Here is a 144,179-nt window from a genome sequence, read left to right on the forward strand (position 1 = left end):
AGTGCTCTTTTGATCTCAAAAGAATGTACAATAGCTAAGAAATTAGATTTGACAGGAAGCAGTAAGCTTCTTACATTGGGGTGAGTTTGAAGGACATTTGGACCAGGTTGTGAAGGGAGTAAATGGAATTGTCACCGGGGACAATACATAAGTGGACATGCATAGATTAAGGACAACGAACATTCAACATTTTTAAGTACAGATAGGCGGTAGAGCCAGCTGTGCTCGGGATTTGACCATGATAGGTAAAGGGTTAGAGGGGAGGCAGAGAAAGTGAGGTACAGAGGCAGGTTAGAGGTGAGGGAAAACATGTTAGCTATCAGGCAGAGGAGAGGTAGGTTAAGAGGGTAACTCGGAGATGAGATGGTAGGCTTTTAGTTTGGTTTTGAACAAACCCATGTGGACTGTTTCTCAGATGTTAGGGGGAAGAGAATTCCATGCAAGTTGAGCAAGAAGAGAGAAAGAGCGGAAGCAAGAGGAAGCACTGGAAGGGCGATGAGCTACAAGGGTAGTTGAGGAGGCTGAGTGGAGATTACAAGAAGGCATCTCGAGTTGAATAGAGGAGGATAGATACAGTGATGCATCTGTGAACGAGGAGAAGAAATTTAAATCTGGCCCTGATTTGCACCATCAGTCATTCAGCCTGGTGATGGTACAAGGCAATAGGTGTGAAGTAAGGGTGTTCAAAGAGATTCCTGGTAGCAACGTTAATGATCTTGGCGAGAGGAAAGAAAGCATAGTTGGGGTGACCAAAGAAGATGCTGGCAAATTAGTCCAGTTTAGAGAAGGCAAGAGTGGTTAAGAGATTTGTGGCAGTTTTGAGAGGAAGGAGGTGCCTGATTTTCCAAATATGTAGGAGGTTGAGGCGAGTTGCTGTTCCAGTTTCAAAGATGAAAGTAGAGAAGGTATAAGAAGGGTCATAGATGATGCAAGGTTTCTAGCTGAAGAAGAGTAGGAGAGAGCGGCAGGCGGGAACTGAATATGTAGAGGAAGAAATGAGAGAGAGTATTGGCAAGGAAGAAGATCACCTCTGTTTTGGCAGAGTCTACCCTCAGAGAGTACAAACACTTGGTATAGGTGCGTTATAAATGCAATATCATATCATATCATAAAGCCATTCAATATTTAATGGCAGATAGGCAGTTGGAAATTTTGATAGACAAGTCAGGAAGAGTTCAGAAAAAGAGAAGAAGATCTCGGTGTCGTCCGCAAAGAGTTGGTATGAGAACCCAAAGGAGGAGATACGTGCCCCAAAAGCAGAGGTGTATAGCGTAATGAGGAGCAGACCCAAGACAGAGCCTTGTGCAACACCAGCAGTTGTGGGAGTGAGTTGAGAAGTGTTGTTTCTCCAGGAGACATAGAATTGGTGAGGTGCTAGGTAGGATTCAAACCAGCCAAGGGCTCGATCACGAATCGCAAGAAGAAAAGAGAGTATTAATGAGAGCAGAGTGATCAACAGTGTCAAAGACAGCGGACGGGGCAAGGAGAATTTGCATAGAGGATAGGTCTAGTGCTTAGCAGAGGCAATGAAGTTGGACACATTCATGAGAGCAGTTTCGTTGGGGTGACAGGAGCAGAAACCTGCTTGTAGTCAGTTTTGAAGATTGCGTATGTTTAAGAAATTGGTAAAGTGGGTGAATACAACCCTTACAAGCACTTTAAAGTAGTGTGGAAGGAGGGACATAGAGCGAAAGTTAACCCCTTGCTTTTTTTGGAGAGGGATGACTGTGGCTGTTTTGAAAACAGCGGGAAAGCAAGCAATCGAAGAGTTCAGCAAGGTGAGAGGCCACTAAAGAGGCAATTGGCGTGACTAGCTGAGGCGCAAGAGGGTCTGATGAGGCACAAGAGGGATAAGCCTTCATAAGTAGAGATAGTACTTGGTCAGTATTAGTGTGACTAAAGTGGGCTATAGAAGCAGATGATGATGGTAGAGTAGGCAGGGTGTTAAATGTAGGAGGAGGGAGGGTGAGGAAGGTCAGGAGAAAGTCTCTCATTCTTTACATTTTTGTAGAAAAGTATTCAGCTAAGTCATTAGCTGGGAGAGTGGAGTTGCTATTCATAGACTTAGGAGGAGTGAGGAGTCAGCTTTGGTTGTCCTGTAGGCAGCGGGGATGGATGGAGTGAATGTCACTGAGGGCTAGGTAAAACTTCCTTTTAGCGCTATCAAGAATGGACTTGAGAGAGTTTATGGCAGAGAGGTAGAGTTGCAGGTCCTCATGAAAGTGGGAGCGGCTCCATTTGTGGAGCAGCCGACGCATGTCTGTGCGGAGAGTGTGTATGAATGGAGTGACCCATGGTTGAGCATGCTGAGACTTAGTAGTGAAAGTAAGCAGTGGGAAGTGAGAGTAGAATGAGTCATATAGTAGGGATTGGAAGCTGGAGAAGGCAGTGTTGCTGGACGAGTCATTGGGTGTGAAGCAGGAGAGCGAGAACTGTAGGTCAGGGAGAAAGTTCCCCAGGGTTCGTGCATTGCCCCCACTCTGTACAACCTTTTTACCAGACCTCTCTTCAAAATCCTTGACGCCCTGGGCATCTCATATACTAACTATGCTGATAACTGGCTATGCCTCAATGCTGAGAAAACAGAACTCCTGCTCATTGGATCCACGTCCACCCTGGGCAAACTGGACAAACAGTATAACTGTTTCGCTGTCGACAATACTCCCATCAATGTGTCGCAGACGATTAAGACCCTGGGAGTCTACCTTGAACCCAACCTAACCATGGATAGGCAGGTTAACGCCATTTCTTCCTCCTTGGCCTACTATTCCAAACTCATCAACTCAGTCAGACCCTACCTATTACAGCAAAACTCTCACCATTGCTAGGGCATTAATCGACTCGAGACTAGACTATTGCAACACCCTCCTGGTCGGAACCTCTGTCGAAAAAAACCTTGCTAAACTACAGACTGCTCAAAATAATTCTCTCAAGGCTGCCATGGGCCTCTAACGCAGAGACCACATCTCAGGACTCAGGACGTTGGTCCACTGGCTTCCAATTAAGCAAAGAATCTTGTTCAAGACTCTAGCCCTTACACACAAGTGCCTCTACCAACTTGCACCTCCTTACCTGGCCCAGAGGATCACCAAACCTCTCTCATCCAGGCCAGCTAGAACACCGTACACAAATCTTATCACTGTTCCCAAAACTCTCAAAAACCATGCCGGTGGAAACAGCTTCCCCACCAAGGCCACGGTAAACTGGAATGCCCTACCACCACACATCAGGAGCATTGACTCCCATGCAGCCTTCCGTAAGGCGATCAAAACCATGCTCTTTGTTTGAAATTGTTGTTCTCAACCTTTTTTTTTCCTGCTTAACCACTGCATCTGTAACCAAGCAGCCGTTTGAACTCGCAACTCTCTCTTAGGTCTTGTATTAACCTTACCATGTATAAGAATCTTTCTGGGCGGCTTTCATATAACCCATAAGTAAGCCTCCATAAGCACCACTTAGCGCCTCGATGCCTGCAGGCTGCAGCTGCGCTTTACAAATCTAAATAAATAAATAAGTGGGGATGGCAAAAAGTTTACATTTCCTGTTTTGCTTGTTTGTTTTTTTTTTTTTTCAACTCAGAACCCAGACACTTTATTGGATTCAAAATTTTCCAAACAGATCTGGATTGCAAAATATATTTTTCAATTAAACAAAACAGAAGATTTGTACTCAGAATAAAGAAAGCAGGACAACAATCCAGAAGGGAGACCATGTTGCACATAGCTGGACTCTTCACCAATAGTGTGCTTGTCAAATAAGTACTCTGCCAGGCCATTCTGTGGGGCACCCATATGCCGCAGGTTGGTAACATAGTCGCTCAACTCCTTTATCGAATTGACCTGCTCCTCCAGGTAGTGGGTCTTGAGGAAGTCGCACATATGTGGGTCATTGCGATCAGTTGACAGCTTGTGCAGATCCAGAAGTGACTGGTTCACACACTTCTCCAGCTGTAGGGCACCCTCCATGGCTTCCAGCCCATTCCCCCATTCATCACGCTCTGGCTTCTATACATCCTGGAGCAACGAGCCCTCTGATTCTGCAGCTTCATCAGTTTCTCCGCATTCTGAAGCTCCTCATGCGACTGGTGCAAGAAAATCTTGGCAAAGTCCTTCTGGGCAACGTCATCTCGAAGTAGTAAGACATGGACAGATAGACATAGGAGGCGTAGAGTTCCAGGTTCATCTGTCGGCTGATGGCTGCCTCCCAGTGCTGGTGATATTTCTGTCTGACCTGGGAGCTCAGGGTTATGGACGGAGAAAACTGGAAAGACAATCAGTGACGGATTCCCAGGGAAGCCCGCTGGTGTATAGTTTGTCAGGTAGCTGGGCCTGGTTACGGTGTAGGGGGGTCTTAGGTTGTGTCCAGGAAATATACCCTTAGTCGCTTGGCTGAATCTACTAGGTAATCTGGGCTGCTGCAGACAGAGGGCTCCGTCCAAGCGCTGTTGGAACAGGAGCACTCAGTCCATGTAACTGCGCTAGCCAAAAACGCAAGACTTTCCTGTTAGTAATAGGTGAAGCAAGTGTGTGGAAAGGTCAGAAGGTTGAAAGGAGACGGTGGTGGAAACAATTGAGTGATCAGATATGAATGTGTGACAGTAATATTACTGGCTGCGCGAGAGGTGGAGATGAATAAGAGATCCAAATAGTTACCCTTTTTGTGGGTATGTAGGTTATGGACAGAGTGGAGATCGTGGTCACTAAGAAAAGACTCAAGTTCAGATTTCTGAGAAGTGGTTGGAGAGGGAAGGTCAAAGTCATCCCAAGAGACTGAGGTGACGTTTAGTGGAAAGTGAACCAAGAAGTTGCCCAAGATCATCAAAGAATTGTCAGGTGGGACCAGAAGGGTTCTAGATGAAGAGGATGTGACCCGAGTGGCCTTTCATGCTCTTGCAAATAACACTTGCCCTGTTTAAGACCCTCTTTGCATGCTGCCATTTATTTTGCCCTTCCACTGTCTTCTCTTCTGTTTCCCTATCTCTCCTCTATTCTCCCCAGCCTAGGTCCGAGGACCATCAGCATATCCGGGCAGCTTGACCTCTGCATGTACAGTCATCCTTTCTTCCCCTCCCTTGCCCAGGTGTTTCCCTTCTATTTCTTTTCTGCTCCCTTATTAGCCTCATGGCCTCCCCCAACCCCACTTTACACCCAGATCATGGTCAGTTGGTCACCTCCATAAATATGTCCAGCTGAGATCCAGCACTGTGGTTCCAGAATTTCTCTTTTGCGTGTCACTGTGTTACTCATGGTCTAGTCCTGAGCCTCTCTTGGCCTGCTTCATCGTCCTATATTTGCTGCTTCCTGCAGCTTGTCGGTACTGTGTGATACTGCTCTTCCTCAGACCTCAGCTCTTTTCTGATTACCTCTCCTGTCTACCACTGCCTTACTTCTCCTCTCCAGCTGATGCTTGTGGTGGTTCAAGGATCTGTTTATTGCCCCCTTCTATGCCTCCGTTCTTTGTACTGGCCCTCTCTCTTCCTCTCCTACCTCATTGTCTCTCCTAGCAATCTGGCACAAGTTACAGACGAGGAATTTCCAAATTTTAAAAATGTAAATGATTCTTCAGGGACAACCTCACATTTTCAGTTCCTACTAACTGTCAATAGGCCCATGTTTAGGTTTGTTCTCATTCTTATTTCTTACTTCAGTTTTTGAACAAGTTGGAGGGTTGGCAAACTTCATCCTCCACCCACCTTGCGCCCCCTCAGCCAGTAATGCATTCCATTTTATCCGCCATCCCACACAACGTGGCCTCCGGGGGTTCTGGTTTTTTCAGCATGCCTTTTTTTTATTTTCTCACCAGCAGTGTGATCTGTGGGAACAGTATTTCAACTGATGTGTCTTGCAATATTTTTCAGTGAAAGTTCTTATTGAGGGTCTTGTTCAATGTTCTGTGAATGTTGGAGAGGGATAGAGAGAGAGAGCGAGATGCACACACATACACACACACACACAAATGCTTGCATACAAACACACTCACAGACACCGGGAGGCACTGGATGTCATTAGGGAACTGGGATATGACACTTCCTAGGTATCTCAATGGGTTCCTCGGGCAGTTACTTCTTATCAATTCTGTGACCATCCCATCTTCCCTTTTCAGTTGCACTGCTCCAATGCTTGGCCTGGCAATGCTTTTCATGCCAGCTTCAGTCAGCCTCTGCCAGCCCCCCCACCCTCTGATCATAGATATTGTTTTTTACTTGTTTTATTTATTTGTGTTACGGTTTGTTTAAACCTTTCACAATTTACAATATGAAGAACCAAAAATCCATCCACATGTTTAAAAGGAAAATAAAAAGAACAATATACATATGTGTAGTGTTGTGGCATTGCAGAGCATGCAGAGCACGGATGGTGAAGATTCCAGATTGGAAGGGAGAGATGAGAGTGAGCGTGGCGGTTTAAGAGAGCGTACAAGGAAGCAGAGATACAACATTCATATCCCCATTTACCCTGTAGTCCCAGTTCCATATATATGCTTGTTGAATAAAGTTCACTTCAATACTAATCAAGAGGTTCCACTTATTACTTCAAGTGGCGACAAGGAAAACCCACGAAGAAGAAGTACAGCGACCAGCAGGCTTCAGCTCAGTCTTACAGGTGAGAGTGCCATTGCATCCCAATAAAAGAAAATATAAGAAGGGAATCCATTACTTGTAAAGCGGTTCCACTCCACGCCGCACTAAAGCACAGCAAAGGGTGTAACAACGTCCGGAAACTCATGAACAAAAGCATGCTAGAGGAAAGGACCCTACAACGTGCACCAGACACATTTTGGGTGGCCATTTTGGGAGGCCCGCCATCTGTATAAGCCTCAATAAAGCCTTGTCCCAGTACAAATAAAAAATAAAAAGAATTTGTTTGTTATTTTTTGTTTTTTTGCTTCTCATCTCTGCATTCCTCAGCTACTAACAATAACACAAAAAAGAAAGAAACCCAAGACTTCATGGGGTGCAGCTAATCGTATGGAAGTACAACAGAAAAATAGTCCAGCCCCAATATTTAAGAATAATTAACCCAAGCAGGACCACAGCAAATCAGCATACTTGAACATTCCTGGTGCCACAACCGGCACACACATCAGAACGTCTACCCAAAGGGGTGCAGGAGACATGTTGATACAGTGTGTCCCAGTGCCTCCATTGTTTTTGCCTGAAGTAGGGGAGCCTACACTGCCATGGAAGAGATGGTTTAAGACATTTGAACACTATGCCAATGTAGTATGTGGCAAAAACTATAGCGTGTAGAGGAACAAGTACTATTTCTATACTGTTTAGGCCCTACTAGCTGAGAGAAATTTGAAGATCTACCTAATCTTGTTGCAGATGAATGTGGTGATATGAACGAATATGAAAAGTCCATAAAGAAGACAAATAAAAATTACGAGAAGAAAATAAATACTATTTTAGAAAGATATAAGTTTGCGAAAAGAATACAAGAAGAAGGAGAGAGTGTTGAACAGTACATCACTGTGCTTAGGATATTAGCCAGAATGTGCACATTTAATCAACAACTACAAGAGAGACTGAGACACCAATTTATGTTGGTATGCAACCGCAGCAAAGTACGAGAGAAATTGTGGCAGAAGATGATCCGCCTTTAGATCCAGTAATCGGGATGGCCAAGGAGGTTGAGCACACAGAGAAGTGTGTGAAAACTTTGGAAGGCAGAGTGAAGGAAATTACAGTCAGGACAATGTTGGTAAATACGGTGCAGTCTACTGAAGAAGATGTCATTGCCAGTGTGAGTAGTCAAAATAGGAGAAGAGGAGCCAGTAATTGTAGAGATTCAAGGTTCAACAACTAATGCAGGTTCACCAGTGAGAACAGAGACTCTCAACGAACAATGAACAAAGACAGAAGACTCAATACCGATTATCAATCCCATGGTCGAAGTGGACAATGAGGAAGAGGTTGAACCATCTCGAGAATGTGCTACAGGTGTGATAGCCCTTCTCATTGGGCTAACAGTCTGGATTGTCCCGCTCTAAGAACTGCAATGGAAGAGGACACCTGGCTAGATGCTGCTGGAGTAGGAATGCTGCCACAAATTGAATTGGAAATGAAGATATCGACGCAGGTGAAAACTGTGTTTCAACTGTAATGGGAGAAGATGAAGATCTGAATAGTCCCAAAACCACCATATTAGTTAATGGTCACCCGATAGTCGTGATGGTTGATTCAGGAGCCAGGTATACACTCATTCTGGAAGTAATATGGAAGAATTCTGGACCTATATACTTGTGTGAAGTCGATATTAAGACATGTGTATGGTGTAAAAATTGAACGCATTGGATGGTTTATGGCAACACAAGTTTTCAAGGATAGACAGGCCAAAGGACGCATTCACGTCTCAAAGAAGGGGGCATCTCCCCTTCTGAGCTGGACTAATCAAAGATTGTTGAAAGTCTGAATAGATCCGAATGAAGCAGAAACCATTTTTTAATAGAAGGTCCAAAGATGGAAAAGGAGAAGATACAAACTGAAATATTCAAAGTTGATATAGGGAGTGTGAAAGGTTTCACACATCGCATGCTACTTAAACAAGTTACAAGACCTGTGGCGCAGAATTTGCGTAATATCTCACTTGCAATGAGGGATGAAGTTTTAGAGAAGCAGCCGAATGCCTCTGCAGGAAGTCCCGTAGACCTACTACCTAACAGTAGAGACCCAATCACAACCCAACCCCTTATAGAAAGTATACTTAGATGTTCCCCTTGAGCATATCCCGTATGAATTTTTACTATATGAAAGCAAGCGTCCCCAAACAGCACGATCCTCCCCGCAATGAGAGACAATGAAGGACTCTCCCAAAATGGGAATAAGGCCAAGACAGAGTGCGGGTGAGCGTAAATGGGAGTTTATCAATCAGAATTGGGCATGCAAAGAACTCTGCAAACTCCGAGAGCGCTCTGTCTGACAATAGCAAAGACAGGCGTATATATTTACAAAAAACGTCATCAAAACCTACATACTATAGGGGGCACAAGTTCATTGGGATTGGGTGGCGACGACTAACTATAGGTGCTGCTGCGGCGTGGTTGGTCTTGGCTGAAGGACGTCATTGGTCACCCTCGTGGGTTGGGCTGGGCCTGGCAGGTCGGCTTGAGTTCATCCGGGCGGTGTTGGTGTGCCAATGCTGCCTGTGGCAGAGATGAATGCCTTTTCTGACTTACTTGCCCTCGGCCATGCACACCGCAGTCATTCAGTCATTTACAGTGTTATTCTCTTTAGTAAATCTTCCAATAGGTTATTTTATAGGTTAATGCAACACAGGAGGAATGCACCTTGTGAGGGGTCTGGAGGTAATATATCGAGGCCTGGTTACCCGTGTCCTGTTGACCGGGGCCATAGGTCGAGGGGCTAAGCTTCGGGGCCTGGGGCGGGTGGTACAGGTCTTTCTGTCTTGTTAGAAGTGGTTATGGATGTTTCGCTGTGTGTTGTCAAAGTGTTGGGTGTCCTGATTGCACAGGGCCATAAGTCTGAGACGGTCCGGTGGGTTGTGGGGTTTACGAGGGGGCGCTTGAGTTTAGACAAAGGTTTACTGCTGTGCTGTAAATAATGCAGGTGGCTGGCCGCGGCCTTGGGTGCTGCAGTGGGGCTACAAATCATTGAAGCGGCTCCAGTCTGGTCGGGGGAGGTGTGATAGCGCAGAGCGGGCCTCTGTTCTCATGTCTTGGCAGCCTTCGCAGGGTGGGAGGGGGATACATCGAGACCTTGTACGCATTCACAAAGGTATCTCCCTTGTGTGTTGCTGAATGTAGGTAAAGACATCGCAAACATTTGGACACTTTCTATAATACTTATTTAAAATCACTTCAAAACATGCATTTAACCTTTGCTGGATGTGTCTCGATTATACCCAGTCCGAGCACCATATTTGTACATTATATTCTAGCAGCTACAGTGTTTTAGTTACATGCATATACATTCGCAGTAAATGAGGTAGTAGTTGGATCAGTGGAGTACATAGAAAACGACCCGCCACTGTACGTGACGGTGGTGGCACATAAGGGGCTTAGACATACACACATGATAAGTGCATTCTCGCGCATCCTTTACATGAGTTCATAGTATAGTTGCATTCGCTTTCTCGTGTACTCTAGCAGCATTAGCTTAGTTATGGCGCAAAACCATGGGAGGTAGGCTGCCCAGTGATACACGCAACAAACAGATCCCTGGAGCGTTCCTTTATTATTAGCATCCACCTGCAATGGTGTGAGCTCGCCATTGCTTATATCATGGGAGCATGCTCTCTCATTTTAATACATTCTACAGGCGTTTGTAATATAGGAGATTTTGTGGAAGAAAGCATACTTTGCAAGAGGTCTTGACATTAATATATACATATATATAAAGACTGTCTGCCATCAGATGACCATTTTACCGTTCTTCTCATTGTTCAGGCCTGCTGGCCGGGTCATGCTGATAGTGATAGTACACTGCGGGAGGTGAACTGTTACAATGTTAGCGTATTGCGCTAGCTCATGTCCGTCTTGTTCGTGGGAACGTGCTCGCAGCGGATCTGCCAGGGTGCTGCGGCAACAGGGATGTGACTCTCCAAGGGTGGGGGCCGCGCTACAGTGCGCTGAGCTCACACCATCTTTACCGGGCAAAGAATGGTTTCTGGGCCTAGCTAAATTTGTGTGGCAATCAATACATGTGGGCACTCGATACGTGTGGGCAATGTCTCCAGTGGGTAAGCCCTCCACCACCTGGGCCTGGGTGGCACGAGGGAACGCCCAATGAGCCATAGCCCTCACCTGGGGAAGAAACGCAGGCGAGAGGGGTCTCCTGGACCAGTCCTCCCCTACATTTCCCCCCTTTCGTTACTTAAGTAACGAATTCTTTAAATCCTCTATCCTCCTACATTCTGCTTCGTCCATCACTGCCTCATCCCATGCAGGAGTTCCTTTGATAGGCATCCATGCTCTGCACACCCCCCTTAAGCTCTCACCTCTCCTGGCGTATTCATCTGGAGTACACGTGAGATATATACACCCACCATCTCCCTCCAAATCTACCCAAACTTCCTCGTACCATTCTAGTATGCGGGGCTCTTTGATGGTGGTGTGCCACAGCTTATCTACAATATCCTTGTCGTGGTACATGGGCACCAGTTGGTACCTGGGTGTGTTGTCTACCCCTGTTTGTACCTGTGCTTCTTGCATCGTTTTTATTGTACCGTGTGAGTTGCCCATTGTCACCATCATCATTGCACCATTTGGTACTGCGTTAGCACAGACTCGAAGACCCACCTGGCACAGGCAGAAAATCAAAAGGAGGAACACCACAGCTGGCATCAAAAATTTCACCGTTGTTCCAAGCCATGAGGGGACCCAGGAGAAGATGTTATCGAACCATGTACTATCTTCTGCTCCGCCTTCCATCTTCATTTTTTCTCCTAGGTTGTGGACTGCTTCGATCACATGGGACAGGGAGCCGTTCTCTGCGTCTTCAGAAGGTACGAAAGTGCAGCAGGCACTTCCTATTTTTCGGCAAACACCGCCGTCCATCGCCGTCAACAGGTCCAGGACATACCTGTTTTGCATGGTCATCAGTCGCAAGGCTCTTAGTTCGACCTTTATTATGTTAAAACCTTCTTCAGTGTCGTTTGCCAGCTGAATTAATTCCCAACGGGTTATCTGGAGCCATTTTGCGTTAGCCCTTGCTTGGACACTTGATACGAGCGAGGCAAAAAATGTTTCTGCTGAGCTGAATAATCGATATTTGTCTGGGATCTGAGCCAATAGTTCTGATGACGCCTTTGATATATAGTTTGATGCTCGTCTGTTACGGGTCAGCACCTCTCCCTTGCTTCCAGAAGACAGGACATAGATTTGTGACTCTGAAGTTGGTTGAGCCACACTTTGCTGCATGCGCTCCTGTGTCCTTTTGCTCCCATCGATGTGGCTTTCTGGTATTACCATTAGAGCTGAGTGCAGAGTGGCCATTGAGCAGCTGCCACTCCACGACGGGGGGAGGTGTAGGTATGCCTGGTTGCCGCATACCCAATATGTGTCCATAAGGGCCGCAGTCCCTTTTCTTAGATCTGGGATGGTGAGGGTCTTGTTACAGCTTTTGTTTGTTCCCATGGGGGCTCTCCCTTCTCCTTTAAAACACAGTTCATAGTCTATTTCACTCTGCAGCTTGAAAGGCTTTTCGATGGGCGTAACCCAAGTTAACTTTGAAATGTGTTCCTTCCATACGGGTGTGCACGTTTCTTCTATCCATTGCAATTTCTCCGGTGCCACACCCCTCAGTGCTTCAGCTTTACACATTACTTCCTCCTTCTTCCACTTGTTATCAGAAAAAAGTGTCCCTCCGATTACAAAAAACGGTTCTTGCAGACATACAACCCCTGACGGTTTTGGGTAGCACGTTTTCTCGTTCTGCAGCATTTGAAAAGTCACTTCATGTGCCTGGAAGGTGTTCTTAATTCTGCATAACGTGAGATGAAGGAGACATTGGGCATCTATAATTGGCAACTCTTTGGGTAACAGTACTCTGGGTGTACCTGATGCGTGAGGGATGAGGGAGCAAACATAACAGCTCTCGTTTGTTGTTTGTTTAGCTGTGGCACTCATGTCTGCATACCACTTATTTGTTTGGTGGGGGTGTCGTGGGTCTTCCATCTTATCTAGACCTAGCCGATAGTACTCATCATACTTCCTCCTCCCTGCTTCCCTCTTCCGTCTGTTGTTCTTATTCCTCATATACTTCCCAATTCCCTGGGCAAGGGACAAACTAGACCCCCCTTTCTCATTCCCGCCCCCCTTCACCCAGTCATCATATAATATTTCATGTGTTGCTTTCATTCTTTGATTGTCTATGGCCATGGGGGCAGGTTGGCTGGTGGGGGTGTTATACAACCAGGATATGGCAGAGGGGTTTCGGTCGTTTAAGCTGTGAGCATTGTAATTAGACATCTCAGGTGGGGACAGTGTGTTATTTTGCCTTTTCCCCTTTGGACCTCCATCTTGTGAGATGACAACATTGGATGGCGTAGTATAGTAGCCCCACACAAGTTTATTTCCGTCCCATACCAAGAAATCACCTTCCCTTGTATTGGCATTGACACTTGCAGTTGTATTGGCCCCAGTAGTTGTGTTGTTCCCTCACCCCTCGTTCATCTCGATAGAGATGAACGCTATGAACCAGTATGTAACCAGACCAAACATTAATGTAAAAAACAATATAATGCACGCAGATAGTCCACATTCATACGAATATATGCATTTCACAGTTAACCACTCTCTAATTCTAGTAAATCTATCAGTTGCAGGCCGCCCGTTAGATGCCATGGAAGCTCCTGTTTTAAGATATAAAAGTGCATTGAGTGCATACATGTAAACATTTTGCTAGCACCATCAGTGCCAATATACATGTGACGGGGAATGGAAAGGGGTGGGGAGACGGGGAGGGGTATTCACAGACAAGGGTGTATACAGGCTATAATTTGGCATTCCATTAACTATATATATATATATTTATATATACACTCAACCAGGTAAAAGTTAATATCTTTATCAGTTGTGCATTTATTCAAGTTTAGTACCAACACATACACATAAGTTCATATTCAGTCATTCTGCTCAGTTGCATCGTTTGCTGTTGTCTGTGCCTCCCCATCTACCTCCTCTTGTACGTTGCTATATGCTTTCCGTACGTCGGTCAAGTGCACCCAGTACCTCAATCCTTTGACCTTCACTGCCGTGGGCGTGCAAAATATTACTTCGTATGGGCCATGGAATCGTGGTGCATTCCACCGACGCACAAAGCTTCTGACATAAATCCAGTCACCTGGCATTAGCTGTAGCTGTTGCCCTGGCTCCGTGACAGCGCCTGTTACATTTCCCTCTTCTCTAGTGAAGGGTGGGGAGAGTTGCTTTGATATCACGCGCGCTGCCCTTGTCAATTTCTTTAAATAATCTGTGAACTCATCTCCCAATATCGCGGCGCTTCTGTGAGCGTCTGAGTGTTCGCGCAGTGGCGAGTGTGCTGTGTTCATCCGTCTCCCAGTCACGATCTCGTGCGGGGACAAATGGTGGTCTTTGCTTGGCTGATTTCGTAACTCAAATAGCGCAAGCGGTAGGCAGTAAATCCAATTCTTCTTTAATGAGAAGCATAGTTTTGATAGCCTGCCCTTCAACAGTCCGTTCATCTTTTCCACTACGCCATTACTTTGAGGATGATAAATTGAACATAATTTGTGTTTTATTCCCAATAATGTAGTGACTTCCTTAAAAAGCTCATTCACAAAATGAGTGCCGTTGTCTGAGCGAATCACGTCACAAATTCCCCAGCGTGGGAATACTTCCCTTACTAGGAACTTGGCGGCGCTCTTGGCATCCGGTCGTGCGCAAGGTCCTGCTTCCACCCACCTTGAAAATGGGCACACAACCACGATCATGTACCGTGCGCCATTACACCTTTCCCCCATGTCTGCGTAATCTATATGCAGTTCCTTGAATGGGCCAATGGGTTTAGGAATTGTTCCCCGTAGAGTGCGTAATGTCATTCCTGAATTGTATATTTGGCATGTTGTACATTCCATTGCCAATCGAGACACATGCTCCTGGAGACAGGGCACGAACCATTCTTCCTGTATTTCTGCTGCGATGTGTTGTTTGGTGTTATGTGCAGGGAAGTGTAGCTGTTGAAATGCAATCTCTAATAGCTGTATTGGCATTACCACTTTCCCCGAGTTATTTTGCCGCCACAGCAGGTCCGTTCCTGACTTGCTGCACCCTCGCTTTGTCCACATTAATTTTTCCTCTGCACTGGCTCCTTCCTGCAATTCTATTATTTGTGGTATGGGCGTCATATTATATCCTTCTGGGGGCTCGTCGTTTCTCTTGTTCTTAAGCATGTACTGTGTCATTTTTCTGAAAATAGGAAGCCTCCTTGGCGGCAGCGTCCGCTGCCGCGTTTCCTAAAGACACAACATCTGTGTTGGACGTATGTGCTTGGCACTTTACTATTGCTACTGCAGTAGGGTTTTGCAGGGCCTCAATTAACTCTTTCAACAATTCTGCATGCTGTACTGGTGTTCCGTCTGCCCGCCTAAATCCCCTACGCCCCCATCTTGCCAGTCCTCCATGTACTGTCGTTGTCATGTAAGCTGAGTCTGTGTATATTGTCACTGCACAACCCTTTGCTGCATGTAATGCTTCTATGAGAGCAATCAGTTCTGCTGCCTGTGCGGAGTGATGTGATGGGAGGCGGTATTGTACCAGTGTTTCATACTCACCGTCTTCTAACCTCACCACTGCCATGCCAACGTGTTTCTCTCCCGTGTCCACGTCAATTGATGCGGACCCATCCACAAAGTACACTTCCCCCTCGCTTAGAGCGTTCTCACACACCACTGTCTCCTCCCCTCTTTCTCCTGTGTAGGTTGCGCAATCGTGGTTCTGCATGTCTTCGAGCGTGCACGCTTCTGTAATGAATGTGGCGGGGTTCACTGTCTTGCATCTTACTATATGGATGTTGGCACTGGACAATATAATCTCGTAGGCGGTCGCCCGCTGTGTGGTCAGTGTGCTTTTTGATCTTTCTAATATTGCAAATAATGAATGTTCCACAAACAATGTCACCGGGCAACCCATTACTATGGTGGCACTTTTCTCAATCGCGAACGCGGCTGCAGCGAGTGATTGCTCGCACGCGAAATGGCCCTGCATCACGGCATCTAAAGTACCACTATAGTTAGCCAATGGCTTGTGTCCTAAGGACGTTTTTTGTGTCAGGACTGCTGTCATCAGTGTTTCTTTGCAGTGTGAGAATAGGTAAAACTCGCGTCCATAATCAGGGTTTGCGAGTACTGGGGCGCTTGAAATCAAATCTTTTAATGTCTGGAAAGAGGAACTCATCTCTTCCATCCATTCCATCTTCCTGTTCTCCTGTTGGGCCACCTTTAATGCTTGTAATAGGGGCCTGGTGTATGCCGCATAATCTAATATCCATGCTCGGCAGTAATTGCACATTCCCGAAAATTTCTGCATGTCTTTTACTGTTGTGGGTTCTCTTACTGATCTTATGGCTTCTACTCTGTCTGGTATTATTCTTTTCCCATCTCTTGAAATCAGCTGTCCTAGGTACAGGACCTCTGTCAGACAGTATTGTAGCTTTCCCTTGTCCACTTTGTACCCCTTGTTGGCCAGCAAAGTCAGTAATGCTATGGAATCTGTTCTGCATTTCTCTTCGTTTCGTGCGCAGACTAGTAAATCGTCTACGTACTGAATAATGGTGCTCTCAACTGATAGGTTTCCTAGGTCTTCATGTAATACGCGGTTGAAGATGCTTGGGCTCTCGCAGTAACCCTGTGGTAATCTGCAATGTTCATATCTTTTACCCCCCAGTGTGAAGGCGGTAAGGTATCTACTCTCTTCAGCCAGGGGTATAGAGAAAAATGCGTTTTTCAAATCTACTACTGTGAAATGTGATGCCTCTTTCGGGATGCTGCATAGTATTGATGCAGGGTTCGGGACTAGAGGGAACTCCTTCTGAATTACATCATTGAGGGGGCGTAAGTCCTGTATCATCCTCCAAGACCCCCCTTTTGCTTTTTTGATTGGATAAATACAGGTGTTACATGGGGAGTTTGAAGGCACTATTATCCCTTGTGCTAGTAGGGCATTTATTGTCTCTTTTATCCCTTCTTCAGCTTCACGAGACAAAGGATACTGTTTAACTCGCGGTAAAATTGCTCCTTGCTTTAGTTTTATTACCACAGGTTGTACTCCATGCAACAGTCCCACATCATGGGGGCCTGTTGTCCATAAGTTGTTTGGTACGAGCCTCATGTCGTCATCAAAAAACGACGGTGGTGCTCCTACCACTGTCATCAATTGGACGGGGGTCTCCCTTGCTTGTATTAAAATATCACAGGGCATCGCTATTTCCATTACAATCTCACCATCCCCTTCCGTGTCTGAAAAGAGATCCTCATCTGTTACCTCTCGTAGGGCGATGTTGGCGTTTGTGCACAGCACTGTGCGCCACTCACACCCTTCCTCGTCCACTCCAATCACAGCGATCCTCTTTGCTGACACTTGTACAGCGTGCAAGTCTAATGATACCACTGATCCTGGTGCTGTGTTGGGACACACTATGGGGCGGAAGAGGAACTCCGCCGGGATCCTCCAGTCCATGCCTCCTAGCTCGGGAATTATGAGGGCCAGAGTCTTTAGCCCTTTGATAAACATTTCCTCGTTTTGTGGCAGCCCTCGTATTTCCTGTGTCGTTGTGTAGGCTTGCACTACCAACATCGCACGCAAGGGGCATATCCCGGGTGTAGAACACACTATCCCTCTCTCGGTAAATGATATGGTCATGTTAAGTTTGCTTAGGAGATCCCTCCCTAATAAATTTATGGGTGAATGCTCATAATACAGCAAGGGTGCCTTCACAGTTTTACCCCCCACCGTTATATCCAAAGCTTCTGTGTAAGGAACTTCAATTACAGCCCCAGAGAACCCCTGCGTCTCTAACTTCCTGTTAGATAACGGGAATCGGCCCTCTCTGACACATGATTTCTCCGCTCCCGAATCAACCATGAATATAAACTGCTTGTCTCCTATCTGCGCCCCTACCAATGGTTCCTCTGCTGCATTGTAGGTGGTGGATAGAACTGGACACGCAAGTGTTCTCTGTGGGCTGTCCTATGCGGGGTATCTCATCGCCCCTCCCTCATTAAAAACATTCCCTGAAACCACTGACATGCCACTGTAAGGTGCTGGCGCGGGGGCCCCGTTTGCTGTTGTCGCGAAAGGGTTACCTGGCGTGTATTGCATACTGTCATTGTTTTGTGGGTGGTTCTGTGTCCTATACTGGGGTCCCTGTTGCTGGCCCGTGGTACCCTGGCCGGGGTTTCTTAGTTGCTGCTGTCCTATTGGAAGACCATATGGGCTCCCTGGGTGTGGATAACCATAATTCTCCTCCTCCTGGAACCCATTGTGTTGTCTACTTCTGCACTCCCTGGAGTAATGCCCCCATCGTCCACAGTTCCAGCAACTCCCCTGGGGGCCCCTGGGACCCTGCCATCCGTTTCCTCCCATTCCCCCGTACCCCTGTCCGCCTCCTCTCCGGCCCCTGTACCCACCTCGTCCCCCTCGAGGGGTCCACTCTTGCCACTGCGGACTTCCACCTTGTTCCTGCTCAGTCCACTGCCGATGTGCTGTTCCCGGCCAATTATTTGCCACCCTTCCTTGGAGTGCTATCAGCCCCTCCTCCTCATCATCTCCCTCTCTACTGTGTGGGAGCGCGGCTACTGTTGCTGCAACCTTCACTAGCTTTGACTGTACTAACTTCGCCTCGTCTGCCAATCTTTTCTGCGCCACCTCCTTCTCCCTCTCCTTTATTCGTTTACAATGGTGTACTATTATGCTCTGAATTTCTGGCCATCCCTTTGCTTCAATACCTGCTATCTTGTCAAGCGCCTTCTGTACTTCCTTTGGGAGCCCTCTCTTTATAATAAAATAAAATAAAGAAGTCGATTGATACCAGGGCGTGCCCGTTTCTGCTCTCCACATCTCTTGGACCCGAAAAATGTAATCCATAGCCTCCTCCCCGTCATTCATTGTACACTGCATCACTGACTGTAAGTCCGGTGTGGCTGGGAATGTTTCGCGTAAGGCATCCCACACCCTGGCACGCACTGTGTTAAAGGATGCCCCATCATGGCGGTCACAGTCTAACGTTACTCCCGGGAAACCGGCTTTTACCCATACTCTTTCAGCCTGATCGCCTACTGCTGACACGAGCAGACTTTTCACATCTCCTATAGCTAGGGGTACCCCAGCAGTATGTTTCTCAAAGGCATATATCCACTTACTTGCCCCTCCTGATAACGGGGGCAATAGCTTTAATAAATTGGCTTTATCCATCTGCACCCATGGGATATAATTGGGCCTCCCTCCTCCCCTGTGTATCAACGGGAGCTGTAGCTTTCCTTTCGTCGTCCCATCTGGGCCCGTTTTGGCTGCTGATGTTCCCAGTGATGCCATTTTCCCCACTCTGTTCCTTAATCGCCCCGTCCATTCATCGTCCAGTGTTCTCATTGAACGCGTACCTTCCTCCCCCTCGCTTCCCCCTCCCATCGCCATACTCAACCTGTCGCTTTCTTCTAACTCGTCCCTTATATCACACAGCAATTCCTCACTAATTCCCCCAAGCCTTTCTTCATTTACAACATCTCCCTCTCGGGGCCCTACTTCTATTATTCGTGTTGGTTCTTCCTCAATTCTGAACAGGATCTCGCCCTTTTTCCACCCCTCTTCGGGCTTTCTATGTTCACCTGGTGTTCTGGACGTACGCCCTGATCTAGTTGCATCTAGTGCTGTTCGTTCGCATATGTCTTTTATCCTTGAGAGCTCGTCTTTTGCTATCGACAGTCTTGACTCTAAATCATCTGTGAGCTTCTCTATATCTACCCTTTGTGTGCCTGCCTGGGCTCGCTCCCTCGTGCTTTCATATGGCGGAGGTGCCGTGGGCCGGTGGGGTGTAGTATCTTTCGGGGGAGGTATGTAAGTGGGGTCACTGTACCCTTCTGCGGGCACAGGCTTCTTTAATATCGGGTACAAACTTATTACCTCCACTGGTGGCGCTACACTTGGCACTTCTTTGACATCTTTCTGTATCAGTAGTGGATTGTCTGTGGTGGATGGGAGATCAGGACTTAATGCTGGTGTTTTAGGCGGTGGTATCTCTTCAAATAACCTCCAAAGGTCTAATATTTCCCTCCTATTTTGCAGCTGCTTTCCTTTGTATTTTAGAAAAATGCATGTGGCCACCGTATCCAGAACACTTTTATCAAATGACCCTCCCTCGGGCCAAATCTGAGGTAACCCCTCCCCCTTGAGCTCGGTCACCCATTGGTCGTGATATTTTTTAATCCGCTCCGCGTATCCTGGGAGATTCTTACAAATATGTGATAAGGGTGTTTCAGCCCCCATCTCTGTGCCCTCCTAGTGCTGGTGTGTCTCCGTGTGTTTGCAACTACAATGTAAATGCAGTATCAATGTTATTCTTTATATTTTACTTCGCATTCAATGTTGACTCCCTTTGTGCTCCCCTCCTCCCTGACTGCACAATACAGAACTGGCCGTACACAATGTCTATTCTGTTCTCTTTGGGGGGCACATACAAGAGCAACCCATCCCTTATTTTGACAACGTCAGCCTGGAAATCAAAAAGGTACTCACTCACTTCACTATATTGACGTTATCTGAAAAGGGAAAAAAGTTTTATCCGACCACACTTATCATGACCATTTAACTATTATGCATTTATAACCGCTTCACACATTCACAACATCAAAATCTCTTCTAGCACATACGAGGTGCACACACCTCTTGGCACCACTCAATTCACCATTCTATCTGCCCTCCCTTTCCTCCCTAGCCGGCTGTCCCTGTTCGTCTTATTTGAATATCTAGATGCGCATATATATAGATATTAACCTGCTTTTCCCCCCTTCTAATAGGACTCTTTTTCTCTTACTGTCTCCCTAAGTTTGTGCTAATCACAGTTCTTTATTCTCCCCCCTACCCTTAAAGAAAAGAAAGGAAAAAAGTAATAGCGGTCACTAATGTACTCTCAGTGTCCCCTTTTGCTGAACACTTTTATTTTATACTCCACTTCTTCATATATTCCCAGTACTAGTCAAGATAGCACTATGCGGCGCCACCTTCCACCCCCTTTCGGAGCTAGGTTCCCGTCACTTTTATCTCTTATTCACCTCTTGATCCTAATGGCCATATGCAAAGAAAAAGCAAGGAAAATTTAAGATGATCCTTAGTAGATCTGCGTACTCCCTCTTCGTTTCCTGTCCTACACTTCTCTCCCCGCTCCCTTTAAAATCGCTCGCACTCAGTACTCACGTGCCCGTCTTGAACCGATAGTCTCCGAAACTGGGTCCGTCCAGGCAGTGTCGCCGTCAGCTCAACAGTCAGCCCCGGCTCCGGCGAGCGGTACTCAAAGGGGATTTTTCAACCGGGATCCCGTACCCCCTCTCTATTGAGTGCGCACTTCTTAGTGTACCGGTCGCCGTTGGCGGGCAGCCTCCCGGAGCCGGCTCACCGTGCGTATCCCTTTTCGACCGGAGATTCTCGTGCCAAAAGGGGACGGTTATAAGGAGTTAGGAAGAAATAAAAATCACGTCGGGGTCACGTGATTTTTATGAGAGCTCGAGTGAACGTCTGTTGATGTCCGTTGTAACTCCCTTTTTTAGACAACTGATATTAAAACAGACAACTTTGCCATCTTCCTGAGTTGGTTCAGAGTTATTCTGCATCCCATCAATTGTATGTGTGGTACCAAAAGGGCTCCAAAAGCTTATGTGGGCACACTGCGGATAGCTCAAAATTATCCAAACTAGTTCAGCTCTGGTGTTTTGGACGATCAGACATCCTCGTCATCTAGCTGGAAGATCGTGGGGTTTCCTGTGGAGAGTGGCCAAATAGAAATCTTGCAAGAAGAACCGAGACGGTGGACAGGTCCCCCTTTGATGAAATCCCTGCCCGGTTTCCACGGGCGCTCTGCAGATGTATGGTGAAGTGGTCAGTTGGAGGAGGAGATGATACCAAAGGCCTAGACTCGATTAACGAACAAATGCTGAGTAGAGTAAGGCGAATGGCAAACTAAGGGGACAGGGTTGTAGTACATTTTGAGTAACAGGAAATATTGTGGTAAGACAGCCATAGCACCTAGGGTGTCCTGGCTCAAGGGAGCTTCAAAATGAGACATTTCAAACTCCAGCGGGAGTAGAGTGAAATATATAATGTGCAAACGGATTTGCATAAGGTGATGTCTCAAACCCTGTACAGGGCATAAGAAAAGGCGAGGGAAAAAGAAAAAGTGTGATCACAATTTTTTTTTTTAAATTGTGTAAAGTCGACTAGTCTCTGCGTTGTTTGTTGAGTAGAGATATTGAAAAAGAATAGAAGTTGTGAAATTATTGAGAAAAGAATTAAGCAGCTACAAGTAACTACCTAGTGGAGAGGTTGGTACCAATCCAGAGGTAGAGATTTGAGCAACGATTGTCAGTGCACGCTCATATTTGTTGTTTTAGAACGCTGCAAAAGTGGTGATTTGAGTAAAAAGTATACAGGTTAATTCATAAATCTGGTAAGTATTGATAGTCAATTGAGACTTGTCATCATGGAAGACACTCCTCTTATGCACTTGTGTAAGACACTACCAAAGCACATGCCCAATCTCAAACAGTACAGTGCAGAATGGGTGAAAGGCATGGCAGATTAGATGTTCATGCCGTGGCCACAATGGGGATCTCTGTCAAAAGCTGTATTGCAACACATGGCCACATACTTGCATGCTGGGTATACAGGGAAGAAATTAGAGAAAAGGTTAGCTATTCCAGAGATCTGGAAGATGTACCAGAAAGAGAGAGAGGATCAGCCACCGTAGGAGAGGATGCTTAGTCAGCAAAAGGAGGAAAGTGTTGACCCTTCAGCTCCCCTACACTCACCTGAAGTAAAAGTTGACAGTATGGAAGAAGCAAGGTTGTATCCTTTAAAGAAATTGAAAGCGTTGATTGGGTATAGTAATCCAATGTACGAACCTCCCGCTTATAGCAGTGATGATAGCCCAGAGGAGAATAAGAGAAAAGATGAGATCTGTAAAATCCTACAAGACAAAGAAGAGAAGAGTGAGCAATTGAATATATCGACAGAAATAGAAAGGTAGATTAAGAGATGGAAAGGAGAGAGGGATAAAGCTGACAAGGTAACGCTTGTGCAAAAACTAATGGATGGGTGGACAGATATTACTCAAGCTAGATGAAAGAGCATCAAGGAAGTTAGGCAAGGAGAAGACAAGGACAAACAGGATAGAAAAGACCGGGAACGAGAAAAGAGATTAAAGGAAGATGAGCGTCAAAGAAAGAGCAGGGAATGGCGAGAACAGATGTATCAGGAGGAGCAAGAAAAGGAAGAAGAACGGGCAGCAGAGCAAAGAAAGCATGACAATAGACAATGGGTGATGGAAGACGGATAGAAAAGAAAGGAAGAGAGAAGTGGAGGAAGTGCAGAAATTAAGGGATAAGAGAATACAGAGATGAAGAGAAGAAGATGAAACTAGAGCAGGAGTAAGGAGAGAAGAACGAAGGCAAGAGGAAGACAGAATTAGAAGGGAGGTGAGAAAGTGAAGGGAAGTAGATGAATAACTAGAACAAAGAAGGAGACAGTGGGATCTTGATATTAGCCTTATTCGTTAGGAGCCAGTAGAGCCAAGCCCAGCAATACAATGGGACAGAACCGAAGAGTTCCTTCGAAAAAGAAAACAACATCAGGGGCATCTAGAATAGTATTGGAAGAAGAAAACTTGGATACAGGAAGCATCAGAGATAGGACCGATAAGGCCTATCAAGAATTAAAAGAATGTAGCAACTATGGAAATTGACGGAAGGGGGACACATCCCTAGCTTTTCAATCACAAAGCAAAGAAGAAGAAGGGAGCGCATGCGCCCCTGAGGGAAGCAGATATACAAGGGAGTAAGATGGTCAGATTTATAATTACCTAAGGATAGGATGCCCGATCCCATAGCATATCCAGAGCATCCCCGAGGATGACTGTCTACTGAGAAGGGAGAATCACTGCCATATGTGACCAGACAAAGGTCGCTACCATCAAGGAGATTGACAAGGACGATTGACAGGGATGCCATGGACAGGCTTGCGATGGGAGCCGACTGTGGGTTAGGGTTTATGCAGTTTCAACCATTGGAAAAAGGGTGAGCAAGACAACAGTATATTCCATGGCTGCAGATGGACAAGGATAAATTAAGATATAAACTCCTGATGTTGACCTCGGGCGCTGAGAAATGGATATACGAGCAAAAGAAATTGACAGGTGGAATTGGCCATAGGTGACATTAAGGGTCTCTTGGCAGCTATCCTTGGAGAAAAGGCTGTTGACATTTGGAGGAGACCAGGGTATTCAAGTGTGACAGCACAAAACACAGTGCATGACGGAGCACCGTTTAATAATTGTAGAGCAGATGCGTAGAGGGCTCTTAGGGTACAGTATCCCAATACGTCAGATATGGGTGCAATTAGGACACGTAAGATGAAGGAAGATGACCCTGTTGCTTATATTCAGGATATTCAAGAGAAATGGCAGCTTGAAACTCAGGAGCTGTGGGAAAAAGCAGTGGCATTATTTTATATTTTATGTCATGGGTTGCCTGAACCAGTAAAGAGACAAATGAAGAAAAAGGTGGGGATGGAAGCAAAACCACGGCCTGAAATACAGTTGATCATAGTGCATCACTGTCGACTATTGCAAGAGAAAAATTGGAAGAAAGATGAGGCTAGAAAAATCGAGGAAACCAAATTAGTCCAGAAGAAATTGTCAAAATGTTCCATACAAGGGACGGTATTGACAAGCGGAGAAGGACTTGGACTGCAGGAAGCAATAGGTGTATCACAGAAGAATAGTCAGTGTCTGATGGACCAGGGAGGGTATGGGTTCAAGCCACGAGGTAGAGGTATGGGCTATATAGGAAGAGGGGGCTCCAAAATAACCAAGGTGGCTTTCAGAATGAGAACCAGAACACCCAGGGAGGATTTAACCAATGGGACTTACCAGACGAGCACCCTCAATACGTTGGACTTGTGGGATGACAAGGTAGATTGCACATGCATTTGTGAGCCAAAGGATGTACATAATGGCCAATTCACAAGAGGGGGGGTCAGTTTATCCTCCACCATATAGCACACAGACTAGCACCATGGTCCATGCCGGATTCCGCCATTGTGGATGGCGGAATTACCGCCCCATTCCAAGGTGAGTGGGGCGGTAATTCCCCATTCATCATATGCCCTTCCCCATTTCCATTTTTGCCCTATAGGGCATAATGGGGATGGGGAAGGTGCTAATTACGGCACTGTAAATTACGGTGCCATAATTAGCACTAAGGTCGCTTAGCGCCTTGGACTTTAACGCCTGCAAAAAGCAGGCGTTAAAGTGTGAATCAGGCGTTAATGGTTAACGGCGCCGATGGCGCCGTTAAACCCTTAACGCCTGACTTGTAATGAGAGCCAGTGTATCAGACACAAGTGCCGCAAGTGCAGCAGGTACAGCAACCAGAGTGAGTGCAAATGAATTCACCACAAGGGCAGTCACAACAAGCCCCCATGCAGACACAGCAGTATGAAAACACACAAGTGCTAACACCCAGAATAGGAGGTGAAACTCTGATAGGAGGAAATCTGTTATGATATGATATGATATGATATGATATGATATGCCATTTATAACGCGCCTATACACAAGTGTTTCAAGGGGCAAGTTCACAGGGACGGAAGTATGCCTGTACACACAATAGGACAGCTCACAGGGTGACTTGATGTGTTCAGTACTATCTGTGACACCAGACCCCCAAGAGGATCCAAGGGTTGATGTGATGATAGGAGGCAAATCTTTTTCTTTTTTAATAGACACTGGGGCTACTCGTTCATGTATACGAGAGGGGAAAATATCCAATATCGGGAATTGGCATGAATGCTCAAGGGTTCTTTGGAGCTACAAGTCAATTTCGTTTTACTGATGAATTAACAGTCTCTATCGGAGAGTGTGACATGTCTCTTCCTTTGTTATATTCACGACAGACACAGGTTAACATTTTAGGAAGAGACTTTATGACGAAATATAATATGACAATTTCATTCACTGATCAAGGGACAGTGTGCTCCACTCCAGGAATACACTATTTAAACTCGGGCGAATGTATACTGGTGTTCAAAGGGCAAGTGGCTCTGTGAGGCGTTCCAGTGGATCCAGAAGTATTTCTGTACAGAGTAAGCATTCTACTGACATGGCTACCTGGTTTAGTGGGGAAAACTGTGAGGATACCTGATGAGTTCTTGTTTAGGCCACAGATACCTATGGACGAAGAGGGGGACAGACTATCCCTATAGAATTGGAAGCAGCCATAGTACAAAGGCAAATGGCGATGCTTGAAGGAATGGACGAATGAGGGTAGACCATGGAGGACAGTAATAGCTCTCGAAGAGGGGTACAAATTGACTGACATCACTGATGCTGACATGTTTAGGGAAGACCAGACAAACAATAAGTGGTGTTCGCCATGATTCATGGCATCTACCTCGACTCCTCTTTTTCGGAACGTATGTGTTATGCGTTTGTATATGTCTATCTAAGCGCCTTGAGACCTTTGGTTGAGTGAATGCGCTATATAAGAAACTCTTTAGTTAGTTAGTTAGTTAGTTAGTTATGAGCATCACATAGTGGATAATAATAGAGAAAAGGGAAGTCCCACAGCGAATGGCGATATTGCAGCAGCATCCAGCATTTTTTCAGGAAGATTTGGAGAAAGTGCTAAGTGTCCTTTGGACCACATGCCCTTATGACATAGGCCTATTAAAGAGAATAGGGGAAGTTAAAATAAAAATGAAGCCAGAGGCGATTTTACCTTGAGCAAGACAGTACCCCATGTCTCGAGAGGCTGAGGAGGGAATATTTCAGACTTTTTCAGCACTGATGAAACAAGGTATTCTGGTGCCATCAGAATCATTGTGTAATACCGCAGTGTATCCGATCAAAAAATCGAAGGCAGGGTCATGGAGATTTAGATATGAGACCGTTTAACCAGATTGTACAGGCAGAATTTCCTTTAGTTCCCAATCGGGCGAGATACTATGCAGTATCCCAGTGGAAGCTCGATATTTCACTGTGATTGATTAGAAGAATGCTTTTTTCTCAATCCCGTTGCACATGGATTCACAAGACTTGACTTCCTTTACGTTTTGCCAAACTCGACTGAAACATACTTGCTTACCCCAGGTGTACTGTGAGTCTCCATCGATCTTTAATAGAGTCTTGTAGATGGACTTGGGCAATATTGATCTTAAGAGTGCAGTGATACAATACGTAGATAACATTTTAATTTTCAGCATGACAGAAGATGAGTGCAAGCAAGATTCGATTCAGTTGATGACTATTCTAGCAGACAAGGGATACAAAGTAAACAAAGAGAAGTTACAATACTGCCAAGAAGAAGTGGTATACATCGGGCTGTTCATTTTACATGAAGGGAAGAAGGTGACACCAGAAAGGGCTGAGGCTATTATTAAAACCGTAAAGCCAAATACAGTGAAACAGATGCAACAGTTTCTGGGACTATGCAATGATATTAGGGCCTGGGCATTTGATTACAGTTCATACACAAGATTCCTTAAGCTTTAAAGAAAGCACAACTGAATAAAGTGAAAATAGGAAAATAGAGTGGACTGAAGAAATGAGGAAGGGTTTGAGGAATTGAAAAAAGCAATTTGTGCAGCCCCTGTTTAAGAAATTCCCAATTTTGCTGAGGAGTTTTATTTATTTTCACACACAAATGGGATAGTTATGACAGCAGTGTTTACACAAAGTACTACATTGCGGTACAAGCCTTTAGCGTTTTACAGTGGGATTTTATGCCGAGTTATGCAAGCAGTCATTGGCATCCACCGCGTTCACAATTGAGAACTCTACAAGTATTTTTATGCGCTGCTCTATTACTTTCTTTATTGAGCATGCTCTGTTTGCCATTTTACAGAAGCCCAAAGGTACATTGACATCCCAAAGAACTTCCGCCTATGAAGTAATCATTTCGAACCCAGCAATTAAAATTGTTAGATGTAAAATAGTGAATCCTGCCATGTTTATAGCTGAGCCAATAGCAGAAGGCAATCAAGTGCATGACTGTGCTAATTATGTTGTATCTTATAATGATGTACCCCATGTGAAAGAAAATGCTTTGTCAGGAGGGGAAATTCTCTTTATTGATGGTTCTTTGAAAATTGATCAAACTAGTGGGAAAAGGCATTCAGGCACAGAAGTAGTAAAGCACAAGTTAAATGGGAAATTTGAAGTTGCAGCAAGTGCAAGGCTACCGTCTCACTTTTCAGCACAAGCAGCTGAATTGATGGCACTTATTGTCATGCTCGAGAAACACAAAGCGCAGGAAGTGACAGTGTACAGTGACTCTGCATATGTGACTTCAACCGTACACGCAGCGCTAGCACTTTGGAAAAGGAGGTGTTACCTCTGTATGGACGGCAATCCAGTGCAACATGCATCCTTATTGGACAGGCTTATTAAAGCACAATAGTGGCCATAGCAGCCGTTAAGTGTGCTGCTCAAATAAGCGAACAGATTTTATCTCTTAGTGAAACGAAGCTGCAGACAAAAGGGTGGCATATTCTCCAGATATTTTGAGTTTTGATAGTCCTGACTTTTAAAGAAAAGGTAGTCATGACCATGGTAGTAGAAGAAGGGTTTAATAAATTGTCAATGACCCAATTAATGGAGATTCAAGGAAGCGCACATCAGGAAGAGCAGGAATCATGGAAGCGAAGGAGGTGTTCTTTATCCCCCAGTGAAGCATTATGGTGACAAGATAGCACTGAAAGCTGGTGATGCCAGTAGCATTGTTAAAAGTCACACTTTAACAGCTGCATTATGCTGCGCATGTAACTGGGGAGAGTCTTGCTGCAACGATTGCGGAAGACTGGTTTGTTCCGAATTTGTTAGAACACTTTTCATTAATTATGGTGAATTGCATCGTGTGTCAAACGTTTACTGATGGGCATACACTGAGAACAATTAGAGGGGTAATACCAAATGGTCCATTTTAGCATTTACATATTGACTATGTCGATATGCTCCAGGTGTGTAATTTATATAGATATCTATTAGTGGCGGTGTGTCCCTTCTCTAGGTGGATCGAGGCAGGTCCGTGTACACAACCTGATGCCACTTGCGCAGCAAAGTTTTTAGTATGCAAAGTCTTTCCATGATGGGGTGTGTATGAAGTGCTAACTTCCGACAATGGGCCGCATTTTGTGAATGAGGTATTTGAACAGATAGGGCTCCTATTGCATATAAAACACAAGTTTTCTTCTGCTTATTACCCGCAAGCAAACAGAATATGTGAGAGACTCAATGGCCTCCTTAAAGAAAAAATTACCAAGATGAAATTAAAATTGAAGAAGGGATGGCTATATTGCCTACACTTAGCTTTATATGCCCTTCGGAATCAGCCAGATTCAGACCACCACCTCACCCCCCACAAAATAGTGACAGGGTAGTGAATGAGAACACCTCTTACACCTCCGTCTAGGAGTAGAAGTGATGCCCAGAGTGTAGCTAAGACTTTAGGTGATGAACTGCATGATTATTTGACATGTATGACCTCTAGCATCTCTCTCATTTCAGATCAAATCAAGCGTCAGGGGGCTTGTTCTCAGAACACAGATGAAGACAATTCAGCAACCGGATCACGTGAACTTTTATCGACACCCAAGTTGTTTGTTGGAGATTCTGCATTAGTGAAAAGCTTCACCAGAAAGTAGCATGAGCCACGTTTTCATGGCCCCTTTTGCATTGAAAATATAACCCCCTCAGCTGTGAAGGTGCAAGGGAGATGAGCTTGGCTTTACTTAAATGATATGAAGGCATATAAAGGTGAGACCTACCCTCCCACCATTTCCGATCCATAAGCAAGACAAGAAGAAGAATTTGAGTGTGTGCATACTCGATTGATGACCAAGAAGAAAGACTACAAGGCAAATAGTTGATAAATGCAGTTTTTGCGTTTGGACTAAGACTCAATCGGACACTCATTATAGATATTTTTGTAGGATTGCAAACCTTTGCTGATAGTCTTAGGAATCTTGAAACATGAACTTTAGAATTATATTGACGTATCAAGGTTATGCCTAAACGTCAGTTCTTGATCAGAAATTGGAAACAAGCTCAATATTCAGATTTATTTCTTGGTGCATACTTGTTCTAATGAGCTAACCTCTATGGTCCTCACAGACAGTGATGTGCATAGTCTCGTGCTTGCTGTTTTTGTATTTGCTTATCCTGCTCTTGTCAGAGGAGATGTTGATATTCACACTTCTGTACAGGATCCTAAAAATGGCCCTGTTATTAGAAGGATGCTAATTGCAAACATTGAGCAGATACTGCAACTACAGGTGTAAAATAAATTGGTAAAGTGTATTCAAAATGATTAATTTGGAAGCTGGCACGGTTCTAGAGAAAGAACAAGTACTAGGATGTCACAAATGGTGGATGTCATTGTTCTGGTGCATGATATATGCCTGCACAATTACACTCTTTGTCTTCCTATCCCTCTTCGTTTACAGTCTCTATTATCCTAGTGCTCCCACTGAGGTAGAGGCCACTATGGTTCCCCCTACTACAGGAACTGCTTTTGATGTGCTTACATTTACAGATCATCATATGGGGTATAAGCACATGAAAAGGGTGGGAGAGAGAACATCTATGGAGAGTTGCTATGTCTGTGCTCTCATACCCTATGCCATGAATACAGTGCAAACTTTTATTTCAGGAGAAGTCCCAGAACACGATGCCAGATGTCTTGTTCATCTTGCAGCATGCATGACCCAAGGACAATTTCAGGGAAGTTGGGCCACTCTGCGGTGGAGATCGAAGTGGTCATTTCCATTCCAGGATGATTATATCAAGACTACACAGATGGAAAAGGAGCAAAGGAGCCTGCATGGAAGAGCAAAATGCTTACGTATCCTGTGACAGGAAGAGGTAGTCATTACAGAGATGAAGAGACTGAACTGCCCTGATAAAAATGGAAGGAGCTGGATGGCCTGGATGTGGGGAACAAACTCAAGTCTTAGTCTATGGACAAGTGAAATCCAAGAAGGGATGGGAAGAAGGACTGATGTCCTGCACAGCTCACTTACTAAAGGCAGAATATGTGCAAGAGATGCAGAGATTGAACGATGGATGTTTAAAGTCATGGGCTAAGCATGCCAAACTTCTGACATGGCTAGAATATGAATCAGGTCCTATGGTTGTGATTGGCGAATGCGACATTGTGCTTCCGGAGACATGGAAACAATCATCTGAGAGATAATAAAGGCTGTAAAACTACAGTTGACATTTCCAGCATGGCAGCAGGGACAGCTGTTCTGATGGATCGATATTGGGCTTATGGTCTTAGGGCCTACATGAAGCTGCCTAAGGATTGGGAGGAATTGGTTCCTTGGTGCTTGTCCATGTTCCAGCATTAGTGATTCCTCAGAGTGACTTGAACATTGGAGAATTTCCAAAAGTAGATGCTCATTTGAGAAGAGGAAGATCGGTTGAATTTGTAATTTGGACCAGAAGGGGGAACTACTTCTCAGCAAAATCAATAGATGCATATGAGGCCACTGCATATGAACACAGGTTGTTCAGCAAGACTGCTACGATCTTCACGAGTATCTTCATGCCTGGGATACAGATGATGGCTAATGCCAAATGGTTGCAAATTACCAGATGGGAACTTCTGCAGACAATCAACACCACCATACAGGGATTCAATGCTATCAAGGAAGCGCTAAGGGCCATACGATTGATGACCATGCAGAACAGATATGTCCTTGACATGATCACAGCGATGGAAGGAGGAGTTTATGCCAAAATTGGGCCATCATGTTCCACTTTCAAACCTTCTGATGATGACGAGAATGCAACCTTGACAGATGCCATAATGCTGTTGACGAACCAGCACAACAAGATGGAAGATGAGACAGAGAACATTGCAGATGACAGTTGGTTTGCATCCATATTCCCATGGATTCCGCTGTGGATGGCGAACATCTTCAAGTTTCTTGGAGCAGTGTTAATGATGGTGATGTTTGGAATTTTGTGTGATCAGGATAATAATTACACAGTGTAAGAAGATAGCAAAGAAGGCAGTAGGAATGAAGATCATGATTGATGTCGAATCAGGTTTTGGACCCAAGAAATTGACAGACAAAGATATCAGAAAATTCATAGAGGCTAGCATCGTAGCACCTGAGGGAACGAAGGTCCTGCATCCAAAGAATCACACGAAGTATGTGGGACGATGGGTCTATTTCAATACGAATGGGCAGTGCAGTTACATGACCTGGAGTGTGGATGAACATGTCAAGTCAGCCCGGTCCCTGAATGGAGTGATGAAGATTTGGACTCCAAAAAAACACTTCTTTAAGAGGAGGAATAAAGCTGTGGAGAGCAGTGAAGGTGTGGTTGATGGCTCGACCAGAGGAGGAGTGTAGAGCAACAGCCAAATACCTCTGCAGGAAGGCCTGCCCCCTTCCATCTGACAGGCACTCAATCACAACCCAACCACTTATAGAAAGTATACTTAGATGTTCCCTTTGAGCGTATCACAATCCCTTGTGGTTTCTCGCATTAGCCACATAGTATGATGTCACGTATGACACATTTATACTGTATAACTGTGATTTTGTATTAAATGTATGAGAGCTCGAGAAAACGTCCATTGATGTCTGTTGCAACTCCTTGTTTTAGAGAATTGACATTAAAACAGACAACTTTGCCATCTTTCTGAGTTGGTTCAATTATTTGGTGTCAGAGTTATTCTGCATCCCATCCATTGCATGCATGTTACCAAAAGGTCTCTAAAAGCTCAAAGTAAAATGGAACTTAAGAAACTAGAAGAACAAGGTATTCTTGAAAGCATTGATGCAGCTGAGTGGGTCTCCCTTCTGGTTGTAGAAAGAAAAAACTCAGGGAAGGTCAGAGTATGCATCGATTTAAGAGAACTAAATAAGTGCATAATCCCAGAAAGGCATCCACTACTGAATATTCAAGCATTGATTTCGACATTGGGGTCAGCAAAAGTGTTCTTAACACTTGATCTTACAGCTGCTTGCCATCAAGTGAAGTTACACTAAGAGTCAAGGAAGTTGACGGCTTTCATTACTCCAGAAGGGCTCTACCAATATCGCAGAATGCTGTTTGGACTAATATCAGTGAGTTTAGTGTTTCAAAAAATTATGTATCGCATTCTGGACGGAGAAGCAGGGGTCATCTTTTTCCAGGATGACATTCTGGTGTACGCTGAGAATGAAGAAGAACATAATAGAAGGATAGAGAGAGTATTCAAGAAGTTGCATGATGTAGGGATGACTCACAGTAAGGAAAAGTAAAACATGTATAGGGAAGAGATTGAATATTTAGGAGATATATAGCCCGAATCATGGAATAAAATTGTGCGAAAAAACGTGCGATTGCGTGCAAAACGTGTGCAAGTGCCCTTTCATTGATTCATGGAACACATTGCGTGTGGCTTACCCGAGACTTGTGCTGAATCCGCGCAGGTCCAACACGTCACTGCGACACCATGAACGCCTTGTGCGAGACGCCCAGCGAAGGCGGATACCGTCTAGCGCAGTCACCTAAAAAGGGGGCGGAACATGTGGAATGGGAAACACCAAGCGTAAATGTGGGCGTTACGTGGGAAGTACCACAGTAAAATACTTGCAACGCCCACACGTGCGCTAACAACACGTATTCATGGAATCAAACAGGGCTCTCCGGAGTGTGGAAAAAGACACGCTAATCCGGAAACACATTCAACACGCAAAAGCTGGCACTAAAAACAATGCATAAAAAGTGTGTGCAAAAGCCAATGCGCATATACAGCTACGATGAATGTACCATTTTTCACAGCCGTGATCGTGGGACACCGCAGGAGGCGAAGGGTAGCCAGGGCATGCTTTTTTTACCCAGGACCAGCCTTTTGGGATGCCTGATGACCAGGTCTATGCCAGGTATAGGTTTCCACCTCATATCATATTAGACCTGGTCAGAGAGTGGGAAGATGACCTCACATCACCCACCCTGTGCTCCCAAGCACTGAGGCTCTTGGAGAAGGGCCTCAATGTACTGGATTTTTTGGCCACTGGGTCATTTCTTTGGACAACTGCTTTTGTCAGGGGTATCTCACAGGCTACGCAGTCAGACTGCCCACAACAGGTGTTGGCTATAATGACTGCACGCCCCTCAGTCCACAGACACACATATATGCCCAGAACACCAGCAGAAAGGCAGGCAGTGGTCCAGGACTTTTATAGGGTGGTGCACTTCCCCAAAGTGCTTGGTGCCATTGATTGCACCCATGTGGCCCTACGTCCACCTAGGGCCACAGAGCACATCTATCGCAATCGCAAGAACTGGCATTCTATCAACGCGCAGGTTGTATGTGATGCCAAGGGAATCATTACCTCTGTAAATGCAAACTATCCAGGGTCCACCCATGACAGTTTCATATTCAGAATGTCACCTCTACGGCGGACCCTGGAAGCTGGGAGGCATGGCAACACACGGCTCATTGGTGAGTACAAATGGCCCTGCTTGACTCACACAGACAAAACCACACCACTGACAACACATCCCGCCTCCACAGGGGACAGTGCCTACCCTCTAAGGACCTACATGAGGATGCCAATACAGAACCCCACCACACCATCACAGGTAAGATACAATGCAGCCCATACTGCAACTAGGAACATAGGGGAGCGCACAGTCACGCTTCCGCTCCCTTGACCACTCTGGTGGTGAGCTACTATATGCACCACCAGTAGTATGCAGGATCATCATGGCAGCATGTGTCCTGCACAATGTTGCAACATGGCGTGGCGTACCGGTGGACATGGTGGTGACCCCACATCCACGTGGCACGTGGTGAGGCTGCCTGTACCCAGCTTGTGGCACAATTTTTCACCTAAAATCCATACCCTGCGGAGAGCACACAGCCCTGGCACATTCCAGGTGACAATCGATGATGACAAAGGGACAATCACCTTACCACCCTGAGAACCTGTCCTTGGAAGTGCCACATTGTGTGCATCCCTTAGAACTTAAAACAACTCAATCTGATGTGCAAAAAAGTAGCACATGGAAGATGTAGCATGTCACTAACTGTCATGCCCGCGCTGCTTGCACACGCATTGGCAACCATCATGTACTACTTGGTACTCATTTATCCTCCTAATACTCCTTGAACAACTCCTTTTCATGCCTTGGTCTTTTATTTCCATTTGCTCAACTTTGGTTCTTTCTTATTTTATTCAATTAACTACATTTACCATAATGCACCTGGCTACAGTCCTCAATTCCTGGCTATTCTCATTCATCGTTATTGGGACCACAATCCCCAGAAGCCCTAGTGGCCAGTGCTACTTCCACCTACTCAGGACCAGAGAGGGAGGAGGCAGATTGTCTTCAGGTGTGCTGCTACAGGTGCTGTCAATTAGCCTGCCTCAGAACAGGGCAGGGCAGTATATAAGCAGCTGCCTGCAGGAGCACAGGGTCTTGCATCTTGAGATCTCCCCGCTCCTGTTTGCATTGACTCGCTACTTTGTATGCTGTTCCTGTTGCTGCATTATCCTGTTTTGATCCACTGCCCTTTCCGGGCTCCCTGCCTTGCAGCCTATTACAGTCCTCTGCAGCCCTCTACAGTCAGCGGCCCTGCTCCTCTGGGCTCATTCCTTGCTGCCCTGCTCCTCTGGGCTCCTTGCCCTGCAGCCTGCCTCACTCCGGCTGCCGACAGTCCTTGTCCTCTGGGCTCCCTGCCCTGCAGCCTACCTCACTCCGGCTGCCTACAGTCCTAGTCCTCTGCAGCCCGCCTTGCAGCCTTCCTCACTCCGGCTGCCTACAATCCTTGTCCTCTGGGCTCCCTGCCCTGCAGCCTGCCTCACTCCGGCTGCCTACCGTCCTTGTCCTCTGGGCTCCCTGCTCTGCAGCCTGCCTCACTCCGGCTGCCTACAATCCTTGTCCTCTGGGCTCCCTGCCCTGCAGCCTGCCTCACTCTGGCTGCCTACCGTCCTGGTCCTCTGGGCTCCCTGCTCTGCAGCCTGCCTCACTCCGGCTGCCTACAATCCTTGTCCTCTGGGCTCCCTGCCCTGCAGCCTGCCTCACTCTGGCTGCCTACCGTCCTGGTCCTCTGGGCTCCCTGCCCTGCAGCCTGCTTCACTCCGGCTGCCTACCGCCCTTGTCCTCTGGGCTCCCTACCGTGCAGCTTGCAACCTTCTGCTGTCTCCAAGCCCTTGTTCCCTGGGCTCCTTACCTTGCAGCCTGCACCTCTTCGCTGCCTACAGCCCTGCTCCTCTGGGCTCCCTACCTAGAGGCCCTATTCTTTTGGGCTCTCTGTCTGTCGCCTACTACTAATCACTCTCTGTCCTGTTCTTCTGGACTCCCTGCCTTTCAGCCTACTACAGTCCTCCGCAGTCCAATGCAGTTTGCCTGCACCTAGTGCCACTCTTGATTGCGGACCTGCATCCTACTTTGCAGCCTTCTGTTTTCCTGACTGCTGCTCCTTGTTCTCTTCCTTGAGTCCCCTGTACTCCACCTTAGGTTATCTATTTCAGTCTAACTGCCTTTCCTTCATTTCCTTCTGCTAGATTGCTCATTGACTTCCTTTTCGCTGGATATTTCTGTTCTTGTCTTCTCATGTGTTTTATGTAATCCCTTTGTACAGAGCTTGCCTGTTGGTTTCCGGCAGGCAACCTCTGCCCCTTCCTTTGTTGCGTTTTCAGTGTTACAGACACCCACTGCTGTTGTTCCCAGCCATGAGCATACAGCGTGGGCCTCTGTTATAGCAATCTGTGCAGAAGGCTGGAGTTTCCTAAGGTTCGTGGAACACTCTTTCCCATTTCAGCATAAACCCCAAGAGGGAATCCAGTTTGTTTATACCTTTGTATCTTTTGCCCCTTTTGGCTCACAGCTACTGTTTCCTACTCTTCTTTCTTGTTGAACTTCCTGCTGTGTGTGCTTATCTGCTACCTTACCTCAGCACAGCCACCCAAACCCTACTTGGGTACCCTGTGCCACTCTTGACAGAGTGCCATTCCTGACAGAACGCAAGAACAAAAATATTCTTGTTCCATAGGCAGGAAGGGCACACACAGACCAAAGATGCTTTCTTTTCGGTTCAAGAAACCTCTGCAAAAATCTAAAGTTTTCTTAAAGACTGCAAACAAAAACCATAGTTTAAACAAAGGTTTACAAGCACAGTACTACACTCACTGGCTCGCTGACCCTTCCATGTGTAACTACTATGACATTTGCAACTATGATCCGCAGTCTCTATCTATAGAAGAGCTACAGCAAGAAAATGAATTCCTGCAGATTTTGTTAGCCCAACCAGTGGAAAACACTCATGCGGTTTCTGGCATTTCTTCTGACACTACATTCCACATTCAGCCGGTACACAAACCTTGTATTTCTTTATCCCAGGCTACCCTGTCTCAGGACCAATGTCATAACACTGCTACAGCCAAGGATATTGCATTCATTGTGGCAGACTCTCAACCAGAGTACGCTGTTGCCAAAGTGATATGCTCAAGATCAGCTTGGCAAGCTACACAACCTCCCCTGACTGCTGTAAACACTCATTTAACCGGACAAGGCATTCAGTATCCTGAGGTTAGTGCAGCAGGTTCTGGGTACAAAAGACCAATACTGACCATCGGTTGTCTTAATGCTTCCCCAGTAACTACTAACCATGATAACTCTAAGGTCAGTCTGCCTATTGCAAGACCCGAATTTTCTGCTACACCAGATTCTGAAGCTGTAGAACAGGCTAATGGAACATACCTGTTACAAGAACAACTCTTAAGCCTTAAAAGACAAACCGAAGACCTCTATGATGAATTTGTCTATCTGTATTATAAGAATCTAGTTAAAGGACATAATCTACCAGACCATCTGACACTATGTCCAACACCCGACCTTCTGTCTTTAGAGTTCAACAGATTAAGGCCTGTACTGGTAACGCAGAAGAGGATACAGACTTATACAGAGCAGTTGGAAGACCTGAACCTGGCATATACATACCAGTTAAAGCTTGACACCGCTCATTCACTTACTAGCCACAGTAACACAGGCTGTCGTTCAGATAGTGAAGAATGGACTCCTCCAGTGGGCCAGATCGCTCACACGGCCATTACACCAAAGATCAAGTGTAATCATCTGACTGGACATTCCGCTGAGTCAAAGGATTGTTCCATTCTTGCCCTTGATGTCAGTCCTTTACTCCCACTTACAGCCTCTACTGAAGTGACCAGATCTGAGATGTACTCTGCTTCTATGAACATTGGCACTCCTGACCATGAGTCAGATCCTGAAACATACCCAGTACCTGTCTGGAATCCAACTTTGCCTACTGTCAATACCCCAGATCCATGTATCAACTTGGGCACACAAGACTTTGCAGGCCAGCCTTCGGAAGGCTTACCCTTTCCTGGTCCTACATCCACCATGCTAGTTGTTACAAGATCTGCTAGCCCAATCTCTGCTGCTCCCCCTGCTAGTACTCCTGAATCTGCTACTGATGCCCCATCTCAGATCACTCCTACTGCAGTCGAAGCACCCCCTTCCTCTCTGCCTGCAAGGACAGTACCTGTTTCGAAGCCGGTTAAAAGTTCTCCTATTAAGGCTACAGCTCCGGTAGATCCTGTTGGTGCCTCTGCAGCACCTAAACTACCAGTCACAACGCCATCAGTCTCAGTTGCGTCCCTGTCAGCTGGTGCTCCTGAGACACCTATACTTCCAGCTGTTACAGCATCTGAACTTCCTACTGCCATTCCTGATCTTCCTGCAACTCATGGTGTTCCTGCAACTTTTGTTACTCCTGAAGTCTCTGTCGCAAATCTTCATGTTGCCATTGCTGCTTCTGACAATTTGGACGACCGTCCTAGAGCAACCAATTCAGCTGAATCTCTGGTTCCACCTTTCAGCACTGTACCATTGCCAGTCCTAAGGAAGACCACTTCTTTAAAAGCAATATATGCCATGGAGCCTGCAGCACATCCCAACAGTTCCTCAGTTCATGAACGCACTGTTGGATGTTGGGTCCCTAAGAAGTTGTCTTTTCTGAATTCTACCTCAAAGGTTCGAAACATTGGTAATGTCTCCTCCCTTCAAGACTCTCACCTTGCAGCATTAAAAAGTTTTTGGTGCTTCGTGATGTGCCTTTTCGGTATAAGACTCTCTCGCAGTGTGACAGGCCTTGGACGTGCTCTTCTTGTTGGTCAGTCTTCAGGGGGCCTGGAGAGGGGCATGGAGAGGGGCATACTGTCATGCCCGCGCTACTGGCACACGCATTGGCAACCATCATGGACTACTTGGTACTCATTTATCATCCTAATACTCCTTGAACAACTCCTTTTCATGCCTTGGTCTTTTATTTCCATTTGCTCAACTTTGGTTCTTTTTTATTTTATTCAATTAACTACATTTACCATAATGCACCTGGCTAGAGTCCTCAATTCCTGGCTATTCTCATTCATCGTTATTGGGACCACAATCCCCAGAAGCCCTAGCGGCCAGTGCTACTTCCACCTGCTCAGGACCAGAGAGGGAGGAGGCAGATTGTCTTCAGGTGTGCTGCTACAGGTGCTGTCAATTAGCCTGCCTCAGAACAGGGCAGGGCTGTATATAAGCAGCTGCCTGCAGGAGCACAGGGTCTTGCATCTTGAGATCTCCCCGCTCCTGTTTGCATTGACCCGCTACTTTGTATGCTGTTCCTGTTGCTGCATTATCCTGTTTTGATCCAGTGCCCTTTCCGGGCTCCCTGCCTTGCAGCCTATTACAGTCCTCTGCAGCCCTCTACAGTCAGCGGCCCTGCTCCTCTGGGCTCACTCCTTGCGGCCCTGCTCATCTGGGCTCCTTGCCCTGCAGCCTGCCTCACTCCGGCTGCCGACAGTCCTTGTCCTCTGGGCTCCTTGCCCTGCAGCCTACCTCACTCCGGCTGCCTACAGTCCTAGTCCTCTGCTGTCATGCCTTCGGGTCGTTCCTCCGGCCATGTCCCGTCACCCAGTCTTGTAACCTGTCCCTCCCATTCACCTGTTTCCCGGGGCTCACGCAGGCAACCCAGTTTGGCTCGCGCGCTAGCAAGACAAACGCCATACACCCTACAGTCGCGGTTGCGGCCATTTCTCCATTGGCAGTTGCCATGGAGATTAGGCCACCACTCGAGCAGTAACACACTCGCTCGTATCGTTGTGGCCCGATCATGTGACCCGAGGAGACGGTCACGTGCCCCAGGTTCGCGGTCACGTGACTCCGTTTAGTGTCATGTGACCAGGAAGTAGACGGTATTTAAGCAGTGCAGTGCCGGTACACCACGCTTCACAGCTGGTTTACCTGGAAACACTGTTTGGCTTACTTACCTATGTTCCTTACCTGGCTTCCTTGGACCTGGCTTTTGTTTTCTGGACTCCTTGTGGATCACGCTGGGCGATTGCTACATCGGCTCTTCTGCTCATTACGGCTCCTGACCTCGGACTGAACTACGGACTTCCTCTGGATCGCGTTTTTGTTCTTCCATTTGGTTCGGACGGCTCTTCCTGGCTTCAGACCTTTTTCTGCAATGGACCTCTCTTGGGCCTCCCTGATTGCACCTCTGCACGGGTAATCTCACTTTCCAGTTGGTGGCTGCCATCTGATTACCTGGGTCCCTTCTACAATACAGACACTCTCCAGGTGGAGACCGGCGAAGACCATCCAGACCTATCCCGCAGGGTGGGTCCTTTGCCTACGTGAGTCCCGGAACCATCCTCCCATTCAGGTTCACCATCCCTTTCATCAGATCCCCAGTAAGACTCTGATTGTCTGCTGGCTAATACATGTAGTATCCTGTCTGCTTGGTATATAATCATTGCCTTTTTTCACAGCTGCCTTGGGGTTCCTAGTACTTCGGTTCCGGCTCCGGATTTTCTCCACCTGGGGCCTCAAAGGTTGCACAGGGAGTGAATTAGTGTTTCTCCCTGTGCGGCACTTGGGGACGGAGGTCTCCTATATCATCACGACTCTCAACACAAGACATCTGCAGCCCGCCTTGCAGCCTGCCTCGCTCCGGCTGCCTACAATCCTTGTCCTCTGGGCTCCCTGCCCTGCAGCCTGCCTCACTCACTCCGGCTGCCTACCGTCCTTGTCCTCTGGGCTCCCTGCTCTGCAGCCTGCTTCACTCCGGCTGCCTACAATCCTAGTCCTCTGCTGCCCGCCTTGCAGCCTGCCTCACTCCGGCTGCCTACAATCCTTGTCCTCTGGGCTCCCTGCCCTGCAGCCTGCCTCACTCCGGCTGCCTACCGTCCTTGTCCTCTTAGCTCCCTGCCCTGCAGCCTGCTTCACTCCGGCTGCCTACCGCCCTTGTCCTCTGGGCTCCCTACCGTGCAGCTTGCAACCTTCTGCTGTCTCCAAGCCCTTGTTCCCTGGGCACCCTACCTTGCAGCCTGCACCTCTTCGCTGCCTACAGCCCTGCTCCTCTGGGCTCCCTACCTAGCGGCCCTATTCTTTTGGGCTCTCTGTCTGTCGCCTACTACTAATCTCTCTCTGTCCTGTTCTTCTGGACTCCCTGCCTTTCAGCCTACTACAGTCCTCCGCAGTCCAATACAGTTTGCCTACACCTAGTGCCACCCTTGACTGCAGACCTGCTTCCTACTTTGCAGCCTTCTGTTTTCCTGACTGCTGCTCCTTGTTCTCTTCATTGATTCCCCTGTACTCCACCTTAGGTTATCTATTTCAGTCTAACTGCCTTTCCTTCATTTCCTTCTGCTAGATTGCTCATTGACTTCCTTTTCGCTGGATATTTCTGTTCTTGTCTTCTCATGTGTCTTATGTAATCCCTTTGTACAGAGCTTGCCTGTTGGTTTCCGGCAGGCAACCTCTGCCCCTTCCTTTGTCGCGTTTTCAGTGTTACAGACACCAACTGCTGTTGTTCCCAGCCATGAGCATACAGCGTGGGCCTCTGTTATAGCAATCTGTGCAGAACGCTGGAGTTTCCTAAGGTTCGTGGAACACTCTTTCCCATTTCAGCATACACCACAAGAGGGAATCCAGTTTGTTTGTACCTTTCTATCTTTTGCCCTTTTTGGCTCACAGCTACTGTTTCCTACTCTTCTTTCTTGTTGAACGTCCTGCTGTGTGTGCTTATCTGCTACCTTACCTCAGTACAGCCACCCAAACCCTACTTGGGTACCCTGTGCCACTCTTGACAGAGTGCCATTCCTGACACTAACACCATGGCAACATACACCTCTAAATGCTGCTATGTGACCTAAACCATCACACACTCCAGGTCACCTGGTTGCCACACCTTGCCATGGCGTGCAATTTGAAAAGTGTTAATGAAATGGTCATCACTCAACTACACTGTCACAAAGTGCTCAACAATCAACGGAACAAGTTCATAAACAAGTCACTCTCCCACATCAAACTATCAATGTACACAGGGACACCAATTGGGCACTACAACATACCAGATACATAGGCCAGAATAGTGAATATGTCTGACAGTGAAGAATCATTATTGCACAAGTGCCTGAACATGTTGTAACTTGCACATGCCACCCTTCCATCATCTTGGGTGGCCCTGATAACTAGAGTTGGCAGGGAAGCACATACAGACTGAAGGCCAACAATAATACAGAGAGGCAAGCCTATACATGAAGATGGAACATGATCAAAGGATGGATCCCAATGTACAAACAAAAAGGGATGGCAACCATGCACTGGACATACAATCATGAATCCCACTAGGGGTGTATACACAGGCCGGACTTGAGACTGTCCACAGATAGAAAGTAATACCAATGCGCCTGTGAATGTTACTTTCACACGCTGCCCTCCTTGCAAGCCCATGGAAAGGGGAAGCAGGAGTGGCATATGTGTCTTGACCCAAGGCACAAACACCAACCCGAGATAAGCCTCTATGGGTCCAGCTGGAACCTACAGTGCCACACAAAGCAACGCAATGTCACATAAATGCACAATAGACCAAAATAACAACAAAAAAAGGCCATGGTCCACCCAGGAGGGTGGAGGGGTAGGGTGCACGTCAACACCCACATGTGCGGGTGTTGAGAAGAAAAGAACAAAACACCTCCATGGGTTCATGGGCTGCACGGCTTTCATGGATTGGGAGAGCTGTCGCTATTGTCACCACCCTCTGGTGTAGCATCAGAAGGTGGTAGTGTTAAGGGAGGATCACCAACCATAGCCCTGGCCTGGTCCTCCATAGTATCGGCCATACGGGACTGATATGCTCGCATCTGCAACATGATGGCTCGGAGGTCCCCATGCAACACCTCACAGGATGCACAGAGTTCCTCTGTGATGGTATGAGTCAACTGTTGCATCTGCTGGTCAGACCATCTACTGCGGGCTTTCTCAAGTGCAGTCATTGTAATTCTGAGGGACTTATACTCTTCCCTCAGGGCGTTCCTGTGTGCACGACCCTCTGCAGCTAGGGATGCGTGCCGAGCCCTGAATTCTGCCGTAGCCTCCTGTTGCTGGCTTCCATGTGCAGCCTGTTTGAACGGCATGTGGACCGCATTGCCTGCAGCTGGAGCCCCACCTGTCTTTCTGGCACATCATGGAATTGGCCACCCTTTCCATGCCCTGAGCCAACATCTCATAGGAAGCCCCCTGTTGCTGGACAACACCATACATAGACTGCTCCCACACAGTATTGCCAGATGACACACGGCTACCGCGTTGTTGGGCCACACGCCTGGCAGGCCCAAGGGAACCTGGCCCTTGATGTTATGTGCCTGTCTGTGGCTGCAGGATTGCACCCCTCCCTTGATCAATCAGCTGTCTCAGGACTAGGAGCCAATACTGTTGAGCGTGACTCTGCATCGGTAACCATCACAGACTGACGTACCAACAATGATTGGCCCTGTGAGGGGTCTTCACCCACTGCAGATGTTTGGGACACAACAGCACCCACAGTTGATCCACTCACCTGCGATAGTGTTGAGGAAGCCATATCTGGTTCACCACCAGATCCAAAGGAATCATCAGAGGTGGAGTCCGACACAGTCAGGGCCAGGATGGACTGTAGCACCAGTGGATCTTCATGGGCTACCACACCATGTCCTCCACTGGAGGCTGGTAGCAGCTCATTATCCTTTACCATCTCCCCCTCCTCCTCTGCATCAAGTGCTTCATAACCTGCACACGGACAGAAAAGAAAATGAAGACCCATGTTAATTGCATAGCCCACTCACACAGCTACCACAATGTTCACATGTAACACATTAACCTGCCATGTCACTCATGGCACAAAAAACCATGCACGTACGCAGTGTAAATGGAAGGGAAGGGCTATGAATGCAGCCATGGATGTGTGATCAAGGGCTCAACAACACATGTAGTGCATGGTGCATAGCACCTGCTTCATTCACAATCACTGGATGTGCAATACACAGAAACCGCATAGCCATGCATGAATTGCCAAACAGCATGAGATGGAACCTGGTGTCTACAGTCCCAGAGCCATGTACAATAGTTGTGACATTGCATTACATTGTACTCACAAAACCAAAATACACGAGTGTCACAATGCGCAATGATGCTAGGGTGTTCGAATAGAGTGAAGACAAGCACACTGATACCATGATGCGAGGTTACATTGACATCACGTCAGTGAGTAGGCATGTTGAAGGGAATACCTGGGTTTGGAAGTGAGAGGGGGCAGTGCAGAACATGTGAACGGCCTTAATTTCCAACATACATACATCACCAGGAATGTAAATGTTGTGGCCTGTTGGCAGTGGAAGGGCAAATGCACACATCAGGTGTCAAGTGGCGTTACTGGGTTGTAGGCATGCAGTAAACACACGTCAAGTGCGGGGGATGCCCGGGATGCAGTGCATGAGTGAAAATGTTGGCTCAGAGGACCGTGTCAGAGATCAGATTGTTGCCAGGTCACGAGTGCATCATCTCAGTCGTCCTGGACTCCAGCAGATGAGAGGAGGAGAGTAAGTCCAACACATGAGGAAGCATCAGATATGCCTACATACCTGGAGAAGGTTCACCTCCAGTTTCATTGAGGCAGGGAGGCTCTACCAAAGGGAGGACCCAGCCAAAGACAGACAGTAATCACCAACTCATTGCAATGAGGAGCTACTGACCAAGAGTGAACGGGAAATGGATGATTGAAGACTATGGGCCTCATTACATGGATGGCGGTAAGGGTTTACCGGTACCGGTAAATCCTTACTGCCTTACTACGAGGTCCCTTTGCGGGTTGGGGAATTAAATGCCTGCGTTTTGCAGGTGTTAAAAACCAACCTGCAAAGGGACCAGTGGAGATAATTACGGTACCGCAATTTGCGGTACCGTAATTAGCGCCTTCCCCATTCCCATAGAGCCCTATGGGGCAAAAATGGGAATGGGGAAGGGCAATGGTGGAAGGGGGAATTACTGCCCCCCAACCTTGGAATGGGGCGGTAATTCCCCTTTCCACCAAGGCGGTGCTGGTATTTTACCGGCATGAATCATGGTGCTAATAGCGCCATGGTTCACCGCCATCCGTGTAATGAGGCCCTATGACAGGTAAGCAAAATTTGAAGATGGAGTCAAAGTAATATCGGGCGCAGGACCCCTAAGGACTTGTGGACAATGGACAGGGTTCAGAAAAGACCAGTCATAGCCACTGGGAGACAGTGGCCTCATCACAGTCTGAGGGAGACACAATCCCTGGCCCCAACACAAAAGGACACTTCCCACAGTCCTGGTCTGGATGAGTAGCAGAGCCAAGAAAGTTCAACCACCAAAATATAGTAAGACTCAGTTGCAGTAGCCCAACATAGGTAAGACCAGTCCTCTGTAGACAGTGAACTGCAGGCGTAATGAGAGGAAAGGAAGAATACCTCTGAGGAGGTGCATCTGGCAGGGTGACCTCTCAGAAACGTCACAGTTGTGAATAGTGAAGGATAGTGGGGAGTGGAAGATGAACACAGGCTACCCACCATCACAGGTTGGTGCAGGAAGAAGGCCACGAGAAGCTACACAGAAAGTGACATGAAGGAATGTTAATGTGCGGTGAGGACGAGTGTCACGGTAGCACCACATTTTATGTATGCAGTTTACAGCACAACAGGCACGTGTCAGTCCACCATGAAATGCCCACCCATGGCAGTCATATAAATACAGGAAGAACTGCCGGACAATCACAGCAATCCATCGTCCTCTTCTTGTGGCCCACCTCCAGTCACCAGAGTAGAGGCTTAGGCGCTACCCGGCTTCTCTTTGGCTCGGCGTCGGAGGTCATTCCAATGCATCAATGCCTCAGAAGCTGTGTGCCACTCATTGCCCAAGGCGTTAATAGATCAGTGAAGAGCTGCCAGTGGGCCATACATTGAGCATGAGTATGTGTGCTCACTGCCCGCACCAGCATGTCACATTTGTGTTCCTGCACGTAGTCCACGAGGATCTTAAGCTCCTCATCACTGAAGCTCCTCTTCCTCGTGTGGGTCTCCTGTGCCGTGCCTTGGGTTGGAGCCTGTCCCGCTACTGCACGCTTTGCCTTCTTGCAAGACGGTGCAGCCCCTCAGTGGCTGGGACCACTTGGGTCAGTAGGGGCTGGAGCACTGGTAGACTGGGCTATGGCATCACCCACAAGGTCTGGACAGGAGGTTGCCTTGCAGGTATCCATACCTGTGTGCGGGTGGCCGCCACTTCCTCAACACTTCCCTTTCCCTTGAGACAGGGACTACTGCACCTGGGTCCCTGTGGACCTGTGCCTGGACCACAACAGGGCTGGCTGTGTGACCCTGAGTGTGGGTGGCTGGTGCTGCAGCTGCTGCTGCAGCTTCCTGACCCTGGCTGGTAGGGACAACAGATCAAACTGCTGCTCTGGTACCACTGGTGCTGGTGGCCGCCACTTTCCCAACACGCCCCTTCCCCTTGGAGCATGGACTACTGCACCTCGGTCCCTGGGGACCTGTGCCTGGACCACAACAGGGCTGGCTGTGTGACCCTGAGCCTGGGCATTGGGTGCTGCAGCTGCCCCTGCAGCCTCCTGACCCTGGCTGGTAGGGACAGCAGATGAAACTGCTGCTCTGGTACCCCTGGTGCTGGTGGCCGCCACTTTCCCAACACGTCCCTTCCCCTTGGAGACAGGGACTACTGCACCTGGGTCCCTGTAGACCTGTTCCTGGACCACAACAGGGCTGGCTGAGTGACCCTGAGCCTTGGTGGCGGGTGCTGCAGCTACCCCTGCAGCTTCCTGACCCTGGCTGGAAGGGACAGCAGATGACACAGCTTCCCCAGGACCCTGGGTGCTGGGGACATCAGCATCAGCTGCATCTCCCTGACCCTGCTGGGTGGGGAGCACAGCTCTCCCTGCATGTCCCTGGCCATGTTGGCCACATCCACCTTGGCCACCCTTCCCACTTGCTGCCCTCCCACTCATGGCACTGATGGAATTGTGCAATGGGAGGCACAGATATCAATTGTCCTGGGCAATTTCAGTGAGGGGGCAGTGTATGTGATGGTAAACATACCAGTGTGCTCCTACAATGTTCAATGTAACCCCTGGGGAAAAATAAATAGGCTGCGTAATGGACAGGCACCCCAAAAGCGAAAACTACGTGTACGTGACCCCTCGTTAACCCATATGTAAAGTAAAAACCTAACGCAGTATGCTGTTGCACCCACCAACACAATAAATTGCGTACGCGAAGGACACGTAGGGTAGTATGACCTTGAAAATGGGGGTACACGAGACATGGGGGATCCCACAGTATGCAAAATTCATACGCGACTCACTGTCAGCCTCAAAAACAAAAATCAAAATGCATGCGCGTGTGCGTGGAAGCAAATCCCCCATAAAAAGAAAAAGCTTGCACTCTCGCTGTAGGGTACAGATCGTGTGGAAACGCTACAATCGCAGAACTCTACACGTCCGTCCGCTATCGCTAGCACAAGCGTGTGATGGTCTCCTGCGCACTGATTTATCCCAATACTGTATGCTAACGCCCAACGTCCAGCGCGTGTCACGTAACTTACGCGTGTTGGCCCTTTCCTTTAAATCCACGCTAACACACTGTTTCCTCACGTGCGTAGTCACTCTGTTTCCGGTTGGCCACGCAAGTAAAACGGAAGACCCACGCTCCTGCCTACCAGCCAATTTACCTGCCTCCAAGTGCCCCGAGCTGCCTCCTCCGAGCCATCTTCTGCTGCCTGTCCACTGTGTGTGCCTGCTGCCCACGTGCCCTGCAATTTTGGTGCCTGCTGTACAGCCATTGCCAGAGCTCCTGTCGTTGGACCTGTGACCACATCTGCTGATCCAGAAGACTCCCGACGTGCCAGACCACCGCTCCACAGCTCAACACTAGGACCACCTTGCCCACCCATACCTGCATCAGGGCTTGCCATGTCTGAGGCAACATCATCAGAGGCAAATGGCAACCCCCAAGCAGTGACGCAGAGGGCTGTCAGTTTCTCAGCCAGGGAAGTTGATATCCTGGTGGATCAAGTCTCGGTGCATTATGATGCCCTCTTCCAAAGACCATTGCAAGTCTGCAAGGAAGGACGGAGGAAGATCTGGGCGGACATCATGGGTGCCATCAACGCAGAGGGGTGGCACCCCATGACTACATCCATGTCCACAAGCGCTGGGAGGACTTCAAAGCCAGGACCCGCAACAAGGCCCGGCGCTTCCTCAAGGCTGGCATGGACCAAGAGGGGTGCCGGGGCAGGTTGACCACTGACAAGAAGTGGGTGCTGGAGCGGGTCTACCCAGCGCTGTATGCCCAGGTCAGGGATTTGGAACTCCGTCTGGAGTCGACAGATAAGTGTCCATGTGTACCTGTCCACCATAGTGCATGTGCATGTTGATATATGGTTGGAGTGTGTACCTTGGCCTTATGTCTGGTATGTCTCTGGTACATATGTCTATGTGCATGTCCCAGACAGTGCTGCATGTGAGTCCATTCAAGCATGTGTGACAACAACAGTGTTTGTGTAGCAACGTGTGATGCGCGGCAGCAAGTAACAACGTGCACATGATTGGTTTCATGTGTCTGGACTTGGCCATGTGAGAGGTGTCACACATGTGTGCTTTTGCCAACATCATGGACATGCATGGTGCATATGTGGATGTGACTGAAGAGTGAGTGTGTGACTGGCCAACACTCTGGGATGTATGTCACTTTAGCATTAGATTGTGTGATTGACTCATGCTGCCAAATTGACCTCTTGTGCACTCTGACGTGCTAGCTCCATGGCCTGCTTCATGACTGTCAGCTGATGTGTGTGAGTGAGCCATCTATGTGCCATGAGGTATGTGAGGTGAATGTACAATGTTGAGCTGCAGACAGTGGCTTGTGCAGGGATGTGATAGTCTGTTGTGAATGACAGACATGATTGTGCATGTGTGTCAATTGCACTGACCTGTGTGTCGTGGATGGTGATGATGGTTGTGGCCTTTAACGGTGCCACTCATGTACATTTGCTTTGTGACAAACAGACATATGTTCAGTACCCTGATGCTTGTGTTCAGTGGGGGTCATTACGAGTTGGGCGGTAGCCATGGTGCTATTAGCTCCATGGCTGCCTCCCATACCGGGTCCAGTGAGGCTGAAAGGGGATTTACCGGGTCATTCTGACCCTGGAGGACCCGGTAACCCATAGGGCTCAGTGGGAATGGGGAAGGCACTAATAACGGGCCCGCGAATAGCAGGCCAGTTATTAGCGCCCTGGTCCCTTAGCGGGACCCGTAAAGGACATGTGGTCAGACCAAACGTCCTTTACGGTTCCCGCTAGGGGACCTCGGAATTGGACGGTAAGGGATTACTGGTGCCCGGTATCCCTTACTGCCCAACTCGGAATGACCCCCAATGTCTCCCTATCCACAGCGACGATGGAAGAAGAGGGCGGAGAAGACGCTGTGGAGCAAGGCAGCAGGGATACCTCCACCAGGCACAGACGCAAGGCCCAGTCACACTCCCAGGTACTGCCATCTTCAGGGAGCGAGGAGACTGGTGCCGTGTCCAAGCCATCGGCCGCAGCTGCTGAGGGTAGGTCCAAGAGGGCGAAGGTGGTCGTGGACTCCTCAGCAGTGAGAGGGACAGGTGAGCCCACACAGGGGCAAGGCACTGCAGAAGACGGTGCGGATGCATCCAGGTTGTCGGGGGAGGAGAAGGAGGCTGCATCAGCCCAGCCGATGGGGCCTAGTGGGTCTGATGACGTGGGTGTGAGTGGTGGAGTGCAGGCTCTGAGTCAGGAGTCAGTGCAGGTCACCGTGGAGGGGCCTGTGCCTATTCCTGCCCCTGGGGCTGCGACTACATCAGAATGCACTTGCGGGCATGCCTCAGGCCGGACCCATCCACAGGTGGCGGATGTTTCCATGCAAACAGAAACACCAATACCTGCGGATGTCGCAAACCTGTGCTAGCCGGTGTCATGAAGCAGACAGGCATCATCCGTGATGATGTGCAGGCTTCCAATCGCGTGCTTGCAAGTCATCACGATGAGGTCTGCCGTCTCTTGAACTGACTAGCAAATTTCCTGGTCTTGCAATGGGTGCGTGGGCTGGCCACTTATGTGACCCCCTCCTCGTCTTCCTCCTCTGTGCGCCAGTCGTCCTCCCTGCCGTCTTCTGGCCCAGATACCACCAGGGCCCCCTGTGTACCTGTCCCAACCCCTGGTGGAGATCCCAACCCTGCCAGAGTTGGGGGCCGAAGTTGGATCAGCCACGGTGATCACCGCGCAGATCCAGCTGGCGACAGGAGCTGTGGCAATGGACGAAGAGCAGGCACCACGAAGCAGGGCACATAAACGACGGCCCCAGGGGTTGACATCATCCCGCATACTGTCTTGAGGCACAGGCACTGGGCTATTTGGCAGCAGCAGGCTCGGAGTAGGAGGTTACAGGCCTTGGGGCTTTCAGTGGCAGAGAGGCAGGAATCAGCCATCAGGCAGGAGGCAAACATGGTGTGTTTGGGCCAGCATATCGGGGCAGATCGGCAGCGAGCATGGGAGGCTAGACTCACCATGGCCAGGGCAGAGATTTCACTGCGTTGGGCTGAAAGGCGGACTGAGGTCCTTGAGGAGACTTGCATGGAGTTTGAGAGGAGAATGTTGGTGTTCCTGCAAGCCCTCGAGGGGGAACCGGAGGGTGTGAGCTTGCTCCTTGCTAACCTGATGACTCCATCTACCAGAAGCCCTTGCAGCAGAATCATCACTGATTGTTAACACCTGCACTTGCTGTGAGCTGCAAGCTAAGACTGCCTCCCTGACGATGTGACGAGCACAGAAACCGGTAGGAGGAGAACACCAGTGGCTGAGGAGGTTTACTGTGCAGGGAACTGGAGTGCGCCCCTCTCCTCTTTTTCATCACATTTCCAGGATTTTTGAAGTGTGGAATCTTCAAAATCTAAAAGGGGCTGCACCGGGGTGACACATGCCCTGCTTTGGAGTGCCTCACTGTGGGCTACTCTCCCCCCCTTTCCCCACTGTGAGATTGGGTGTGAGCTTGTTCCTTGCAAACCTGATGACTACAGCTACCAGAAGTCCTTGCAGCAGAATCATCATTGAGTGTTAACACCTGCACTTGGTGTGAGCTGCAAGCTAAAACTGCCTCTCTGACGATGTGAATGGCACAGAAACCGGTAGGAGGAGAACACCAGTGGCTGAGAAGGTTGTGCAGGGAACTGGAGTCCGCCCCTCTCCTCTTTTTGTCATAGTTATCTTTTTGTGATTACATTTTGTGGAATGTTTTGAAAAAGTATTTTTAATGCATTAGGGACAATGGACCACTACTTGTACATAGTGGACTTTTTTCCATTTGTGTTACCCATGATGAAATGGATTTCTTTTTATTTGTGATTTTCATTTGGATATTCATTTAGGACATGGACCTCATTTTGGATTTTGCCAATTTTTTGGGCAGACACTTTTTTTTTCATTTGGAGAAAATTACTTTTTGTTTATTTTCACGTTTTATTTAATTATTTCATGTAGATGAGTATGATTTCAATACTGGTTTTTAATATATTTTCAGAACTTTTGTCAAAGTGGTGTTTGGTTGGCCATTTTTTGAAACATTTGATGCTTCATTACTCTGTTCTGTGTCCATTATGATGACCTATGTTGTTGATGTGTGTGCACACATGTCGGCATAAATCATGTTTGACGTTCATTTACATGGGTCATGGTCTAGTGTGCATTGAAGTGTATGGGTGTTTGGGTGTAGTTCGAGCGTGCACCCTGTGTTGCCATTTGATTTCACATATGCAGCATGAATGTGTATTGGGCCTCTGTGTGTTTGTGTGGGTGGTGTGTTGAGTGAGTGATGTGAGAGTGATGTGTTTACTATTTTGGCACCGAATTTGGTTGATGCATAATGCAATGTGCCTTTGAGCTTCACCAGCATGTGAAATCACTTGTGTGTTTAGGGGGTTATTGGTTCAGGTGATGTGTGCTCATTGATGCTCATGCCATGAAATGCCATTGCAATGTCTGTTTCTGTGACACATATCTAGGATGCTTTATGTTCTGTCACAGTGTGAGTATTTGTACATGTGGATTCTTGACATTACGTTGTCACATTTCATGCTGGGCCTCACTTTGACATACACTTTTGTGATGTGGATGTTGGGATATGGTTGTAGTATGCAATTGTGTGTGATCAGCTGGGACACAGAAGCTTGTGGGCCACGTGTGTGTTTTTTTTTGTTTGTTTTATATTTGCTGAGGAGGAGGTTAAGGGTGGGGTCACTACACAGTAAGGAAGTTCATAAACACACCATCATTGGAGTGAACCTGTGTCACTATGTCAGCATCCAACATGCAAGTGGTGTCCAGTATGGGGGGCCTGCCTACACAGATGTTAGGGGGGACATGAGGCGGGACCTGCCTGCAGGTTGCCATCACAGGTGTTGTGGGGGGGAACACGAGGCGGGCCTGCCTGCAGGTTACCGTTACAGGTGTGGGGGGAGACATGAGCCGGAGCCTGCCTGCAAGTTGCCGTCACAGGTGTTGAGGGGGGGGAGACTTGAGGTGGGGCCTACCTGCAGGTTGCCGCCACAGGTGTTTGGGGGAAACATGAGGTGGGGCCTGCCTGCAGGTTGCCGTCACAGGTGTTGGGGGGACATGAGGCGGGGCCTGCCTGCAAGTTGCCATCACAGGTGTTGTGTGGGGGGGGGGCATGAGGTGGGGCCTGACTGCAGGTTGCCGTCACAGGTGTTGGGGGAACATGAGACGGGGCCAGCCTGCAGGTTGCTGGCACGGGTGATAGGGGGTCCCATGTGTTGTGGGCTGCCTGCAGGGTGTGGTCATGGGTGATGGGGGGATACCTTGTGGTGTGGGCTGCCTGCGGGGTGTGGTCACTGGTGATGGGGGCTGGAGTGTTCCCATGTGGGGTGGGGTGGGCTGCCTGTGGGGTGTATTGACAGGTGTTGGGGGGACATGAGTCGGGGCCTGCCTGCAGGTTGCCATCACAGGTGTTGGGGGCATGAGGTGGGGCCTGCCTGCAGGTTGCCGTCACAGGTGTTGGGGGGGACATGAGCAGGGTCTGCCTGCAGGTTGCTGTCACAGGTGTTGGGGGGACAATGAGGCGGGGCCAGCCTGCAGGTTGCCGTCACGGGTGATGGGGGTCCCATGTGGTGTGGGCTTCCTTCCTGCGGGGTGTGGTCACGGGTGATGGGGGGTCACATGTGGTATTGGCTGTCTGCGGGGTTTGTTCACAGGTGATGAGCGCTTGGGGGGTCCCATGTGGTGTGGCCTGCCTGCGGGGTGTGGTCATGGGTGATGGAGGAATTGCCTGCCTGCGGGGTGTATTGACAGGTGTTGGGGGGACATGAGGCAGGGCCTGCCTGCAGGTTGTCATCACAGGTGTTGGGGGCATGAGGTGGGGTCTGCCTGCAGGTTGCCGTCACAGGTGTTGGGGGGACATGAGGCAGGGTCTGCCTGCAGGTTGCTGTCACAGGTGTTGGGGGGAACATGAGGCGGGGCCAGCCTGCAGGTTGCCATCACGGGTGATGGGGGTCTCATGTGGTGTGGGCTTCCTGCGGGGTGTGGTCATGGGTGATGGGGGTCAAATGTGGTGTAGTCTGCCTGCGGGGTGAGGTAACAGGTATTGTGGGTTGGGGTGTCCTATGTGTTGTGGGCTGCCTGCTGGGTGTGGTCACAGGTGATGGGGAATGGGGGGTCCCATGTGGTGTGGCCTGTCTGCGGGTTGTGGTCAGGGTGATGGGGGGTCCCAAGTGGTGTGGGCTGTCTGCGGGTTGTGGTCAGGGTGATGGGGGGTCCCAAGTGGTGTGGGCTGCGGGGTGTGTTCACAGGTGATGGAGGCTGGGGGGGTCCAATGTGGTGTGGGCTGCCTGCATGGTTTGATCTCAATTGATGGGGGAGTCCCATGTGGTGTGGGCTGCCTGTGGGGTGTGGTCACAGGTGATGGGGGGTCACATGTGGTATTGGATGTCTTGCGGGGTTTGTTCACAGGTGATGAGGGCTTGGGGGGTCCCATGTGGTGTGGCCTGCCTGCGGGGTGTGGTCATGGGTGATGGAGGAATTCCATGTGGTGTGGGCTGCCTGTGGGGTGTGTTCACAGGTGAAGAGGGCTGAGGGGGGGTCCCATGAGGTGTGGGCTGCCTGCAGGGTGTGGTCACAGTTGATTGGGGGTCCCATTTGGTGTGGGCTGCCTGTGGGGTGTGGTCACAGTTGATGGGGGTCCCATGTGGTGTGGGCTGCCTGCGGGGTGTGTTCACAAGTGATGGGGGTTGGGGGGATTCCTCGTGGTGTGGCCTGCCTTTGGGGTGTGGTCACAGGTAATGGGGTGGTTACCATTTGATGTGGGCTGCCTGCGGGGTGTGTTCACAGGTGATGGGGGCTGAGAGGGGTCCCATGAGGTGTGGGCTGCCTGCGGGGTGTGGCCACGGGTGAGGGGGGTCCCATGTGGTGTGGGCTGCCTGCGGGGTGTGTTCACAAGTGATGGGGGCTGGGGGGATTCCCTGTGGTGTGGCCTGCCTTTGGGGTGTGGTCACAGGTGTTGGGGTGGTTACCATTTGATGTGGGCTGCCTGTGGGGTGTGCTCATGGGTGATGAAGGAATTCCATCTGGTGTGGGCTGCCTGCGGGGAGTGTTCACAGGTGATGGGGGTTGAGGGGGGTCCCATGTGGTGTGGGCTGTCTGCAGGGTGTGGTCACGGTTGATTGGGGGGACCCTGATGCCCACGGGCTATTGGCGCTATACAAAAAATAAATACATACCTACATACATACATGTGGTGTGGGCTGCCTGCGGGGTGTGTTCAAAAGTGATGGGGGCTGGTGGGATCCCCTGTGGTGTGGCCTGCCTTTGGGGTGTGGTCACGGGTGATGGGGTGGTTACCATTTGATGTGGTCTGCCTGTGGGGTGTGGTCACGGATGATGTGGGCTGGTGTGTGGCTGTCCCGTGAGGAGGGGTCAGCTTCCAGAGGATTTGTGCTTGTCTCCACCAATTTGGCTGGGGTGCAGATGGAGTAATTGCGTGGAAACTCAGCGTGTACCCAGGATGCACCCCAGCCGAATCGTGTGGAAACTCATTGCGTACCCCGGAAGCACCCCAGCCAAACCGTTTGGAAACTCATTGCGTACCCCAGACGAACCCCATCCAAATCACGTAGAAACTCATGGGGTACCACGGATGCACCCAGCCGAATCGCGTGGAAACTCAGCGGATACCCCGGACGCACCCCAGCCAAATTGCGTGGAAACTCATCTTGTACCTTGGATGCATCCCAGCCAAATCGCATGGAAACTCATCACGTACCCCGGACTCACCACAGCCAAAACACGTGGAAACTCAGCGCACACCCCAGACTCACACCAGCCAAATTGTGTGGAAACTCAGCATGTACCCCAGATGCACCCCAGCCAAATCACGTGGAAACTCAGCACATGCCCCGGACGCACCCCAGCCGAATCGCGGGGAAACTCATTGGATACCATGGACGCACCATAGCCAAATCGCGTGGAAACTCATTGCGTACCCCGGACGCACCCCAGCGGAATCGCATGGAAACTCAGCGCATGACCCGTCCGCATTGAGTTTTCATGTGATTTGGCTGGGGGGGCTGTATGCTGGACCAGGGATGGCACAGGGGCTTGTGCTGTTTTAGGCATTTTGCTGGCTTTTTACTGCGCGTGGGAGCGTATTGGGGGCGTTACTGGTGCTGCTTGATTTTCCTTCCTGAGCTAGTGATGCCTTGGGAAATCCATGAATAAGCGTGCCGCGCAATTGTTTCTTTGCACCATGGCTGGCGCACACGTGGCGCACGCTCCTTCTCGGTGCGTGACTCTTGCGCCTTTTCTGCGATGGATTCCATGAATCGGGCCAATAATCTCTAAAGAAGGGATTATGCCAAAGAAGGATCTGGTGCATGCAATAAAACAGATGGTCAAGCCTAACTGCAAGGAGAAACTGAGAACCTTTATAGGTATGGCTGAATATTACCCTAAGTTCATACAAGGATTTGCCGATCGCACAGTGTCTCTAAGGAACATGCTGAAGATGAACAAGAGGTTTGCTTGGGATGAATAATGTGAAAATGAATTCAGATACAAGCACCAGCTTTAAGAAATTATGTAAGAGGGAGACGCACAGTGATCACTACAGATGCCAGTAATGTGGGACTAGGCGCGGTCTTGACACAGTTCCATGAAGGAAAGGAGTATATTATAGCATTTGCATTTGATTGCTTGAAAGAGCAGAAAAAGCTTATGCAACCATTGAGAAGGAAGCCTTTGCCATCAAGTGGGCTGCAGACAAATTCAGAGGTTTTGTCTGGTGAGTTAAATTTATATTACATACGGATCACAAGCCGTTGGTGGCAGTCTTCTCAACGAAAGGTTTGGATAGAGTATCAGGCAGGATAAGGAGATGGGTATCCAGGCTACAGGAGTTAGATTTTTCAGTAACATATATCCCGGTGTGAGAAACTATGCAGCAGATTGTTTATCGAGAATGACAAACAATATGGACACTGCGGATGAAAATGATGATCAGGAGATGATTTGTGAGATATATGATACCGCAATATCAAAGCAAGAGTTATGTTATGTTATGTTAATAATTCTTGTAAAGCGCACAGTCACCCAAAGGCATCATGGTGCTATGAGAGATGGAGACCGCCCCATGAAAGTTCAAAATAGATAGGTTTTGACCGGCCTTCTAAACTCTAAGTAGTTAGGGGTAGAGTGGTACTAAGAGATTTTGAAAGGCACGTAAATGTTTGACTGAGAATTTGCAGGAAGGAGGCTTAAACAAGGAGAAAATGCAAAGGCAGGAGTAGAAGGCTTCTGGAACGTGAAGGATGAACTTTACGTTCAAGATGGCTGTTTTATGAGAGAAGACACATTGGTGCAACCTGAGTGAATCAGGGAGAAGGTGATACGCCTTGGACATGAAGGCCATCAAGGAATTGTAAAGACCAAGCACAGAATAAGGAGTACCTATTGGTGGCCTGCATGTGACACGTAGATTGAGAGGAGCGTCGGGAACTGTATCCTTTGTATAAACATTGATAATGGGTGTATGAGTGAAAAGTATCCAATGGTGTTTATGGATATCCTGGACCAACCATGGAAGAAGTTAGCCATTGATGTGCTTGGACCCGTATGGAGTGGGGGATGACAGACATATTGTATTGTGGTTATTGATTTATTGACCAGGTGGGCAGAACTGGCGATGACCCCACATGTGACGTCTAGAAGGGTGATTGATTTTCTTGAAGAATTGTGTGAACGTGAGGGCTACCCAGAAGAGGTATTGACTGATAATGGCTCACAATTCAAGTCTAGAGAAAAGGAGAAGTACTTTGAAGATAGATTTATTGTCCACAAAACCACTGTCATATATCATCCCCAAACTAATGGTATTGTGGAGAGGTACAAAAGAGTGATTGAGGAAGCCATCAGGTGGGCATGGTCGAATGGGAAAGATTGGAAGGAGGTTTTTTGAAGGACAATGTTGGCCCATAGGTTCTTGCCTCATAGCACTACAGGGGTTTCTCCTTTCGAAGTGAGCAGGGGGAGGAAACCCAACACTAAATTGCTTCCAGGTTGGATGGGTGATGTGGAAGGTCTGAATGTGAGGTTGAGTGAGGTGAAGGACAACATCAGGGAAAGTGTCATGATGCCTACCCCCTGGGACACAGACCAAGTCCAGCAACCCCGGAAGCAGGCATCAAGTTACCCCAAGCAAGCCCAACAACCCCTGCTAGGGGCTATTTGGGTGCAGTCCTGGCACCTATGGCACCAGGCTCATATGGAGAGTCTGTCCTAGCGCCATAGGCGCCAGGCTCATAGATTAAAACTTACCTGATGCAGATCATGCTGCAAACTTACCTGATGCAGACCATGCTGCAAGAGCTCCAAGCCAAAAGAGGCTTGGAAGGGACTATTTTACCTAAGGACTATTTTTTTACTCGGGTGGGGCTGGGGAGGAATACTTACCTGGGACTACTTTGGAGGCTATTTAAACCACGCCCAAAGAGCAGAACACGCTTCGCGTTATTCTGCATCCAGCAGCGTAATGCTCACCATGCCTGCAAGCCTGCATCCAGTCTTCTGCCACGCCCGCCTCGAGTTTGGAGCTCCTAGAAAAAGGGAGAAAGAAGGTGAAAAGGTTAGAACAAGAGCAATACCTTTGATCCTTACCTGAATTCCCGGTCCATCGTGCCTTCGAGCTGGAAGAAAGAAGTTATTTTATGCGCGTCGCCTCGCCTGCTGAAGCGCTGCGCTGAACTCACCAGCCTTCGCAGCATCTTCAGATTCCACTGCATCCTCCTGCATGTTCCTGCCGCACTCCGGCACCTAAGGAAAAGACAAGAACAGCAAGGTGAGCCAAGGGAATACACAGAGGAATACCCCCCATAGACTTACCTGATTTTACCACTGGGGGTACTATTTCTCTTCACGGGTCAGCGCAGCTCCCACTGCATCCTAGCCGAACCCCTGCCCCTAAGGCGAAACAAAAGGACTGCAAGGTGAAACAAAGGGATTAACAAGGGGAACCCTCCTCACCACAAAAGACTTACCTGATTTTACTGCCAGAGGCAGTATTCCCCGAGACTTCATACTTTCTCTCAGCGCCTGAAAAAAGGAGAAAGCAACAGGTTACATATGGACATTATTTTATCGAACTGTGTTGGATAATACAAATCCTTACCAGAATATTGCCGGTTGCCACGAGGAACTCTTCAGTAGGGTCAAGCTGCAACCTGCAAGGAATCGACAAGAGTGAAAGTCAGGCATTTGAACTCTTACGAACTACATACTTATGGCGTCTTGCCGGGAATATCGGAGTCAGTATTGTTCTGGAACTCACCAATTCCTTCGAGCCAGTGAAGCAACTGGTTATCTACACGCCCCTGCGCTCAATGCAGGATGGAGAGCTTATCTTTTCAAACCATCAGGTGAGACTATAAGAGGGGACATCAAAGGTGATCAGTGGGGAGAACAGCGGGGTGGGGGGATTTACGCTCAACTCCACGGGTGGTTAATTCCCTTTCTCCATTCACAGAAGAATATTCCTACGGGCCAAGCAAACGAAGCTAGGTGGGCCAGTCCAGTCCGTCATCTCGGCCCTACGCATCACATTGGTGGAGACCGCAGCTGTCCAGTCCAGATCAACGCCTCTGTGGGAGGCAGGTGAGCGTAAAAGAACGCGAAGCCTACCTACTAATTCCCACCCTGGTGTTATGGATACCTCAGAGACTGACCAATTGGCCCAATTACTAGGGGAACTGAAGGCTAAAGTGCATTCCGCCCGTCAAGAAACCAATGCCCTTAGGAGAGAACTGATTTTGTCAAAGGAGCGAACTGATGACCTTGTAATGTCTAACTTCCAATTTCGTAGTTATCATCAAACACAAGTGTCAACATACAAGATATTACCCACCTCGAGACTTGATTGTTCCCTGGAGGTTGAGATTGTTCTATTGAAAACTAATGAGGTTCCTCCTAGGGATCCCTTCACTACCCGCTCCAAGAGTCGGAACGTAAAGGAGCCCCCATGGAAAACCCCCAATGGGGGGGAAAAAAACCCTGTGCTGGGCTGCTAGAGTTCGTAGAATCCTGAGGACTGCTAGGATGATGTGACTCAGCCACAAGGTCGTTGGTAAGTCGTCAGTGGAACAGGAAACTGGGTGTTGCAATACAAAAGGTAATAGACTAGTCAATACTTGAGAGTAGAAAGGATAGGAAATGAGAATAGGGTGAAAACAAGGATTACCTGGGTGTTATTCGGCCAATCCTAAATGTAAGAGAAAGGCGGGTAGAGGCACACTCCTAATCTAAGTGAGCTAAAGAAGGATAAGGTTATAAATCTTCCAAGTTTGTGCAAATAGGTTTGTCTAGAAACACTAAATCTCTTCTTGTACCGCCTGGGCCAATAAACCGAAGGAAAATCCCTTTCCTGTACTTCCGGGTAGAATCTCCTGCTTCTTCTTGTGCTGTAGCTAGAATCAGAAGTGCTACGGGGATAAATAGGATAAAAACAATGATAAAGAGTATCCAGAGAATGATTATCAAAAGTAAAGGGCCTTAAGAATAAGTACGTAGTAACGCACCTGAAAGAGCCTCTGAAAAAACTAACAGAACCCGTAATGGTGGAACGACAATCAGCTGGAAGCTCGGTTGGTTCAACTAGGAAGAAATAAAGGACGTCACGAGCTATTAGAGATAACAGCGTAAAGCACTAAGAAGTGAGGAAAGTAAATTAGTAGAATCAGATTGAAATCTAACACGAACTTACGAAGGGTACAGCTACTCAGGAAGAGAGAAGCAACGCGCGTTTCCACAGTTGAATGTCCGGATATACTGTGCAGAAGCCTTGGGGCGTGGCCAACAATCAGTTGAGATCCGGCAAAAACGCTAGAGCGTTGCAGCTTGTTCTGCAACCACCCGGAACAGCTTGCGCAGCAAACGAGAGTCGGGATACAAAACTGATAACCATATTAGGTGTAACAGTATGCCCCCTCTTAGATTTACTCTCCCCTGGTTTTCCAGGGTGTCTCTGATGAAAACGTCTTATCAATTGTGGTGCATGAACCGCTGATTTCGGTGCCCAGGTCCGATCAGATGCGGTGTAACCCTTCCAGTCAACTAAATATTGGAGTCTACCACGATGTAGGCGGGAGTCGCAAATTTCTGAGACTTCATACTCCTGTCCTGTGGATGTGATAACTGGTGCAGGCCGAGTGGAGAAACGGGGATGGAATGCACTCCGTCGGTCTGGTTTTAATTGAGAAACATGAAAAACCGGATGTATGCGTGCCCATGTTTTATGAAGTTTCAGTTTGAAGGCCTCTGTCCCCATGGGAGCCACCACCCGGAAGGGACCCATACATTTAGGTGAAAGCTTAGAAGGTCTCAAATGTCGGGGAAGAAACCTAGAAGAAAGCCAAACCCAATCCCCTGGTTTAAATCCTGGCGCAGGGGTTCGATGTCGGTCCGCACACCGCTTCACTCTGTCCTGGGTATTCTTCAGAGCTTCCTTAGCGATATCTTGGCCATGATGAATCTGTTTTAATAAAGAGTCAATGTCCGGAATTATATTCTCCTCGGGTCTCTTCACTGGAAATGACGCTGATGAAACCCATAGGTACAGTAGAATGGAGATGTCTTTATAGCAGAGTGATAAGAGTTATTGTAGGCATACTCAGCAATTGGTAACAAATCCTTCCAATTGTCTTGAGTGGCAGAAATGTAGTTCCTTAGGTAACCATCCAATGTCTGGTTCAGTCTCTCAGTTTGGCCATTGGTTTGCAGGTGATAACCTGAACTTAACGCTCGAGTAATCACCAATCTTTGGCAAATATGTTTCCAGTATCTAGAAGTATACTGGGATCCTCGATTCGAGATTATAGTTTCAGGTAAACCATGTAGGGAGAATACTCGAGAAATAAAAGTATGTGCCATCAAAGCTGCCGATGGTAATGCTGCCAGTGTTAGAAAATGAGCCATTTTAGTGAAAGAGTCAATCACTACCATAATGGTGGAACATCCTCTTGAGGGTGGTAGTTCGACTATGAAATCAGTAGAGATTATTTGCCAAGGTCGCACAGGTAACGGCATCTTTACCAAAGTCCCAAAAGGAGAATGTCTAGGACCTTTGGACTGTAAACAATGGGGGCAAGATTCCACATAACTACGAATGTCTTCCTTGAGAGATGGCCACCAAAAGTGTCGAGAAATTAATTCATAAGTGGTAGCATAACCACAATGGCCTGCCGTCCTAGAATCATGGAACATACCCAGAACTTCTCTTTGTAATGATTTTGTCGGTACATATGCTTGATTACCCCTGAAATAACATCCCTCCTTTTTACTAAGGGTGCCTTGTTCATTCTTTGTGAGTGACTTCAAGGTGGAGGGGCCAGAATGTTGTTCCAGACGTTGTACGAAATTTGGGAGTTTGACCAAACTCATAGCTAGAAAAGGAAAGATACGTTCAGGTCTAGTCGACAGATTGAGATGACCATCCTTACGAGACAAGGCATCTGGCTGTAAATTATTCCTCCCAGGAATAAAAGTAAATACAATTCTGAAAGGGGAAAAAAATGAGCCCATCTAGCCTGTCGGCTGTTACAGGTTTGAGCATATTGCAGAATCCGTAAATTCTGATGGTCTGTTCGTACTTCTGTTGGATGTTGGGCTCCCAACAACAAATGCCTCCATTCCTCGAAAGATCTTTTAATGGCCAGCAATTCTTTTTCAAGAACAGTGTAATTCAGTTCTGCCGCTGAAAGGGTTTTGTAAAGGTATGCAATGGGTCGTTCTACATCCTGTTCATCCTTTTGTAAAAGAACCGCTCCAAAAGCATACTGAGATGCATCTGTCTCGATGATGAAACCCCGGGATTGATTGGGAGCTTTTAAAATAGGTGCTGTGGAGAATCTTCTTTTTAAAGTGTCAAAGGCCTTTTGTGTCAATTCGGTCCAGAGATATGGAACACCTTTCTTCAGAAGGTTGGTAAGGGGTTGAGTCAGAGCAGAGAAGTTTGGTATGAACCAACGATAAAAATTTGAAAATCCCACAAATCTTTGAATGTCCTTGCATGAGTTGGGAATTAGCCAATCTTGAACAGCAGTAACCTTTTCAGGGTCCATAGCAATGCCTTGAGCAGACAAAATATAACCCAAGTATGTTACCTTAGGTTGGTGAAATGAACACTTTTCAAAATTGCAATATAGATGATTATTCAGTGGCCTTTGTAACACTTCTTTAACATGAATCATGTGTTCAGAATTATTCTTAGAAAATACCAAAATGTCATCAAGGTAAACTATGACATAATGAAGCAATAGATCTGAGAATAGATGGTCCATAAATCGCTGTAAGATCGCCGGACCATTGGATAACCCGAATGGCATGACTTGATATTGAAAATGTCCAAAAGGGGTCCAGAAGGCAGTCTTCTACTCGTCACCCTTTCTTATTCTGATGAGGTGGTATGCGCCCTTAAGACCCAATTTAGTGTAAATGTTTGCTCCTTTGACGGCCTCCAAGATATCCGGAATCAAAGGCATGGGATACCTATCAGCAATGGTGATCTTATTCAACCCTCTGAAATCTATATACGGCCTAAGCTCCGTAGAATTTTTTTTGGGAACAAAGAAAAGGGACGCTGCTGCTGGTGAGGTGGATTCAGTTATTAATCCGTTCTTTAGATTAGTGTCTAAATAGTCTCTCAAAACCTCCTTGTGGACAAAATGTACATCCTGCCAAACGGTAGTGGTTGTTCTGGGATAAGATCAATGACGCAATCATCTCTCCGGTGAGGTGGGAGTTGTGTATATTCCACGGGGGAGAAAACTTCCGAAAATTGTTGATATTCTATAGGGAGACCTGCTACAAAATTAAGCGACATTGCCAGTCTGCAAGTACTCTGCCTAAGGGCTTCAGCTTGAGGATAGAATTCTAAAGACCCCTCCTCCGTGTGACCGATACAATGAGTTAAACAGAATTCAGAACCCAAAAAGAATGAACCAGCCATCCAATTTATGAAGGGGTTATGCTTCTGAAGCCATGGTAATCCCAATATAATGGGATAGTGAGCTGCTCGTATTATATCCAAAGTAATGATCTCCTGATGAGTTGCAATAACCATTGATATCGGACCAGTCTGGCTGATAATAGGCCCGGAGATTAGTGGGCTACCATCAACACTCTTTACTGGAACAGCCTCTGCCTTGGCCATCCTGGGTATATGATGTTGCATAGCCCAGCCATCATCAATAAAAATCCCAGCTGCGCCACAATCCAGTAGAGCAGATACTTCAGGTAGAACATGATTTCCAAATGTCAATGTCACACGTAACACCAACATATTCGTGGCCGGTGGAGTGCTGCCTTGAAAAGTCTGCAAAAGGGTGGAGGAACCTGGATTAGAAACAGGATCCCGGACCGCGGTTCCTCCTACGGCCGGGCGTTGGCGTTTCCCGACTTTCGTGGAGGCGCAACAGTCCACTCTTGTACCGTGTGCGTATTAGAACCGAAATACATACATAGCCCCTGTGACCTTCTGCAAGCCGTTTCTTCTGGAGGAAGGGGTCTTCTCCCTGTTGCACCTAACTGCATAGGTTCTTCAGAATTTGTCCCCTTATTGGTAGAGGCAGGAGTAGAAAAAGTACGAGTGAATTTCCCTTTATGCCTTTCACTACTTCTTTCCTTCAATCTGTAGTCGATTTGCATAATAAGTGTAATTAACTCAGTAAGGGATGTTGGACGAGATACTCTAGAAATCTCGTCCTTCAACTCCTCTGAAAGGCCCCTCCGAAATAAGGGCATCATCTGACCAAGTAGATTCACTAGCAATTTGTTTGAATCTGGTGATATAAGTCAATGTCCTGATTTCCCTGTCTTAAATCTAGCAGATGTTCCTGAGCCGCAATTCTTATCTGCTGCCTTCCGAACATTGTCTTAATACTGTTACAGAAAGCCGGATAGGAGTCAAGAATGATGTTATTTGTCGCAACCAGAGGAGTGGCCCAGGCTAGTGCCGGACCCACCATTTGGGATATCATATATCCAACTCGATCCCGGTCCGTATGAAAACATTTTTTTTAAATGAAATCTGAATAGAACAGGCATCAAGAAACTCCTTAATCTTGTGCGGATTTCCATCAAACTGACCCCCAGGCAAGGGCCCCGGAGGGACTTCAGAACAATGAGGTACTCTATTAACGTCTGCCTGTTGAGCCGCATATTGAGCTGCCTGTTGCTGATTCTGTTGGGTCTGCCGCAGATTGGCATTTTCCTGCTTGATGTTCTGAACCTCTGCAGTCAAAGATTGTATTGCAGTTATCAACCGCTGGATCTGCTGGTCCATGATCAATAATATACTTGTATGTTGACCCTTAGTTCTAGGCCAATCGGGCATTGCTTGCTGTAATGTCTAACTTCCAATTTCGTATTTATCATCAAACACAAGTGTCAACATACAAGATATTACCCACCTCAAGACTTGATTGTTCCCTGGAGGTTAAGATTGTTCTATTAAAGACTAATGAGGTTCCTCCTAGGGATCCCTTCAATACCCGCTCCAAGAGTCGGGATGTAAAGGAGCCCCCAGGGAAAACCCCCAACGGGGGAAAAAACCCTGTGCTGGGCTGCTAGGGTTCGTAGAACCCTGAGGACTGCTAGGATGATGTGCCTCAGCCAAAAGGTCATTGGTAAATCGTCAGTGGAACAGGAAACTGGGTGTTGCAATACAAAAGGTAATAGACTAGTCAATACTTGAGAGTAGAAAGGATAGGAAATGAGAATAGGGTGAAAACAAGGAATACCTGGGTGTTATTTGGCCAATCCTAAATGTAAGAGAAAGGCGGGTAGAGGCTCACTCCTAATCTAAGTGAGCTAAGAAGGATAAGGTTATTAATCTTCCAAGTTTGTGCAAATAGGTTTGACTAGAAACACTAAATCACTTCTCTTACCGCCAGGGCCAATAAACCAAAGGAAAATCCCTTTCTTGTACTTCCGGGTAGAATCTCCTACTTCTTCTTGTGCTGTAGCTAGAATCAGAAGTGCTACGGGGAAAAATAGGATAAGAACAATGATAAAGAGTATCCAGAGAATGATTATTAAAAGTAAAGGGCCTTAAGAATAAGTACGTAGTAACGCACCTGAAAGAGCCTATGAAGAAACTAACAAAACCCGTAATGGTGGAAAGACAATCAGCTGGAAGCTCGGTTGGTTCAACTAGGAAGAAATAAAGGACGTCATGAGCTATTAGAGATAACAGAGTAAAGCACTAAGAAGTGAGGAAAGTAAATGAGTAGAATCAGATTGAATTCTAACATGAACTTACGGAGAGTACAGCTACTCAGGAAGAGAGAAGCAACGCGCGTTGCCACAGGTTGAATGTCCGGATATACTGTGCGGAAGCCTGGGGGAGTGGCCAACAATCGGTTGAGCTCCGGCAAAAACGCTAGAGCGTTGCAGCTTGTTCTGCAACCACCCGGAAGAGCTCGCGCAGCAAACGAGAGTCGGGATACAGAACCGATAACCATATTAGGTGTAACAGACCTTGCTAGGCAACTATTGCAAAGCCAGGCTGGACAAGCACCCCTACCGAGTTCTGGGGGAAATCCAGCTCCGGTGTTATCGAGTAACCCTGTGCACGTAAACCTACCTGGAAATATTCCATTAGCTCCACCCGAAGGCTTTGCTGGAGATCCCAAAAGGTTTGCCGTGTTTATGAATCAATGCTGCTTGCATTTTTATGCAGACCTGGAGCCTTTCCAAACGATCAAGCCAAGGTAGCCTTTGCATTGTTATATCTCAGCGGCAGTGCAGCTGATTGGTCAATTCCACTAGTTACTCAGGATGACCCAATTCTTTGGGATTTTCAGGGCTTTCAAACGAGCATGGAAAGACTATTTGCCCGGCACTCCCATGGATAGGCTCTGGATAACAAACGTTTGTCCCTACGACAGGGTAACCAGCACCTTCTATCTTACATCGCAACCTTTAATAGGTTGATAGTGGAAACTGGATGGCCTGAGGTAAAACGAATCACGTTATTTCATCGAGGGCTTCGAGGAGAACTCAAGGATGTCTTGGCTCAAGTCGTGAACCCACCTCAAGACTGTGCTGAATATATAGACTTAGTGGTCCAGTTAGATCACAGACTTCAGAACAGAAAGGCTGATCGAGCCAAGTTTGAGAACAGGGTGTTGGTCAAAACCCACGCTAACCCCAAAGGAGAAGATGCTTTAGAACCCATGCAAATCAGAGGGGTTAAAGGACTCTTAACCCAGAAGGAAAGAGAAAGGAGACGGCAAATGCAATTGTGTCTATATTGTGGAACTTCTGGGCATTTTCTACGGGATTACCCTGTAAAACCACCCATGAAGGTGGTAGGAGCTGCTGATAAAAGCCATATGGAGTCAGACTCGGGAAACGACCACGCCCGACAAGCGTAGAGGTCCGCTTGCCGAGCTGTAAGAAGGATACTCAGACCTCACATTTCATCATACCAATGGTCCTCGTAGATCCAGGGCAGCCATCGCGTATGCACGCAGTAAGGGCATACATTGATAGCAAGGCCATAGGAAACTATGTGGACTACGAATTGGCTTCCAGGATGAATCTGCCTCTCTGCCGAAAAACCACCTCAGATGTCATCACCACAGTCGATGGAACTGAAATTGCCTCTAGGCCTGTAACTCATTCCACCGCAGAGATGACATTATTGGGTCCGGATGGGCATCGAGAGACTATTATGTTTGATCTAATCAAGGCCCCACAGTTCCAAATAATACCTTGGTTGGAAACACATAATCCTGGTATTGATTGGCGAGAGAAGAGAATAACCTTCCCAGATTGTGTGCAAACCTGTTACCCAAAGAAAAATCTGAGCGCAGGCCTGGCCACAGTGACCACAGCAGTCATGCAACTACCTCCTGAATGCCAAGAATTCCAGGATGTCTTCCAAAAAGAACAGGCAAACACCTTACCTCCTCACAGATCGTACGATTGCCAAATCGATCTCATACCCGGTGCACAACCCCCTTGTAGCAGGATCTATGCCCTTACGGAACCTGAGAACCTTCACCTACGACAATACTTAGACCAGTACCTTGCCAATGGCTTTACTCGCCCATCTAAGTCCCCTGCATCTTCAGCTTTGTTCTTCATGCCCAAAAAGGAAGGTGACCTCAGAACATGCATAGACTACCGCGCATTGAACCAGATAACTGTTAGGAACCGATACCCATTGCCTCTGATCCCTGAACTACTAGACCAAGTGAAGGACGCTTGCATATACACTAAATTAGATCTCCCAGGGGCATACCATCTGGTACGTGTAAAAGAGGGCGACAAATGGAAGACTGCTTTCCGCACTAAGTATGGGTTATTCGAATACCAGGTGATGCCTTTCGGGTTGTGCAATGCACCTGCAGCCTTCCAATACTTCATGAACGATGTCCTTCGTGAACTCATTGACGTTTGTGTTGTCGTATATATCGATGATATTCTAGTATACTCCTCTTCAGAATCTGACCATGTGAAGCACGTCCGAGCAGTCCTTGAGAAATTGCGCCAGCACAAACTATATGCAAAACTGGAAAAATGCGTTTTTCATGCCACAGAAGCTGAATTCCTTGGGTTTATCCTGACCCCAAAGGGAGTCCGAATGGACTCACGAAAGGTGGATGCAATCCTTAAGTGGCCATCACAAAGTTCAGTTAAAGGAGTACAAAGCATGCTCGGCTTTGCCAATTTCTACCGCAGATTCATCCCAGACTTTTCACATGTTGTACATCCCATCACAGCACTCTTGCGAAAAAATAAACGCTTTATGTGGACTAAAGAAGCTGAAAATGCCTTCCAAGAGCTGAAAGCGAAATTCACGTCTGCACCTGTATTAAAGCACCCCCGCCCTGAACTTCCATACATAGTGGAAACTGATGCATCCAGTCTAGCCATGGGAGCTGTCCTGTCTCAAAAGGACCCTGAAACTGGCCAGCTTCACCCATTAGCATTTTGGTCCAGAAAGTTCTCGGCACCCGAGTTAAACTATGCGGTTACCGATAAGGAGTTATTAGCCATTAAATCCGCCTTCAAGGCTTGGCGGCACTATCTTCTCGGTGCCAGGCATACCATTACTGTGATCACCAATCACCGGAACTTACAGTATTTAAAGACAGCCAAGGCCCAATTGTCACGTCAACTCCGATGGGCATTGTTCTTTGCCGAGTTCGATTTCGTGATAACCTATCGACCAGGTTATAAGAATGGTAAAGCAGACGCCTTATCCCGAACCCAGAACTAGTACCTATAATTCCCGAACAAAGGATTCTTGGCATGACTACTCTACAGACACTTGAGGACATTCAGGTAAAGATCCAGCAACTCTTTCATCCTACAGCCTTGCAGGACTGGGTAAAGAAAGGCCCGGACTACTCTGTCACCAATGATCTGCCTTATTACCAAGGGCGGCTATTTCTGCCACACAAGGAACTTCAAGAGCTAGTCATTTCCCGTTATCATGATACCCTAATGGAGGGGCAGGGCTTTAAGTGGGCCGGGGCCAGCCGGGGCTGGGCCCCGGCAGGCTCCGAAATTTCATTTTGAAGCGGGGCCCTGCCGGGGCCCACTAATCTCCCCTGGCAGCCCCGGCCACTACACGAAAAGGCATTTTTTTCTACAGCCTGAAGCTCTCGCTCGTGTGGGAGAGCTTCAGACGTAGAAAAAAATGCCTTTTAGCCATAAAGGTGGTGCCGCACCCACGAGGCATCTCTTTAAGCAAGAGATGCCCGTGGGCCGGCACTACCATTATGGAGAAAACATGAGGCCACTGGAAGCAGAGGTCTTGTTTTCCTAATTCTGAAACTCCCGCGTATTCGCGGGAGTTTCAGACCAGGGGAAAACGGCCTCAGCTTGCAGTGGCCTCACCCTTTCAGCCTTAATGGTGACGCTGCCCCTGCCCAGCTGGCTAGGGCCGGTGCCACCATTAAGGGTGAATAGGCGAGGGCTTCCCCCTGCCAGGCAAGCCGTTTGAACATAAATGCAGAGATCAGCACCCTCTCCGCCATGGGGAGAGGGTGCTGATCTCTACAAACGGCAGCCTGGCAGGGGTGCCAGTAGCCCATTGAGCCGGGGCTCGTCAAGGGGGCGTGGCCTGACGGGCCAGCAGTACCCCCGCCATTAGGCCATGCCCCCTTGATGAGCCCCGGCTCATTTTGTAGTGCCACTTAAGGCACTGTGGAGGGGCACCCAGGTATTGCAAAAACTGAAGCTAAAATTAAAAGACAATTCTGGTGGCCCACCTGGCGAAAGGATATTAAATCATTTGTGATGTCTTGTGGCATTTGCGCCCAAAATAAAAGTCAAAAGAAAAAACCAGCTGGACTCTTACAACCTTTAGACATTCCGCCTACACCATGGCACACCTTATCGTTAGACTTTATTACTGATCTACCCCCATGCAATAGATTTAACACCATTCTAGTTATTGTGGATCTTTTTTTCCAAGATGGCCCACTTTATTCCTTTAAAGGGATTACCTTCTGCTTCAATCCTGGCCAAGGAGTTCCTCGAAAACATTGTTTGCATAGACAGATTTCCGTCCGTATTGGTCTCTGACCGGGGCAGTCAATTCATTTCACATTTTAGGAAAAAATGCTGTCAATTGGCGCAAATCGATGTGAGGTTATCGACCAGTCACCACCCCCAGACCGATGGTCAAATGGAGAGGACCAACCAGACTCTCGAACAATATCTGCGTTGTATGTTACATCAGACGGAGAGTAATTGGAAAGACATTCTTTGGATCGTGGAATATGCATACAATAATTCAGTACACTCTGGAACTGGACAAAACCCCTTTTATACCTTATATGGGCACCATCGTCGAACCTCAGACCTTGACTCACCCCAACACTTAGAAATGGCCGCCGTGGACCATCTGCACGCTACGATTCCACAAGCCTTTAAGGAAGCAACTACACATTTAAAACAGGCGAAAGAAAAATATAAGAAAGATGCTGATCGGCATAGAAGTGATTCTCCACAATACCAAATAGGGGACCAAGTATGGTTAGCCACAAAACATATACTTCTAAAGGGAACACGGACCTTTAACCCCAGATATTTGGGACCTTACTCTATTAAGGCCATTATCAACCCGGTGGCTGTCAAGTTGGACTTACCTGCTAATATGCGAATTCATCCCGTCTTTCATGTGTCACTTTTGAAGCCAGTACAACCAGGGACAAGACTAACCAAGCCACCAGACCCCATCCTTGTAGACGGAGAACCCGAATTTGAAGTTAAGAAAATCCTGGACTCCAAGCTGATTAAGCCAAAACTTTTTTATTTAATCGATTGGAAAGGTTACGGACCACAGGAAAGGTCACAGGAACCTAGTGACCATGTTCATGCACCCCGATTGGTGAAAAAATTCCACCAAAATTTCCCAGACAAACCGAAACCACAGGGACGAACGACTTTAGGAGGGGCCTTGGGGGGGAGTGCTGTCATGATGCCTACCCCCGGGGACCCAGACCAAGACCAGCAACCCTGTAAGCAGGCATCAAGTTACCCCAAGCAAGCCCAACAACCCCTGCTAGGGGCTATTTGGGTGCAGTCCTGGTGCCTATGGCGCCAGGCTCATATGGAGAGTCAGTCCTGGCACCATAGGCGCCAGGCGCATAGATTAAAACTTACCTGATGCAGACCATGCTGCAAACTTACCTGATGCAGACCATGCTGCAAGAGCTCCAAGCCAAAAGAGGCTTGGAAGGTACTATTTTACCTAGGGACTATTTTTTTACTTGAGTGGGGCTGGGGACGAATACTTACCTGGAACTACTTTGGAGGCTATTTAAACCACGCCCGAAGAGCAGCACAAGCTTCGCGTTATTCATCATCCAGCAGCGTAACGTTCACCATGCCTGCAAGCCTGCATCCAGTCTTCTGCCACGCCCACCTCGAGTTTGGAGCTCCTAGAAAAAGGGAGAAAGAAGGAGAAAACGTTAGAACAAGAGCAATACCTTTGATCCTTACCTAAATTCCCGATCCATCGCGCCTTAGAGCTGGAAGAAAGAAGTTATTTTATGCGCGTCGCCTCACCTGCTGCAGCGCTGCGCTGAACTCACCGGCCTTCGCAGCATCTTCACATTCCACCGCATCCTCCTGCATGTTCCCTCCGCACTCCGGCACCTAAGGAGAAGACAAAAACAGCAAGGTGAGCCAAGGGAATACACAGAGGAATACCCCCCATAGACTTACCTGATTTTACCACCGGGGGTACTATTCCTCTTCACGGGTCGGCGCAGCTCCCACTGCATCCTAGCCGAACCCCGGCCCCTAAGGGGAAACAAAAGGACTGCAAGGTGAAACAAAGGGATTAACAAGGGGAACCCTCCTCACCACAAAAAAACGTACCTGATTTTACCGCCGGAGGCATTATTCCCCGAGACTTCATACTTTCTCTCAGCGCCTGAATAAGGGAGAAAGCAGCAGGTTACATATGGACATTATTTTATCGAACTGTGTTGGATAATATAAATCCTTACCAGAATATTACCGGTTGCCACGAGGAACTCTTCAGTAGGGTCAAGCTGCAACCTGCAAGGAATCGGACAAGAGTGAAAGTCAAGCATTTGAACTCTTACGAACTACATGCTTACAGCGTCTTGCCGGGAATATCGGAGTCAATATTGTTCTGGAACTCACCAATTCCTTCAAGCCAGTGAAGCAACTGGCTATATACGTGCCCCTGTGCTCAATGCAGGATGGAGAGCTCATCTTTTCAAACCATCAGGTGAGACTATAAGAGGGGACATCAAAGGTGATCAGTGGGAAGAACAGCGGGGTGGGGGGATTTACGCTCAACTCCACGGGTGGTTAATTCCCTTTCTCCATTCGCAGAAGAATATTCCTACGGGCCAAGCAAACAAAGCTAGGTGGGCCAGTCCAGTCCGTCATCTCGGCCCTATGCGACACATTGGTGGAGACAGCAGCTGTCCAGTCCAGATCGACGCCTCTGTGGGAGCCAGGTGACCGTAACAGAAAGGCAATTAACCTACAAATTGCGGCAAGACAATAGACATTTCAAAAGATTGAAGGTGCCGTGTGTTGAGTGTTGGGTCAGAATTTAGTTACTGGTTGTGTTGAGGGAGGGAGGATGGATGTCAATGATCAAAACCCATTGAGTTTGTTGAAGTGTTCAAACATGCTTTGAGAACGAAGGATAGTAGAGTGTGGAACAAGGAGAGGGTGATGATACTGACGAAGGAGGTTGATGAAAGCAGGCGGTAGAATGGTGATGGGAGTGAGAGAGGTGTTAGAGGTGATGCACCATGTGTTGGCAGCACATTTTCCTTGTCAGATAATACATGTACCACTGACGACATCGAGGTTTGGAAGAAGCTACTGAAGATCCAGATATTTGAGTGACTATGCTGAGTCATAAGGATCATGAGGAGATGTCCTTTGAAGTAAAGGGGATGTGTAGTGTCGTGGCATCGCACAGCACGCATAGCGCACAGCATGGATGGTGGAGATTCCAGATTGGAAGGGAGAGATGAGAGCAAGCGTAGCGGTTGGAGAGAGTGGACAAGGAAGCAGAGATACGATGTTCATATACAAGATACATTTTGCTTCACAGAACCTAAATTGAGAACCTTCTGTCCCATGAGGCACCTGATTTCTTGGTGATCACCAAATCTTGGCTCAATGATTCCATCCCATCGCAAGCCACTTTATTACATCCTCATCACAGTACAATATTTTCGGGGTGACTGGCGGGGCATAAAGGGTGGGGGTTTGCAATTTTTTGCAATCGATTACTAGTCTGTCACTCAATATCCTGTGAGGCTCCCGATGAATGTGAATGTTTGTTCATAAAAGTTAAAATAAATCATAAGGTGTCCCTGACCATTCTTGCCCTGAAACGTCCACCCAGGGCCATGCCCTCATTTGAGGAACGATTCATTGGCCTCTTAAATACACTTACTAAAGCCAGCACCCCTGTCATCGTCCTTGGTGACTTCAATTTATGGGCCGAGGACTCCTCTGACAATTCGGCCTCTCTCTACTTGCTGCCCTTTGGATTATAGGGTACTCACAGGTGGTGAGCAAACCAACTCATATTGCAGGATACACCATTGGCTGGATCCTCTCACATTGTTTGACAGTGCCTGGCATCTCAGTCAAAGCGTGCCCCTGGTCTGATCATTTTCTTGTGTCCTCCTCTGTTCATCCTCCTGCCCCTCCCATGAGGACTAATATTATTCCTAACTCAACTACGACCTCAAGGAATCTAAAAATAGTTAGTGCTGAGAATGTATTTCCCATCCTTAACATCAAGCTTATCGGGCTTGAAAAATGTGACAAAGCCTCTGATCTGGCTCACTTTCTCATGGTTAGCCTGAACGAAGCAGCCAATGTTCTTGCCCCACTTCAAACCAGAGTAATTAAACCAGCCTCCACAAAGAATGCCTGGTTTAACCAAGATATTCTGAATTGGAAACACTCCCAAAGGTTAGCGGAAAGGAACTGGTGCAAATCTCCATCGCCACTTACATTGGCCTTGTATAAACAAGCTGCACAACATCTTAAGGCAGACATTATTGTTGTAAAACCACAACCTTCAATAACAGGATTTCTCAGGCTAAGTCTAGCTCTAAAGAGCTTTTCACAATCCTGAAAGAATTTGAAGGTAATTCAGTTGAGGGATTAACTCCCACTAAGGACTCAAAATGGTGCCAAGCTATCCATAATGAATTGAAACAAAAAATCTGCAAACCACCAGGAAGCTATCTGTGCTAGTAGGAGAGTCATCTCACATACTGGAATGGCCATGTCCATCCCCAAACCCAGCCAGCACTTAAAACCAATGAATTCACCTTTACTCCATGTTCAGAGAGGGACGTCTCCCAAATCATTAGCTCCCTGAAACCTACCATCTGTCAGGGAGATATTTGTCCCTCAATGGTGTTCTCAGACTGCTTGGACAAGCTAGTACCATGGGTCACCAAACTGGTGAATTTATCTTTTTCTGAAGGCCTGGTACCTCCGTTCTTGAAGGAGACCTAGATCCCTCCACTTCTAAAAAAAAGCAACCCTTTCAAAGTGGGTAATTATGTCCCATCAGAAATGTCCCCTTCTTGCTCAAAATGTTGGACCAAGCAGCCTCCTTACAGCTTCAGGGACATACTGAGGAAAATAATGTTCTTGGTCCTCACCAGTCTGGCTTCATAGCTAGACACGGCACAGAGACTGCCCTCCTCGATTTGAAATCCAATCTTGCCCTTATCGTGGACAATGGTCACCCCGCCCTGCTCATGCTGCTCGACCTCTCCGCAGCCTTTGACCTTGTGGATCATCCACTCCTGGTCACAAGGCTGCGAGAGGTGGCAGGAGGCTCTGAGGCTGCAGTTTGGTGGGTTGCATCTTTTTTGGGACTCCGCAATGCCAGAGTCTCATTGGGTGCTGCTGTATCTTCCCCTGAGGCAATCTCCCGTGGGGTGCCATAGGGGTCTGGCATCTCGCCAACTCTCTTTAACATTTATATCCAGCCTTTTCTGACTCTTTTCGGTGACCTGGTTGTGCAGTATGCTAATTACGCCGACAACACCCAGGTTGTCTTGAAGCTCTCTGGTAACTATACATAGGATATGGCGACCATTAACCTTTTTTATGATGTGATCCTGGCTTGGATGGTAACCAACGCATTGGTCTTGAACAAAGACAAAACTGAGCTCTTGATTGTGGCCTTGAGACCCCGGTTGAAAAAGTTACTGGTTGATTTTCAAAGCTTTAGCATAGCTGGTTCCATCATCCCTGTTGGTGAAAGTATTAAAACCCTCTGGGTTAGGCTCGATGCCAAGCTTACCATGAAACCTCAGGTGTCCCTGCTGTGAGCATCATGTGGCTTTAGTAATAAACTTCTTAGCCACATTCATCCATTTCTGACTTCAGGGAACATGTCCCTTTTGGCACCTGCATTTGTTAACTCTCGCCTGGATTACTGTAATAGTCTGTTCCTGGGAACTTCCAGGGCAAACATTGCAGCACTCCAGGTGATCCAAAATGGGGTTGTCCGAGCTGGTTAGTCTCTAGGTAGACGAGTTCACATCATCCATGTTAGGGGGGAGCTTCACTGGCTCCCTGTGAAGCATTGTGTCACTCACAAGGTCCTGACATTGAGCCACAAATGCATGAACATTCAGTCCCCTTCCTATCTATGTAAACGCACCAAGGTCTACCAACCCTGCCGCCTGCTACGATCGGCGGATCAGACTAGTCTCCAGCAACCTAAATTCAAACTGAAAGGTTTTAGTGATCCAGGCACCACTGGCTTGGAATATTCTCCTTCCCGATCTGAGAAAAATAACATCTATGGCGGATTTCAGGAAAAAAATCAAGACCCATCTCTTTAACCTTGTATAACTAAAGCTCTCTATTGTATTCTTCCTCTGACTCTAATTGTTTGTCTGTGCTTCCATGTGCACCGTGATACCTATGGGTGAGTGATGCGTTATAAAAATTAAAATAAATAAATATACCCAATTACCCAGTTCCATACACATACTTGCTAAATAAAGTTCACGTCAATGCTTATCAAGAGGTTCCACTTACTTCAGTATGTCTCCATAAGTACAGGATATTTCAATTCTAAAATATCAGATATAAATTTCAGTACTGGTATGCTCTGAGGCAATCATTGCCCGCTCGTAATATTATACCAAATCACCTCTGGAGGCATGTGCGTAAATATTTCTAAACATTTTGCAAAGTATTGAAGAGATGAACAGTTCAGTAGAAGGTGTTCCAAAGATTCAATCTTGGAGTTATCCTCGCAAAATCTTCAAATTCTCACTTGGTGAAGAGGTTCAGCTCTTATCCCACTAACTTCACGGGTGAGTTGTAACATCATTCTGAGTCTTAGAAAGTTAATTCTCCATCGCCTGTTTAGATATTTTCTTAAGTGCAAAGGGACATTTCCCAATCCTTTCTCTGTTAAGCAGGTAAATCGGACAATGTATAGTTCATGTTCTCAGATCTAGTTTGGAACCAATCCATCTGATTGTTCTATGTTACCCAGTGTTTTTTATATAATGAGAACGTTTTCTTCTCCAGTTATTAAACACTGAGCATGGCAGTTGGTCTTTTGCCTCTAACAGTTTAGTAAACAGTGATATTGGGGGCAGAGGGGGTTGCTGGTGAGGTGTTTTGTGATGTGACCCGATGAACTACACTGTTAGGGTCTAATGGTTTCTCATCTACAATACTTGCACTATTGGCTGCCATTTCTGTCACTCCCTCTCACGTCCCTCAGAGCTTCCTGTCCTGCTCTGTGAGAGAGCTGCTTGGGAGCTAGGGTGGAGTGGTGATGTTGGGCTCCCAGAGGAACGAGGGTTCTTATCTCGGCTAAACCCGTACTTGGACCCTAAAGGGTGTGTGGTGGAGCAGAAGTGGGGAGGATGTGAGCTGGGGGTTGGTACATTTGAGGTTTGAGGGCATGGATTGGTGCCTGCCACGTAGAAGGGTTTTAGCTTCACAAGATGTGGTTGTGGGAGGAGACACAGAGGTGATCCCTTCCAAAGTGTGAAGGAAGCAGTCACATAGGAGCCACAGTCTGTCTCTCTTAGATCACCGTCTCTGCTTGGTTGTGTCCAGCACTGGACTAGCCCAGAGGGAACTCTTGAGAATTCCTAGTTGGCCTCTGAACCATGGGTATCCTTTGTGTGGTCAACTCCTTTATTTCCAAATATTCTTATGGGAAAGGGAGTGGGCATGCTCACTCTGTGTAATATGGGGCCACTTTGAAAAACCTTTCCATGACTCTTTTGGGTCGCAGTGCATCCTTGGTTGTGGCCATTGAAAGCCCAGCTCTGGAGCTGTGAGCCCCTGCCATAACTCTGCTTCATCGCTGGTTAGCTGCTAACTCATGCCCAGACTCAGCAATATTCCATACACTCCTGTCCTTCTCACTCCTTGACATGACTGCACTCACACATCTTGGGCTTTGCACTTTGTCCCTGACCCTGCACTGTATGTGATGATGAAGGCCCTACCTACAGCTACAGTATCTTTGGTCCTGCCTTGACACACCTTATTTACCATCTCACCCTCCTAATTATGCCCCATTCTACTTGTGCAGTATCACATATGCATGATTTCTTTGTTAAGATCTGATCCGTCTAACCTGCCATCTAGGCTACCACTTTCTCCATGTGCTGCACCTGCTCTCTCTTCAAACTTGCCATCCTCATTTCCCTCCACCCTCACCTTTCTCATCCTTGTTTGCCATATTGTTGTCCTGCCTCTGACTCATGCCCCTCCACTTTGCTAGGCACATTACCCTCGCCCTTTTTTGCTACCAGGTTGTTAGTCCTTCTGATGTTAGGTTCAGCCAAGAGTATATCGGGTATTCCCTGTTACCTTGGGAATTAACTGCTGTCCTCCTGCCTCCCCACCAAAGCCATACTTAAGCATTCGAGGGCTAGTTTCGGGCGGATAGCTCAGGGGCAACGTGCTCACCTTGGAAGCAAGATGATGCGGAGCAACACAAGTTTGATCCTCGGGTCCGCGTTTAGAAACCTCTGGGTATTAAACGAGTTCTAAATAACCAATTATAATGATACTTTCCTGCATTTTCTGTGCTTCTAAAGACTGCACTCCCTCTTTCCTTGCTACCACCTTCTCGACCCCTCCCAATGGCCTGTTCCTGGTGTCTGGGTGAACAAGCCACCAGGGCACTGCCAGTAATCAGGGGTTACCGTTTCCAAAACCATTAATAAAAGCATGAAGGTCATGCAGAAAGGATATGATTCAGAAGGGAATAGGGATGGAAGGATGCATCGGTTGATCATAGTTCACCCACCCCACACCCTGTAGGGCCCGCTGCTCTATGCCATAGTCAGATATGGCCTGATAACTTATAAGCCATTTGAGGTGACTTCAATGGTTTGGCCCAGCCCTGAAGCCCAGAGACTGTCTCTGATCCTGGGGTCAGAAGATCTCCTGCCCTCATTTTCCCTTTTTGATCTCCACTCTTTTTCTCGCCACTTATTACCACACGCTTGCGACCTAGACCTGGCACTCCACAATTGCAAACCTTACTGTGTGTGGGAGCCTAATCCAGATGGACAAGCGTGCAGGCCATACCTACCTTTCTCCTGGAACTTCAACTGGTTCCTCCCTTCCTCAAAGATAGTCACTTGACATTGCCTTCTTCCTGTCCCTATCTAAAGTGCTCACGGTTTTCATGGCTAGACCACTGGCATCCCACTAAACCAATGCCTTTGTCCCTTTCCCCCCATCATATCACATCCAGGGGCAATATGGTATTGCATTTGCCCTTCATTTTATTCTCAATGTCAGTCTGCCCTCTCCCGGTTGCCTCCCAGAGGTGGAGCTCTTTGCTGGTGGTGTCGGTTGTGGTGTGTTGAGGCAGAGCTCAGGTTGGCTTCTCCACAGTTTCAGGCTACGTGCTGCAACCCTATTTCCTTGGTCAATGGACCACTGTTCAGCAGGCTCCCTGGCAATAACGCTGTCTTGAATTGGTGTGTTCAGTACCGGAACTTGGCAAAGACCATCCATGACTATTCTGGTTTTCTATTCTTCCTCTGTGGTGCGGTGAGATGGATGGGTGGCCTATGCCATGGTGCAATACTCACCTCTTGGATGCAAATCTTGTGCAACATGGGGCACAGCCCAGCATTACCATCAGCAGTTACTTACTGAAAACCAAGGCAAGAAATTAGGGGGCATGGAGAGACAAGTATGACAACAGACATCCTCTAATTCACTTTTCTGGACAACACTCTGTTGCTAGCCAGCTAGGTTCATACTATGGAAAAACCCACATGTGCATATATCAATACAAATATAGATATGTGATTTCCCTGTCGTGCTGAGCTCTTTATGGCATTCTCACTGTGCTATGGCATGCCATACTACTCAATGCCATGCTCAATATCTGGTGGTTGCATATCACGCTATCACATTTCCCTCAAATAATTCTACTTTGAGTATCTTAATGTCTTGATATGATGTGCTATGGCATTCCAAATGCTGGCAATTCTTCTCAATCTAAAAACTCTACCTGAAATCTACTTTTAGAGTAGGTGTCACAGTAAGCAGTGTGAGATGTTACGAGATATTGCATTTTCTGCATTGCAATCTAATCCTGGTTCAGATTTCGGTGTTGAGGTGCTCTGCTGTGTTTTGTTAGGATTGGCTGTTGCATGCAGTAAAACGGAAAATTCCTACACACCCTCAGCAACAGGTTCTTGACACCCTAGATCTCCCTGCTTCTCCCATTATCAAAAGAGAATGGGTATGGTACATTTGCAAGAGGGTATCTTGCTTCTCAGAATTCCGCATAGACCGAACCCTCTCCCATTTTCATCTCAGCCCACCCCATCCAAGGAGACCTTTTCACTATTTGGGCGGGCCCATCATTAGTTAAACTAGTCTAATATTCCCTCATGAACACACCCATCAGATGGATCAAAAGACCCTCTACGCTAAATTCATCAAAATAGCTGTCCCAAGATAATTTGTTTCCTCAATGGCGCCACACGCTTGGTCAGCCGCTCAGAACACCTAGCAGTCTATCTTGTGTGCATTGATGGCTGGACACCCTTATTGCCTGCTCCTCTGAACTCCCCATCTGAGCTTACCTGCCCTGTGTCAAGTTCCCTTGCTCCCTTGCTCTCCCTTCCAACATTTCTTCGAGCCGTAACTCTGTTCCAGGTCCTTGTTATATTCACACATTCCCCCTCTCTGTGCCTTAACATATCTTTGCCACTACCGTTACTGCCTTGCCTACCTCTCAGAACCTCCACCAACCCACCCTGTCTTCTCCTCCTCCTTAGGACTTCCTGCCCTCTTTCATTCTCTTCCAAAAGTCCCATCTTCTCTGCAACCCATCACTCAACCCACTTTCTCTTACCACTAATCTTCTTCACCCTCTTCTAAAGCAATCCTCAACCCCAACACCATCTGCTGTCCCCCCTACTGTGCCCCCATCTTTTCCTAACCTATCCTTCCATCGTCATCAGCAACCCTTGTCAACTCTTTCCAGTATACAAAATCCCTCTTTGCCAACTCTCCTTCACAATCTTTCAGTCCCTTACCCCAGCCATTCCCATCCCTCTAGTTTCCCCTCCAACCACTTCCTCCTAATGACCAAAATAGCCATGTCAATCAACCCTCTCAGCCACTCCCTCCCTCTTGATACCCATCCCTCTGACTCATAGACTCACCTACCTCCACACTCATATTTCCACTATTGCCCCCTCACATATTTCACCCTTACTCCCAGCACCTAAATCTTCAACTGCCATGCAGCCATTCTCACCCCTTCCCTCAGTTCCCTGCCCCAACCCATCAATCCAACCTTTGACCAACCTCTGCTTCTAGACTGGGATGACCATCCCCCACCCCTCCTTCAAGACCTCCTTCATCTCCCTATCATCCTCACTCACCTGCTCCACTGACATCAGCACTCTGCTCAACCTGGTCCTGACGGACACCGTCAGATCCCAGAGCCATTGAAAAAATGTATTAAGAGACGCAAGCCGTTTGCATCTTGGTACACACAGGACCTCACTCAACGCAAATGTTCAATCTGCTGGCAGCAGGCGTGCTGGTGGGAACACTACTTAAGAGTGAGGGAAGGGGAGACCCATGGAGAGAGGACAATGGGCTGGGGAGTTTGTGCAATCTGTCACAAGCTTTGCTGCTCCCGACCAGCCTCTATTGGCAGCTTAAGTTTAGAGAGCGCTTGATACAGCACACCTCACCTCACACGACAACAGTTATCAAGGGGGCACTGCAGGGGTGGTTAAGCAGTATAACGAGCCAGATCCTACAGTGCCTTTAACTCCTTTCAACCCAAAAAAATGAGAAAAGCAAGACATCTCCTGGGTTACCGGCAGAGGCCTAGCAAGGAGCCCCCTCTGGAATAAACAAGCATGCCACTGTCAATAAATGAAGAGACGGCTACAGTTTATAATGCACTCCATGCGCTGCACACTGCACTCCACGACCAGCCCCAAGCCCATTCCCACCCATCTATGAAAAGGCACTGATAACAAAACATTTTCAGGTTTTATTGCACGCCATCTTACCTGACCAAGCAAGTACCAGGGTAGTTTAAAAAGAGTGTCCAGTAGCTTTATTTCCCTAACAAATGTATAGTTTGGCGTTGGAATTTTACCTCAGGTATGGCGCGTACTCACCAACAGTAAAGTCCACTTCGCGTTTGCTTTGGCTCTGACGCACTTTAGCTATGACTGAACGTTTTCTTTCTGCACGTGCTTCCTTTGAAGTGGAATAATGCTTGATCGATCCCGGCATTTGAGGCTGTGCCTTGTGCAGGCCTCATGGTATGTTTGTGGTTTTGCAATGAGTTACCTTTACCATGAATAGGTTGGGTTGGCAAATATTGGGATGCAGACAGGATCTTTCAGCGCCCTAGTCCCACATTTTCAAGTTAAGATGTTTCTTTTTTTAAGAGGGTGCCAGATGCGCTTTAATACGAGAATTTCATAAGCGTGTCAGATCTTATACTATCCGCCTCTAGCAGATAATGGGGTATGTGCGAGTTACAAGGGAACATCTCCCACAGTTTGAAAAATGGTGGCTCGCTTGGTCGTACTAAAAAGGGAACAGCAAATATTAGAATAGAGATACATTGCCATTGTGGTCTGCCCCACTTGCAAATTGTCTCCACAGTGGCATGCAAACGTTGCCTCTCTATTTAAAATCTATTTACATACGTTACATTGATTAATACTGCCCTGTGTGAATGGGCACACTGTACGACTTTTGTTGGCTTCCTTCAGCAACAGCTCGGTCAGGCTTAATTATCTGAGAGTGTTCCCAGTGAGTTGCAATACGAGGGTTGATCCTTAACAGGACCCGTATGACTCCTCAAAATCAGCTCTTGGGGGTGGGTTATTCAAGGTCACCTACCTGGTAAGTATCTCACAGCGAGCATGCCACCCAGTTACAAGCAAGGGCTTAGATATCTGAGCCCGTTGATGTTCCTCCTGGTAGAAGGAAAATCCCTTTCTGTCACGCTTTAGAGGCCCCTCTTTTTGTGATGCAGTTTTTCATGTTCTCGTTGGTGGCAGTGACCTTAAGCTGGCTACCATTTCAGGTCAATGCTCAAATCAGTGTCCCAGAAATGGCATTGTTTTGCAATGATTTGGAGGAGTTGGGAGTTTTTGTTAGCCCTTAACTTGCGGTTGGAGCTCTGCTATGGAGGTCGCCATTTACCAACATTCCAATGGGGGCACTGCAAGGACTTAGAGGTTGGCCCCAACAAAGAGAACACGTAATACTGAGACCTCTCCTGCTCTCTTGCCTGCTCACATGAGAGAGGAAGAAAAGGTTGCTGCGGGAGGTGGGTTCCCTAAATTTAGACACATCCCTGATACTGCGCCTAACCACTGAGTGATATCCTGTGCAGAAAAATCTCAGTAGGCAATCAAGAGAGTCCCCTTCTCTTAAAAGTCTGAGTGAAGATACCCATTCTTTACTAAAGGGAGAAATTCCCAAACTCTGCAAGACGTCAATTAACCAGTAGAGGTAAGACTTTCTCAAAAAATTTAAGCTTGGGATTTGCCACGTCTAAGTGCTTGCCTAAACAGACGAGTCAACTAAAACAGGAGGACCAACCCATGGAGAATCAGATGCCCAGTCCTTAGTCTGGGGGATGGGTAAGTGTTAGGCAGGAAATCCCTGGCTGGCACGTTTGTCAGCCCCCTCCCATATCTCCCTGATATTTGTAATGCCTTCACTGTCTTCCCCAGTGAGTTTCAGCCGGACGTCCCTGGTGGCACAACTCTTTCATTTAAGCAACTCTTTGAAGGCCTCTTTAGTCCCCAGTGGAAAGTTACCTTTCTAGGAGGTTGTTCTGGTTCTTGGCAGTGCACTTTAAGATGGTGGCGTGTCGAGTTGTAGCCATTTCGGATCTCAGGAAGCCTTTTTACTTCCTGTATAATCTAAAATGGTGACAGTAGTTGCTTCTAAATCCAGTATTCAAGCACCTGTACTGTGTGTCCCTTTTGTGATATGCTGGAAACTGAAATGACCATGAACAGTACTTCCTGATTTGAACTCCAGTCAGGTTGCTTCTGCTGCCAAGCGTAATTGAGAAGTGCAGCCAGAAGGCTGGAGGGCTTTTCAGGAGGGCAAAGGTGGCATCTGGGACCCTTGCGATCCAGGTTGGAGATGGCTAGGGCTTGGACAACTGTGTTGAAAGTCAGGTTGGGATGAAAATACTTAAGGGTTTTAGAAAGGGGTTGTAGTTTAGTTTAGATGTTGCACATCTCATCACCGGGCTAAGAAAATGTGTCCACGTCACACCTATTCTCAAGGATCATGTTCAAGACAGTCTGCATTACATACAAAGCAATGACAACCAAAATACAACACTACCTTGCCGATAAACTCACCATGGAGGCCAGTGCACCAAGGGGGAAAAAGGAAACAGCTATTTCCCCGCTATGCACCCTGTCACTGGAACAAGTTACCAATGCAGAAAAGACTGGACCCCTCCATCCTACACTTCAGGAAGCACCGAAGACCCTACTCTTCAAAGAATGTCTCTCTAAATGTTGATTGTTGCACTCAGCAGTTCTCTCCCCATCCATAGCGCCCCAATACCCCGATCCCCTTACCCATTCCAGCTCCTCTGCTACCCTGGCTGAACCCCCAAAGTACAGCATTCCATTTCTTCCTAGCTATGATCATGTTTTATAATCCCACACATACAAACATCCATACACACATACCTAGATATACACATATATACCTATGTACATTGTTTTTCAATTATTTTCCTATACCTTCCTGCCAACCACCCCTGCCCCAAAAACATGCTTTTTGAAAACGCTGTGAATCCTTTTTTGGGCAGGAAATGAAACAGATGGAAAGAGTGGGGTTACAGAACAGTAGCACGCCATCATTGTTGGATTTCCCACAAGTGTTGTGGAGGTTGGTGGTGATAGAGGCCGGCTTCTACATAGAGGTGATGGTTGGTGAGAGGCATCAGTAATGTAGGGGTTGTTGCAGTGGGAGGCTGATGGTGAGATGAAGCAAGACACAAATGCAGATGTGTGAAAAGAATAGGTCCCTGGGGTTCCTGGGGGATATTTTGATGGTACTGGTTGAGCTGCATACTGATTATGAGGCGTGTGTACGCAGCAGCCCTGGGCACTGCATGGCCTGCTTTAGGGTGCGGAGTGGCGTACGGCAGAGCTGTGTGTTAGCCCCTATCTGCTTCTGCCTTTATATTAACGGTCTATCACCTGAACTTATCAATATCTTGGCCGATTTCATGGTGTTGGGGAGTTGGGGCGTTTCCCAGTTTTAGCTTATGCTGATGACACAGTTTTGTTAGCAAGAACCCCTAGAACATTACAGGCCCTGATCAACGCATACACAACCTTAATATGTAATCTTTGTAACACAAAAAAATCGGCAGTGATGGCTTGTGTGGGCAGAAAACGGCCAGTGGCTATGAAACCGATGCTCTGTGCTGGAGAAATCATACCCTGAGTCAAGGTTTTTGACTACCTGGGTATCAGTTTCTCAGAAGCCTTGAATGGTAGAACCCATGTTGATAAAAAATCGGCCATAATGAGCCAGCAAACTGGGGGAATTTTCCGCTTTATTTCAAGATGCAAGGGCCAGCCTTTAGAAGTAATAACTAATCAGTAATTTATGGTGCCCAAACACTGGCCGTCACTATGTATGGCGCCCCCATATGGAGTTTTACAAGGGCTGTGTATATCCAAGTTAAAGAAACCCAATTCTTCAGACAGCTGTTGGGGCTCCCGAACTCAGCAGCGTGCATCTCAATACATAGAGAATTGGGAATGGAGTTCTGGGAGGACCAGTGGGCGTTGGCCCCAATCCTATTTTGGATCCAATTGTGGGCCAACAAATTTGCATCCCTGTGCCATTTCATTATTCGGCCTGTGGTGGGCAAAGTGGGGTGGCAATATATCCCTTTACTTGCCTATATTTCTAACGCTCTTGAGGAGGTTAACCTTAGTGCTCTTTTCCCGCCAGCATCACTCATAACTAAGATCGAGGGGTCTAGCCACAAAATTGTGGTCAGAGAGGCCATAGTAAGGAAAAGAATACTTCGGGAATATGGAAATAAATGCGACGAATTCCACTCTATGATCAGCAGGCCCTCGGGGATCCAACCTTATTTAACTTGGAGCCCATACAAAAAAGATAGGTGACTACTCACAAGGGCTCGATTTGATTCCCTCCTCTTTTAAGCAACACAGTAGGGTGGAAAGGATCCCCAGATGTGGCTGGTTGTCCGGTATGTGGACACCAGCTGGAAGATTTCGCTCATTTTATGTTTTTTTTGTCCGGGTTACGCAGGCATTCGTAGAGCAACTTTGTTACCCGCCCTAAGGAAATCTGAGACACGCCACTATAAAGCTGCACTCGTTCTCCTTCTAAGTGCAGACACTGTTTTTACAGTGTGGGCTTTGCTCACATTCTTAAAAAGAGCAATGTATTTCAGGAATAGTTTGCTGAGGCTCCAGGAAGACAGAAGCTACGTATGAAATACCTACACAGTGGAATTACTCTGCATAATGATTTAATTGTGTCCCTGTTAAAACCGGATCCTATGAATTAGCGACTATGAATTTACTAATGTTTTATTCTTTTACGCCCCGTTTTAACATTGTAAGTACAAGCTGTTAAGACTTGTATATCTTCTTTGATTGTAAGTATTTGTTTTTTGTAACTGATTGTTTGATTCATTTCTTAAAACTGAATACACTTGTTTGACTGACTGAAAAGAATAGGAGGAGTTAAGGGGCAGGAGGCAGAGCATAAGGAACTGGCGATGCAGATCAGAAGGAAATGGAATACGAGGAGGCTGAGGAGTAGGTGCAAGCAGGGGGGGCATGAAGTGGTGGGTGCATGGCTGGAGGGAGAGGAGCTTGAGGAGTAGACGTGGGCACAGGAACATGATAAGGTAGAACACAAGAAGGTGATTGCAGGGCAGGAGGAGGAACATGGGGAAGCAAAAGTGGGACTGGAAAAGGATGGGCAGCAAGAGGTGGAACACAAGGTTAATGCAGGAGGAGGATGGTGAGGGTACATATATATCCCTATCTACAGAGGGACCCTCCTGAGTGTGGCAGTACTTCCCTCTGCCTAGGGAGATGGCACAGGCAGAGAGGAATACAGTTGTGTTCAAGCTGAGGAAGAAGAGTGTCCTGCTGGGAAAGAAGAATGAGCATTATGCTTGGGCATGACTGCAGTGCCTAACCATATTCAGTGTAGGCGTGAAACGACATTAAACACCCAGGTGGATTCCACCACTGCCACAGTTCCCGCCTACATTGGTGTCGAGAAAGCATCTGCCAGCATGTCAGGTGATATAGTTTGTTTTCCACCACAAGGTAGGCTGCGACAGAGTGAGAAGAAGGCCCAACCACAGCCAGTTGTACCCACTGCTCCCATTAAGTCTACTCTCTATTTTAGGCATTGCGGCACTCATTGCCTATATTACTGCATAAGGGTCAGCTGGGGGACTTGGAGGACAGCGCAGTCAAAGATGGTGTAGTGACTCACCTGCATGCCCATCACCCAATATCCCCCTTTAAAATGAGCAAAGGGCTGAGCTGTCTGTTTCACAACCACATGCCCCACAAAAGAGCCACACATCACTTGTTGGTCTGTGACTTGAAATGGACTTCAAGACCTCATCATTGGAGTTGATGTATTGTCTGTCAGTAGGTGTCTTGCCATAGTCTTCCTCAAAGTAGTACTGATCCATTGTATTATCTTTTAATTTCTTAAAGGTTTATGTATCGTCACCTGCGGTCAGGTACAATAGCCCTGACTGCAGTAAAGGCTCACTACACTAAAAGGTGGGGAGCAGCTTCGGGTTTCTATGGCAACTCCCATAAGTGCAGCTGATCAGACGTACCAGTTACTAATCCAATACTGTAGAGTCATTGTAGGAAACCTGTAGCTCTCCTAATATTATAGACTACAATTCCCATGATCCTTCATCATGAACCATGCTGGCGAGGGCTGATGTGAGCTATAGCACAAAACGCCAGGATGGCCAAAGTTCACAGATCCCAGCACTAAAGACGTGTTATCTCTACCTATGGAAGATCCACTCCATGATTTTGTAGACTTCTCATGCAGCTGAAAAGCAGCCACTTTGGTCTTGAAACGTGGAAATAGAAGTCGCACAAGGAGACTATGTTGAGTTCAAGCGCCTAAATGGCTGCAGGAAATTGAGCTGCAAAATTTGAGAAAAGACTGCCAGTTTTTAGCTTATACTGTGTTGTACTTTTCAAAAAAAATTCTATGTTTATTTTCTTCACAAGTGACTTGTAGATATCAACAGAAACCCGGGCCCCAATTGGCACTGATAGTTTGCAGGAATATGGTTGAATTTCCTGTATGGTAAAATATCCGTGGAAGAAATGATTGAATGTCATTTGTTCGTAAATAACATTTGTTTTTTCTTCCTGCTGCCATTTCAGATACCCTGATCCCACCCACTCCCGTACCTACCCGTCGGCGGCACACTACGCTGTGTGCCGCTGTGTCCCTGCGACTCCAGTTCCCAATCACACAAGTGATTGGGAACAGGCTTCGCAGGTTCCTTTTTTTAAAAAAATTATGTTTTGATTTACTTTATGAGAACGGGTGCAGGGACACCCCCACAGCCCCTGCTGACATTATGGTGGACAAGGTTGAGATGGACATCCTAGCCGCTCCTGCTCCCCTTCTTCACCATAATGACACCGAATGGGGCATTTGATCGAATTTTTCAGCCGTTCAAACTTTTCGTTCAGCCGAAATTTGATGAAATGTCCCATTCAGACTTTTGTATTCAGTCTTTTTGGGTCTTTCCAGTTTGCAGCTGACTCTTCACTCATTACACCTTTTAAACTCCAGTCATAAGGAAAATAGATGGATGATTTCCAAGGAAAGGATTGTTCGCACTGTTGGTAGAGCCTTAGACTTTAAAACCCAAAGTGGGAATTCAAGCTCAAGATACTATAACGCAAAAAATGGGCTAAAACACCTGAACAGTATCAAGTGCAACACATTCTCCATCCAGAATGAAGTGAACAGGTCAAAGTTACAAGTGCAATGGTCCTTTGTGCTGGACCAAACTGTGCCCGAAGGGGGGCAGAGAGATTATCTAACTGTCCCTGCCGGTAAACCGCTTATCACTTAGACTGCGCTGGTGTGCCACTTATCTGAAAGTGGGTAGCAGAAGAATAGGACCAGCACTGTCCAGTATACGTTTGTTGCTTTTTGAAAAATATAAGGTATCAGCAGAACCCTTGACCCAAATCGGCATGGATAGTTTGTAGATGAAGTTTCACTTATTACACATTCGATTTCAATGCTTTAAGAAAAGGCGTGTAGAGTGCCACAATGGGACATTTTAGCTCACTGGGTAGAGAAATAGACTTTAAACCTGAAAGTGGTGAGTTCACGCTCCTAGTCTGGCAGATAAATGATGTGTACCAGGACGTTGAGCTGTCTCCTGGGAGAACATATAGCTAATTTTAATTTTTAGAGCTTATTATTTGCACTATTAAAAAATCAAATGCAACATAAGGTACTAGCAGGTAGAAACCTGATCCCAAATGGAATGGCTGTTTTGCGGGTGTGTCTTCACTCCTTACACCTTTGAACATTGTGACACAAGGAAAAACGTGACACTTTTCAATGGAAAACCCATTACAATAGAGGGTAGAGCATTGGACTTTCAGCCTCAAAGTGTGCACAAAGTTATATTTCCATCAGAGGTGTTTCCAGGTGGCAGGACAAACCACTAGAGAGAGAAAAAAATGGCTGACCTTCAAAATAAGCCTCCCCAAAGGCCTTTTCGGTAATGCAGGCGTTTCCCAGACCACTCAAAAAGGATGAAGTTTAGACAGAACCGGTTTTCAAGGATTTCTTCTGGGGACGAAAGTGCCCCAAACTCCCAGACAGGATACTCCTCAAAATGTGTAGTTAAACGGGTTTGGGTACCCCAACTTGCACATATGTGGGAGGGAGTGTGAGTGTTGGCATGACCACGCCTGGATGGAGTCCTGGGCGTTGGCCTGCGCCGCGTCTGGATGGGAATGTGGAGGCCGACAGGTGCCGCACTCGGACAGAGCTGTGAATGTTAGCATGGTAAAGGTCAGGTAACCCACTAACCAATATAAGCTCAAACTCTGCATACTTATCTCACTCAAAAAACTCACACAACCATCTCTCGCACAACAAGCCGCACGCACTTCACAACACTGCAACAACACATAAGCCGAAACAACAGCACACGCGGACTGACTCCGATCCGATACCCGCACCAAAGCTCAGCACCCGCTGTATACCGAGTTGATGCTGCCAACAAAACACCACCCCTCTCACTATCCTACTCCCTCTTCACCTTACTAACCCATCCCACCTTTATCGTTGACAGATCCGCCCGAGCGCCTGGGGACCAATTCCGTTGGTGACGGTGCGCTGTACAAATACCTTTAACATTTAACATATATCATAAAGCTTTTGTCCCGATAGACTCCATACACTGCTTGTGCCGGAAAAGGGTTAACAGTTCAAGATGGTGGCCCCTCGGGAGGTGGTCCTCTGCATCTCACCACCTAGATATGCTGCTGTCTATGAGCAAAGTGCTGGGCAAAGCCAATTACTTACCGATCGTGACCTCCACAGCTAAGCTATGGCAGTGCGGTCTTGTAGACTTAAATGACAATGAATACATTCATGAAGAGGCATCGCTATAGGGTCATCCTGCCATGACGCAGGTACACCGTTAACTCCGCTGGTGCAGCTGGGTTACGGCAGGCATCCCGAGGGAGCGTAATCTGCCGAAATGCCAAATAACAGTCAATTTTGAGCACCTCAAATCCATGTATTAACCGAGAAATAACGAAATATGAGCAGCCTCACCAGGTGCGTGAGAACAGAATAAGTATGATATAAGGAGGGATGGGTGGGGCCCCAGCAATCCTTAAACTCCTAAATGCTGCACCTGCCTCAGCCTCTACACTATTCAATATGAGTGAAGGGAGACAGTCAGAGTCAGAGGGTGGTAGGAAAAGGAAGGGTGAATGGGTGATGGCGATGAACGCGCGCTTGCTGAATGTGCAGTAAAATTATCTGCAATTCTGCGGATACAGCAAAGCTAGATGCATGCCTGACGCATACACATCAAATAGTGTGTGTTAGAAGAGACTGGACCCTAAACGGGATGCATCAGGGACGATGGCTTATGGTGGCACTACAAGAGGTCGGATGGGTCTGCCCGAGAGTTCTGGGTGGAAGTCCCGGAACTAATGAATCTAGTACCCAATGGTGGCCTGTCCGGAGCCGACTAAAGATGCAGCTACACTTCCATGGGCAGTTAAGTGGACTGAGGTGGAACCAGAGGATTTTATTTGAGAGCGGAGTGGTGATTGCAAAGATTGAGGGCCTAATACCAGAAATGTGATGTCAAGCCAATTACCGAGAGGGTTCCATGTGATATGATCGCGGCAAAAATTGCTCTGGTAACAAAATATTGCGGCAAAAATGCAGCCGTTTTTGCACCGCAGTCCAGGTAAAACATGCGGGGGACACCCCCGCAACCCCCGGACCCCTTAAATGGTATAATGGGGCACACTTTCACCGGGTCAAACGGTGGCATTTTTGCCGCAATATTTTTTTACTGGCCCATTTTTGCCGCGCTTACATTACCTGATACCACCGAGAGGTGGTAGAGCCCTTACTTTTAGAGTCCCGCTTGAGCGGTGTGCTAACCTGGGGAAAGGTACCTTCACTGAACGTTATGGTGAACCGCCACTTGAGAGGCCTATGTGAGCTTGTGCATGTTTCTGCATGCGTGCGCTTGTGCATGTATATGCTGTTCTTTCACCGTCCCATCCTTTCCGTTGTGCTACCCCTCCATCTGTTCTCCCTCAATATTAGACAAAAACAAACCAAAAGATTGTGATGCCGAAAACATCTAACTATACTCATTCTATAATGATATATTGTGCTGGTTAAAACGAATGCATTATTTTAATTTAAATGCACGATCCAACCCTTCCCCCAAATATTCTAGGACTAGAGTTAGTGTAGACAATTGCACCAGTCCAAGTTGGGCCATATCCCTGCCTGTATTTGCCTCGCATGTGCAGACGCTTTTGTTATCGCCGTTCCGTATAAACGTTCACGTTGAAAAGAAAAAACGAATTAGCCCATGAAGTTCAGCTGCACAATGGGAGAAAGTATTTCTGTTCATAATTATTGTTTCATGTTTTATTTTCTCACCAAGTGAGTCGCAGACACCAGATACTGCTAGAGGGAGGAAGGGGTGACATACCATCTGGGAGAAGGGCGAGAGAGACATTGGGTGGGAGAGGCGAGTGAGAGGGTCTTCTCTAAAGCAGACAAAGGATCAGGAGAGTGGGCTGCAGGTTGATCCTGGAGATTGCAAAGGGAGTTGTAGTATCGGAGAGGCACCATCAGTAGAGAGCAGGAGGGGTCCAGCCTCTGGAGAGAGAGAGATAGAGCCGGACCATCTCAGGTGGGAGAGAGAAGAGGAGACCATCTAATTGTCTAGCAAGCTCGGGAAGGTACCAAAGAACTGTGTAGCTCCAGGGGAGTTGCTAGAGGTGGATAGAGGAACGAGACAGCAGCACTATAGCATGTAGCAGGGAGGCCAGCATAGGCTCAGGTAGGAGGGAAAAGAGACCCAGGCAGAAGACCACGATGGGAAGACCAGAGTGGGGTTACATGCTTCTCCACCCTACCACAGAAGGTGCCCCAAACCTACAAACAAGTGCTCCCCTTGGGTCCTACAGGATCAAAGGATACTAGCACTTCTCCACCAAGCTCGGTGCTCCAAAGCATCTAGCAAGTGGGATCCCTGGGCCATGACTGGCGAGAGGCGGCCGCCACTGTGTAAAAAGGCTGCTCAAAGGATAGGGAATGGAAGAAAGACATGTTTTGTTGACATTTTAAGTATCCCGGTTCCTTACATTAATGGTGACCATTTCTGTAATAAAACGTCACCTGTGTGCTTGACCATCAGTTCTGAGAGCACTGGGGCAGGCTTATCAGTGGCAAGTCACAGTGAATATTTACTTCATCATTATACAGTTATTTTATTTAATACATTTAATAAACGAAATATATTATGAATAACAAGTGTATGTATATATTCTTATATATGTAAATATATAATAAATATCATGAATTATATGTACCAAATGAAGTAAGCACGGATAATAACAAATAGAAAATAGAAAATATGTGTAATAAATAGCATGAGCACATTTAATATAATATACAACACACATTTTCAAAATGACCAGCACCAATGAGAGTAACAACGCCCTCACCAATTGCCTCGCACTGGTGAGCAAACGGATGACAACACACAACTTAAATCACAACGGGAGCCACACAGAACTCATGATTGTGTCACTCAGCAGAGCAGAAGAAGCCCCGCCTCCTTGGCCTGCAGAAATGGGCCGCCCTGAAAACCTAAAAAGTGATGTTGAAGCTTGGTAACATGTGAACCAAAGGCTCACTTTGGAAAGACAAATCAACACACTTATAAGAATGCTTCGCTCATTCAGACGGATAATTCCATTCCTCATATTCCCGCACAGCACCCTGGCTGAAATAGCATAGATTCTGTCTAAAATGAAATTGACTATGCCAACCACTTATACCTTGCAATGCTGTTTTTGTCTTTTTACCTCACAAAGAAGCTTCAACACAGGTAGAACTCAGCACAAGACTATTGCTCAAACAGGAGGAGGAAACCCGGCCATAAGTCAAGCACTGAGAAATCTTCACTGGCTATCAGTTAAAACAATAATATACTCCAAAGCCCTGTACACTGGCCAGAAACTCTTCAGGGTACAGGAGGTACATTTATCTGAGCAAAGATCACCTCAATACCAACAAAGAAAGACGCTCCGGTCCATACTTATAGAGACCATCCACCACACCAGAGATGTGGTGATACAGGGATCGCCCTTCTCCAGGAAGATGGTCAAACTCTGTAATACTCTTCCAAGGTACACTATTTATTTTTATTTATTTATTTTTTGCATTTGTAGAGCACACTGCATCCCAAAGGCATTGAGACGCTTGTTGCAAGAAGGTGTACGTAGGCAGGATTACAATTCAGACGGCGGTTACTTGGTTACAACATATGAATAGGGTTACAGAGTACAGTTAGGGTGTTCATATTTGGTTACAGTAGTGTACAAAGTAAAGGCTTGGGAGTTGACAGAAGCACTATCGAGGACCACCTTATTTTCAGGAAAACACTAAAGACCTAGGGCCTCATTACGACCCAGGCGGTAAGTTACCGCCTGGGCCGTGACTTTACCACCATGGCGTAAACTACGTTTACGCCATGGTGGTTGGCGGACTTACCGCCCCATTCCGAGGTTGGCGGGGCGGTAAGTCCCCAATCCCCATTTACCCTTCCCCATTCCCATTTTTGCCCCATAGGGCATAATGGGAGTGGGGAAGGCGTTAATTACGCTACCGTAAATTACGGTGGCGTAATTAACTCCATGGTCCCTTAGCGCCATGGATTTTAACACCTGCTAAAAGCAGGTGTTAAAACCTCCATGGCGCTAAGGGACCTCGTAATCAGGCGGTAAGGGTCGGCGCTGTTTACGCTGCCGTAAACCCCTTACCGCCTGGGTCGTAATGAGGCCCCTAGTGTTTAAACACTTATCCACCCACTAACCAGTGATCAACTGGCTTTCTTTACGATTACCAGCAACCCAGTCTGGAGAAAATCACAACTACCCAGTGCCCGTGCCTTGACCGATAACTTCAAGGTATAGTCATATTGATGTGCTACACTCCACCACCATAAGGCAATGCCTCCTGGACCCCTTCTACTGCCACAATGTGCCATAGCCATGACCGCAACGGATAGATATTCCAATTGGCCCACAAGGCACTCCACTAAACTTGCCCACACCTTTACACATAATACTCGTAGCAACTACGCCAATAACACTCAGCAATTCAAAAACCCTAACAACAGAAATCAAGCAAGAAAACACTTCCCCTCTTTACTCATCTTACATGCAAGGCTCCCCGAGGATAGAAATGCCTCCATGCTCTCAACACCGCAGGACACCTAGAAGCAGACCTACGTGCAGAGCTCAGGGTACCAGTCTGCACGCATCAACACAACAGCAAAGCGTCCATTGTCTCATCAGTAACCTAACCCATCCCTTCTCTTTCAGATCCGCCAGAGCACCCAAGACTCTGCACTCCTGTTGTTTGCATACACAACAGGAGTGCAGAGTAAAAATACTAATGAAATGTGTGATGTAACAGAATTTATAAATACAATTAAAAATAAAATACATGATATATATATATATTATATTGTATTTATATGTATTCCTTTTGTTTCTTATATATTTAACATATTCTTTAAAAATACATGTGTATAATATATTTATTTTCATTTATTTGTAGAGCACTACGACGAGACCATAGGAGCGCTACATATATTACGCAGTGCATATATCACATATATGTAGTATAATATAATGCAATACATTCATATAATATATATTATTCATGAATAATACACATATAATATATCCCTACTTATTATACAATTGTGCAATCTATATTTATAAAAGTGAAAATATGTGGTGTTTGTGGCTTCGTGAAGCATTGTTCTTTATACAATTCCACACTGTTTCACCAGTCTGCACCAAACCTTGCAGTTACCTGTTAGGATCCTGCAGACATTACTGGCTACATGACATTTGAACACCCACCCCTTTCCCCGGATTTCAGCACCTTCACACATGAGACAGTTACCTAAAATTGTCAAAACATCAATGTGGTCGTAGAAGGAACGGTCCTCACCCCTAGAATGCAGTTTCTGGGACATTTGCACTGCAATGCACTGCAACGAACAGCACCATGCTAGGGTGAGGCAACACAGGTGGGGAAAGAGCACAGTAGGTCCCAGTATGCAGCAGCACACCAACTCTTGCCTCCCCCAACGTCTGCTCCGTGGTATGTCAGCCAGCCAAAGACACCCATTCTCAGTGCAGTTTACTTCAGAGTGCAAAGCATATTAAGCGATAAGCTAATTGGAACAGCGACCTACATCAACAATTGATGAGAGCGTTGTCATGTCTGTCCACATAACCCGTTCGGGGAACGGGTACTTTTTGCTAGTATTGTATATTTTAAATGGCCTACTGAAATCCCTGGAAGAGACAGATCGCACAGCTGCTACACGATGTAGGCATTAGGGTACACCACCCATGTTTCCTTTCTATAAATATAAGATAAACACATTTGTGCACAAGAACTGAGTATCTAGGGACCCTTTCCCTATGATGAAGTGGAACACTTTGCAATTTAGCACAGATTTGTAGTTTGCAAAGATTTAAAGTGAAATGTGCTGTATCCCCGTCACCAGCCAAGTCATTGGCCCTTATCATGTTAGACTAAATGTTAGATCTAGTAGGGGAACCAGTGGCAGTTCTCTTAGAGTGGTGCACTGTGCCGGCTTAAACACTTAGGGCCTCATTATAACTTGTGCGGAATGGGTTTAACGGCGCCGGTAAAGTTGCCGGCGCCGTTAAACCCCTTCTGCACAATTACGAGATCCCCTCCCGGGACCCACTCTGGACGTCTGGTTTTTCCATACGTCCATAGCAGGTCCCGCGAGGGGACCAGGGAGCTAACAACGGGCCTGTTCGTAATGGACCCGTTGTTAGCTCCCTCCCCATTTCCATTGAGCCCTTTGAGGGCTCGAATGGGAATGGGGAAGGACCGGGCCCGGGTTCCCTGAAGGAGGAAATACCGGGCCCTCCATACTCGGAATGGCCCAGTATTTCCCCATTCAGGGCATAGCGCGCAACAGATATCAGGCAGTGGCAGCCATTATCTTAGTATCAGAATTCCCCATCAAATGCTCTGAATGTTCCAATACATTGCCTTGTACACGTGGCTCGTCAAAGAAGAATTCCAGTGTGTAGCATTTGAGGTATCAGGTTGTGCTGAAGCAACTAATGGCACCCCTGCAATCGTTGCAGCACATTGCTTGCACTGTACGGCTGGCTGAAGTGTGAGTGATCTTATGGGCAAAGGCAATAAGGACCTTCCAAACTGGAAATTATGGAGGCAACGTATCACCAGGATGATCTCTTCCTACTCTCTCCTCCTCCTCCACCCTGTGCACCCTCCCGCTTCTGCTCCTTCCAACTTCTTGCTCCTTTCCATTGGAATCGCCTTCCCCTCCCCGTCCACTCATCTCAAATCCTATCTCTTCCACTCACCCCCCTAACTTCTTTTCCTTCCTCTTTCTTGACTGAATCTCCCTCTACTTACTCCTCCTACCCCTTCTATCACTATTGTTCCTTTCCAATAGCACTTAACCTCCTCAACTTTGTAAATTGTTCATTGTACTGTTTTCTGGTTTGATTTAATTGTCAAGTATTGCTTGTTGTAATTGATTGTTCCTCTTGTAAAGCGCCTTGGATTAAAGCGCTATATAAATTAAAATAAATACTAAATACTAAGAGGAGGACATGTGCAAAGCAAGGAACACGTACAGTCTTGCCAATCTGTAGATAGACAAGTATACTAGACCCGTTGTCAGCAGCAACAAAGCCCAGCTGTAGCCTTTGTCACTGTGCCATTTCCTCTACATTCTCTCAGATGTCAGCAATCCTATGCCTTAAAATCCTTGTAAACACAAAGGGACCTGGTGCTGAAATGCCAAAACTTGCTCCATCCAGAGATTACGTCTATATTGGGACCCCTATATGCTGGCAGGGGAAGGGAAGGTCACCCAGTGTGCTGGGATAGCCATGTGGTCAGCGCTCTCGACTAGAGTGCTAGATGCCGGTTGCGGTTTTGACGTTCTGGTGCTGGACTAATTTAGGGCCTCCCTCAGTGCATACAGTACCTACCCGATAACCCTGGTATGGTCTGGTATGAAAATTAATGATGGCTGGGAATTTCCCAGTGGTGATCAACTTTACTTGTGAAATAATGTAAACCACAATTTTTGAATAAAGAAGAATACTGCAAGATAATGTTGTTGCCACTTTATTGGTAAGCAGGCGCACATTGTTCTGCGGCCCATGATATATTTGCCCATGCTCAAAGGCCTGGTGAAAGTGAGTGCAACTGCAGGATACGAAGCACAGGATTGGCATCCAGACCGTGCAGGTACAGCAGCGCTGTTTGCTGGAGTGGCAATAGGTGCTGGGTGTGATGATTGGCTGCTGGATCAAGGGGTGCAGTTATGGTCTTGATTCTTCACCAGAGTCCTGCTCATGGTGCTGCATCCAATGAGATCGCAAAGATGTGCTAGCCAAGTTGGTCTCAGGTTCCATCCGGACACGGTTTTCTTGCACGCTGATGGTGAGATGTGGTTGAAATAAATCCACACTTTGGATTTTTGCAGTGGGCTAATTAATACATGTCCTACTATGATCATGTGACCATAAGGACGGAGGCAGTAGTATTGTTGGTTTTGCTTCCACCCGCTGATGTTTTCACTTTCAGATCGCACATGTTCTGTTTGCAACACGCAGCACACATGTGCAAAAGTGGCTTTGTCTTTTCCTCCCATCTCGGCAACTGTATCATTGCCCTCCTTTCCCTGCTCATCAGGGTATTGCGATAGATAACCAGAAAAAAAGCTGAATGCGCTTTTACTTCGCAGTCACCAAAATACCAAATCCCTTTATACCGAACATGGGGAGCAGAGATTGCAGGGTGTCCCCTGCTCTCCCCTTGAACAGTATAATGAGTTTGTGGGGCTACAGGGGTGTCTCCTGCTTCGTTTACATGGATTGCGGGGGACAAGAGTTGAAACCAAACAAAACAAAAAAAAAGGACCCTGCGGCAGCAGTTCTCACCCACGTTAGGGATAGGGAACTGACGTCTCAGGAGGGGAGAATCGAGGAACGGGGAAAGAAGGTAGGTGTGCCGCAGGCAAGAAATTAACGGTAAAGGGGTAGCGGGTAGGGGGGATGCAGGAAAGAGTGATCTATGTGATCACTGCGCGGTTCCATTTTCGTAGATGAAATTTCCGGCCTTGCAGTGATCGCCTAGATCCGCCATCAGTGGTTTCCAGATTCATGAGTTGCAGCCTGCACCTCTATGGGACATAATAGTTATTTAGCTAATCATCATTTTGTTTCAGACACTTGCTGTGTGTGGATGTTGGTGGAGAACAGGAACTCGCCACATCTTTCTCCTCTACGCTGGGTGTTGTTTTCCTGGCTTGCCATTCATGCACTCTGCTCCAGACGAGTTTCAGGCCCCTTGGGCTTCATGTACCCATGGGTCTCCATGTTGGCCATGGAGGTCCTGCAGCCTGGGTGTGGCCGCTGGATAGATGATATGGTGAGGCAGTTTGTCTGCATTACTCTATTGACAACTCTTTATGATGCAGAGTGTCACAATAATAGAGGGAGGATTCAATTAACTCACTCAAAATATAAAATATATATTCAATGTACTTAACAAGTATAAAGTGCAACCCAGAACTGACTAGTGCTTGATAAAACGTTACAAAATTCACGATTATATCAAAATATTATCAATTCAAAAGCACAGATGAAAGCAGCAGTAGATATAGTAACTATAAATAGGTGGTGCTTAGTGTTATTAGTGTTATACCTTTGTCAAGACAACCCCTGCCAATCGAAAGACTGATAGTACCACACCCCTTACAGAAAGGGATGTTAATTATAACCCAACATGTTTCATTCCTTATACGATCTTATGAATATCAGGAACTTCTCCAGGGGGCTTTATCTTCTGCGCTGTTATCTCCAGCACCACTCAAATAGTGGGATAAAATATAGTTTGATCACTGTACTACAGTTATAATTCCATGTCATCTTCTCAGTGCATTTCCCTGTCGATAACGTTGCTACTTGCATCAGAAAACACACAACAACCAGCACTAATTAATGGCTGCTTTTAATTTCAAAATAGTATCAAAGAATTACCATTCATTAACATTGGGGTTTATTCATAAAACTTACCTCTTATCATTCACAATTTTGTAAACGAGGCAGGCTCAGAAGAGTTATTTCTTCATGTAATTCCCCATAGAAACATAAACCGTACTCCCTTAGATAGCTACCTTCATGTTTACAACACCTGCCTATACTGGCACGTGTGATTCAAAGCGAAAACACTTCTCCGGCTTTTCCTTTGATTTGCATCTTATACGGGTATTTAATGTCGAAGTGCGTCTTTTCTCTTCATTGTAAGCCTCCACAATGTGGATTAAACTTTAGGCTGAAATGATATACATATGTCCCATTACTTCTCCTTTTTTTCCAACATATGGATTAACATTTAACATTTAACATTTAACATATGTGGCTCTTAGTTCATTAGGCAGTCAGACAATCTAATAGTAGCTAGTACATATCTGACACTTCCATATTGTCGAGCAGTTCTCCCGTGGGTCCTAGCTTCTGTCGGCTCTCCAACTATAGTACAACTTCTTATTTCCAACAACCGCTTAGCGTTTCTTTTTGGACAGGCTGTGTGGGGAAATAGCAGAGCCTTACTCGTAAGCTCTTCCTCCCACTATTTACTAAATGTAGCTCGGGCGCCAGTAATTGCAAGCGTCGATCCATTGCTTTATATTCAGGGCCCAAGTCGAGGGAGTCCACATACTTTTTTCAGAGGGTGGGCTCAGTCCCCCCAGCTAAAATGAGAAACATTGAATATCTTAAATGATGGAAAATAACAAACAACTAAAGGTGAAATGTCCCATTTCGGTACTGCAAGACCCAGGGAAAACTTTTGTATTGGCTCTTGGAGTTTAAAACATGCACACCTTTTAACGTTTTCAAAAACACTATTCCCAGAAAAGATCCCCTTGGTTTCTTTGTGTTGATTTTATGGAAGACAAATGCCATTCGTCCTGTGCAATTTGGGTGGTTATGCAAAGCCAATTTAATGAAATGTGCATATTTCACCTTGATATGCTAATTTCTGGCGACGTCTCATGCCATTGCATTTGTTGATGAGTCCCCCCACTTAAATTTTTAGGACTTGACCCCTGCTTATATTAGTTAACAACACGGAGGGTCACGCTCACTCATATTTCATCCTTAGTTCCTTATGTTATTGAGTCACAGAATTCTATAATTTAGCCTTAGCTCTCAGTACCCGCGAGAACACTGCAAACCAGTGAAGCAGCTCACAGGCTGGGAAGCAAGAGGCACACACCTGAACAGCATCTGGCAGGACGGACACAAGACCAGGAAGCACTTATTTGAGCATCTTGGCATCCCAGGATGATATTTGCATCACGAAGATGTTCATGGATTTTCAAGGGGGAAATACTCGCCTAGCTGCATCCTTCTCCGTATTATCACCCACAATGCTGCTTCAAGGGCAGGGGAGAACTGCTAGACATCAACACTGCTCTGTGTTCACGAAGGTAATCGCTGCTGCGTTGGAGCGTATTTATTTGATATACAAAATCCAAAAGAAAAAACCAACAGTAATACAAACTGTGACAGATTTGGCGTTTTTAAATAATGTTTCACCCTTCCATCCTTTTTTTATTTAATATTTATGTTTTCAAGAAAACTATTCAGAGAAGACTATGGTAATGGTTTGTCCTTCCAAATCCATTTGAGTTTTTCCGCATTATTAGATCTGTAATGATTTGCAGGTTGTTTATGCTTTGTTGTAGGCACCATTATTTTTCATGAATTAACTGGGGTGCATTTTCTGGGATTTGTAAAACGAACAAAGAAAACCGATACATATCTGGGGGATACAAATATATGCAGCGGAAATGGACTAGGAACATTTTGCCATTTGAAAGTGGCCCCTTTTGCCAGGGATGTATTTTGGAATATAGAAGCGGAGAAAAGTGAGGCGTTGATTGGGTTGCGCGTGAGTGTAGTTGGAGGTGTAAGAGCTCTATTGGCTATGCGTTGCCTGTCCTTTCCAAAAAGAAAAGGAACATGTAAGTCTGGATCAAACAGTTTATAAGGTGGAATAGAAGATGGCGGAAATAAAACGAAGTTCATTGAAAAAGAAAAAAACATGCATTAGGGTAATGACATGACATTAATGACTGTGCATGCATTAATCAAGCACAAGTAATGTGTTATGGTGTCCGTAACCTAGGGTTATTTTTTTAATTTTATTTGTTTATTTAAGTGCACTAGGCTAATCATAACCTTATGCACATATACACACACAGAATAAAACCTCCAGAATACAAATTACAAAATGATCGCAAATACGCAATATTCATCAAGATCAAAAATCACAAACCGATATACAAAATACAAGATTATCGTCAATATAAAAACAAGCATTAAAACCATGTACAATTACCAATGTCGCGGTGGCAGTCATTTTCCAATATATAGAAAAAACACCATCAATACGTTATGGGGAGAGATAGAAATGAATGGCATGCATAAAAAGCCGCAGCAGTAATAACCAGCGCTTCGGTTCAGTATATTCCCATTCCACTTTATGGTATTAGGGCAGTGTGACCATTTACTATGTAATCTTTTTGGGCCGCATTCTTGTAACCCTGAATTAAGCCTTCTTACGCTCCTATCTTAGTGCTCTGATGCCCGTGGGCTGTAGTGCGCTCTACAAATCCAAAAAATAAAAGAAAAAATAAAATAACTAAATGTGGTCAGATTGTAAAGGCCTGGCTGCCCAGGGCTAATTCCAGAGTGGGTTATGTGTGGGATCTGATTCTAGAAGTAATGTAAGGATGGTATGGTTTCAACACATTTGGCACCCGCACCAAGACTTCTAAAATAAACAAGGGAATGGTCAAACTCCCTACTCATTGTGTGGCAGTCACTGCCTGTTTGACATTGTGCCTTTCCCAAGCGGTTAGCGTGTCTGTCTTCCTGTTGCAATAAAAAAAATTGCTCTTTATCAAGACTCCCACGGAATGCCTCTCAAATGAGTTCACCTTTAACAGTAAAAGTGTTATCCCACTACTCAGAACCAGAATCTGCAGATACCGTTTCAGTGGAACGCATCACTTGTCAACAGTGCTTGGAATGGGTCCAATGCATTGCTGGTGACCAAAGGTCTTCAAATGGACCCTAGCCATCTGGGTGATAAGCAGTCTTCGTGCTGATGATTCGGATTAAAGACCCAGGATCCAGGCTGGAAAGGAGGGCAGGTCATCTTAGGTTCTTTTGGTACAGCCTGCTGGACTTGAGGATAAACAGATTTTAAAACCTTACTAGTTCGTGGCATTACTGAAAAAATTGCATTATACAAGAGCTGCATATTGTCCCGGCTCAACGGTATTGGGGGAGCTTCCGTTAAGGGCATTGGTCTGCCAATAAGGCTCTCACGTGAGCTCAAACCGATAATCATGCCCAGAGTGCCTTGCCTGCACACCCAGGGCAAGCAGTAGCAGGTCTCTCCACTTAACACGAGTTTCTGCACAATTGTAGGACCTCTTTTCGTCTCGCCACTGCCCACACTGATTATAGATGATCAGAACAGTAGAAGTGTTGCTGAATGTTCAATACATTACAGAGCTCCTGAGGTAATGTTTCCGTGAAGAGTGCTCTGCTGACTCACTTTATACTCTCTAGCACTCCTAAACTTTGGATAAAAATAAAATCATGTATCACAGCCTTTCCCGTAGGTACACGCACACACACACACACACACACACACACACACACACACACACACACACACACACACACACACACACACACACACACACACACACACACACACACACACACACACACACACACACACACACACACACACACACACACACACACACACACACACACACACACACACACACACACACACACACACACACACACACACACCCCCCCCCCCCACACACCCCCCCCCCCCCAAATAGCAATGAGTTCTGCATGCGGGTGCCGGTCTGCACGCCTGGTCTGACCAGGCGTGCAGACCGCCACCCGCGAGCAGAACTCATGATTGCACCAGCACCGTTATTATACTCCAACTAAGTCAGTGCCTAGTCTGGGATGCCCAAGGGAAGCCCTTATTTATATATTTTTATGACTAGTTCATAAATCTGGATGATAAACCCTTGAATAACGCCCCTCTCTTTGAATCCCCCTGACCTCACTGAGCCAAGAATTAGGTCTGTTTTGCAAATTAAAAGATTTATTTGGAAATTAAACAATATATATATATACTTTTATAAATAAATTAATATTTGATCGCACACTTATGAATATGACAGTAATCAACCATGGATAATATTAAAGTACACTTTTGTAATCACTTAGGAGTTGGTATAGGAAGGAAAAGGTAGCTGAGAATGCTTTTATGGTTTCAAGGAAAAACATTGATGGAAAGAATGCAGCACAGAAATAAACTGATATGGTTTCAACAAGAGAGAATATAATCACTTTTCCCCTTGTGGCAATTCACTCCCCCCCTATGCATTATAAAGAGGTGGAAGGAGAGCACACAATTTTCAGGAATACCATCAAATGCAATACCAATTCAGTTCCCCCTAGCAAGCTTAGAGCAACCGGTATGTTTTTAAAAACAGGCAACAATACTTTAAATGTAATTTGCAAAGAAGTGAAAATATGCCAAAAATGATTTCATTTCCCTATAGGAGATTCAGGGTAGGTGACAGCTACTTTGTATTAGTTCAGGTCTACACTAGCAATGATTCATGAGGGATTATCAGGTTGAAAACGAATTTCAGCAATGCAAGCAAAAGACAGCTATTTTTGACAGGTGAAGAAGTTTGAGCTAGTTTTCAATTCGCGGCACTTTTTCTGAATGCGTCGAGCACAATTACAAAACAACTATGAGGAGTAGAAGGTCAGTTCAGGGCTTGTTGGAAAGCTGAGGATCCTAGCGTTAAGATGGAAGTTAATTCTAGCATATGCAGTTCTAAAGATACAGACAATTTTGTGGAGGTAGATTTTCAGAAATAAAGTAATGATTCAGAATGGCAAATGACACTTTCACAGGTTTAAAGTCACAGAATGAACACGCGATTTCTATGATGCAGTTCTGGACAGGTTAAAATGGTTTGAATCAGATTATTTTAGACTAAGAGATTGGTTCTGGCACAGTTTTCAGGATACTCACTCCTAGTCTTGGAAGGAATGGGCCTCCGTCACCGATCTGGTCAACTGGTTTAGACTGGACTCCGGGCGGTTGGTTCTGAAGTCACAACTATCTGGGTCAGCTCTGCTCTCCTGGTCTGGATCTCTGGTTCTGGCAAAAGTTCTTGGCACTGCACAGCGGTCTGGTCTTCTCTCTGGATACAGCACTGCTTTCTGGGTTCTGGCACAGGATTCTGAGGCCTGCTGAGAAGGATTCAGCTTTTGGACTAGGCCTCTCTGCTGCAAGTTCTGAAGTCTGGATTCTAAGTTCTGGTCTCTGGAGATTGTCTGGTCCGGCAAAATGCTTCGCAAGAAATCAGTTTGAAATGGAAAAGTGGATGTCTCTACCTGGGTCCCAGTGGCTCCTTTTATGTCTTTTGAAAGTGGGTGGGAAGGCTGACTTTCTATGCCCAACCCTCTGAGGATCCTGACAGGTGAGAGAATCTACCGTCCTCTGATTGGGGAAGAAAATGAAGTGTCATCGTGATGAGGTAGGTTTATGGGTCAGAGGATCCCAAATCTATTTTTGATCCAAATACATATTTATCTATGTACAATTTTTCTAATATCATATGTCCAGTTAACATATTTTCTGTAGCACCAAATCATCCGATCCCTGTCTTTGTAAGATGTCGTGTCCACTTCTGACAGAATTCTGGCCTTTTCATCAAGAACACAACCTCTAAATCTTTCCAGAATTTACACAAATGTGCACAAGGAATATGGGCATCAGATGATAAAGTGTCAGATTTTTAACATACAGACATTTGGAGTAATACCCTATTTTCCGCTACTACCCCCCAGAACATACCACAGAGTCCTAACACCTCTTAAAATGTGCACAGAAAAATCACAAGAATAAATGATATTATTATATAATTTTGACAATTTCGTACTATGAATTATCCATCTTTTTAAAATTATGCTCTGGCCCAGAGGGGTGTGGTTTCCCAAAGCACATGGTGGAATTTCTGGTTTGTCCACTTCCTCCAAGCTCAGCTTGCTCAAAGAGGCACTGTTCTGTTTCCTGCAGCCCCAGGTACCCCACCCCTAATTCAATCAGAGAGGTGTAATCTCCTTTTGGTGGGAACAGCAGAAGGCAGCCAGGCCTGTGAATGCAGTTGCTGGGCAAGTTTCAACTCCTGTCGGGGGTAGTTGCCGGGCATAATTCAATCTCTTCAAGCCAGGCCTCAGCTAAATGTCCTTTTGTTCCAGTTTTCTTCATTCAAATCAAACTTACAATTTTTACACATGCAGCTAGAACGCTGATTCTAAGTTCAAAACTATGACATTTAAACAGTTGCAACCTACGTGACACTCAAAAGTAGGTCACTCATTTATTTTAAACATTTCAATTTTAGTGGTTTTAAATCCAATTTCACTTAAGCTGCTGACATCCACAGCTCAGCCAGTTTTGTTATAAACATTGCTTTAGGCTCTTCATCTTTCCAGATTTTGTATGCACACAAGACTACATTCTGCCAAATGTCTGCTGGTGTTCAGTGAGATTTTTGAATATCTTGCAATGTCTAAAATAGGCATTTTTAGCTTGCATTTCAGAGAAACAAATGTGATTTCAAAGCGCTTTCTGAGCTAACAGGCACTGCTGTTTTTCCTTTGGCACCACGTTTCACTCATGGCGCTTCTGGCCCATCACACTCGCACTGGTGGGTGGCAGGTTAGGCGACCATTTTGTTGTGCGCAAAACTGCACGGTTTTCTGGGATTCTGGCGCAAATGTGGGCTTTTCGGCCATCTTGGATTTTCTACGCCCACAGCACCAAATGTTGTGGCCTAATAATTCAAACGTGGGTCAAGACACCTGAAAATTAACAGTGCCGGTGCAACCATGCTCCCGACCCCCATTCTGCCCTATGGTGAAGAATGGGGATCGGGAGGCCGGCCATAACGGCACCCGCGAATGGTCAATTACCGGGTCCGCCAAACTCGGCATTATCCCGTTCTTGCCCATTCACGGGTGCCGGAAAAAATGCTTAATAATGGCATGGCTACCGCCAGAGTTGTAATGAGGGCCATTATCAGCAAACTTTTTCAGACACCTGCGAAAAGGTTGGGGCATACCATTTCTTCTGTAACTGAGTAACCATCCCCTAATATGTGTGATTCCATGCGGCATGTGCACAAAATAATGCAGAAGGAATTTTGGCAATAATAAATGCCCATTGTATGTACACCACAGTGGAACAGTGTGAAGTGTAAACCTTGCCTGGCTACATGCATTTTTCTCACTATCCGAATCACCTTCCTCAATTGCTGCCAGTTCTTCAAGCGCTGTGTTCATTTATAGGGTGCATTATCTGGCTGCACTAGCGCATGAGGTAGCAACATTTCTACCAAACGACCGGGGGAAAGGGTGCCTCCCTTGCTGCTCTGTCAGCGAGGGTGTCCACCCGGGTGACGCCATCTTTGGGGACCCGGTGAAATCGCATGTAACCAGGCCAGTTGTTTGGGTAACATTAATGATTCAAGAACAGGATTTACAAAGTAAGCATTTTTATAAGTGCCAGCAGCTACCAAGAATCCCCTTTCCTTCCACAACATCCCGTAATTGTGCACTTTGCCAAATGTATACCAAATCAGGTAAATGTTCACCTTTTTCTCTTTAGTAGTTCATTTTTTGTAAGTTGTGATGCACATAGATGCTGAGTCTTCATTTGTAAGAATGCAGTAACTGAATGAGGTACCACTGCAGCAAGCGTGACCGTAACAGTACATTTTCAGACGTCTGCTGCTAAAGCAGCCATTGCTGAGGACCATGAGGGAGGCAGCAGGCATGCTGCAACTGAATACAATGCATTGCTGTAATACACAATTGGTTGATGCTTGTCACTGTGTTTCTGTGTTAACACTGCTGGTGGGTACCCATATTTGTCGTGACAATACAAGGCCTTAAGTTTAATTAACTAGCATAAACCTATTCACTTATTTGATGGCTTCCTCTGATGCTTCCATCCAATTCGGTGGTACAGGTTTGTATAAATGTGCCATTTCTTGCAAAAGACTACCAATATTTGCTTAACCGATTAACCATTGTCAGCAGTACCCCATTGCCCCTGAAATGATCTCCTTTGACTAATTGCTGCTGGTTTGGAAACTTTAAAACTCTATAATTCTGGGTCTATCAGGCTTCTCATACCAGTCCGAATGTTATGACCTAAATAGTATTCCTTTTCTATACTTAACTGCAATGTCTCAATGTGCTCAGATGCTTTGTGTCCGTTTCTGCACATCCCTCCTTTACATTCTCATTCAAAGGTGATGTGACCAGTAGGCCATCCACATACTGATCCAACACTGACCTCTCTGGAAACTAAATATCATCTGGATCCTTTTAAAAAAAATCTGGGACAACAAATGCTTGGACATTCTGTGTACCTCAGTGGGAATGGTGTACGTGTATTTTGCAAAAGTGGAATTTGTAAAGGAAAATAAATAAATATTGACTATGTGGATGGACTGGGATGGAAAAGAAAACTGGACACAAATCAACAATAGAATAACATGAGGCTGCGTGTGTAATATATGGCAATATAGCTTCTGGGTTGGGGACCACAGGGAATATCAGCAAAACCACTGCACTTACTACTATTTCTTGAACAAATCGATGTATGTCCCTGTCGTATTTCTTCACTCGTAGGAGAAGGGTATTGAAGGGACTGGGCTAGGAACAATAATCTCCCGCAGCAGTAATGACCCAATCGCTATAAACATGTCAATTTCTGCTGAAATCTTAAAGGGATATTGGGACTTTCTGTCATAGTAAAAGGCTACATTGGGTCAACTGGAATGCATACTCATCCAGCATTTCTATATTTAGGAACAGTCTGGTTGTTATGGTCTCTCCAAACGCTGGTATATAAAATAATTAGAGCCATGTCAGTACATGCTGATAGGGAATAGAATCTGCTGGGAGGGCTGGGCAACTAGGACCTCTCCACAACTGACTAAATTATTGTAGGTGTGTCTGCGTTGATGCGGCCCCTTCCATGGATATATAAGTCTTGCTTACAGCTAGCCTTAGGATACAAAATACTGTAAAACCAAGGGATACATCTTGGTCGATAAGTTTGAATTATGAGATGCCAGTGAATTGGTCGACCCTATTGACACACAAGATTTCAAATCTCTAAGAGTGTTTGCTGAGGATAAAGAAAAGAAAGAAGCATTCCAGGAGGGTCACCACTACACCCTGTACAGTCCTTTTGATGTCATACGTTTAGTAACAGAAGGTATCCCAGATAAACATTCCAAAACAGCAGTTTCACATTTAACAATACTTTTCGTTCTTTTAGTAGGATGTATTATTTACTATTGTAGACTTCAAGCTATTAAGGAAAGTGTGAGTATTTACAATACTAGACCTCCTGTAACAACACTTCAAATATTCCACATAGAATGCAGTGTAGATAAAGATAAAGGAATGTCCACGTAGGGTTGGTTCCCATGAAACCCTTTATTTTAGAATAGGGTAAAGAATAGCTTGGATAGGTCTTGCACATAAAGTGCAGAAGGATGGAATGTAGATGCCAAGTTATTATTTCTTGGTTTCTTCCTTATTGATTATGTCATCTCATGTTGTCTTATGCTGTTTTTCTTCTGTCATCAATGTTTAGAATATAATCTCCAATATTTCTTCTCTTTTCAGCTAATAAGCGGATAATGATTGATTTATTATTAGCATGAGTGTCCCTCTTTCATTCACTTCCAGGACCAAGTTCATCTTTTGAGACGGAGAAGCTGCTGCCACAGCGGTTATGTGTAAGGCACCAGAGGAGGCAAGTGGTCAACAATACAAACCAAGGGTTTTGTGCAGGTAACAATGGAAAATTGCAGCCACGTGAGATGTGGAAAATCATTTTTTTTGTATTTGTTTTTATTTGTAGTGCGCTCCCTCAGGCCCGGAGGCATCGGGGCGCAACTTAAACAGGTTACATAGCAAACATACATATATTCGAACTATAGGTACAATGCTAAATATTCAGAACATACAGCTATATCCATAAATTACAGAATAAAGATTAGCGCGGGCACATTGCAGACACATAAGCAGTCAAAGTTTCAGGACTGATTGAAGAGCCAGGCTTTTGTTTTAGCCTTGAAGGCACTGAAGCATTCTTCCGATCTAATGGTGAGGGGGAGAGCATTCCAAAGCTTGGAAGCCAGGACGGGGAAACTTGATTCACCCGCTTTTTGTAGTTTGAACCTGGGGATAGTTGAACAGTGGGTCTGGGCGGTTCTTTGAGGGCGGGTAGGCGCGTGGCGGGATAGCCGGTTGCAGAGATACGGGGGGCTTGGTTGGCTAGGCATTTGTGGGTAAGGCCTAAAGCTTTCAGTGAGATTCTCTGTTTGACAGGTAGCCAGTGTAGATTGGATCTGGATTCCAAAATGTGGTGGTTTCTTGGGATATTTAGAGCCGCTCTAATGGCGTTGTTCTGAGAGATTTGCAATTTGTGCAGATTCTCTTGGCTAGTTCCTAGGTAGAGGGCACTACCATAGTCAATCTTGGCCATGATGAGGGTTCTGGCCATTGTGACCGTGTTTGGCGTGGTCAGAAATGGCATGCAGGCTGCAATGAGTTTGCAGGTGTATGCAGAGGCTGATCTAACTGCATTCGTTTGTCGGGATAGGGATAAGGTGGCGTCAAGGTAAACGCCTCAGGTTTTCGTGTCTTATGAGACTTGGATGGTGTTGCCATCGATGATGAACGATTGGTAAGATGGTTCAAGTTTACTAAGACGTTGCGTAGTGCCCAGGATGAGGAGCTCAGTCTTGTCATCGTTGAGGCATAGTTGGTGGTGTGCCATCCAAGCTTGGATGACTAAATAGACATCATTCAGGGCCTTGGTGTCAGCCAAGTAGTCTCCAGTGTTGGGAATGAGTATCTGGGTGTCTTCCGCGTAATTTGTATAGGAGACACCCAGATAGTCAAGTACATCAAAGAGCGGTTTTGTAAAGACATTATAGAGAGTTGGCGACACAGAGGAGCCCTGGGGGACGCCACAATGAATAGGAGTGGGATCAGCAGCTGCAGATTGAGAAAAGACCCGCATAGATATATTACTCAGAAAAGATTTGATCCAAGCTGTAGCTGACGGGGAGAAATGGGCGGCAGATTGCAGATGCTTGCATAAGATTTGGTGTTTTACCAGATCGAATGCCGCGGAGAAGTCGAGTAGGAGTAGCAGGGCCAGTTTGCCTTTGTCCTTTAGAACTTCAATTTGAGTTTTTAAGTCTAGTAAAGCTGTCTCAGTTCCGTGTCTGGGGCGGAAGCCAGATTGTCTGAGACCTAGGAGATTATTGGCTTCCAAGTACTCTTGGATTTGCAGGTATGCTGCGCGGTCAAGGATTTTTAGCAAGAACGGGACAGTAGTAATGGGTCGTTAGTTGGTGGGTATGCTCGGGTCCAGGGAGGGTTTTTTGAGCAGGGGGATCACCCATGCGTCCTTGAGGTTGTCAGGGACAGTTCCTGTTTTAAAGGAGGCGTTAATGAAGGATGTGATGAATGGGGCCAAATCATGTGCTGAATCCTTAATGATTGGGGCCGGACAGGGATCACCCTGGCAGTATTTTCCACCTCTGCGATGGTGAGTGGAGCGAAGGCAAACCGTTTAAGATTGGGTAAATCAGAGGAAAGGGCCCCAGCTGGAATGGGAGGGCGATTGTCCAATTTCAGGCTGTCTTGCTTAGCTGAATTTTAGATTGGAGTGTGGTGATTTTGTTCAGTAATGCTGCCTGAATGTCAGAACACCATTTGCATTCTTTGATGCAGGTGTCGGGCGTGGTAACGGGAGTTTCAAGCTCTTTTATGATCTTAAAGAGTTCCTTGGAATTGGAGTTTGCTTGCAAGATGCGATTATTAAGTGACTCTTTTTTTGCCTCTATAATGGCTGCTTTGTAAGTAAGCGAAGCCAAGAAGAAATCGTCTTTGTGCATGTCAGAGGGGTGACTTTTCCAATGATTTTCGGCACAACGTTTGGTTTTACAGAGTACTCTTAGCTGTGGTGTGAACCACGAGTTAAGGTGTGCCCGTGGTTTGGCCTTCCTCAGTTTGATAGGGGCGATGACGTCTATAGCTGTGAGCATGCTGGAGTTGTAAATGTCAGCTAGAATGGTGTGGTCATTGCTGGAGTCAATGGCAGTTTTAAGCGAAGGGAGTAGCAGAGGGAGGAGTTTCTCCTTGGTTATGTCCTTTTTGTTTCTGGTCGGGAGGGCAGGTGCTATCAAGGTCGGGATGCGAGGGGAAGCTTCAATATTAAAAGTGCTAATGTGGTGGTCCGTCCATAGGCATGGGGTATTAGCCAAGACATTAATATTGCAGGTAGAGCTGGCTAGCCAGTCAAGGGTCCTACCTTTGGAGTGTGTGGGCTCTTGGATGTGCAGGGTGAAGCCAGAGTTAGAGAGGGCGTTTTCCAGGTCTAATGCAAAGGGGTCTTTGGGTTCGCCAAGTCCTAGGTTGAAGTCTCCAAGGATAATGATTTGCGAGTTGGTTTTTGCGTTGTCAAGGAGGAGGGTAGAGATTTCGCCGGGGGCCTGTAAATTAGGTGAAGGGTGGCTGTTTGATTAGGAGTTAGTGAGAGTTTGACTGATAGTAGTTCACCAGACTCGAGTTTGGTGTTTGTCGATATTCTTAGTTCGAGAGTATTTTTGTGGATGATGGCTAGGCCACCACCTCTGGCGTGTGAGGCAGAGGTGCGGTCACATCTCATGATGCTGAAGCCGGGTGGTATGGCAAGGGATAAGGAGGGCCCAGATGCTGCATGAAGCCAAGTTTCAGCTACGGCAATGAAGTCGAGATCAGAAGATATTATAAGGTCAGCAGTACCTAGCGCGAGTGCTGGGAGGGATCTGGCGTTGATGATGGCGCCCTTGATAATTGGCAGTTTCACCTCTGTAGATTTGCTATTCGAGGGTGCAGTAGATGAGCACGGTGGAGTGTGTTGTGTTTGTTTGATGCTGCTCTTCATTTGAGTGGGAGCCTCTCAGTAGGGCGAGCTGAACTGGGATATGGCAAGCACACCTTGATTAAGTTTGATGGTAGTCAAGATAAATATTGTCAATTGAGGGTGGACGGGAGAACAATGTGACTCTGTCATAGGAAGTCACACTCAACTATGGCAACAATAAGTGTCCAAAACTCAAGGACACTCCAGTCCCATGCACACCTGTCAAACTGTGGATAACCTCAGTCAAGATTTTTTTGAATAAGCTAATATTGTTTACAGATTTTAATGATAAGGTAAGTACAGAGAATGTTTCTTGATTAAACGGAACTTAGTCAGTATTTTATTTAGTGACAGTATATCAATCCGTAATAAAATATATTAGTAAAGAATTGAGAATCAAATAAACGAAAAAACAAATCAAAAGATGAGTTCCATGCATTTTGAGATATCCATCCCTTCATCAGGAGCTAAGGTTGCTGCTTTGCTTGGTTACAACCATTTCAATTCTGTGTTTCTCTTTTCTATAAACAAATATATGAAAGTGTATCAGAACAATTCCCTCACAACGTTCTATACAATATATATATATATTCTATATATGATCTAAATACATATATCATACTTCACCTATTCGTATCCTGTGTAGCGAATAGTATTTTATATGGGAAACCCATCAGTAAGGCACCTGTGTGGTATACAAGCAGGATACATGTGAGCAAATGTGTGGTAAGAATGTTTTAGTACTATGACTGCAATGATAATTCTACCTCTTCAAGAAGGGTCAACAATGAGGTCTTCCTTGGTAAAGAGCTTAGTTAATCAGTCGGTGGCAGGTTTACAGCTTCATTAGCGCTGTGTATATCTTTAAGTATATGAATTCAAACGAATCTGTAAGATACAGTGAAGCTCTGGTAATCATGTGGATTAGATTATAAATAGGGAATATGCAATACTGGCAGGGTACCAATGTCAGTGAACTCACCTAGCGTATGCTTGTATCTATTGTCGGAGCCGTCTGTATGTGGTTAGGAGCCGTATGATGTCTTTACTGTACAATGTAGCCTGATAAAAAGAAATATATTATCATATCCAGGTACAGATGCACTGTCACTGCATGATGGTCAAAGTTAAACTTGTTCTTACATGGAGCTGATTGAGCGCCAGTAAATAGACTGTGTGGTCTGGACACTGCAGTGCACACTGTAAATAGGTTGGCAGTGGTTTAGAGGTGTTTATCCTGTTGAGAGACATGAAGCCGGGAAGTGAAGGCTAGTTATCTTGTGCGTGCGTGCCGTGGCTGAAATCGCATTGGAATAGTTGGCATCAGGACTCGTACTTATGATTCGACCTTGTGAAAGTCGGGGGGAGACCGGAATCAACCTAGCACTTTGGGATTACATCATATGTATATGTATTTGCGTAAAAACGTAATGACATCACAGACATGACGTGAGATAACAATGGAACCTGTAGTTCTTAGAATATCTAAAAGAACTAGTGCTGGTAAGTCTCTGTGCCAGGTGGGTGTGGCCGACAGCATAAGTGCAGTAAAAGAAGTGGCAGGTATCGGGGTGACAAACCACCTATCTCTGTTTGTGCAGCTATGTCCTGGGTGTAATTGCATTGATATAAAGAATCAGTCTCGGGGGGCGCTGTTGCGTGCATCAAACATGGCTGCCTGAAAGGCGAGCTCCGGGTTCGAACGAAAATCCTGTTTAAATATATCCTTCCAACGCCGTTCTAAACGCTGAATGAATGAAGGAAGATTCCTGTGTCGGAAGGTCTCCCGCACAAACCCTGAAAAAGCTGGACGTGTAGGTGGTGGGATCGCTGTGCTGTCCTGCCCGAAGAGCTTTGACGGCCGTGGGGAAACGGTATAGCTGCCCTGCGGCTCCGCAGAACATCTGCTGTGGGTTGGAGGTGTGGCGAGGAAGACCAGGCCGCAGTGGGGCAGGGGCATCGCGGTGAATGCCATATTGCAGAGCCCTGGGAAGAAACATAGGGCGGCGGCCCCCCAGACTGGTGCATGGAGCCGCTGCGGGAGGATGACACGAGAGACCTAAGTTGATTAAGCAGTAAGGGGGAGAAGTGGAAACCTGACGAAGCCGCCGGAGGAGCTGAGTACGCCTCTGGCTGGCGCACAGCACGAGAAACTGCAGCCGCTGCCAGAGGACCAGGCCTGCTTCCCCACGGAGGCGCTCCGACGGAGACACCCCAGAGCCGAGCGGAGATGCGCGGAGGGACGCACCCCTGTCCCTCACAACAAGTAAGTGGGACGAGGTGTGGAAGGGACCCCCCCACCACTACAATAAACACCAAGGCGGGAATTGCACCCGACGGGGTGAGGGACACAGAGGAAGCTCCTTACTGTGCGCCATGAGCAAGGGCTAAAACAACTACCGGAAAATCACAAGGCCCAGGGTGTACAACACACGAAACGTGGTGCGGGATCACTGGGAGTGCCCTGAGTGGCCATTGTGGGCCAGCGCTGGCACTGCAGGGAGGACGCCGAGGGCAGCACCCCCGACACATGGTGAAACAACATTGCTTGGTTAATAACAACCCCTGCTGTGGCGTGGTGTGGCTACTGATGCCCTAAAGACATTCTGAATCATAGGGACTGGACTAAACTCCATTCGCCCTCGAAGTGGTGCAGGGTGGCGCCCCGCTAAGGACCACATTGAGATAACTATCCTGATTAGCCTGTGGGGGTCCGCCTGGCAGAGATCTCCGCTCCAACAGAAGGAACAAAGCAAGGGTGCAAATACCTGGTGCAGGAAGGGGGGTAGAGGAAGAAGTGCTTCCACACTATCCACTCCCTTTCCACGGAACAATACGAGGCTGAGTTTAATACATGGGAGAACACAGTCCACTCTAAGGCCATACACTACAACACATGGGCCGCACCGAGAGGAAGGGCACAGGAGGGAAAAAGACCAGCCCAATGGACTCCTTCGCCAGCTCCCAACCATGCAGGGTGGCCGACGGGATGCAACAGGCACCCGACAGACAGGGAGAAGACCCCCTGGAGCGCCTAGCAACACTGGTCCAGAAAGGTTTCATGGCAGTTAATGTAAAACTGGATGACATAGTGGCAACGATTGGATCCCTGAAAGCTAGAGTGGAGAAGGAGAGCTCGCGTATCACGGAAGCGGAGAATAGAATCAGCACGAACGAAGACACAATTTCACAACATGGCCGCGGCATAGCCCAACTCCAAACAGAACTACGCAAAACCCAAAGTAAGTGTGAAGATTTAGAATCGATATCTCGAAGGAATAACATCCGGATTGTTGGAGTTGCGGAAACTTTTGGCAAGGGCGGCATGGAGTGGCAAGTGGAAAACCTTTTGAAGGATATCCTGGGAGCAGAATCTTTTTCTGAACATTTCCTTGTGGAGAGGGCCCACCGCACTCTGGCTCCGCCGCCGAAACCAGACAGGGATGCTATACCCAGACTGTCCAGAGAGAAAGGCACTCTACATTTTGAGCATAACAGAATTCATATATACCCAGATTTCTCTACTGGTGTACAGGCGCAGCGACGATCCTACGTATCAGTTAAAAAACAACTGCAGATGCGCAATGTACCTTATGCCCTCATCTTCCCTGCGAAGATCAGAATCCAACATGGTGGTAGAGCCCACTTTTTTGAAAACCCCACGGAAGCCATGACATATGTGGAGGCTTCTATCCCATTGCCTCCCAGAAACAGGGCAGTCGATCAAAACGCCAGACTACAACCGGGAGAGGAGAGGCGAGACGCAGCACACTGACCGGAGTAAACCATCTAACCCCCGTCACAGGAGGACAGGAACACTTGCAGAGAACGGCCTGGACACAGGTTTATTGTAGCTTCGAGCCGTGAGCCCCTGATAGGTTAATCCGGATGGCTGCAGCAGGCTACCCTCAGGAAAGCTTCATCAGTTTTGGGGAATGCCCTCGGGGAAGGTTCTGAGAGTTATTGGGCAGCATCGTCATGTTGGGGGAGATGATGCGGGTGGGCGGTTATATTGCCATATGAGACTTCACTATGTTGAGTTGTATGGGATTCGAGTTGGGGGGATACGGTTCAGGGACCCAGTTGGAGGGGTCCAACAAGTTCAAATTGGTGGTTGCGCCGCTGTACATGACATGCTTCCAAGAAATACTGGAACAAGAAACACGGTAATAACACACAGGCATGGCACATATTAGAGCAATGAGTCAGGGGCCGAAGTTGAAACTTCTTACATGGAATGTTCGAGGGTTGAACAACCGAACTAAGTCGAGCAAGGTGGGAGCCTATGTCACTAGGCATCATCCTCAGGTGATCATTCTGCAAGAAACTCATCCACTCTGAAAGGTAAACACAGATTTCTTGAAGAACTGGGGGCAACATAGATATTACACTGAATATTCCACACAGGCAAGAGGTGTTCTGTAGGCTTTCGATTTGGTAAGAGCAAAGTAGACACTCAGGGTCGCTATGTCATAGTATGGGGTAGCATCCCTGGGAGGGAGATGGTGTTAGTAAATACCTATGGCCCGAATTTAGATGACCCTGAGTTCTACATAGAAGTGGTGCATGAAATAGGTTACACGGGGTGTGTACAGATCCTATGGGGAGGGGACTTCAACACAATCCTGGATATCACGCTAGACCGTTCCACTACCAAATACCGGACTCCCTCCAAAACTGCAGGAATGTTACAACAAATCCTATCAGAATTGACAATGGTTGATGCCTGGTGATCGCTACATCCCCATAAGAGACAGTACACATTTACTCTTCAGTGCACGATACTGAGTCTAGAATAGATTATTGGCTGGTCTCCACAACCCTCATGCACCAGATCGATAACTGTGAGATACTTCCCCGCACCCTGTCAGACCACTCCCCCATCACAATGAAAATGACACTAGTAAACGTAAAACCCAGACTAAGAGATGGAGGATGCCACCAGACATTCTCAAGGACCCAGCAGTAGCCGACGCACTGCATATAGAGGTGGAACACTTCTTCGGTACCAACAGGGGTTCAGTGGATAGGAACTCCACCCTCTGGGAAACCTTTAAGGTATGGGTGAGAGGAATATTGATCTCTAAGTCCTCGGGTATGCTGAAGTCAGTCAGGGTAGAACTGGCAGAGATAGAGAAACACCTGGGAAACCTGGAAGCATGATACACAGCTACACATGATGACAAAACCCTCTAAGACATCAACTGCAGCTACTGCAATTCAATAAACTAGCAACTAGGGAACCCCACTAAGGGCATGCAGATATGGAGAAGGGAATAGAGCAGGTCGTACCTTAGCTAACCTGTTAAAAGCTGAGAGACAGCACACACCGATCTCCAGCATACTAACAGGGGATGGCACAGTGGCCACTAGCGAAGAGGGGATAAATAGAGAATTTACCCAGTTTTATTCAGAACTCTACTCCAATCATGATTCGAGATCAGCCGAGGAGGTAAGAAAATACCTCGACAATATCACTCTCCCAACGCTACCCATAGAATACAAACTTGACCAACCCCTAACCGCTGATGAGATCACAGAGGCAAGCAAGTCATTGGCTAGCAGAAAAGCACCGGGCTCAGAAGGTTTAGGAGCAGAGTTGTACAAGGAACTAAACGAGGAACTGGCCCCGGTGCTGCTGTCGGTGTGGGAGGAATCTATAGAACTAGGAACCCTTCCACCATCAATGAGAGAGGCTATAATAACAGTGCTCTTGAAACCTAGGCGACCACCCAACGAGATGTCCTCCTATCGGCCCCAGTCCCTAATAAATTGTGATGCCAAAATCTTTGCTAAAATCCTGGCCACGAGACTCCTGCCACATATGCCTACATTAGTACACCCAGATCAGTGTGGCTTTATTCCCACCAGATCTATGGCTCTAAACCTCAGGAGACTGTTTGGAATCATGGCCCAGATAAAACCTGAAGCCCAGGCGGTAGCTGTATCACTCGACGCTGAAAAAGCGTTTGATTCAGTGTCATGGATGGACTTGTTTACAGTGCTTGAGAAATTTGGGATTGGCCCGTACTTCCTGAGATGCGTCGGGCTGCTGTACTTTGACCCCGGGCTAGAGTGCTGACTAACCGTATGCTGTCCAACTGGTTTGGTTTGGGTAGGGGCACGCCACAGGGATGCCCATTTTCCCCCATACTATTCGCCCTCACAATGGAACCAGTCGCAGCAGTCATCAGGGAACATCAGGGACAGAGGGGCATAAAGATGGCCGGCCTAACCCAATCAATATCCTTATATGCGGATGACACATTGCTGTATATCTGTGAACCCGATATACATCTTGGTCCGGCGATCGAAACCATACACGAGTTTGCTGAATACTCAGGTTATAAGACCAACAGATCTAAATCTCAGATCTTTCCCTTGACCCCCACCATGCGGTGCCCGAACAACACATATGGCCTGCAATGGTCCCCCACTAAAATAAGATATCTGGGAATTATCGTGTCCGGGGAAAAAACCTCTCTTTACGCCGACAATCATGAACACCTATTGAGTGCTATATCTACCAAACTTCGCCTGTGGGCAAAACTCCCTATCTCACTTATTGGTCGAGTGGCCATACTAAAAATGGTAATTCTACCAAAGTTATTATATATATTCACTAACATCCTGATATGGCCTGATGGGCAGTTTTTCGCAGCCCTCCCATCTCTAGCTGTAGAGTTTGTGTGGGGCGGGGGGACGGCCAGAATGAAATGGGAAAAAATGGTTGAGCCATACAACAAAGGGGGCATAGCAGCCCCGGACTTTGAATTATATTACCTGGTTGCACAGGCCCAGTTTGCCAGATTCTGGAATGACGACCTGAACACCTCACCCTACATCTGTATAGAGAGACATGCAGCATGCCCAACCGACTTACGCTCTATCATCTTTAAAGTTAAGCATAAAGATGACTGCCCATTCGACCCAGTCTTGAAACAAGTGGGAAGGCGTCCTGCCACTTCCTTAAGGACTCTTTACCTATGCGTTTTGGTAAAGGCTAAGTTCTTTCGCATGCTAAGTATGGCAGTGGCTTTACTATTTAGCTAACTGTCATAGGTGTTCTAAAATGACGAGCAAAGAAGCACTTGGAGAGTGCATTGTAGCATTTTTTTAATTTTTCTAGTGCTAGTAGGTGCACAACATATTTTATGCATTTAAATTTTTCAAGAAATATTGCTATTTCATAATATACATCTTGGATCAAAATACATTCATCTCATTTTAGAAATGCATTGGAAAAGAGAGGGTAACAAACATAGTTGTAGAAAAGGTTTAACAAATACAAAAAATCTAACAAATATAGTAAACTGAACCACCATCAATAATGTTTTTTTGTCTTGAGTGGATAATATGTGCAAGACAGCATGGTGTCTGTGAGCTCTTGAAGAGACAGGGACCCAGTCAGCACAACAGTGCATGCATGGTCTAAGATCTATCGTAGGCTCCAATTAGAGACTCCCTACTACTCGGAAGCCCCCTTCTGGAACTTCCCCGGCATCACACCATCTTATGACCCTGATGTCCAGAAAACATGGGAACCAGAGGGAGAATTCAAAATTAAAGACATCTTCCCCAATGGCAAATTCATAACACTCGAGGAATTCAAGGTTGGGATGGGGAGAGATCAGTTGAAAATACTGCAATATCACAGGATGCGAATGGCCTTTAAGGCTAGATGGCCTCTATTCCCTGACGAACCTCCTCCACACCCATGCCTCTTGACTTTGTCCACCCCGGCGGGAGTCAGTATCTCGGGGCTCTACACAGTTGTGCAGGCAAATATGCCAAGGGTAAACAAGATTAAAGCCTCCTGGGAAGATGACCTGGAAACCACCATATCGGACAAGGCGTGGGAAAGATACTGTAATCTAACCAAAAGGGTAATTTATGAGATTTTGGCAGTGGTGGACAGTTGAGGTTAGGCGCCCTGACGGGAAATAGGGTGTGTTATGGGGCTGCAAATGGTAGCAGGTTGTAGTCACCCTGCCAAGGTGCCTATGTCAATGGAAATGTTAAGAAGGGGTTTGCTACCATTAATTGCGCACACAAACATGGTTATAAAAACTCATTGAGCGTTATTTTAATGCAGATCACAAACAGCCAAAACCAGCCGACACGTGTTTCGAACTTCAACGCTCTTCTTCCAGGCTTGTTGGTGCTTGAAACAGGAAACTATGAAGTAATCTAATTTGAAAAATTATATACATGTTGCATTCACCAGCTCCACTATATTGTTGCGGTTGCAATTAACCACAGTGTTTCTGCACGTAGTGAGAAGTATAGGAGCCAAAAGGGTATCCATCAATGCAGGCCTCCGCCTGATCCAATTTAAGGTATTAAATAAATTACAGTAAACACCTGAGAAAATCGCCAAATTTACACGGAATGGCCCTGACAGCTGCCAGAAATGCGGGAGCGGCCATGCTGACTCATTCCACATGTACTGGGGCTGCCCACCCATATACAGATTCTGGGAGAAGTGGCGACCGTTCTAGTAGAAATTACACAAGTCCCAGCAGACCTAACACCCCAAGAATACCTATTTGGGGACATTGGGAAGATCTCAGAAGTCACTAGAAGACTATTTAACGTTGCGTGTATAGTGGCTAAAAAATGTATATTACAGAAATGGAAGAGTAAACACGTGCCACGCATTAATCATTTTCTTAAAGAACTGGCGTATGTTAATGAGTGTGAGGAACAGTATGTAATATCACTCCCGAGGACAAGCAAACCTAAAGACATTTGGGCTCCGTTCAGAGTATATTTGTGTGAATTGGGGTCGGCTGCTAGCAGCCCGGCAGGGCCTGGAAATGAACCGGCTATGTAAACGTTATGTGTCTTACTGTGTATCTGTACTTGATAACTAAATTACTGAACTGTATGGAATGATGTATCGATGAGGCGATATGTACCACTATCAATAAATAAAGTTTAAAAAAAAAAAGAAATCAGTCTCAAGTGTTTATAATAGTACAATAAAGGACAGATGTCATTTTAACAGTTAATGTATAAGATCGTGCTCTACATAGGCTGGTGTATAGAATTCTCTAGATTTTGCTTGTGTGCAATACTAAACTGGGTTCATTTCAAAGATAATATAGGAACAATATATAGTTATAGACAATGACTGACTATATAATGTATTCTAGCATGGAACATGTTCAAAGGTACACAGAGTGTGCCTGAGTGTGGCATGTTAATATGGTATACATTACAGTACATTTTTCGTTAGCAAGAAATCAATCTTCTTGATATTACAACACATTGCATCCATAAAGTACTTTGTTGTCAACTTTTTTTTTTTTTAAAGTGCTGTTAGGTTGTTTCTCTATTTATACATCAAGGATTTACAGGATAACTTGATCATGACAGATTCAGAAATTCGCTGATTGTAAATATTCAGAAAAGTGCTTTTTGTAATCGCAAAGATGGCAATAAATATGTCAACCTTATGTCTTGTTAGTGTAAACTTAATTTATCACTTCTGTGATCTAGAAGTGGATATTTGAAATCAACTGACTGGTGGGACCTCTTATCTGTACGGGAAAGAGGACAGGTGGTTCAGAAGGTATGCACCAAATAATTCATATAATGTATGCTCTGATCAACAGGTGTAGATAATTTCAGAGAAATGATTTTGGGGAGATTTCGTCGTTCATACCTGACAGTTCTAGTGCTTCAAGTTTGTGCATCGAGAACATTTCTCTAAGGGTGATTAACTCAAGAAATGTTGCCTCCTTGCTGAGGTTTGGTGATAATTTCTAAAATTACAAATTTGACTTCAGTCATATTGTGTTTGTTAAGTTCAAAATGTCTGGATACCGGCGTCTTGGGATTTTTGGTCCTAATATTGGATCTGTGCTCAGACATTCTTTCTTTCATTCTCCTGGTGGGTTGGCCCACATAGTATTTACAGCAAGGGCAGATTAAACTGTATATTACAACCTTGGTGTCACAAGTGGCGTACTGTCGAAGTTTGATTTTTTGACCTGTACGTGGGTGTCTGATTTGCTCACTGTTTTGTACATTGCTGCAATGGCAGCAGTGAAGACAATGGAAGGTGCCATATTTGGGTTTGTTGAGGAACAGTTGTTTGCGATTGTCAATACTTTCAGCTTTGACAAGATGGTCTCTGATGTTGCGTCCTCTCATGTATGCAGTTAGAAGAGGATTTGGGAATAGTTTACAAAGTTGAGGGTCGAGTCTCTTAATCTTCCAGCTCTTTTTGAGCATGCGATTTATCTGCATACTTTATTTCGAGAATTTAGTGAGGTATATCAGAGGGGGATCTTCATTCTTTTCATTTTTCTTCAATAGACTGGCTCGATCTTGGGACCAACTCTTGGGTATTGGGTCACTTAGAACTCTTTTTTTAAATCTTCTGTTTGGTCAGCTACAGCTTCGCTATATTAGGTGTCATCTAAAATAAATCTCCTTAATCTTAGCAGTTGGCTCAGTGGAAGGCTGTTCTTGAGATGTAGGTGGTAGCTGGTGTACTGCAGGGTGTCATTCACATCTGTAGGTTTACTATATATTGAGGTACTCAGGGTGTTGTTGGTTGGTATAATGTTAACATCTCGAAAGTGGACAATGGGGTTCCAATTTCAAGAGTAAATTGAATCCTGGGGTTGCATCCATTAAAATAATTGAGGAAGATGGACAATTCCTCTTTGGGTCCTTTCCATATGCCAAAAATGTCATTGATGTACCTTTTCCATGTTGCCAACTTAATGGAGACGGATTAAAGGCAGTAGAGGTGCTTCTACTGTAGGAAGAGAACTTGTAATCGAATAGAATGTTGTAGTTGTATCACACAGTTGTATTTCTGCTATGTATTCCCAAAAGGTAACTAAGGTTGAAGCGTTTTGCTGTTCTGTTCCCTCAGCGAAAGTCCTTGTGTGTCACTGTGAGCTTAAAATACACACTGAGCATAATATTTGGTATCTGAACAGGGGCCAGATCATCTAACATTTGCAGCAGTGCAAAAAAGTGAGGACATTCTTTGACAATACAAAATAGAGCAAACCAGTTTTGCCACAATCCATATTATCTAACATACGTTTGCATGACAAAACACAAAAAAGGTGTTCACTACATTTCTCGTCATGCAACAAACGTAGCAAATAAAACAACCTGCTTCAATGCTGCCCTTGTGAAAAAATGTTTTGATAATGCTGGTTGAAGCTAAACCTGCTTGCTCCATTCTGTATTATCTAAACAGCTGTCATCCATTATGATGCAATTTGTAAGTCCTTAAATAGGAGCACGGCCAGTGCTTAGTGACAAATGGATAAATAACAAGGTGATCCCTTCACACTCCAAGGAGATGGCAAGCTTCTTGTTCGCCCATGTTTCTACTCACGTTGGCTAGAAAGTAGCAGGAAACAATGCGAGTGACCCCTTGCCCTGATAATGAAGGGGGAGGATAGCTCAGGGGAAAAACACTCGCCATGGAAGCGAAACGACGCGGAGCAACACAGCTTTGATCCCTGAGCCTGTGCTTAGAAACCTCTGGGTATTAAGCGCGTTATAAATAACCAATTATAATTATAATGAATGAAGTCGCAGTGATCTCATCATGACTCTGAGGTCTCCCATTCTCTCCCAGCGCTTTGCCCACTCCGCAGGGTCTGTTTTTCATTTAAACATTAAGGTCTGAAAAGAAAGCAACGTTAAATTACTGACGAGGAGTACATTAAGCATATCTCTGCGGCCTTGTTGTTTGGCTGATGGAAACCTTAAGAAGCAAAGCTGGATTTTCGCATCAAGCCCCTTGATCATAGCACTACTGTGATCATCTGTCTGGCTGTCTGAGCTTCAGGACAACTCTGCAGCTTGGGTCTGTGTTTTGTATGAATTCACAATGTCACACCACACGTGAACTCACCCTATAAGGATCTTTGTTTTACTTATATATTTTTTTGTATAACTCTTTTTATTGAATAGTACATTTTGAAAAACGGCAAAATTGCTAAAAATAACAACAGCAGAAAAACAAAAGACAGAGCGTGCACTTCCTTACATCCATAACGATACATGTCCCATGGGATGCAGCATTATCCAGAACAATCCCTCTTTCTTCGGAACCGTGTGAACTCTCCGCGGAAGTAAAGTTGTTGATTGTTTTATATAAAGATATTGTTTTCTTATCAATGCGTTCATAGACCAGATTGACTTCCAATGGCGTAAGATCGGGGCTGGCCATGCTCTCCTCCAGTTGGCTGTGAAGAGCATGGCTCAGTCGCAGGTATGTATAGCGGTCTCTAGCACCCAAGCCAAATTTATCACACAGGTCGGGTAAGTTGACCATCTTGTGCCCAGCTCGATTTCCCCACCGTCTCTCTACCCATTTTATGTGTTTACCCAGCTTGTGAACCTCCGAATAGCTGGGTGACGCCATGGTGACAACCCCCTTGTATCGCATGGCTCTTGTGACCTCGGATCTCGTCTCAACTATTCAGTGGGCTGCTGGTGGCAGTTTGTGGACTCCCTGGCCAAAATACAGCACCTCTATCAGGGATTTCCTTCCCATTACGTCGATCTCCAGTTTCATGTGTGTTAATCTGGACCCCTGAACACCCATTCATTGGCCGCTACTAGCTGCTGACCCAGTAGAACATGCATACGGGACCCCCAAACCTCCTTCCCGCACAGAGTTAGGTAAAAATGTAAGAGCAGTACATGGGGGCGCCCCACCCCCATATAATTGCCCACATTCATGTGTTAATTCTGGTGAAAACAGCCCTGGGTATCTTTATCAAAGTATTCTGCAGGAAGTAGAGGCGCATAGAGAGTGTGATCATTTTAAAGAGGTTGTCTCTTCCCATCATGGTCAAGGGGGAGAGTCGCCCAGCATTTGTAACTTAGTCAGGACCAGATCTATGTTTTTTCCCAAAAAAAACCACTCATCCATATGTACTCAGCGATTTCAGTTCGCAGTCTCCAAGCATCGCATCCGCACCTCCCTGAAATGGAACTGGCACCGACTTACTCCAATTAATCCTGAGTCTGCTATATTCCACTAATTCCCATATTATCTCTTTTGCCCTGGGACCTGTCCTCCCTGGATTTCCTAAAAGGCACGTTAAGTCTTCTGCGTGTAAAGAGATCCGATCTTCCCATCCACTGGCCACACAAATCCAGTCGAGTGGGTCAACGCGAACGACTTCTGCCAGTGGTTTGATGGCCAGTAGGACCCACAACGCGGACAACGTGAATCCCTGTCTCGTGCCCCGCTGAACGGACGTATATCCATTGACTCAGAACTTGGCTTGGGACTGAGAATACAAACTTTTAACCCATCTCATAAATCTATTACCAAGGCCGAATCTACCCATTCTTACCCACAAACATTCCCAGTGGATCGAGTCAAAGGCCTTTTCTGAATCGAGGGCCATGATAGTGTGGAGTACTCCAGCTCCCTCACCTGATCCACGTGGCCCTCCCGATATTTGCTGTTTTTAGATAGTGCTCATACGGTATTAGGAAATGTGTTTGTTTTTATTTGTCCGAATGGGATATTTGACCAGATTTGGCCTGTACCATTTGACCAAATAAAAACATACAATTGGCTAATACATACCGAACATGTGGAGCAGGGTTGTGGGGGTGACCCCTTCTCCTATGACTGGTATGTTTAGCCTTGGGGGATTGCAGGGGTGTTCCCTGCTTACCCAATATTGGAGGCGGGGGAGCGAAAAAAAGAAAAGAAAAAGGGGCCTGCGGCGTCGGATCCGACATGCCATTTGATTGACAGATCTGACGCTGCAGGGCTCCAGTCAACCAGGTGGCGAGCGAAGAGGTAAGTAGGGAAGCAAGGTTGGGGGTGGGGGATTGGTGTGAATGTGTTTGAAACTCTGAGAACTAAACACATGCAGGCTGTTTTTTTTCAAAGAGTTTGCCGCGATCAGTTCTCAGACGGTCAAACACACCTAAACCGCTCATACTGTCTGTTAGAAGCTGCAGCATGACTATTTATTGAATGGTGCAGGTGGGGAAGAGGGCATAATGTTAAGCCTAAGTGGGGGAAGAAAACACAATCGATTTTATCACAGAATTTCTACTATGTTGGAGTAAAGAGGTGTAGTCAGGTGTAGAGTAATAGACAATACAAAAATCACCCTTAAAGAAATTGATATATGTTGTCTGCCCGCAAATGTTTTGTTCGCAGGTGGACTGCCCGAAGTGTAACTGCTCGGGCCCCCAGTTTCACCATTCATTAAAAATGGAGGCCTGAGCACTTTTTGTCGCCTACCACCAGAGTTATGGATGCGGGTGACACTCCTGCAACCCCAGAGGCCAAAGATACCAAAAATGGGCAGCGGGAAACATCCCTCATCTCCCGCTCTTCATGTTCGGTATTTTCAGACCCAAATTGATCAAAATAATTTGGTGAAATCTACCATTTGTTCAAATGTTTTCGATCAATTTGGGTAATACCAAAAAAAATCCCAGTTTCATCACAGGGAGAAAACTCTACACCATTAATGGAGGCAATGGGACACTTAATACCACCTACGCCCTGTGAATATCAGCCAGCAACCAAGCTTGACCACTTCCTGTCTGGAAACAGCACATTTATAGCACATTTTTGAAAAAGCCTAAAGGATTTATAAATTGTTCTCAATGTATAATATCTCAGTAACAGTCACTTAACCTGTCACTTAACCTGATGTGCTACCTTGCAGCTTTCTGGTTTGGGGACTGTCACTCACCTTTAAAGATTTCAGCAATGAAGGTGGAACCCTGCTACTTCTCAAAGTCACTGTAGTTCAGTTCATGTACATGGCTCAAAAGCCAATTGGTCAGCAACTGAACAGTGTAAACATCTCTACGGGGCAACGTGTGGTTCCTGCCCCTGGTGCTACAGAAGTTAGGGGATGGCTTTGCTGTTTTCTTTCACCCCCGTTCTCGGCACCTATGCATGCTCCTTGCTTCTCAACATTTACATACCAGTGAGGAACTCTGGTGGAAGGACTACGAGGATTTGCCAGTTGCATCTCTGTGAAGTCATGAGGCTCGGAGGGCATGACGACAGCAGAACTTGCACAGGGGTGACCTCGACCGCAACACATGGAAAGCAGGAGAGGAGCTCATGGAGCCCGGCAGTCTTCTGTTCAGATTGATGGAGAGCAGATTAGTTTGAAGAGATTTGAAAGGGGTAGATCATCTTTCACTTTGGCCCACATCCTCATCCCCTTAAAACTGGAGGCACATGGCTTCACTTCTGCTGCTTTATCACGATGACATGGGAAACGCTCTCTATTGTGGCACAACCCTGACATAAACGTCTTGTCACCAGGCAGTTGCCGGTTTGGGAGAGCAGGACCCCGGTAAAGGAAAGATCAGTAAGGAAGCATGGGGGCACTAATGGACAGATATTGCAAAAGGGTGATCCAAATCCCTCAACCGAAGAGGGTAAGGGGCTAGTCAATGTTGGGAAAAGTGAGTAAATCAACCAAGTGAAAGAAACGGAATTTTGAACTGAATACTGACTTTATTACCTACTGGGACCTTACCCACCCAGCCCCCTTTCCCTAAATTTGAAATCTCAATGATCATGCCCATCAGATAACCTCACCTAAACCCATCTCTGTATCGTCCTCACTACTCAACCTTCAGTCTTCAAATTATTACAATGTATGTATAAGTAATGCATGTTAATCTCCATATTACCTGTTTCACCCCATCCCTTCACCAACTTTATCCCAGCACTACTATAAACCTTTCACATTCAATTTCCAGTTGAGTCTGACCAACTCCAGTACCCCTCACCCTGCCCCCCACTTCAACCCTTCCCCCTGAAATCTTAGTGTGTTTACACCAATACCAGTCCCCTCTAGTCAGACCCTACACATCTACTCGTTCATACCCCCTCTATTGCACTTTCTGGGTGCTAATACCACACTGTACCCATAAGACCCCATTTCACTTCCCAACTCAAGATCCTACTCCAATCCCTCTTACCCCAATTCAACCATCTCTCATCTCCACCTGCCTGTGCTTATCCTCCTCCTCTCCCACCACTTGCAATTCCCATCCTTCCACAATCTACTTGTTGCCCTCACACCCTACTCCAATTCCCATTCCCTGATACCCCTATTTTAAAACATCCAATCACTGCTACAGGCCCATGGACTTCTCCTCATCCAAATTCCATAATCCATTTCCATATTCAACCCCCTAAAACCCTCCCTTCCTTTGGCTTACCCTGCTACTCCACTGCCGTTGCCCACTTCTGCTAGGGCCAATGACAGAATGTAAGTATAGAGAAGAGAGTTAACCTGGAGCTATGTAACCTTGCACTTTCTGCAAATGGTTTCCTTCCTCTCTCCAGTCAACCTTTAACCTTTACTCCCACACCACTACTCCAAATCCCCATCACCTGTTCACCTCTACAATGCAAACCCCATATTTTTTTAAAGGGAGCGGGGGACACCCCTTCATCCCGCGCGCCCATTACCCCATAAATTATCCCCATAAATAACGTCACCTATGCCGTTTCGCAGCGACCATATATATGGCGAAATTATTCATGGGAATAATATTACCTGATACCGAGAACAAGTAGCCAGACAGATGGAAAGGGTGCTATCAGCTAATTTGTGTTGCATTACTTCTGGCCGCCATTGATGTGGGTGAGAGTAATCCTTCTTACATGGAAGTTGAGCCCAGGCTCTTTGAGGAGGTGGCAGTGCAGGGTGGCCATGGTATTGGATGGATGGTTTCCATTAGTCCTTGGTGAACCTATGTGTACAAAACACAAATAATAGATGACTAAAGGATGTGTCACTGCTCAGTTTACATGATTCTGTCATCACTGGTATTCCTGGATTTAATGCTATGATGGGATTTTGACTCCTTTAACAATGACAAATAATTTTTGAGTGAAAAATGCCCCACCAGCCCTTTACATTTATTTCCTACTTTAATATTGTCTTACTGTATGTTCTCCCAGAAAGGTATTGAGTGATGGCTCATTAGATTCTGGCTATTTTCTGATTGGTATTGTCGATTAACTTGCGAGTAAACTGATTCGGTGAAGGTCTAGTCCTTTTCATAATGACTTTCTGAAGGTTCTATAGGGTATTACTGATCTGGTCCATCTCAACCTCATACATAGCCACTAGCTTTTCAACTCTCTCAGCTACTACTCTAAATTCCCTCTAGCTAGGAGAGGAAGGATTGTGCATTGACATCTGTCCTCTTCTGTCCAAAAAAAAAAAAAATAGCCCCCAATCAAGTTCGTACTACTGGAGACTATGAGAGCTCCAGAAATACTTGTTAAAAAAGATTGCCTTTTTGTTTTTGATGGTTTGGAGGCGACCACGCGACATACATGTTCCTTATCTTAGATGATCACTTTGCAGACTCTCAATACTAATTTGCATGCTGAGGAGAAGCACCATGCAATCCCGTGGGCTGGAAGGCAGGTTGGCTCAGCTCGTATAGAGCAATGTTCCATTGCAGGCTGCCAGGTGTCTCTCCTCAGTCCACCATTTATTTTGCGGCCTCTCCCACCTTTGGTCTCTGCACGTACCCCCGCCCCAACATGTATTGTCCCCCAGACACACGTGCCTCCTCTTATCACACTATGCTGCATTTGCCTGCAGGGTGCTGCCATGAACCCTCAATGTCCTGCCAAAATGTTCATTGCATTCATAGAAATGGGACTTACGCCCTTCTCTTTATTATGCAGTGGCCATTTTGTTTTTATTTTTTTCTAAAGAAAATCGGGCTACTGTTGTAAGCACAGGCTCAATTTCATTTATAAAAATAAAAAATAAACAGTTAGCACCCTGAAAGGAGTACTGGGGTGCTAATAGCATTAATGACCACATTGGGGGTGGCTTGCACCGGCAACGGACATAAGGCCTCACGGAGGCTCGAGCTGATAGTGGTCCATTACCAGTCAAGCCGGCCCCAAACCTGTTAATTAATGCTACCTGAGTGTGTAGGCTTTACTGTGTTTTGACATTTTCTGAGGTCTTCCTGATAAATGATAGCCACGCCACCCCTATTTCATGGGTTTATCATTGTTTGTCATTGCATACCATTTTGTTAATTTCAGTGAGCATGTCATTATTGTAATGACAAGGGTCCCAACCATTTGATTCTCAAGGAGTTTGAAGATGTCCGGGTATTTGTTACTTTAACAGTGAAAAATGCTGGTAGGACTTTCTTGGGATTGTCCTTTTGTTCAGCAAAGCTGCTTTCGTGATGTTATGTAGTGCTTGGACTACTTGGGGTGGCTTTGTTTCTTTTTTGAGTAATTCTATTGGTTCAATGCACTTTTACTAGTACCGTAGGTGTATACGATATTTTGACCAGATGTTCAGATTTTGCATGCATGTATCCGTTCTCAGACAGTTCTTGCATGCTGCATTGTTAAGTAGTGCATGATGCAATTCTCAGAGGATGTGGGTGCATTGGGAATTGGGCATGCTCGCTCAGCTTCCCCTCTCCGCCTGTCCTATTGTAAAATTCTGCAAGGCTCCTGTTTTGTGGAGAAGAAACATTAGCTCAGAAGCAAACACAGTGACAGATGTTGTGCCTATTTTATTCTCACATCCGAAACCCGAGGCTGTCCGAATGAGTACATATGGTTTAAGGTTAAAAACACTTTAATGTTAGGGTCATGTGAAAAATGAAATGAGCAGTAAACCCAGTGTGCCTTATGTACTTAGTGATTCAAGCATAAAAACCTTTCATTATAGACATATTGCTTCCATTCCTATTTTTGTTTTTGATGCAAAGTAGCCAGGAATTCCCATTGATACTATGTTTGCGATTACTCATTTTGATAGGGGGATTTCAAAATTTTACTATAGGAGTGAACCAGACTGTTATGATATGATATGATATGATATGATAAGGCATTTATAACACGCCTATACCCAAGTGTTTCGAGGCACGACGAGGCAAGGGAGGGGGAACAGAGGGAGGACACACAGCGATCCTACTATGCCAGGTGTCATTTCAGATCACTCAAGTGCATGGGATGGGGGAAGGGAAAGTGCAGGGGGAGGGGAAAGGGACAGTGCAGTACCAGGGAAAGTAATCCCAAAGTAAGTACGGCCAGCAGGTGGCAAGTGCAAAGGTAAGTGCAGGAATCAGGTGTCAAGTGCTGGTGGTGGAACTGTAGGGATACAGGAACAGTCCCAAGTGCGGGGATTGCCAGGCAGGCAGTGCAGGTGTGTGTGACTGGCGGGGAAGGGACCTGGGCCCGTGATCATCAGAGGGTGGCCAGGTAGCCAGTACAGTTTCATCCAGGAGGTCAGCGGGGCAGAGGAGGATACAAAGCAACATTGAAGAGGAAAGTTTTGAGGTGCTTCCAGAACCGGAGATGGTTTTCCTCAAGTTTCAGGGAGGCAGGAAGGCTCTTCCAGAGGGAGGCCCCAGCCGAGGAAAGAGATCTACCACCAACTTGTTGCTTGGAGAAGCGACTCACCCTGAGGGAGTTGGAGGTGGATGTGCGCAGGGCTTGAGAAGGAAGATATTTAGGAAGAGAGAGTTGAAGGTATTGAGGCCCCAGGCCCCAGAAGGCCTTGTGGACAATGCAGAGGGTTTTGAACTTAATCCTTGCAGCCACTGGGAGCCAGTGCAGAGATTTCAGTCCTGGAGAGATACGATCCATGGGCTTTAGGCCAAGGACAAGTCTCACAGTCCTGTTCTGGATGAGTTGCAGAGGGCGGAGAGTAGAGGCAGGCAGATTTAGAAAGAGGCTGTTGCAATAGTCCAGCCTAGAGAGAACCAGAGCGCAGGAGAAAGTGAGCTTCTGGGGGAAGGAGAGGAAAGGAAGAATACCTCTGAGGAGGTGCAGCTGGTAGTGTGACTTCTTCGAGACATCAGAGATATGAGGAGAGAAGGAGAGTGTGGAGTCGAAGATGACCCAGAGGTTTTTAGCCTTGCAGGTGGGAGCAGAAAGAGGGCCAAGAGAGGCTGGCCTGAGAGAGACGGGAAAGGAGGGATTGGGGGTGCCGATGAGGATAATCTCAGTCTTACTGACATTAAGGCAGAGGTCATTGGGGGCACACCACTCCGGAATGGCAGACAGACAGTCAGTGACGAGAAACGGAGAAGAGGTGAGCGAGGGTAGCCTGGAAATGAGCTGGGTGTCATCTGCATAGCACTGAAAGTTGGGGCAGAGCGCAGCAATGCGGTGGGAAAGAAGTGCCAGGTATTGGTTGATTGTTCATCTTCGATTGATAACCTTCTATCAGAAAATAATTTGTATGGTTAACGTTAACAAGTGTTACTTTACAATGGTATTACATTTAAATTATTTCCTTTTTATATAGCTTTGATTGCCGATTACACATAGCATTTTGTCTATAAAAAAAATAGAAAAATACAAACACAGTTGTAGACACTGCAGCTTCATCACAATACTTCTCTGGTACAATAGACAGTCTTCAGACCCCCTGCACCTACCCCGGAGCTTATTAATTTGCACCTCACCTCCCCAAGAATGGACAATGTGTCTTCAGTCTGATGGCAACACTCCTGCAGGACACAAGTGATAACAATTTAAGTCTCTAAACATCAACAGTATCTCACCTCGAGGGGTGCAAGTGCCATTGCTGGTCTCATTCTATGTTTAACCATAAAAATATGTGCTCTCCCTATCCCTTTAGGGTACTATGTTTTTCTCTGGCCGTGCTGCTGTCATCAATGATTGATGTGGCTCCCGCAAATGCACACCTCACAACATGACTCTTGCCCACAGCGAAAGACATAAAGAAAGAGAGAGAGAGAGAGAGAGAGAGAGAGATATTACTAGATCAGTGTACGATATGTTAGATACAGCAAGTTATTAAAACGTCTCTTTTCAGAGGGCCTTCAAGTACCAACTGGCTTCTAGAGGAATTGAACCACTTCCACTGTTGCATATGCCCACGTTAGTCAAAATGTTACTAAAATATGTCTTAAAAGCAAATGTTACTCACTTCCAGAAATATTACCAGGCGGCACAGTTAAAAGTACTACGGGAATGGCTAGGAGATGACCCACAACCGATCTGGGCCGCACAGGACAGAGCAGTGGCTAGAACACCATTAGTGGAACTCCTCTGGAAACAGAAACAACATAGACACCCCAACATAGAAATAAGCCAAATTATGAAAACAACAATGGAGGCGTGGGATATACAAACGAGAAAGGGCGTAATGACCACCACGCTTGGCCCGTTCACCCCCATCAGTAGAAACCCGCAATTCCCACCTGGGATGGAGCAGGGGGCATATGAATGCTGGGAGGATGCAGGAATAACAAAAATAGGGGAAATGTTCTTCAACAATGAAATAAGATCATACGAAGAGTGCCTCATACCCTCAGCACGCAACACAAGGGAGAAATTTAGATACGAGCAGCTGAAACACTGGCTCAAATCCCCAGACATAGCCAAGGCAGCAACAAGAACTCTTACCCCATTCGAGACATATATCAAAACTAACTCAGGGGCAAGGAAATGGGTATCGATCCTATACTCCTTTATCAACTCGCAGGACGAAAAAATCAAGTGGCCATATATGAACAAATGGAACAAAACATTGGGCGTAGAACCGACAAGGAAACAATGGGAAGACCTTTGGACGCTGATCCCAAAGATGACAAGATCCGCACAAACAAGAGAAATGTGGACAAAAATCATTACCCAATGGCACTACACCCCAGAAAGACTAAATACAATGTTCCCCAACTCGTCGAACATATGCTGGAGGGAATGCGGAGAAGTGGGGACGTGGAAACACATCTGGTGGACATGCAAGGGAATAACGTCCTTCTGGGTAGAGGTAAAGGGAGAAATGGGCAAAATTTTCCCAGAGGCAGAGCAAATGGGGGAGAGCATCTGGCTGTGTGGGATGAGAGACGACAGAGCCAAAAGACTCAAAAAAGCACAATGGAGAAGCTTTATGGGCCTCCTCATAGCAGCATGGACAACAATAGCCCACAATTGGAAGAAGAAAGACACCCCACTGATATACTCTTGGCTCCAAAGAGTCTGGGCCCAGATGGCGATGGAAAAAGTCACACACACCATCCAGGGAACGAAAGACAGATTCGTAGAGGAATGGGGAGGAATTCTGGAGTATCTCCAATCGGACTTTATGGAACAGTGGTGCCCACATAACATTAAGATATCAGACATTTTCAATGCTTAATACGATCCCTGTAGTACAACGCACACGTCCCCAGGGGGGGAGGGAGGGGTGGCGGGGTGCTGGGGGGGGAAGTTATGGTAATGTTGAACACATGTTGACGTGTTGAAAATAATAAAGATAATTAAAAAAAAAAAAAGCAAATGTTACCAAAATATTACCCCCAAACTATCCACAACTCTGGCCCTCCTTCTTGCTGTCTTCCATTGGCCCTCCAAAGAAGAGCCTGGGCATCCTCCTCGATGCTGACCTAGCCCCGGGACCCCCAAGTCAATATTAGCGAGATATAAATGCTTTGTATGTGTGTTTCCACATATAAGCTATTTGCCATTGTCATATCTACCTGTAGCCATGATATTTAGTTATTGCATGTGTTTGAACGTCTCCTCGTACAGTACTTGGCAGGGTGTGAGGTGATTATCTGATAGGTAATGTTCAAGATGCCCATTACTCTATCATGGTATAGAAATATCCTTTAAAAGATACTGTGTTTATCAATATATTCAGTCTGCTAAATGCAACTAGACAAACCGTTTTTAAACTTCTGTGTGCGGGTGGATAAGCATAGTCCATTTTACTATTGTAGCACTCCCTGACCCATACGTCTATTCCACAGTTCAGTACTGAATCAGTTTGCACCATCAATCCCTTTGATATCGTTCGTGAGTGATCTGGGGTGCAGAATTTGTCAGAGGTATCTTTCTAAAGTTGAAAACACCCCCCATGTCTGACCTAGAAGCCTCTCCCCAAAACCAAAAAATTGCATTAATTTCAAAGGACTAAAAAGAGTCTCTCCAACTGCTAGCGTGGACAGCCTGTCACGAAAGTGACCAATATTTTAATTAGATTGAATGAGATGCTCTTCCTTGACTGTTATTGATATTGATATTTTATTTGTATCGCGCTCATACACAAGTATTTCAGAGCACGACGAGACAAGGGAGAACAAAACCAACGGTTTTACTAGGCCCAGTGACATTGAGAACGGGAGAGGGAAGGGGAAAGTGCAAGGGAGAGGCGAGAAATGGAAAGTGCTGAACAAATGACTAAAAATAAGTGGTAGTGCAGCCAGCAAGTGGCAAGTGCTAGGTTTAGGGCTCAGAAATGGGGTGTCTGAGAAGTGCAGAGAAAGTGGAGGGACTGTAGGGCTACAGATACAGACCTGAGTGCAAGGGTTGTCAGAAGGCAGTGCAGGTGCGTGGCAGGGTGGGAAAGTACCTGGGCCCGAAATCAGAGGGTAACCAGGTGCACAATGCCGAAGTGGAACAGATCAGCAGGGGAGAGGATGAGAGATGGCCGAACCAAAGAGGAAGGTCTTAAGGTGCTTCTGGAACCGGAGATGGTTCTCCTCAAGTTTGAGGGTGGCAGGGAGGCTGTTCCAGAGAGAGGCCCCAGCCGAAGACCGAGATCTACCCCTAGCTTGTTTCTTTGAGAAGAGACTGACACTGATGGAGTTGGAGGTAGAGGAGCAAAGAGCTTGAGAAGGAACGTATTTACGGAGTTAAAGTTGAAGGTATTTTGGACCCAGTCCCCAGAAAGCCTTGTGGATAATGCAAAGAGTCTTGAATTTAATCTTTACAGCCACTTGCAGCCAATGAAGAGATTTCAGTGCTGGAGAGATACGATCCCTGGGCTTGAGGCCAAGTACAAGACTTACAGTCCTGTTCTGGATAAGTTGCAAAGGGCAGAGAGTAGAAACAGGTAGATTCAGAAAGCGGCTGTTGCAGTAATCCAACCTGGAGAGAACCAGGGCTCGAGAGACATTGAGCTTCTGGGGGAAAGAGAGGAAAGGCAGAATACCTCAGAGGAGGAGCAGTTGGTAGTTTGACTTTTTAGCGACATCAGAGATGTGGACAGAAAAAGAGAGTGTGGAGTTGAAATGACCATGGGGTTCTTAACCTCACAGTTGGGGGTAGGAGGAGGGCCAAGGGAGGCCGGCCAGAGAGTGACAGGAAAGGAGGATGAAGGTGTGCTGATGAGGAGGATCTCTGTCTTACTGGCATTAAGGCAGAGATTAATGGCGGCACACCTCTCCTGAATGGCAGACAGGCAGTCTGAGATGAGAGAAGGAGAAGAGGTGGCCGAGGGAAGCCTGAAGATGAGTTCAGTGTCATCCGCATAGCACTGAAAGTTGGAGCAGAGAGAGGCAATGCGATGGGCGAGAGTTGCCAGGTATTGGTTGAAAAGCCAGGGTGAGAGGTTAGACCCCTGGGAAACACCCAGGTAGAAAGGGAGATAGATGACAGGAAGGTCACAAGTTGGACCTGGGAGGGCCAATCAGAGAGGAAAGAAGTCAGCCAGGCCAAAGCCTGATCGGTGATACCCAGGTTGTCACAGAGACGGTTGAGCAGGATGGTATGGTTGACCGTGTCGAAGGCAGAAGAGAGATTGAGTAAGATGAAACAGAAGGGATGTTAGAGTCAAGGTTGGAGAGCAGGTCTTCACAGATGTTCAGGAGAGCAGTTTCCATGCTTCTGGCAGCTCTAAAGCCAGACTGATGGTCATGGAGGCAACCAACAGAATTGGAGTGAAGGTTAAGCTGCGAGACGGCCAGCTTTTCCAAGAGTTTGCCCAGGAAAGGAGTGATGGAGATCGGGTGACATTTTGCAGGGCAAGAAGGGTCAGCTGTGGGTTTCTTGAGAAGAGGGTGCACAAGAGAGTGCTTCAGAGTGGAAGGCTCCCAAGACGAAGGAGTGGTTGCAGAAATTGTCCAAGGCAGGAGCAACAGTGTCAATGTGGTCCTTGATGGTTTTGGAGTAACAGGGAAGAACCTGTTTTAATAAGACTTTCATAGATCGGACTTGTCTAGAAACCTTGTCAGGGGAGAAAAGAGGAAAGGAAGAGAAAGAGAGTGGGGGCGGCTGCAGGAGGGCCCAGGTTCACAGAAGGAGGAGGGTGAAAAGGGGGAGGGGGAAAGAGGGAGAACAGGATGTCCTGGGTTTTCGAGATGAAGTGAGAGGCAAGGCCGTGCAGAGGGCCTGCGAGGTGACAGGAGAGGTAGAGACTGCAGCAGCATTGGCCAGTTTCTTGCAGATTTTGAAGAGTTTGACCAAGTTGTTAGATGCCACAGAGAAACAGGCTTGCATGTGGGATTTCTTCTTAGTGTGGACAGAGAGTCGGTAATGCCGTTGGAACAGGCGGCAGCCCTGTTTGTCAGAGGATGAGCAAGAAGCTTTACATTTACTATTGGCCACCCTACACTTACGTTTAAGGGTGGCTAGGTCAAAGTCATACCAAGAGTTGCACTTGGCTTTGGGTTTCAAACTGACCCTCATGACAGGGGAAGGAACATCAACAGTATTGGAGATAGAAGAGTAGAGCATGCAAAGGGCTGTGTCAGGATGTGATTCAGCCAGAGGCGGAGGGGGGAAGAGAAGGTGGCGGCGAAGGCCTCCACTGACACACTCTTCATGGGCTGGATATCGGAGAAGGTAGGTGGCAGTGTTAGGATTGGCTTGGCCTGTGGGGACTGTTCTACTGCAGGGTCTCTACCATCAATCTTAGCTTCATTTTTCCTGGTGGTTTTGATGGTCGTGCTGTTGTGTCAGTTTACCGGACACATGCACATACTGATGTACCTTTCACTAACATGCCCCAGGCACATTAAAGGATGGGCAGACACGCATCGTCTCTTCATTCTGCAAGGGGTGGTTCCTCCCTAAAACCTTGGTCGACACGCGCTCCATTCGCCACCCATCCTGAGACGGGGCAATCTGCCCGCCTTTGTTTCCTGGCTCATGGCATGATGCGAGCGCAGCCAATATGTGAAATCAGGGCTGGAAATGGAAAACAAATTATTTTGGGGGACCTTGTTGGAGCTGAGGCCGGGGTTGGGGAGGCGAGAGTTATGTGGGTACAGCTGAAGGGTGGAACCCCAGTCCAGGTGTTTGAAAGCAAAGAGCATTTTGGGAACATCGGAACACCCACAAAATTGTATATTTTGAATATATTTGTGAAATGTGTGATCCAGCATGACACCCTTCTGATCAGGTAATATAAGTTGGGCTCCCGTCTCTTTTCATTTGTCTCAATACGCACCTGGATAGAAAAATGTCAGTAAATCTCAAGACATTGAATACTCTTTCTCTCTCTCGCTCTCTACACAAGTACTCAATGATCTGCATAACACCCTCCCCATCTCTGTGTCTCATCAGCGGTGCAGGTCAAACATGTTTTGGGGGTGGAGGGTCTAAGCCTTCAAATGTTAGGACAGCCACTAACTTCAGAGACGGTGGGGGAGGGGCACACTTATTTGTGTGGGGGGCATCTAACTTATTTACGCATTCTAATTAGACTATTCTAGTGCAGCTTCAATGTTACAAGCAGTTAACTCTCTCCTTGTAGCCTGAAACCACCACACACTTAAGAATTGCTGTGAGAATGAGCTGTCTTCTGCACTTCCGCCCACCCCCACACCTTCCAAACACTTATCTGGCATGTAAGTACTAACCCGAATCCCAATTATTTTAATTGCCTAAAATGCATGCATATGAATGCAGGTGCTAACAGTCAAATGCTTTTACATTACTAATATCCCGTATTTGTATACTGTGCATCCGAAGGCACCATTCATTGCCTCTGTCCAATTCTGTCCTGCAATGTCTCTTTAGCTCAGCCAGGTCAAGTCAACATAGCCAAAAATGTCAGGGGGCAGAGGGCAGGTAAAGCCCGATCAGTCCAATGGCCTTTGGGCAAATGGCTCTCATTATGTGTCTCTCTGGCTTTATGTATCTCTCTCCGAGTGTTTTGGTCATTACTCGGACACTGCCAATAAATACAAATAGATTCATAGTGCACCAGATGTTCATAATTTAGGATATCGCCTCTGTTCCCTGAGCACCACCACCAAAGAGTTCGACATGGCACCCAAGAAACGTGTGTAAACTCGCACAAGCTTTTCTTTACATTACTCCTTGTGCATAATGCTCTCTGACTGTGAACTATAAAAAACATAAAACAGAGATTTTCAATTCATGATGTCACTGAGGGGGCCCAACAAGGCCAACGCGTGTCTAGGGTTGCTTGTGCATATGTGCAGAGGGGACCTGGTTTAGCAGTTCAGGCTAGCCTGATCCCATTGGTGGCAGTACCTGACTGATTTGCATATGGCCGGACCCCTATGTGAGAGAGGGTTTGCACATATCTGGGTCCATGCTTGCTGCACCTCACTGAGGAGGCCCAAATATGCCGAAACCTGTCTGACATTGCTTGTGGGTCCATGAAGAGGGGACCTGGCTTAGTTCAGGCAGGGCTGCTCCTATTGGTGGCAGTACCCGACTGATTTGTATATGGCCGGAACCCTTATGCAATGGCGCAGACGGGCTAAAAAACGGTGGTGTGGAAGGTTGCCCACAGCAATGCCAGTGGTTCAGATTTATTCAAAACTTTGCACCCATCACTTTTATAGTTTTAGTGTGTCTACCTATGTGAGAGAGGGCATGGACTGACGTGGGTCCCTTGCTCTCTGCGCCATAGGGATCCAAGCTGCACCTAACCTGGGAGGCCCAAACAAGGCCAGAACATGTCTGGGTTGCTTGTTTTTCTGTGCAGAGGGGACCTGGCTTAGCAGTTGGGGCAGGGCAGTTCCCATTGGTGGCAGTACCTGACCGATTTGCAAATGGCTGGACCCCTATTCTAATCGTGCAGACAGGCTAAAAACAGTGATGTGAAAGGTTGTCCAGAGCTATGCCAGTGGTTCAGATTCATTCAAAACCTTCCACCCATCACTTATTTGGTTTTAGTTTGTCTCTCTGTGTGAGAGATGGTATGCCCAGATCTGGGTCCCTTGCTCGCTGTGCCATAGGGAACCAAACTGAACCTCAATGTGGAGGCCCAACAAGGTCGAAACATGTCTGGGGTTGCTTGTGTTTATGTGCAGAGGGGACCTGGTTTAGCAGTTCAGACAGGGCTGATCCCATTGGTAGCAGCAACTGACATTGTTATTGAAAAAGGTCAAGCAAATAGACATGTATAGCGTTATTTTCACCACCCTGAATGCACGATTGAAGTAGCAGCCTGCAAAGGAATGTGGACCTAAAAACAATATCATTTGTTTTTTTTTTTAAAGTATTCACAGCGAAAGAGAATTTAATATAAGGTAATCTGCATGAGCCATTATTTTGCACAGCAAGAAATGTTATACTCCCTCCCATTTATTATCACCCACCAATTGCACCTTCTATAGGACAGCAGTCCTTACCCAGGCACCCATGTGTATGGATCATCAACCTCTCATCGGTTTATTGAATTGAGGTTGACACAAAGCTGAATCTGGGGTTGCTGGGGAAGCAGTGGGAAAGGCACTGTGCGTCCCTGTCATTTTAACTGTCATACGAAAGGTGTGAGCTGGGAAGTGTTTGGAAAGCTGATCTTGCTTCAGAGGAGAAAGGTAGGCCGTATTCCTGTCCCGAACTGGCTGCTTGTGACACTCGGGGCAAGGCCCATGAAATCGGGACAGTCCTGCAAAATGCAGGATGGTTTGCCACCCTACAGACACACCAATCCCTGTTCCCCGACCTTGGGTTTCATCTGGACCTGCTCACCTGCCAACTGGGTATAAGGTGAACACAGAGAACTCGCACACAGGGGATTTTCGTCATCCATGTGAATCTTTTTGGCCCATTTCAATGCAACCTCATCCAAATGGCAGCATTTTAATTGTTTCCTTGTGCATTTATCTATTGCAGCTGTGACTGCAATAGATAAAAAGCTGTGACTAATATTTACTGTTTGCTTCATTCAGAGCTCTCAGAGGTCACTTCCTTTTCCGCTACAATAATAAACGGTCTCAATAATTATTCTTTGAACACAATTCTACAAGTTGACATCAACACTGCACTAAAGCTTGCTTCACAAATAAATGAAAGAGATGATCTCTAATAAAGCTGTAACGTCTACATTGGTGCTTACGCCCCCAGTGTAAACAGACCATGTACACCAGGACCTTTGTCCATCTTCCTATATTCATTACCCCTCTTCTGGAAGCACCCTTAAGAGCGCATACCCAGTTCACCACCAGATTTCATGAAGTATGCTTAGCCTGGGCAACCACCCCATACTGGTACCCACATGATTCCCATTATCTTCACTTCCCTTTCACACATTCTGTAGTATCAGCAGACCAATGATCCATCTTAGCTAATCATTCTTAGGAAACATGTCAGGTCAATGCTTTCATTTCTCCCTCTAGGGAAAATGATATAACTCGATGCACTACATCTTGTTCCCCGTTAGCAGTCTTTCCCAGTCATCACCTCGAGGGAAGAGGGCCAGAACTTCCACTATTTCATTAGCTATTTGGCTGATGCTGTGCTGGGCTTCTGGGAAATGCCTGGTCTTCTTTATTAGTGTATCTTGATATGTTTGCAAGTGTGCAGAGGCATTCCAGATGTTGGTGTATGTTTGGGATGAAAACCACAGCCACCTGATAGGCTGTGTATTCCTGCAGAAGGTAACCACACTATGAAGTCACAATGCCAGTAGCTTGAATCGTACAGCATGGTGTGAGGGGCAGCAGCAGGGGCAGGGTGGGATCCAACGGAGGGTAAGGGAAGTCAGTGCTGGGAGGGGCAGTAGGTGGAAGAGGTGCAAAGAATCGAAGGGAAGGGTGCCCCTAAACTAAAATGAGGAAATGTTGGCAGCACAGAGATCTGCCGATGAAGGGACACAGGACACGGTGGGGAAAAGCACAAACCAGCAGGGTTCTGACCAACATAACTATGCAGGAATAAAGTGCAGCCGGCTCTGCAGCGCATGTGTGGTAATGAACATGCTCCCAACATGCAAAATTGCCCTCCATTAAAGTCTATAAAAAAACTCTGTTGAAACGTTCTGCCTTCAATAAACGGACCTTCAAATTCCGTCCTCCTCTGTAAGCAAATGTGGGTTTGGTCAGAAAACAATTACTCAACGCAATATCATCCTTCAGCAACAAATCATGGTCAGTCTTTCAACGTTGTTTTGAAAACTTAGATCCCATCACAAAATGCACGTCTATCTTCACTAACTGTATTGTTTTCAATAAACTACGATATGATTGGTTATTTATAACATGCTTAATTCCCAGAGGTTTCTAAGCACGGACGCAGGGATAGAACCTGTAATGCTCTGTGTCATCTTGCTTGCAAGGCGAGCACGTTGCCCCTGAGCTATCCCACCAAGCACACAGTAATTTAATCTCCGCTGTAGAAATCACATCCTTCTTATATCATCTATTTTGGAATCTTCCTACATTGTATGCCACGTGTTTTTCAATCTGTTTATTCTGTGTGAACATTCAGGTGACCATAAGAATTTACTGTTAGGATGTTCTCAGATTAAAATTTTAGGAGACATTTTGAGCAGTTGAAATGTTATAATTATCAGTTTATTTAAGCTAGGACACAAGTTCTGAAATAAATAGAGAGGGATTAATTAATATACACATTTGAACTGACTGCACAGGAATCGAACAAAGTGAAATATGCAAATGTCATTACACCTGGCCTTTCATTATTGAAAAAAGTACATGGGACACGTGTGCGTTTGTCTTTTATAAATGTAATCAACAACCAAAAAATAAACCAAAAGTGATTTTCCTGTAATATTGCTGTAAATGTATAAAAGGTGCGCAGCTTTTAAAGTCAAATCTCTGGATGGCCAGGATCCCTGCAGAAAATGTCAATATTACACAGTTTCCTGACATGTTAATTGCTTTTCCACGTGGTTGTGTGGCCTGACAATTTAAAGACCTGTATTTGAATCCATATGTCGACCGAACGCATGCCAAACCATTCATCCTACTGAAGGAAGCAGGCTCATTTTGTTTTAATTCTGGCCCTCAAAAAAACCAAGTGGGTTGGCGTCCGCCCTCTAAAAAAGTGGGTGGACGCCGTTCATCGCTGTGTTCCCTCAACTGAGCCTTGATTACATATTTAATATTTAATATTTAATCAAATATACATTTTACATCACATACAATACGCTCGGTGTCTAAAATGTGTACAGTGTTACCAAAAGACATGGTCAATTTGACAGACCTGTTAATGTGATTCAACCATTGGAAACAATATTTCAATCAACCTCTGTACCGTTCTAAATCATAAAGATGTCACTGATAAACTGGTACCCCCTCATCAGTTTTCTTCTGACATCTTAATAAGTTTTGAGGATGCTCATTACAGAATGTTGTATACATAAGTTCTCATTTGTGCAGCAGTTTTTGCGAAATGTTAAGATGAGTTATCATCGGGAAAAGAAATATA

At 46.4% G+C, this 144,179-nt stretch overlaps 1 pseudogene; it reads right to left on the bottom strand.

The window, feature by feature from the left end:
- Positions 1–3,641: 3,641 nt before the first annotated feature.
- LOC138580020 (ferritin heavy chain, oocyte isoform-like) lies at positions 3,642–64,964 on the bottom strand (annotated as a pseudogene).
- Positions 64,965–144,179: the final 79,215 nt, after the last annotated feature.

Source organism: Ambystoma mexicanum, chromosome 3p, assembly GCF_040938575.1.
Source record: "Ambystoma mexicanum isolate Mex_15411 chromosome 3p, UKY_AmexF1_1, whole genome shotgun sequence".
In the NCBI taxonomy this organism is placed as follows: domain Eukaryota; kingdom Metazoa; phylum Chordata; class Amphibia; order Caudata; family Ambystomatidae; genus Ambystoma; species Ambystoma mexicanum.